At 42.7% G+C, this 137,137-nt stretch overlaps 4 protein-coding genes across 6 annotated transcripts; 1 reads left to right on the top strand and 3 right to left on the bottom strand.

The window, feature by feature from the left end:
- Positions 1-51,090: 51,090 nt before the first annotated feature.
- LOC147891562 (putative histone H2A variant 3) lies at positions 51,091-52,876 on the bottom strand. The gene is made up of 2 exons (XM_087388838.1): positions 52,615-52,876; positions 51,091-51,868 (listed from the first exon to the last, which is right to left on the bottom strand). The coding sequence occupies exons 1-2, from the start codon at positions 52,732-52,734 to the stop codon at positions 51,569-51,571; spliced, it is 420 nt and encodes a 139-aa protein (XP_087244964.1). The 5' UTR covers positions 52,735-52,876; the 3' UTR covers positions 51,091-51,568.
- Positions 52,877-79,012: 26,136 nt separating this feature from the next.
- LOC147891560 (mRNA-decapping enzyme-like protein) lies at positions 79,013-116,199 on the bottom strand. 2 transcript variants are annotated; one of them, XM_087388201.1, is made up of 8 exons: positions 115,582-116,199; positions 107,063-107,103; positions 106,931-106,980; positions 106,168-106,312; positions 100,222-100,278; positions 84,321-84,441; positions 83,687-84,145; positions 79,013-79,510 (listed from the first exon to the last, which is right to left on the bottom strand). In XM_087388201.1, the coding sequence occupies exons 1-8, from the start codon at positions 115,738-115,740 to the stop codon at positions 79,448-79,450; spliced, it is 1,095 nt and encodes a 364-aa protein (XP_087244327.1). In that variant the 5' UTR covers positions 115,741-116,199; the 3' UTR covers positions 79,013-79,447. The 2 variants fall into 2 exon arrangements, with proteins under 2 accessions (XP_087244327.1, XP_087244326.1); XM_087388200.1 differs by lacking the exon at positions 79,013-79,510 and adding an exon at positions 79,545-79,629 and having other exon boundaries at positions 115,582-116,196.
- On the bottom strand, positions 94,350-95,857 carry LOC147891561 (uncharacterized). The gene is made up of 3 exons (XM_087388202.1): positions 95,583-95,857; positions 94,886-95,113; positions 94,350-94,724 (listed from the first exon to the last, which is right to left on the bottom strand). Exons 1-3 carry the CDS (start codon positions 95,855-95,857, stop codon positions 94,355-94,357), a joined length of 873 nt encoding a protein of 290 aa, XP_087244328.1. The 3' UTR covers positions 94,350-94,354.
- A 13,459-nt stretch (positions 116,200-129,658) lies between the features above and the next one.
- On the top strand, positions 129,659-133,970 carry LOC147891559 (uncharacterized). Of its 2 annotated transcripts, none has more exons than XM_087388637.1 (5): positions 129,659-129,859; positions 129,993-130,087; positions 130,200-132,851; positions 132,961-133,168; positions 133,242-133,970. In XM_087388637.1, the coding sequence occupies exons 1-5, from the start codon at positions 129,721-129,723 to the stop codon at positions 133,856-133,858; spliced, it is 3,711 nt and encodes a 1,236-aa protein (XP_087244763.1). In that variant the 5' UTR covers positions 129,659-129,720; the 3' UTR covers positions 133,859-133,970. The 2 variants fall into 2 exon arrangements, with proteins under 2 accessions (XP_087244763.1, XP_087244764.1); XM_087388638.1 differs by having other exon boundaries at positions 133,249-133,389.
- Positions 133,971-137,137: the final 3,167 nt, after the last annotated feature.

Below are 137,137 nucleotides of genomic sequence, written 5' to 3'. Positions count from 1 at the left end.
TAAAAAACTTTTTAAAATACTCTATTCATACACTAGAAAACATCAAAACACCTATTTACCCTCTATTTCTTTATGCAAGACATTTCATTGTCAAAATTTCAAACATTTACTTCCTTTGGGTCCTTTCACATACTCCCCTTTATACTGCTTCTTCTCTAGCCCGTGAACACACTTTTATTTTGCCTAAGTTTGGATAGCCTTTTCGATGTGTTGCATTCCACTTCCAGCATACTCAGACAGAGTCCTAAACTCCACCTTGATGAAGTTGGTTGGAGTGCATCGAGATGAGTGGAGATGGGGAAGATGTTTGTGGGCCTACTCTCTCTCTCTCTCTCTCATATTCCTTGTTCTTGCACTCACAATGTGTTTGTTGTCACAACAAGTGTTGCAACATGTTTTGTTGAATGATTGAATGTGGCTTGTTTGGTGTTGGGTTTGTATGTATGTTTGTATGTGAGTTCTTGTGGTAGTTTTTTCCATGTTGGTCTCCGTGCTATGTGGTTGTGGAGGTCGTGTGTGGATTGTCTTGTGTAATTTTTACATTTAGATGGGTTTGAGTAATAGTGGTGTTTGTGTGTGATGTGGACTATGATACTCATCTACATCTTAGTGGCATGTGTGGTTTGTGGACTGTGTGATTTTGGGGGTGATGCAATATTAATGGAACCACATCCTAGTACATTGAAGCTAGTTCCCTACCAACTTGTTGGAAATTTTGATTTTGAATGCTTGCCATGTTGGATGATCTAAAGCTATTGAATCGTATCAATGGGTTCTATTTAAAGCCCTATTCTAGTTCAATATTGGCATGATAATTGTCACTAGCTATGACCTTGATGTGCACTTGTATTGGCTAAATAGCATGCATAAGTACCAATTCCCATGGTAGATACAGGGAGCTTTACTAGCAAGTTAAGGCATGGTACAAAAATCTACAATAGCTATTATCTTCAGACAATCACTTGTAGCACCTACCTTAATTATGTGGGAAAGTGTTCAATGATTTTTTTTAAAAACATACCCCTACACAAATCACCAATTGATCATCACCTATGATTTCCCCTCCCTTGCACTTTGTGTGTTTTTGCTTATAACATCCACTACTTCTTTTGTCCCCTATTGCTTTATATTGGCCTCAGCTGTTCCCTTTGCAATCAAGTTTACTTTACAATTGTACTCACTTGATGTTCTCTCTATACTTGATACCAATTAGCTTGTGCATGCTAGATTCTTGAATTTTTCCAAGCTTCCATGGTGGTTTAAAGTGGACATTAGCGAGGTCCATGCTACGCTCATTGTGTTCCATTGCTAAAGTAGGTTGATGTATAAGGTGATAGAGATAAATTTGACAAAGAAGTCAATGATCAAATGACTATCTATTCCATATTATTTTGTATAGAGGCAACTTCTCTCCCTTTGCCACCCTCTCCCTTTGTATAGAGGAAGAGGCAGCTTCTCTCCCTTTGCCACCCTCTTCAAAATTTCATCCCCATTTTTGGATTTTTCTCCCAATGTTATCATTTATTATATTGGTAGTACTCAGATTCTCATATCTACTATCTGTCATCTCAGTGGACTTGCTAGTATTGGCTACCTGTGTGATAAAGTGGGGAGAGAGAGAGAGAGAGAGAGAGAGAGAGAGAGAGAGAGGAGTGCACACGATATAGCTACCTATACACTATGCTGTATTGAACATTAACATGAATATATACATGAGTTCCCCTTGGGGTATTTACACCATCCTTAACACCCCCTCTTAAATTGCACTGTGGGTAAGTAGAGGGTTCGTGTATAAGATCTTTTTATGGATTTTGTTTGGTGCATACGATAGCATCCAAAACTGAAAAAGAATCAAAGTAGTATGTGCATTCGTGAGCACACTGACTACATAGCAGAAGCTTGTACAATGAGTATAGTGTTACGATCCCGTACATAGATATGCATTTCCCCATCTTAAGTTGTGGATCATCCTTCGCCTTTGGCAATAAAACCCAAAACATAGGATGAAGGGAAGAGGAAGGAAATATGTAGAAAGTGAAGTCCACCTGAATCAAAGACTGGTCATTCGAAAGATGACTGCATACATGACTACATGTATGGTTGTGTGCTGAACATGTCATAAGTCACCGTGGATTGTGTAACTACTCTGTAGAAGATGCATCTGGATATGAAGCTATTCGATGGAGCCATGAAGATGTAATCTAGTATGTTATGACATACAAGAGTATCACCAACCCAAAAGAACTGACAACAATGTTGGAGGTATGATGTAGTAGAGTAATCCTTGTCAGCTGATGCAGGGTCGTAGAATGCTACATAATCGTGTGGATAGAGTGATCCAGGGGTTGCATAAAAATTGGGGCCGAAGGTGCAGGTATGACACACTACTCTGCTGATGAAGAGGCCCATAAAACTAATAAGGTATGGCAACTTGTCAAACCTGTATGCTCAATTGTCGTGAGCTGAAGGTCGTCGTCTGATATGTGCATGGCTAAACATCCATTGGCATAAGATGTAGCATTTGCCAAAGACCCGTCAAGAAGGAGCTGGCAGTATAAAGGCGAGTAGCCAAGAGGCTATACAAGGGTGATGGATATGTGCAGGAACCAATGCTAGAAAATAGTCAACAATGTCTGACTTTATATGGGTGGCATGTGTGTGCAAGAATAATGCAACAATCCTGAATCCGAGGAAGATCACTCTACCAAGTGTCACATTGAAGTGTTGAACTGCCGAATGCCAAGAGACTGAGATAGTGTCAGATGCATGAATGTGTACATCGATGATGATAGATCCGATGGGACTAATACCACTGGGAACTATTCGGGTAATGTGGCAATGGCTTACTTGGCTTGTTGGAGTTTAATCTCCTCTATGGCTATGCTAGTCTATAGCTAGACTACACGCCGAAGCATAAAATGCAGCAAAATGAGTTTTAGTTTGTTCATTTTATGTGTTGGATTGCTGTAATGGATCATGAGGTGGTTCTGATGAAGAGGATTGGATGATGCTGAGGTGTGCATAAGTCAGACTGCTAATCTGAGGTGATCACCGCGTAGAGCACGATCGAGCGATCATCTAGTAGCTCCTCCAAATTCCAAGTGGATCAAAAGTTATGGCTCTCAAAAGAATGGCCAAACTTTGATCCCAAGAGGGTGATCAGAATGATGAGCTGGCCTGCAGTGATGTGGCAATGTGGGATCACATGCAGTGTGCCTGTGTGGAGAACTGTGTCCTAAGTCCATTGGTGTGTTGGAGTTGCCTGGTACGTGGCTGTGAGTGGCTTGGTCGATGAGGGTGGACGTTGCACGTTGGTGAGACTTGCAGTGTAGAGGTCTCTGGGCCATGTGAGGCACTGTGAGTCTGTCAACTGGTCGTTGCGTTGCATGGAGGCTGGAGCGTCAGTGCTATAGTCATTTCCTCCTCACTGTTTGACCATTGGTCAGGAGTCCGTCGTTTGGACGTCTCGTATGTAGGGTTGGCTGTAGATGGAGTCGCTCAGTTGAAGGAGGTACTTGATCTTTTGCTAATGTGACATCGCTGTTGCGCTGGCTGTGGATTGTGTGAGGCATAGCAGATCTTTTACTCAATTGAAGTGCATGCTTGATCTTTTGCTGATGTGGCACCACTGCTGTGGATTGCGTGAGGCGTAGCTGTTGGTAGGTCGCGTGGCCGTGGAGGCTTGTGTAGACTTATGTGGCGTCGCTATTACATGGCTGTGGATTGCGTGAGGCGTAGCTGTGCTGGTAGGTCGGGTGGCCGTGGAGGCTTCTGCAGACTCCTTGCTGGGCCTATAGAGGGTCGATGCAGAGTTTACTGTGGCAGTCGATTGCAAAGCGTACAAGTCGTGTGAGTGTCATTGGCGGCGTTGCTTTGTGAATTGATGAGCCGTTGAAGTAGTCGTCTATGTGCGCATGTGCTGGGCATTGTTTGAGCCGACAATCCTAGGGCTCGTTGAAGTTAGCATATAGGAAGCTTTGGCGTCTGAGGCTGTTTTGGAGAGGCAAAGTATGAGCTTGTTCGAGTCGCTGGCTCCCGGTTGTGGAGGCCTAGGAGCCCAACTATAGGATCTCGTTGAGATAGGAACTGCCTTGTAGTTAGTCGAGGAGTCCTTCTCTAAAAAGATTTCTCTTTCTAAGAAGATACTCAGCAGAGCTTGTTGAAAGCCTTGAGCTACGTTGTAAAGACTAAAACCAGAACTAGCTGGAGGACCGGAAAACCAGCCCGAGACATGGAAGAAACCTGAAATGACTTCATGAGCTGAACCTTACAAAACCTCATGAAATCTTACAAACTCCATGTAGAATTACCTAAACAATCAATCATGAATCTTCCTCAAAGAAATGAGCATATCTGACTCCCCATGGCTCAAAATGATGAGTTTTTTTAATCGAATCGGAGAGGAGAAGGAGCTCTACATGAAGAGCTAGAGAGGATGAAGAAGATGCCTCAAGCAGAGAGCTTATCGCCTCGACGGAGCAAGGGTTTGCGTGCCTTGACAGAACAATGGCTTGTGCTCTCTCTTAAGAAAACTCTCTCACAAAGATCGGAGAATGCCTAGATGGTGTAAATTGCACCGTCTAGATAGGGCATTAACCCTAAACAAAATATGATGTAGCCTCATCAATGATAATAGCTTGGGAGATGACCAACCTGTGTTTTACTGGTTTATAGGGTGCAACTAAGATGGCACTACATGTCATAAGGTACTATGAGTCATTGCAAATTGGAGTGTGCAAGAGTGAGAAGTGCTAGTGAAATGGCTAGAGATGCCATGAGTCAATTGTGATGATTGGACTATGTTGATAACCACGTCACTGCATTGATTGTTCTTCTATCACTACCATGTCATGTCCTTTGGACTAGACTACTAGGTATGACAAAGATGTTAGTGTTGAGCATTATGCCATGTGGCGACTAGTTGATCACTATCTTTGTAATGTCTTGCTTGCATGTCATGTTGTGTGTGATGTAGTTGTCACATCCTACTCGCGCATTTGTGTTGCATGTGCTGTAGTAATTGAGTTTGCTAGTCTATTTACTTTCATAGTCTAGTCTTCAAGTTTGTCCATGGGGTTGTCTGCTATCCATGCTCATGTATCATGTGTGCTATAATCATTCCTCACATCAATCTTGCTAGTCTCTATGGTACATTTTTCACATTGCAATTTGGTCCTTGCATAGGTTCTCACCATCGGCTTTCATGTCTCTATGTCACCTGTGCCACATTGCAATTTATTTCACACTGAGGTTTGCACTACCTACTTGCATGTTGCTTATTATAATTTATGCTACATGTTCAGTCTAGTGGTAGTGTCTTTTATAGTTGGCATCATCGTTGCTATCATGAGTCTATTGAGCCTACCTACTTTGGCTACTGAGGCTGAGCAAAGTGTGGGTAGTTGACTAGGTCTAACGGAGAGGTTTTGATAAAGGAGCAACACTTGGCATGGGCTAGTTGGAGGGGAAACTCAAGGTGAATAATTGCACAAGCATCTTTAGGGAGGTAGCTACCATAATTAGTAGCCTTGTTGGCTACACACATGGTAGGCAAGGTAGCAAGATTTATAGGATGATGTGGGCAAGCTCCACAAGAGCTATACATAGGTGGAAAAAGAGGGGAATGGAGGTTGTTTATAGGATAGAGGTAGTCAAGGAAACAAAGATGGGCATACTGGAAGAGGGTAGGCATGGGATTTTAGGCATTAGGTGCACTAAGAGGTGCAAATGAAGCAAAGGCAAGTGTTGGAGCTATAGAGTCAAAGGCATGTTGGAAGGTGCAAAACGTGGGTTGGGGAGGTTGCTAAGTTGTAGAGCAGGAATTGTTGCACTCTAAACAATGGGTAGAGTAGGGGGGCAATGGACAAGGCTTGTTTGTTGAGTGCTACGAGAAAAGATATGCTAAAGCCAATTGTAGGTTTAGAGTGCCTCAAGGTGGCAAATGCAAACAATAGGAGCTATGGCCCAGCCAATTAATGTAAGATTTTAGGTGGTAAAAAACACATGAAGTGCCTGGGTCAGCAGAGATTTAATCTCCGTTGTCAGATCAAGACACTTTCAAGAAGGGACCACATCATCCCAATTTCCTCCAACCAGATTCCACCAGTCGGCCATTTTTGCTAACCCAGAACCATAACCACACCTAACTCAGCGAATAACTAACTAAACCAAACCCTAACTCACAACTAGTTTCACCTATCCTAAACAACAAATCAGTAACCACAGCCAACCTTAAAAGTCAAATCTAAACATACAAGAATTAACTTACAAACTAAATGAAATTAACTTAATTAACTACAACTACAAATTCAAACATACAAAAAATTAATTAACATAAACACCAAGAATCAAACAAAAAACCAAAAATTAAACTTAAATTTACAATTACAAAATACAATAATCATAATAAAAAACATCCAAAAAATAAAAATAAATCAAAACAACACTTGAAGAGCCAAACCAAAAACTTGTATTAAAATTCATCAATAACAACTAGTGAGACAAAAAATATATACAACATCCATGACAACTCCAAAATGAGTATAAGCATCGTGAAAAATATTTACATCATCCAGTGACTATGTCACATGGATATATCAAAAACTATGTCAAAATCCAAAATAGTTCTAGTTTTCCAACACAGTAATCTCCAAGAAACATCTTCTTTGCAGCCCACAGATGAAATTTATCACACTGGTTTTAAATACTGGTTGCTCCAACAAACAAGACCCGATGACAATGTTGCAATTCTCCACCGACAAAGCTCTTGCACCTTCAAGCCAACTCTCTTGCATCTTTAGGCCAACTCTCCTCTTTGAACCTCAGATCAAAAGATTATGAACCATGAAACAGCTCCAAAACTTTTGCAAGACCCTCATTGCTACCAGCGAAAACATCAAGGCCAACTCTCCTCTTTGAACCTCATATCAAAAGATTCCAAAACATGAAACAACTCCAAAAATTTTGCAAGGCCCTCATCGCTACCAATAGAAACATCAAGGCAATGAACCCCAACTCCAACACTAGATTCCACACCAACTGAACAATTTGTAACACTAACACCAGTAGATTTCTCCACATCAAGACCTTTCTGAACACCAAAAGCAACAATTGTATTCTTCAAAACAATAGAATCATCATGAATAGTGCAATCCTCCACACCAGTAGGTTTTTCTACACTAGAAACACCACTAGAATCCTCTATAGCAACACGTTTGCCAACACCACTACCATCCACAATAGCAAATCCACGGCTCTTTTCCACAGCAACACTCTTTCCACCACCAAAAGTACTACCATCATCACAATTTTGAACAAAAAAACTATTATCGGCATGAACACTCTAAGCACCAAGATGAAGACTGCCAAATACAGATGAAATAGGAATATGCAGAGGTCCATTAACCCGCACTACAATGCCAAGGGCATCTCCCTTATTCTCCACCAAATCATCATGTACCAATCCCTAAAACAAAACAAACAATTACTCAAAAATAACACACCACAAAAAACAAAACAATATGAGAAACTACCACGAAATTTACTCATAGAATCCCCTCCCCTGCCAGAAATAAGACGAACACCATCCACTCCGCTAGTATATTTCCCAATCTTCTTCTTCATAACCTCACTATATTCTCTTAAATTTCCAAAACTATTGTAAGGATTTGACAATACATCAAAGGCAAATTGAACTTGGCAATCAACACTTGGATCATAACCCCTAAATGCATCAATCATTTTTATGCTTGCTGTGGTAACCAACATTGTTGCATTGAAGGCACATTACAAAGCATCATCCTACTCACTGCCATGCTCCAAAAGCGATGATTTGACACATTAGAAACCTCCAAACCACAAGTCCTCATCTTATCATAGACAATAGACCCCAATGTCTTCCTCATTATACCATACTTGCAAAACAAATGCTAACAACAGACAATCAACAGCATAACCAGCAATAAAGCAACATAATTGAAAATTTTCTACAACATGGTCATACCACTCCACACGGATTAACAATAGGTTGCAAGAACATGAATTTTAAATTAGCATCCTCATCATCTTGATTAGGCAAATGCTTCTCATACTAAGAATAAGTTAGCACCACATCTGGTTCCCAAACACAAATAGGAGGATGGAAATCTTCTTCCTTATAATGCTTCAAATGCACTCTATAATTGTTAGATAATCTCTTACTATACCTATAAATCCACAACATCATAAACAAACATGCAAAACAATTCCACAGCAACTAGAAAAACTGACAAAAGAATGGATATACTCTAGGAAATCTCCCATCGCATTGCTCCCAGAAATGAAATTGTTCCTCTTTAGCATATAAAGCTCAACACCACCACAAACAAAAAATTGACTCGGACAGTAAAAGTGAAAATGCATCTAAAGGCCTTGAGAAGAAGTCACACTGAAGTTGATGTTGTCAAGGATAATCCTTTCCTCCTCCAAACCTATAGCAAACACTTCGAATGATGCCTACTATGCCCTACCTCACTGATCGATTCACAACAACTACCAAAGAATTCTGGCTTGATTGAAAAATAAGATTCACTTAGATATTGAAAGGAACCTCAACCACACTAGAAAGACCAATACGGACCTCTTGCTCTTTACACAGGAGTCTACCAAATCTCTCTACCGAACAAAGCTTATCATTCAGCTTCACCACCTGAAGGAAAAACACGTGCAACAAACTATTCAACTCCCTCAAATCCATCTCTTCAATCGGCATCAAGCAATCCATACCTCTACTCCTCCTACACTCATCAAACCTCCTATGAGCCCATTCATCTTCCAGAATGCTCTGATTCTCACCACCCCTGGGCACCTCAAACATCATGTCAGGATCCACATCTAAAAATGGCACTTCCCCAGGAGCAAATGTACCTCTAACACCAACAAATCCGACATCAGAACATCTAACCTCCCCAACATCCATTTCCCTAACTTCCCCCATAGAACCAATACCAAAAGACTCATCTGATGACAAAGGCTGAAAGAAGGCATCTCAGCCGTCGCAAAAACTATGAAAAACACTTAGCCACCAACTCTAGAAGAGCTATAAGCACCAAAAGATGCCATGATCATCGACCAAGACAGCCTACTAACATTGACTAATAGATAATCGTGCAAGAAAATCACAATGGAAGCAACACTAAGTAGGGCAGACAGCACATCGACAAGCACCAACATGCATTGCTCACATATGCATAGCCAGGCAGCAACAAACATAGTAACTCACAAAAGGAGGAATGGAGCAATAACTCCCTGCATGCATGCATAACAAACCACACACAAGTCCCATGCACCACGCGTCCCATCACAACTACTCAAATCCCACCACGTGTCCCACTCCAGTGACTAACTCAAGTTAACAACCCTCCCCCCCCCCCCTTCTCTCTCTCTCTCTCTCTCTCTCTCTCTTGTTGAGAGATCATCTCAACATCATGTGATTACATGTGCATAGCACTAACACATATAGAGTGCTATAAAGGAAAGGGTTAGATGCCCTAATACTAGCCCTAAATGGGTTTGAATATATTTTACATTTTCAACTAAATCTAGTGTACAATTAGTCATTTGTGGTGTGCTCTCTAGCTGTGCCCTCTCTCCTCATCTCCACTCTTCTCCTCTCCCCTCTTCATATTTTGTCATGGTATCAGAGCTCCCTTTTCTACTTCACGTGAGAGAGAGAGAGAGAGAGAGAGAGAGAGAGAGAGAGAGTTAGTTCCATTGTATGTGAGAGGGTGTGAGGATTTCTATTCATTAGATTTTCTTTTTGCTATGAGAGAGAGATTCTTACTTTGAAAGAGGGAACGGCCCATCTTTGAGAGACATTGAGAAATAGCTAGGTCTCTCTCCAAGGGACTAGTGACCTCCAAAGCCCTTCGGCCAACCGAGCTCCAATGACCTTAACAAAACTGCAACAAAGGCCTCCGTCTACGAGCATCTATGACCTACAAAGTCCACCTGCAATGCCCGTCAACCAGGTGATTCTTCTAGCCTAAAGCAACATACCACAGCTAGGCGACTCAACTCACGGCCATGCAGTCAACAACTAAAAGCTCTACAGCAAGCTCTGCGAGGCCAACCAGTTGCCATCTACAATGACATACTATAGCGACCAAAGACCATAGCTCTTCTCACGATAGCGGTGGCCAACTACAAACAATAGAAAAGCAGTGAGATGGCTCCATCTCCTTCTCGAGCTTCTTGCACGGGCAACGTCCACCAACCGAGTGCAGTGCCAACACCTCCAAGGCACCCTATTTCCTGACTACTCAGCAATGGGAAGCTGCATGCCTCCATATCACACGAGATTGCGTCGACTTAGGCAACCAACAGCAAACATGAGACTGCATTGCCATAGCCAACCAACGGCTCATCCACAATTCTTGATACCTGACGACAAAATGATACCAGCTCAAATGACCTCCAGGCTCCAAACGACACTCAAACAACCTTATGCAGCCAAATTTCCAACGCGCGACACGAGACATCGCCCACGATTGCCAACTAACGGTCTTCATCGTCGTCAGCAGGGGCGACCATCGAGCAGCCACCATCGGTTATCCTCAAGCCCAATACATTTACAACGCAACCACTTAGAGCGTCTTGTCAATTCATGCCGACGACGATGGAGAAAGACAAAATCTTCTTGATTCTATTGCACCTCAAAAGATTTCGTCCATGGACCCTATCCTAAGGACTACCCACACGCAGGTATGGTGAGAGAGTTGACATTGGTCAACTCTATTTGCCACATGACAAACCTTATCACACAATGCCACATCACACCTACGAAACTTGCCACATCATCACTGCCAGTGGATGCCATGTCATCTCTAACTAGTTGACTACCACATCACCTTTGCCAACCACCGATGCCATGTCATTAGAGATGCCAGCCTGCCATGTTCCCTGGCTGACATCAACAATTCCACATCATCATCATCAATATCATCATCAACATCATCGTACACATAATGAGGGTTAACCAATCAACTGCCATGTCACCTTGTCCAATCACCTTTCACCTCAAGAGACCCAGTCACCTGCTACCTTAGTTGCCCAGTCAACAGTGCCAGCTAGGCACCCCTACCTTCTGTCAGGCACACTATGCACACTGCATGTGCACACAGGTGACACATCAGTACATGGATTCAGTAGGCACACACAACTGCCACATCATCATTGCATGTGACTCACCCTACCACATCATCATTGAGCACTTTGCACCCTTTTGCCCCTCCACCTAGATCAAGTCATCTCTTGATCCAGGAAGAATTTGAGGGCTCTCCAAAAAGGAAAATCGCTTGATTTTTTATGTTCTCAGCGCTCGTCACATCATGTGCATATTTGGGTGCAAGTATCACACACTTTTCAGCCTCGATGACAAATCCACTTCCTTCACACACACCAACCTCTACATCGATGTATATGACCCAGCACCTACTAAAACGAACAAAGAAAAAGAATTATTTGATGCTTTTTCATTGCTCGACGGTTGGTCTAGATCTAGTTCAGAGTAGATTAGATCATCCATAGCGAAGAGATCTCCAAAGCAGCCATGCCAAAAAATTCCTAAATAGTTCCCACTCGAAGTCAGTCCCAACGCTCACATACAGTTTCACACCATCACATATTACCTGAAACCTGACGTTCATTAGTTCAACGAGCAGACTTCAGAGTGTTCATAGATATTGATCGACTTATTAGTGGTGGGTAGATAGCACACGATTTGATTTCACACACACATGCCATCATTGTAAAGCCTATTTGGCTATTTTTCAGCATTGTGTACATTGTTTCAAGCCTTGTAAAGCCTCTTGGCTATTCCTGGCATCATTTGCCACAAGGCTTGTAATAGATTAGATTATATATTACAGTACTATCTTCATCGATAGTTCAGATTTCACTTGACACAATCAGTGTTTTGCAGTTGATTCAGACAGTGATTTCACAGACACTTTGAGTACATTTCTTGCACCATGTTTACGACTAGCAACCTCAACCTGGAGGCATCTTCTAAGCTAGACAACTCCAATTACGGCATATGGAAATACCGAATGGAGACCATTCTTGTACTTCAAGACAAGTCATGCTTATGTATTCATGATCAAAGAATACAACAATCAACTTGCAGTAGCAGGAGAGACCATGAATCCATCAAAAATGGTTCAAGTCATCCTGAATGGACTAGGAGAGGGATATGAGAATCTAGTACAAAGTATTGCCATCTAATGGTAAATTTCAACACTGGAAGAACTTCAGTCAGTTTTACTTGGTAAATAACTCAGGACGCAAGCCATTCACTTACGCAAAGGTCGTTTCAATGAGCAAGCATTCACAGCTTCAGATAGAAGCAGAGGTAGAGGCAGATCATTCCAATGAAGTGGTCATCATTAGTAACAAAGTCAGCATTAGCATCATCCTCAGCAACATCAGCATCAGCATCAGCAAAGAAGAAATCATTCCAATTAAGGAAAATTCCAAGGATGAGGGAATGCATCCACCAACCACTACTACACACGCATCCTATTGCGACGTTTACGTACCGACGATTAGCGCCCGCTTAGCGTTAATCATCGGTATAAAAATCGGGTGTCGTAAATCGTCGCTATATAGCGACTTTTAATAAGCGTCGCTATATAGCGACGTTAGTAAAAGTCGCTATATAGCGACACTGAGACACTAAATTATAGCGACGTTTTACAGAGAGGTTTTTTTTTTTTTTTAGCCTTAAAATTTATTTTCTTCCAATGACAAAATTTTTTAAATTTTCATACATGTTTGAGCTCATAGAGAATTAAAAAATGAGAGCATGTACATCAAGCCTTTGAAGCTCATATATTCATGTCCAAGTTTGAGATGAGAAAAATCAAATTAAATAAGAGCATTTACATCAACTGTTTCATCTTGAGCCAAGTCTAAGGCGCCAAGCAAGTCTATCTCCAACTCTATACCGAGTTGATCTCCTATATCATCATCGTACTCTAGCATCGTACGTTCACCTAAAAGTATTTGATCATCTTCTTCAATTAAGCTCAAGTGTGGTGATTGATCTTGACGATTGTTGTCTTCCTCATCAATATCGTGATCTCCATCCTCCTCCCGTGCGATGTCATTATGCGCATCTTCCTCTTGCCTCATATGGTGATCTACATCTTCTTCGCTAGATTCATCAATTGGATCCGGCATTGGTAGTGGCATCTCCATATCCACATCTCGATCTTCAAAAATCTGCTTACTTCGTGGTGCAACTTGGATCACGTACCACCATCTTGGATCAGAACGATCCGGATGAAAAACCACCTATATTGAAGATGAAAAATCACGTGCCAAATGTCGTCAATTATATATATATCAATGGACTTAAAAAATGAAAGCTTCGACTAATTAAATCATTAGTATGCACCTGCTCACAGTGCTCGGGAAGAACAAAAGTATCACTTTCATCGGTCCAATGTTTGGTGGAGTCTATTGCAAAGAGACCGCTACCATCTTTTCTCACAGTTGCATGGGGACCGTTGTAAGTAGTTCTAAACCATTTTACATCAAGAATGAAAATAGTAAATCGTCTGAAATCAATTTCATAGATGTCGCGTATGGTTCCACAATAATCCAACTGTGAGGAGAGAAGATTGGTATCCGAAGCACTTGCTCGGCTATCTTGTGTGAAGTTAGCCATGACTCCACAATCATACGTGACTCTCTTTGAATCGATGCGTTCTATGCGAAAATGTCGTCCATATGACCATAATGCACTGTACTTTTTGTACTGTAAAAGAGCATCATTAAAACAATGAAGATGCACCTATTTTATAGCATATATTGCCACAAATAATTACTTAATTACATCAAGAGATAAGAAACTTACATGCACCGTACATCCAGATGATAACTCCCGCTCGCGCTCGTTTATTGTCTCTCCATCACGTTCGGCTTTACGTATAGCTAGTTGTAGCCAATCAAGTGACATGTGAGTAGGGAGAAGAGCCAGATCTCGTGGATATGGTTGTGATCGCCTGTACATTACTCTGAATCTCGTCCTTGCATTTATTCTTTCTGCTTTGGCCACTTCATATCTCTCAATCCACTTCTGCATCTCAGGGCTATTGAGGATACAAAACTTATTGAATTTCTCCATTTGCTCTTCGCTCATCTTTCTTTCAATCCCTTTTCCTTGGGGGACCTCGCCAATGATGCGATCATCATCCTTGTTGTGCCAAGCTTGCGGCATATCAGGATCCGTGGATGCAAGAAACTCTGTGATATATACTAATGACTCTTGCACAAGCCATCCCTCTGCCATGCTTGCTTCTGGTCTTGCTCTTTGTCTTACAAACCCCTTTAAAGTTTTCATAAACCGCTCGAGAAAAAACATCCATCGATTATGAACGGTACCTGCTATAGCCACCTCATCAACTATGTGCACAAGCAAGTGGACTTGAGTTGTCATAATGCTTGAGGGAAAGTGCTTCTCAAGCAAGCATACGGCTTCGATGGATTCCACCCTAGCCTTCTCGATGCTCGATATAGAGATCTCTTTTTGAGATATCCACCTATTTCACATGTCCATGCATATGTAAGATATTTGAGATATCCACCTATTTCACATGTCCATGAAGAAAATACATAATGCGAATTGATAGTAAGCATACCTCACAATACCACAGATCTTGAATATAGCATTTCTAACATCTTCTTGTAAGCACCCTTTTATTGTAATTGGAAGGATGAACTATCAAAGCAACAATGAAATCATGTCAACAATATAACATAATAATAATTACGCTAATGCATCACTATTATCGGTACACTAATTCTACTTAGAATACCTGTAAGACCTTGTGCCAATCATGGGACTTGAGGCCACTAAGCTTATTGTCCTTTGAAAATGCTCCTTTCAAGCAACGCATGTACCCTGTCGGTGTTTGAAAAGAGGCAATGTCTGCCTTGATCACTGCCTCCTCCCTCGTAGAGAGGATCCACATTGCTTTCGGGAGGACAACTTTTCCTGAAGCATGCACTTGGGGCCACAAACGAGACATCCTATTCATAGCACGCAAGTCTTCTCGCACTCCTCTCGAGTCCTTGGAACCAACCAAGTGTGCCCAAATGGTAGCCCCCACATTCTTAAAGATATGCATGGGATCCAAGAGATGATTGATTTGTAACTGACCCCAATAAGGAAGCTCGTGAAAGATCGATAGCCTCTTCATACCAGGAGGAGGTTCCTCTCCATTCTCCCTCCAAGCTTGAATCCAATCACTTGCTTTCAAATATGATGGTGGTGGATCAAGCTGACCTCCACGTGCGAGATGGTCGAGCGGAAGGTATCGAGCATGACCTTCATAAACATTTTTCCTCATGTGTTTGGAGTAGCGTGCAAGCGATTTCAGAGCGGGTCCACAAACAGGACAACCATGGTACCCACTTGTAACAAGCCCTGCACGCGTGCATGAATATGTTAGTACAAGACATGCGTGCAAAAGAGAGTAAAAAAAGCATAATCCCTCATTGTACATGTAAAGACATAACCACGTACCTGCGCACTCTCCATATCCTGGGTAGTCATGCATGGTCCACATCAAGATACCCCTGACGGAAATATCATTGGTATGCCTAGGAGCTCTGGAAATATCAAAGACCTGCACTCCTCTCCATAATATCTGTAACTCCTCTATCAAAGGTGCCATGTACACGTCCATGTTTCTTGCCTTGTACTTTCCTGGCACAAGTAGTGCAAGCATGAGGTGTCCCTTTTTTATTGTTAGCCATGGTGGGATATTGTAATTCACCACGACTATGGGCCATGTCGACCAAGATGTCGAGCGTAACCCGAAAGGATTCACGCCGTCCATGGCTAGCCCAAGATGTAAGTTGCGTGGCTCTCTCGCAAAGTCCGGCCACTGATTATCTATGTGCTTCCAAGCCGCATAATCTGCGGGAATCCTCAATGTGTGATCAGTGGACCGATGAGATGCATGCCATGTCATCAACTCTGCTATGGATTTGCATCGAAACATGTGTTGTATTCTTGCAATGATGGGAAAGTGTCTTAAGACCTTTACCGGTATCCTCTCACCCTGCAAGTCATCTCTATATCATTGTTCCCCACACTTTGGACAACTAGCCAAATCTCCATGCTCACGACGAAAGAGAATACAATCATTACAGCAAGCATGGATGGTATCATAATCCATACCCACCATTGTTAGCATCTTTTTCGCTTCATCTCTTGATGCGGGCATGGTATTTGGTGCAGGCAACATCTTTTGGAGCAACCTATGACAAAGACACTATCCAAATGATGATTCTCAAAACAAACAATATCCAAATAATGAGTCAATCAAATTAATGCAAGGGCTAACCTCATTAAGGCCGAGACACTTGTATCCGACCACCCATACTGTACTTGTAGATTCAAGATTGAGAGACAAGCACGTAGTTTAGACATCCTGGCACCCTCGTACAATTGTGTTGATTGCAACTCTCGCATTTTCACCTCAGACTCTGACATCACGTGTACGTGGGATGTAGTGCCCCTAAAAATGGAATCCATCATGTCGACCATACCCTCGTCGTCATCTGGGAGACTATAGTCTTGTTGAAAGTGAGAAGGTATATGTGTACCCTCGTCACCCTCGTCATCCTGTCATAAGCTCATTCGTGTAAATAGAAGATCTTCTAATTCCGGGTATACAATAAGATTGCGAACTTAAATAGCTTTGACTTACCGATGATCCATCAACATGTGCAACACCAACGGGGGGTACTGGTTCCGGCTCCTCCCCATACATCCGCAAGTGGCGCATGATAATACGACGTTGATGTCGTACTTCTCGCTTGCAATGAGTGCAATGACAATATAACCTCTCCGTAAGCCACTTCATGCTCCCGGGCGTTGGCGCATCATCGGATGAGCTTCCACTCGTCCCTTCCATCTACACTTATAAAACCAAAACATAAGCATGAAGAGGAGATGTACACAATTATGAGCATAGCATGTTTAATTTGAGCTTCTCTTGAGGCTATATAAAAAGAATGACATCGCTATATAGTAAGGATTGAAACAAAAAATCCTATATAGTAAGGCTATGTAGTAAGAGGAGATATTGACAATTATAGGCATAGCATGTTTGAGCTTCACAAGAGGCCACATTAAAAAATAAACAGTAAGCGTCGCTATATAGCGACGCTCTGTTCCGTCGCTATATAGCGACGATTTTAATTTAAAGCGTCGCTATATAGCGACGCATTAAATTAAAAACGTCGCTATATAGCGACGAATAAGCGTCGCTATATAGCGACGCTGTGGGTTAAAACCCGAAACGCCGAAACCCGCGGCGTTTTGCTCAAAGCTTTCCTAATCTCTCAAGTAAGCTCTCCAAAATCTCCTCCCACCTATTTTCACTGACCTCCCATCTATTCCAAGCAACCTCCTACCCTATTTCCCACTCCTCACCCTTCTCCTACCTCTTGTGCACCCTCTCTCTCCTTTTTCCCTCTTTGGTTTCCAGAAAGAAAGTTCTTCAAAAGGTGAGTTTCTTTCAACAATGTAGGTTGTTTGTTTGTTAGCTTTGGTTTTGTGAGTGTTTCTACTTGTATTGCTAAAGTTTTAAACTAGTTTTCATGCTTGATTAGAAAGGATTCAAACAAAAAACGAAATTTCAAGAAAGAAAGAAAGAAACTCACCTCTTCTTCCTGTATTTCTCTTCCTTCTCTTCCTTCCCCTTCTCTTTTTTCCCTCTTCTCTTATTCTCTCTTTCCCCCTTCTCTCTTTCCCCCTCTCTCTCTTTCCTTTTCCCCTTATTCTCTATTTCCGCATCCCTCTTATTCTCTTATGCTTATGCTTCTCTCATTCCCCCTTCTCTATTTCCCCCTTCTCTCATTCGCATAAGCTCTTTTTCCGCAAGAGCTTATGCGGAAATAGAGAATGAGAGAAGCATATGCTTCTCTCATTCTCTTTTTCCGCACAAGCTCCTTCTCTTTTTCCGCATGAGCTTATGCTTATGCTTATGCATAAGCATAAGCATAAGCTCATGCTTATGCACATTCATGAGCATGAGCTTATGCGTAAGTTTCCGCATAAGCTCCTTCTCTTTTTCCGCACAACTTACGCATAAGCTCCTTCTCTTTTTCCGCACAAGCTCCTTCTCTATTTTCGCATGAGCATAAGCATGAGCTTATGCTTATGCTTATGCTTATAAGCATAAGCATAAGCTCATGCTTATGCTCATTCATGAGCATGAGCTTATGCGTAAGTTTCCGCATAAGCTTATGCGGAAATAGAGAATGAGAGAAGCTTATGCTTCTCTCATTCTCTTTTTCCGCATAAGCTCCTTCTCTCATTCTGCATAAGCTCCTTCTCTATTTCTGCATGAGCATAAGCATGAGCTTATGCTCATTCATGAGCATGAGCTTATGCGTAAGTTTCCGATTAAGCTTATGCGGAAATAGAGAATGAGAGAAGCTTATGCTTCTCTCATTCTCTTTTTCCGCATAAGCTCCTTCTCTCATTCCGCATAAGCTCCTTCTCTATTTCCGCATGAGCATAAGCATGAGCTTATGCTTATGCTTATGCATAAGCATAAGCATAAGCTCATGCTTATGCTCATTCATGAGCATGAGCTTATGCGTAAGTTTCCGCAAGAGCTTATGCGGAAATAGAGAATGAGAGAAGCATATGCTTCTCTCATTCTCTTTTTCCGCATAAGCTCCTTCTCTCATTCCGCATAAGCTCCTTCTCTATTTTCGCATGAGCATAAGCATGAGCTTATGCTTATGCTTATGCATAAGCATAAGCATAAGCATAAGCATAAGCTCATGCTTATGCTCATGCATGAGCATGAGCTTATGCGCAAGTTTCCGCAAGAGCTTATGCGCAAGTTTCCGCAAGTTTCCGCAAGCATCCGCATAAGCTCATGCAAGTTTCCGCATGAGCTCCTTCTCTTTTTCCGCATAAGCTCCTTCTCTTTTTTCGCATAAGCTCCTTCTCTATTTTCGCATGAGCATAAGCATAAGCATAAGCTCATGCTTATGCTCATGCATGAGCATGAGCTTATGCGCAAGTTTCCGCAAGAGCTTATGCGCAAGTTTCCGCAAGTTTGCGCAAGTTTCCGCAAGTTTCCGCAAGAGCATAAGCTCATGCTTATGCTCATGCAAGTTTCCGCATGAGCTCCTTCTCTCATTCCGCATAAGCTCCTTCTCTTTTTCCGCATGAGCATAAGCATGAGCTTATGCTTATGCTTATGCATAAGCATAAGCATAAGCTCATGCTTATGCTCATTCATGAGCATGAGCTTATGCGTAAGTTTCCGCATAAGCTTATGCGGAAATAGAGAATGAGAGAAGCTTATGCTTCTCTCATTCTCTTTTTCCGCATAAGCTCCTTCTCTCATTCCGCATAAGCTCCTTCTCTATTTCCGCATGAGCATAAGCATGAGCTTATGCTCATTCATGAGCATGACCTTATGCGTAAGTTTCCGATTAAGCTTATGCGGAAATAGAGAATGAGAGAAGCTTATGCTTCTCTCATTCTCTTTTTCCGCATAAGCTCCTTATCTCATTCCGCATAAGCTCCTTCTCTATTTCCGCATGAGCATAAGCATGAGCTTATGCTTATGCTTATGCATAAGCATAAGCATAAGCTCATGCTTATGCTCATTCATGAGCATGAGCTTATGCGTAAGTTTCCGCAAGAGCTTATGCGGAAATAGAGAATGAGAGAAGCATATGCTTCTCTCATTCTCTTTTTCCGCATAAGCTCCTTCTCTCATTCCGCATAAGCTCCTTCTCTATTTCCGCATGAGCATAAGCATGAGCTTATGCTTATGCTTATGCATAAGCATAAGCATAAGCATAAGCATAAGCTCATGCTTATGCTCATGCATGAGCATGAGCTTATGCGCAAGTTTCCGCAAGTTTGCGCAAGTTTCCGCAAGCATAAGCATAAGCATAAGCATAAGCTCATGCTTATGCTCATGCAAGTTTCCGCAAGTTTCCGCATGAGCTCCTTCTCTTTTTCCGCATAAGCTCCTTCTCTTTTTCCGCATAAGCTCCTTCTCTATTTTCGCATGAGCATAAGCATAAGCATAAGCTCATGCTTATGCTCATGCATGAGCATGAGCTTATGCGCAAGTTTCCGCAAGAGCTTATGCGCAAGTTTCCGCAAGTTTCCGCAAGCATAAGCATAAGCATAAGCATAAGCTCATGCTTATGCTCATGCAAGTTTCCGCAAGTTTCCGCATGAGCTCCTTCTCTCATTCCGCATAAGCTCCTTCTCTTTTTCCGCATGAGCATAAGCATGAGCTTATGCTTATGCTTATGCATAAGCATAAGCATAAGCTCATGCTTATGCTCATTCATGAGCATGAGCTTATGCGTAAGTTTCCGCATAAGCTTATGCGGAAATAGAGAATGAGAGAAGCTTATGCTTCTCTCATTCTCTTTTTCCGCATAAGCTCCTTCTCTCATTCCGCATAAGCTCCTTCTCTATTTCCGCATGAGCATAAGCATGAGCTTATGCTCATTCATGAGCATGAGCTTATGCGTAAGTTTCCGATTAAGCTTATGCGGAAATAGAGAATGAGAGAAGCTTATGCTTCTCTCATTCTCTTTTTCCGCATAAGCTCCTTCTCTCATTCCGCATAAGCTCCTTCTCTATTTCCGCATGAGCATAAGCATGAGCTTATGCTTATGCTTATGCATAAGCATAAGCATAAGCTCATGCTTATGCTCATTCATGAGCATGAGCTTATGCGTAAGTTTCCGCAAGAGCTTATGCGGAAATAGAGAATGAGAGAAGCATATGCTTCTCTCATTCTCTTTTTTCGCATAAGCTCCTTCTCTCATTCCGCATAAGCTCCTTCTCTATTTCCACATGAGCATAAGCATGAGCTTATGCTTATGCTTATGCATAAGCATAAGCATAAGCTCATGCTTATGCTCATGCATGAGCATGAGCTTATGCGCAAGTTTCCGCAAGAGCTTATGCGCAAGTTTCCGCAAGTTTCCGCATATGCTTCTCTCATTCTCTTTTTCCGCATAAGCTCCTTCTCTCATTCCGCATAAGCTCCTTCTCTATTTCCGCATGAGCATAAGCATGAGCTTATGCTTATGCTCATGCATGAGCATGAGCTTATGCTCATGCTTATGCTCATGCATGAGCATGAGCTTATGCGCAAGTTTCCGCAAGAGCTTATGCATGAGCATGAGCTTATGCTTCTCTCCTTCTCTATTTCCGCATATGCGGAAACATGAGCATAAGCTCATGCTCACCCATGAGCATCCGCATAAGCTCATGCGGAAAAAGAGAAGGAGCTTATGCGGAAATAGAGAATGAGTTTCCGCATAAGCTCTTTCTCTTTTTCCGCATAAGCTCTTTCTCTTTCTCTTTTGCGTGAGCATATGCGGAAATAGAGAATGAGAGAAGCTTATGCTTCTCTCCTCCTCTATTTCCGCATATGCGGAAACATGAGCATAAGCTCATGCTCACCCATGAGCATAAGCATAAGCTCATGCGGAAAAAGAGAAGGAGCTTATGCGGAGATAGAGAATGAGAGAAGCTTATGCTTCTCTCCTTCTCTTTTTCTGCATAAGCTCCTTCTCTTTTTCCGCATGAGCATAAGCATGCGGAAACTCATCCTTCTCATGCTTATGCTCATGCATGTGCATGAGCTTATGCTTAAGTTTCCGCATAAGCTCATGCTTATGCGTGAGCTTATGCGGAAATAGAGAATGAGAGAAGCATAAGCTCATTCTCTATTTCTGCATAAGCTCATTCTCTATTTCCCACTCTATTTCCCCCTTCTCTCATTTCCCCCTTCTCTCATTCTCTATTTTCCCTCATCTCTTTCCCTTTCTCTCATTCTCTGTTTCCTCATTCTCATTCTTTTCTTTCCTTTACATCTTCTTTCCCTCTTATCTTTCCCTCTTCTTTCCCTCTTTCCTTTCCCTCTTCTTTCCTTTCCCTCTTCTTTCTTCTTGCCTATGCCTATGCCTATGAGAATGCTCATGTTTGTTTATTTGTTTTCTGTTTTCGTGTTTGTGTCTATGTTAGACATGGGATCACGTCGCTCATCGGACGAGTACGGACAGCCTCGCAGGAGGAGAGCTCACGATCTATATGCTCCAGAGGACTTTGATTCCTCTCAGGCGACTACCCCGAGGACTACCCCTGGTCCGACTCCTCTCGGTCCTAGCACTGTGACTACCCCTGGTCCGACCCCTCTTCCACGTAGCACTGCGACCACCCCTCAGGGGACTCCTTTGCTAGCCGCGCATGGCTTTGTTGGGACTCCCGACGAGTTTGTAGCGCAGATGAGCGATGAGGAGGCAGCGAGATTCTTCTCTCTGCTCTCTCAGAGGACCTCCGCAATTCCTTCCCCTACACCGACGGGTGGACGTACAGCCCAGCCATCCCCTCGCGCCCCTTCGACCGCGGGATCATCACCTGCGCATGCCTCCCGCAAGGGAAGGAAGAGTAGGATGGGCGGCTCATGTTGTGCTGACTAAGGAGATGTAGACGAGTCAGCACACTCACGCTCCTTCAGGTCTCCACTTGGTCCGGAGACACAGTATCAGTCAGGTCCCTTTCCCTCTCCTACTCCCACAGCTACTCCTCGATCCGGAAGCGGTCGCGCAGCTTCCACTCCTTCGGACTCTGCTACCGTCAGTCCCCCTTACTCATCAGGGGATCTCTCCTATCAAATCACATCTGCCGGAGAGATAATAGAAGACAAAAAGGGCAAAGCAGTGATGGCCGCCATGAGGCGGTTGATGAGTCATCACTTCAAGAGCGGCATAAATATCGATTGGCGGTATCAAGATGGCCAAAAGAAGCAGGCGGTGATCGATGAGTTAAAACAAAGATGTCCTAATCCGCCAAATGTGGAGTTTAATAACAGTTATATGCTCGAGCGCATGGGTTTGGTCCTAAAGCATCGCAGATCAACCATGCGTACTTCCATTACAAAGGGGTTGGCTAAACCCAGCTGGGCAGACAAAGCTGATTGGAAGTACTTCAAGAAGCAACATAGGGACCATCTTGAAATGTTCGAGGGTCAAAGGAGGGCTGCGAAGAGACGGCTGGATGTCGTAGGTACTTCGCACTTTGGTGCAGGCGGACGGTATGCGTTCGAGGCAACCGTGGTAAGTTTACTTCTTTCCATTTAATGTATTGTTCTATTTGTTTTACTTACATATTACATGCACTTTAGCTAACTCTAACTCTCGTAAATTGGATCCACAGCAAGCTGCGATGGGTCGTCTTCCTACGGATGCAGAGACGCGGCGCGCATTTCGGATAGGAACCAAGCCGTGGTTCATTGAGCAAGAGGCAATGGGAGCGACAGTCGATTGGGCTGAGGTGGCTGCTCGCACGGTATAAGTTTACTCCTACTTGTAATCTCACTTTTTAATTTAAGTTCCAATCTAATTTTCGATTTATATGGTTCACTCTCAGGGTCAAAGCTCAAGCGTCCCATCATCAGAGACGAGCGATCAACAGGGGCAAGGATCGGACGCAGGTGCCGATGACGAGGGAGAAGACGCAGGTGTCGGGGACGAGGGAGAAGATGCAGGTGCCGAGGACCAGGGAACAGCCCAACAAGACGATTCGGATTCGGATTAGTAGTGGTAGTAGCATTTTGTATATCCGCTCGTTAGAGCCATTTTGTATCGCCCTTTCACAGGGTAATTTTGTTTCAAACACAGTTGTATATGTATATGCATTTCTTCCTCATCGTTCACAAGAACAATTTTGTATCACCCTGCAAGCAAGGGAAATTTTGTTATAAAAAACTTTCTTTTGTAATTACAAAAAAAAAAAAAGGGTTAGTGGGGCTAAACAGGGCCAAAAGGAAGCCCTGTTTAGCCCCACTAACCCTTTTTTTTAACTTCTGTTAATCGTCGCTATATAGCGACGTTTACCAGTGTCGCTATATAGCGACGATTAACAAAGTCGCTATATAGCGATGTTTTTGTCGTCGCTATATAGCGACGTTTGGATCGTCGCTATATAGCGACGATTATCAACGTCGCTATATAGCGACGCTCCTTTTCCGACGATTTTAACGACTTTTATAGCGACCTTTGCGCCCGTGAAAAAAAAAAATTTTAATGTAAAAAGCGTCGGTATTTCCGTCGGAAAATGGCCTATGCCTTGTAGTGAACGTGTCAAACATTCAATGCAACTACTATCATAAGTTTGGACACTATGAAAGAGATTGCCGCAAGAAGGAGTATGACTAAGGCGGTCAATCCAGCAGCAATCGAGGAAATTCTTACAGAAGAGGAAATCATCGTGGTGGACATTCCAGTCACAACCATTATGCCAATGAACTTGAGAATATGTTCCTTGATTTGAGCTAGTAGTAAAAGTAGTCAAGGAAGGACGCTTATTCAGAATGCTAGTCACAGTAAAATAGATTTGCATGCCATGTCAGCTCAACCGCAAAATAGATGCCACTATCTGCAAAATGGCACAAGAGATATGGACATCTCAATTTCAAAAGCTTGATAGAGCTCAAGAATCAGAATATGGCAATTGGAATTCCAAAACTTCAATTTCTTGGAAAAGTTTACAAAGCATGTTGCTTTGGCAAACAAAAGCGAACCAATTTTGGCAGAATCACCTCTTGAGCTAGAGATATTCTTGATTTGATTCATATAGATGTATGGGGTTATGCCCAGACCCATAGCATCAATGGCACAAGAGATATGGACATGTCAATTTCAAAAGCTTGATAGAGCTCAGGAATCAGAATATGGCAATTGGAATTCCAAAACTTCAATTTCTTGGAAAAGTTTACGAAGCATGTTGCTTCCGCAAACAAAAGCGAACCCATTTTGGCAGAAGCACCTCTTGAGCTAGAGGTATTCTTGATTTGATTCATATAGATGTATGGGGTTATGCCCAGACCCGCAACATCAATGGTTCACTTTACTACTTGACTTTCAACGATGACTACAATAGATATTGTTGGGTCTACTTTCCGAAAGAGAAATCAGAGGTCTTTTCTAGATTTCAAGAATTCAAAGCCATGGTAGAAAACCAAACAGAAAAAAAGATCAAAGTCATGAGATTAGACAGAGGAGGTGAATTCATGTCTTCAGCATTCATGAACAGTCACGGCATTCAAAGACAATTCACTTGTGCAGATACTCCTCAGCATAATGCAAGAGCTGAAAGGAAGAATGGTACTTTAGCAGACAATGCTTGAGCAATGCTCGATGAGAAGCATCTTCCAAAATAGTATTGGGCAAAAGCAATAGCCATTGCAAACTACTTGCTTAATTGGCTTTCTACCAAACCGATTCAGGGTATGACACCTTATGAAGCATTCACTGGACACAAGCCACACATTGGGCATCTCCACATATTTGGTTGCATAGCATATGCCCACGTACATGATGACCATCGCAGTAAATTGGATGCGAAGTCACGCAAAAGCATCATGGTTGGCTACGATGAAGAAAGCAAAGCATACAAGTTGTATGATCCCATCAACCAAATGGATGCTTGATGCAAGTTCAAATATGTTGAGGATACCTTATTGATAGTAAACTTTTAGTTGGTAATAAATGTTCACAATGCCTATCTCTTGTTGCTCTTATAATGCTTCATATGTGAAAGCAAAAGGGAATAAGAAGAAAGAAACACCTATATATGTCAATAGAAAAGTGACAAAGCTTGTGAAGAAAAAGGCATATTATTATTTTGATGTAAAAAAGACTAGGATTCTATGATTTCATTGCTTGCAATATGCACTTGTATGGTTGAGATTTATAGCCATTTGTAAGAGAGCAGACACTGCCTAATCATAAAGGTAAGACCCTCTCATGTGTACCTTAAAAATTGACAAATTCAATGTCGAAGGCTTCCATACTTACCAAATGAAAAAAAAAATTGTGCTTATGAAGGAGAATTTGTGGGATTTAGTCAAGCCATGGAGCAAAGGGGCCTATAGTTTCTTTCAAAGATGAAACAATGCATGTTGATGTGGATTGGAAGTCTCACAAAGACACTAGTTATAACTAAAATTGCTTGTGAACTAAAGGGTAAAGCTCGAGCAATTGAGTTGTCACCCAAGCAAATAGTTATTATCACCAAGTAGATGATCTTCAAAGTCTCAGGAGCAAGTAGAGAAGATGGAAAATGCTACAGTTATAGTGCAGAGCTGGCTCGAGCATGGGAAACCTTTAGAAATATGAAGGTAACATTGAATTTCTTTGAGTTGATGCGACTTGCCCCATATTGTTGACATTTTTTCACATACTAGTTCAAAGAATCTGAGAGTAAACAAAAGGACATGGATGTCACTATGCCTATCATTGACACACCTATGGTAGATGAAGAGGTTCCTATTATCATAGTTAAGGTGAAAAAGAAAACCATTCCAGGTGTGATAGTAGATGGTGGATCAGGAGTGAATATTATTTCTAAAGAACTCGTAAGTCGATTAAACTAAACACTATAAGTTGTCTCTATTTCGAGTTCAAATTGCTAACTAGAGACCAGTGGAGCCAAAGGTGTGTTACAAGATGTGGTTATTTCTATTGGAGGTATTTATTATACCATCAGTATCATTGTGATTGCAATGGGGCAGCAAGCTTATCCAATTTTGTTAGGACATCTATGGCTAAAAAGTGCCAAGGTGTTGTATGATTGGGGATTTGAGGAAATGATTATTGAGTCGGAAGGGAAGGATGTTTGTATTCCCACTAGTCCTTGGGAAATACCAAATAGATGTCGTCCTAAAGAATTAGAAGTTACTGATCAATTTCCCCAAGATGTCAAGTCTCGACTCATGGAATTGCAAATCATTCCAATTGGTGAGCTTGACATATATCAAGTGGCAGTTGATATAAAATGTAAAATGAAGGCTGAACAGATAGCAATACAGAAGGATATGTATCTAAGTCATTTCATGGAACGAAGGAACTCAACCTTGGTATAAAAGACAATCCTTGCATGGTCATTGTCTGTGCTAACTTAACACTGGATCAAAGATTTGTTTGTGACTTATAAAGATGTCTTTTCCTAGATTTATACTAATCCTCGAGGAGTTCCACTTGATATTTGTCAACACAAAATTCCACTTGTTCCGGATGCTAAACCCATTCGCCACCAGCAAAGGTATCGCATGAATCCCAACTATGCCAAATAGGTCAAGGCAGAGATCAACTTATTCAAGCAAGATTTTATTTATGCAATTGATCACAATGATTGGTTGTTTCCAAATTTCATGGTACTTAAGAAGAATGGAAAGCTTCATGTTTGCATGGATTATAGAAAATTAAATGCCCAAACGGTACCAGACCCATTTCCAATACCATTTACAGATGGAATTCTTGATCAGGTTGCAAGACATGATATGTACTCATTCATGGATGGTTATAGTTGGTGGGATACGACTAGGTTACTGTGGCACATGAAGACCAGTCTAAGACCGCATTCATCACTGAGTGGGGAGAGCATATTCTAACAGGGTGATGCCTTTTGTTTTGCGAAATGCCCCTTCAACATTTTAAAAATTCATGGTAGAAACTTTTCGTGACTACTTGTTGATAGAATTCATTGCTATATCCCTGAATCATTTTTGTGTTTACTCTTTAGAGGCAAATCACTTGGGTCTTTTGGAGAAATTTTTTCAACAATGTCATCAAGCAAGTATATCTCTTAACCCAGTCAAGTCTATCTTTTGTGTTCAAGTTGGTGTATCACTCGGGCATGTAATTTCCAAAGAAGGCATTCGTACCGAGCTAGTTAAAATTTGTGCTATTTAAGCAATGCCAAAACCTTCTAGCTTGACACATCTAAGATCATTTGTGGGCTTTGTAAGTTTCTATAGAATATTTATAAAAGATTTTGCCAAACAGTTGACAAAGAAGAATACCAAATTCTAGTGGATAGATGAACTATCAAAGGTTTTTCATGAACTTAAAAGCCAAGCTATGACTACTCCCATACTCAGACAACCAAGATGGGATATTATTTTCCATGTACATGTGGATGCTTCAGGCTATGCTCTAGGTATTATATTGGTTCAACTGGATGGTAGGCTTGATTATCCAGTCTATTATGCAAGCAAATTGCTCACACCCACTGAATCCAATTATAGTACTACTGAGCAAGAGGCTCTTAGGCATGATTTTTAGTGTTCAAAAATTGAGACATTATTTACTTGGGAATCCATTTGTCTTTTATGTTGATCATCATCAGGCCTTATTGTATTTGATCAATAAGATAGTTATCCAAGGGCGACTAGTTTGTTGGATGCTCTTACTATAGGATTTCAACTTTAAAATTATTCATAAACCTTGTAAATCTCATGTCAGTGCTAATTGTTTATCTCATTTACCCGAACCTGAAACTTCTAGAGTAGCTGTTGAGTTGCCTGATGCAGATCTATTTGTAGTTGAATTTCTTGAGACAGAGTATGCCAAATTGGTAGACTATTTATCTAAGGGAATCTTTCCTAAACACATGCCCTGTGAAGATAGAGTATGCCAAATTAATAGACTATTTATCTAAGGGAATCTTTGCTGAACACATGCCCTATGATAAACGCAGGAAATTAGACTTGAAGGCTTGGAAATACACATTGATTGGTGGACAATTATACCACCACTGTGCAGATGGAGTATTACGTCGATGGGTTCTTCCTCATGAATGAACCACCACTGTGCAGATGGAGTATTACGTCGATGGGTTCTTCCTCATGAATGAGCTATTATATTACATGAAGCTCACTCGAGACCTTTTGATGGTCATTTCCAAGGTGAAATTATAGCCCGCAAAGTATTGCAAGTCGGGTTGTGGTGGGAAACATTATTTGCAGATGCAGGCAAGAAATGTTAACAATGTGATGTATGTCAGCAAACTCGCCGATTGTTGCCAAATGAACAAATGCAATTGCAGCCTACTCAACCATGGGAAGCTTTTCAAAGATGGGGACTTGATTTTATTGGTCCTTTTAAGTGAGCTCGACATATAGGTAAATATGTTGTTGCCACTAATTATGCTACTAAGTGGGTTGAAGCTAAATCTCTTTGGGATAATTTTGCTCGAAGTACAATGTGGTTTTCTTTTTAATATATCATTTGTAGATATGGATGCCCAATCCAGATTGTTAGTGATCAGATTATGAATGAAGTCATGCAGTTACTCAATGTTGACTTTAAAACCATCATACACTGTGTCAACCACATACTATGATCAAGGCAATGGTGGTGCTAAATTGACTCATAAAACTATCAAACTCATTCTCACTAAGACTATGCAGTCTAACAAAAGTGATTGGGATACTAAGTTACATGCTACATTATGGGGCTTACCGCACTGCATACAAGGTCACTACTAATTTAGCACCATTTTGTATGGCTTTTGGTCTAGAAGTAGTTGTTCCTCTCGAAGTTTGTGGTACTGAGTCTTCGTATTGCAACCGAACACCATCTTGGTGAACCAACCGCAATCAAGGGGTGATTTCATCAGCTAGCCCACTTGGATGAATTGCATGTCTGAGCAACCTGATCACAGTAGGTTCATCATATTAAACCGAGGCATTTGAAGAAAGGGATGATTATGCTATTGTACATGGCAAAAATAGGGCTTGTCAAAACCGATTTCAAGCTTGGATGGAATGGACTGAAGTTTTCTCAAATGGCACTATTCAGATTGAGGATTTGGAAGGCCGATTTTCCTAAACTTTACAATGCCATCAAAGTGAAGCCTTATTACATAGCCAGCAATACGCATTCAAATCTGACAAAGATAGATCAACATGTAGAAGGAGAATCTTCCAAGTTGTCATGTACACCATGTAAATGGTCGGTGACAGTTGACACTGCAGTGTGCATGAAGAGGGGAGTGGATGCAGAGACAGAAGCAAGTGCAAATATAGACTTCAAGGTCATTTATGGAAGATAAATATAAGGATGAAAAAGGATATGGGAGGCATAATGCAAAATGACCAACTCTAGATTCCTATCATCTACTACTTGCACAATTCTTCATTTCAAAATATTGCTCACGTTGTTGTTTTACTTCCTTATCGGCTTCTTTTGGTCTTCTATCACTATGCTTCTTGCCTCTTGTACGCTCTTTGCCTCTACAGAGCATTGGTATCTCTATGCTCCTTATCTCTTCTATCTCCCTCTTAGTTCTCTCCTCCGAATCCTACTGCTTTGGCATCATGGTGGAACAAGGATGACGATGCACATGTTGCTATGTCTCATCCGATTAGTAACTTCAGCTCTGTTGAGTTGATCACTGCAAGGTAAATTTCGAGGCTAAGGATATCTAGCACTAAGGAGTAAACTGCCATAAGCCCGTACATGAATAGGAAATGCAAGCACAAGGTGAAAGCTCTCGGGCACATTTGTCTTCTTAGGGAGTAGACAAGACTGAAGGGACTGAGCGTGAGTGTTCTGAGCACAAGGGTTCTCAGTATTAGGAGACCCAGGATCGACAGCATGGGTCTCAGCATGAGTCAAAAGATGAACAGGGGATGCCACAGGATGCCGAGCTAGAAGGGACATTACAGGTAGACCCGATAACCATAGTTGCAGTAGTAGCTGAAGGACCTCAAGTTGACGAGCTGATGATAGAGCACCTCGCCTCTTCCTTGGAAATGAATCAGGCCTCTACCTCCATGGTCTTCTCTTATCCCCCACAGCTATTCCTTTTCCTACTCCCTCCTGCTGAATACCTACCAGTAGTTGACCCCTTATTTCAAAACACAGGGTTCAAGAAAGAGAGGCCACTGAGGATCAATGTGGCAGACCCTCAAGGAGAACATGTGACTATCGGTCCATGGCCTTGATTGGTTGGTAAATAATTGGTTCCCTCCATGCGTAATTGCACATAATATTTTTGTGCAAACTAAGTACCAGGAGCAAATGGTCACCTTTTTTTGAGAGCAATTGGACATTTTGAAGGCTAACCACTCCACTATTGTTACTGAAAGAAATGACCTTTTGAGGTTGCTCGATGACAAAAGAACAATTTGTGATCAGCTTGTGACCAAAGTCGCTTCTCTTCAAAAGGAAAAAGGTAGACCTCATTGTCAAGCACCAGAGCTTGCAGCAAGAGACTGAGCGGTTACACAGGTCAAGGGCCCAACTAATCGCGTCCGAGCAAGCCCTAGGATCAAAGTTAGCAGCAGTGCAAAGGAGGATGCTCAACTCAAGGAGCAGCCAACTCTATCTCCTACTGAGCAGGTATTGGAGCAGACGACGGTTGAAACAATGCTCTGGGTTGAGAGTGACAAACTTCAAGGAAAAAGCTCGAGGAACTCACTCAACTCTACACTCAAAATGAGAATTTAGCAAAGCACATACAGGAGTATGAGTAGCTCCAATAGCTTCTTTGTTGGCTGCAAGTTCTAGACGATCATCCCTCAAAGTAGCCACACCCACGAGAGCCTGGTGATGGAGACTCTGCAATAGGGAAAGGCACCTAGGTTACCACTCTGCACTCCAGAAGTCAACCTTCCATTCAAAAGGTAGCAACAAGTTTGAAGAACACAGCAGTGACCGAGGGAACCAAAGAAGAGGATATGGTGCAAACCCTCCTCACCCTCAATCCAGGACAAGTACATGTGGAGACACACCATGATGAAGACTCAAACCTTGAGCCCATATGTTGCAATTTGGATATTCAAGTGTCCTCAACCAATTTTTTTGGGTTCAAGACGGTTGATAAGGGTGAGGTGGAACCCCTTTTATATGATGCTATTCCCCTTGATCAAGATTCTACTGCAACGACTCAGTGAGTACCATTCCAACATGACCTCTTCATTCGGCACTTAGTATTTTGAAGCAATACTGAGGAAGTGGGTACATCTTTTGCTCAACCTCCATTACATGCACAATTCAGGCTAGTCACTCCTGTTATCTCAAATCATGGCCATGCCTTGAGAAATTTTCAGCTTTACATTAGGGAACGCATAGTACAGCAACAAAGTGTGTTGCAGGCAAAATGCAGGGGGATTGTTGAGAAGATTAAGGGCTGCAATTGACCAACTATGGAGACCCTTCCACAATATTATGCTGCTCTTCTCCTACATCTCAAATAGCTGATCGACAGTCACATCTCGGAGAAGAAGGCCTTGCGCGATAACTTTATGCAACTCTATGGTGATCCCCTTACTAGGTGGAAGAACACTCCCCCACCAGCAAAGTGTTATCAGTGTCACCTCGACACTAATTTCGGAATCATGGATTATGGACACGATTGTTTTGCTAAAATGTGGGCATTACACTGATGAACCCACCTTGATCGCCCCCTGTAGATATCTCCCATATATATCCGTGGCCTTCTGCTCACACACATTTGCCTGTTAGAAGCCTCGACCTCTCAAGCCTCTCGACAAGTTCTCAAAAGCCTCATGGTTTCAATCTTGGACAATCTACATTTGACAACATCTCGTTTGGAGCCCTCCTTGACCCCAACCATGAGGGCATGGTGTTTTAAAGCCAAGGAAAGATGTTGGCCCTTGGGTTAGGCCAACATAGGAGAACTCACTAGTGGTAGTAAATGGAATATTACAATATGCCGATTCACCAAGTATCCAAGTTACCAAGGTGGCAAGCAACTACCAAGGGGATATACTGGCTACACAGGTCGAGCTACTTGGAATGAGAGAAGTGGTATATGTGAGGTGGCCCATTTTTTAGGAACCAAGAAACCTCTTTGTCTAACTTTCCAAAGCATCAAGGGTTTGATATAGCACAATCAGCGAACCCAGGTGGTGGTCTAGTAGTGTGTAGTGGCTTGAGCGTCATTGCACTTGCAAAGTTAGAAGGTGGTTAAGGAGTGGTGAGTGAACTAGTGGAGAGGTTGAGATAGTAGAGAGGAAAGTGAGGAAGATGAAAGAGCCCCAAGGTGCTATTAAGTGGAGACATGCAATTAACAAAGAGGGGCCTGAAGGAAGGCAAGTAGGCCCCTCAAGAGTAGAGTCCAGGACTAAAAGATGAATAGTGGATCTTCCTAGTCAGGTGAGGCCATTGCTAAGGCAAGAGTATGTCCTTAGTCGAGTCTATCCATATGAATGGAATGTCCTTAGTCAAGTTTGTCAATTGAGCTAAGAGGGTTCAATCTAAGCCAAGGCAACTTCGTGTAAATGGTTTATTATTAATGGAAGTGGGTCTCTCTTTGTGTGCAACAGTAGTGTTTTCATGTAAGCTGTTCCACCCGTCATCATACAGTCACCCCAAATTCAATCACTCCAGTTCCCCGTGTTCAATTACTCTATTGTCATCGAGTTTGTTTGTGGACCTTGCACAACAACTTAAGGACTGTAAGAGAGGGCATCTTTGTGTTAATAGCATCCACTCAGGCACCAAGCATCAAAACACTTGAGCACCTCTTACTCGGAACCCTGGCACATTGCAATCCATATTAGAACCCTTATTGTTGTAAGCACTGAGCAAACTAGAGTGTCAATAGCTTCCTCTAACATTGTCTGCACCACCTAATCCATCCAATCAGTGACAATTGACCATCCAAGGAGCCTCTCTTACCAATCAAGGGCATCTAGGTTCCTCAATTGCCCCCACCTCAGATCAACCCTGTGAGTCAGGTGATAATAGAGGAACCACCTATTGGGAAGAGCAAGATCACACCCTCTCAATGGGTGATTACTCACAATACAGGATCCCTTCACACTAGTCTAGCTACATAAGTCACTATATTATGCAGGATGAATAGTATATCCCGGTCTATCAAATGGCCCCCATCTCTCAAAATGCCAAGGATATGAACACCTTGACTTGTATACCACCGATACAATGCTTTACTTGTCAGGGGCCCCATCAAGCTAGTGAGTGTCCTTGTAAGGCACCAACCAACCAACCAACCAATATCATGCTACAATTGTCAAGACCTCACCTCTTGAGAGATTGCCCCTATAAGGACAACCAACCCTTGCCAACATTAACTACCACCAACTCAGGTGCCCTGCTATGTTCTAGTTAGGGGTGGATCACCTCTATAAAGAAGGATACCTAGATTGGCCATGGACCCCAAAACCAGCATCAACCTAGTAAGCATAAAAAAGGATCAAGTATCATGGGTGTCCCTAAACATGATAACTAGGGCCCATGGTAGAGCATTCAGCAAGCGACTTTACAAGCAAGCCAAGAGGGACAAAACCATTACATCCTAGCTTAAGGATGCAAACCATAAGGGTGCAGTCAGAGTGGGGAAGGGCTTGATAGAGTCATCATTCAAAGAGGGTACAATGAGGACACAACCACCCTATCTACCTCTTCCCCCTCTAGCCATATTCCCTTGGTTAGGAACCATGTGGATCAGTGGCCTAAAGGGAGGAATGACCTTAGGGAAGCATTGAATTATGGGGCAAACATATGACCCCCAAGGACCCTTGTGAATGCCTAGACCCAATCATCATGAAACAATGCCTCACTATTGAGGCATAATAGCTGGTACGTGATTACCAAGAGAAATTTGAGCAACGGCTCAAGACCAGCAAGGGGATGGCCACAATCCATACAAACAATTAGACCTTCAATAGAGCCCCTAAATCTTTTCCTATACTTGAAAGAGTAGAAGAGGAAGGATCCCTTGGTTCATCCGTAGGACGATCGCTCCTAAGTCGCAAAATATTCAAAGAGGACTTTGCATGGTACCAAGCAGAAGAAGAGGACCAAAGGTCCTTTTATGGCTTCAAGGAGTCCCAATTGATGGGACTTAAGATGTGGCTGGATCGGTCCCATTCCTATCTACCGAGCTTAATATGCCCATGCATATTTGATGTGGGGAAACCCTACTTTTTGGAGGGATCTCTCCGATTGGCGAATGGTCACCCCCAAGGATGTGCCCCCTGAGGTAGCAAAAGCCCCTACTAATGAGGAGCCAAATCTTCTCAAAATACCCATCAATAAGCTAGGCCATTACTTTGAAAGTGATGATACCAACATAGTACTCCCTATCACCTACTAGGACAAGAATGCGATGAAAATCTTTGGAAGGGGGAGCCGGAGTGAGTATAGTCACCAAAAATGCTAGACCAACAAGTGGAGTCGGACCCTATATGGAAAGTACAAATCTTGTTGTCAAGCTAGGCGATGGAGGCACTGCTCAACTAGTAGGAGTGCTAATAGATATCAAGATTAAGAATTTTGGGCTTATGTATCATGTTTGGTGTGTTGTTATGGATTTCCATGACTAGTCGGATGGATACAACATTATACTAGGGAGAACTTTCATGCATACTGTAGGACCGAAGCCAAATATATCTACACAAGGACGAGCAAGTCATGAGGGTAGACCTTCAAACTTGGAAAGCCCATCCTATGTCAGGTAACTTATTTGCCAGCCAAGTCAAACACTACCAAATGGACCACTTGAGTGAATGTGTTCCAAGCCTATAATGAAAACAAGGCAAGAGAGGACCAGGATGAACATTGCTATGATCCATTATAGAACCCAAGTTCTTCCACAACTAGATGCACATTCTTATAGCCATAGGCGTGCCTAAAAAGAGAGGAATAGAGATGGATTCTTATGACAATCATCTTACAGCCATAGACATGCTTGAAGAGAGGATAGCCATACACGTGCCTGAAAAGAGAGGAGCACAGATGGCTTCTTATGATGCCAAGGTTCCCAGGATATAGTACCCTTCAACATGATTAATATGCTGAAGGAACCTAAGGAAGGAATAGGAGTGAAGAAGGTAAGGTCCCGACCTTCATTGGCTCAGGTATGTTAGTGTTGTCACTGTGCACTAAGAGTTCTCCTTCAATGGGGGAGCTAGATTGAACAAACTAAAGGTCCCATTAGGATGTATGAGAGCCAAGGAAGATCCCCCACAAAATGTTAAGTCTTCCCCAAAGTCTAAGCCCCCAATAAGGGACAAGGCCCCAAGGGCCAAAAGTAAAAAGACTTCTCCTAAGGAGAAGCATTCCATTGAGAGGGACTTGGAGGATGATGAAAATAAGAATAAGGATCTACACAAAGTCACAAAGCATTTTAAAATCCTACATGGTCCAAGACTACAAAATACTTCTAGAGTAAGCTAAAAGAATAGCCATAGAGGGAGACCAGTAAGGTTTCATGGTCTGGCCAAGATGAAAGAAGTGGACCACACATCACTTGATGAAGACCCTAGACCAACCTACATCATCCATGATCTCACGCTCGAACAAGAAGAGGCCCTAATCTCCCTTCTCTAAGAATATGAAGGTTTCTTTTCCTAGAATTACATGGATATGAAGGGTGTGCCCCCAAGGTCGTGCAACACACCATCCCTATGATGGGGGATGTTAGACTGCCGGCCTAGGCAAGACCCTACCCTATGAATCCCAAATATGCGATGATTGTTGCGAGGAAAGAAATTCAAAATCTCATCGAGCGGGATTCATATATGAGATCAAGCATATGGACTGGGTATCCCCCATAGTCAACATGCTAAAAAAGAACGACAAGATTAGAGTGTGTCGATCTAAAGAACATAAATGCAACCACGTAGAAAGATCACTTTCTGATACCATTCATGTAGCATGTACTAAAGAGAGTCATAAGAAAAGAAGCCTATATCTTTCTTGACAAATTCTTTGGTTACAACCAGATATCCATAGCTCTAGCAGATCAACTTAAGATGGCATTTTCCTTGGAATGGCAAGTTTATGCTTCAAGAGTGATGCTATTTGGACTCACTAATGCTCCCGCAACATTCCAAAGGTTGATGATCATAGCCTTTAAAGAGTACTTGAGGGAATTTCTAGAGGTATTCCTTGATCATCTATGCATACATTTGGCATGGGATGAGCACCTCAAATATTTAAGACTGGTCTTTGAGAGGTGTCGCCTCTACAAGATTTCCCTCAACCCTCGTAATTATCAATTTTGGGTCAAACATGGGGTGATCTTAGGGCATGTTCTATCGAAAAATGGAATTTTTACAGACTACAACAAGATCAAGTGCATCTTGGATCTACTACCCCCTATAGGTGTAAAGGGTGTACAACGTTTCACCAAGAGTACGGGTTATTATAGAAGATTGATTTATAGTAATGCTGAGATTGCTTGCCCCTTATACAAGATTTTAATTGTATTTAACTAGATAGAAGCATGCAAAACCTCCACTGAGACCCTTAAACTCGTCTTGGCTTCTGATCCTATCTTGTGAGCACTGAATTGGGATTTAATATTCCATGTGCATATCGATGCTTCAAAGCTCGCAATAAGATGTGTGTTGGTGTAGCTAGGAGAGTATACTTTAGGCTACCCCATATATTTTGCAAGTTGCCAACTCAATGATGCAGAGATAAAGTATACAACCACAGAGAGGGAGCCTACTCGCAATGGTCCACGCCATAAAGAAATTTTGCCCTTATTTGTTGGTGAACAAGTTTGTATTTTTTGTAGACCATCAGGCACTTCTCTATCTAGTGAACAAGCCTTGTATGAAGGGACACATCACGTGGTGGATGATTATACTCTTAGAATTTGACTTCACCATTGCAATTCGCAAGGAATGACACATTTTATGGTGGACCACATGTCTTGGATTCCTAACTAAGAGCCAACAACTGGCGTTGACGATGATGTCCTTAGTGCCCTGATGTCTTGGATTCCTAACTAAGAGCCAACGACTGGCATTGATGATGATGTCCCTTATTCCCCACTATTCCTTGTTGATGTAAAACTAGAATGGGATCAGGAGGTCAGCCATTTTTTGGCCAATGGGCTTTCACAAGATAAGGCCCTTAATAAGGAAAGGGCTCAAAAACTCATCAAGGATGTAGCACCCTATTAACTAATAACTAGTTAATTATACCAAATGGGTAAGGATAGCATAATGCATCACTATGTTTGTGAGGACAAGCTCATCGAGGTGTTGGAAGAAGCTGCATCTGGGTATTCTAGGAGGGCATTTTGTAGGAGAGCTTACAGCCCACAAGGTATTGCAAGCTGGACTATGGTGGCCTACTCTCTTTGTAGACTCAGCCATTTTGGTAAGCAATGCGACCCTTGCCAAAGAGCTTCCATGCCCCAATTTGAGAAGTGGGGAATTTATTTATTAGAGCTATCAGTTCAGCAACTAAAACCTGATCTATTATCATGCCCGCTGACTATTTTATCAAGTGGGTAGAAGCCATGACAACTAGGAAAGTTGACACTAGGGCAACCACTAAGTTCTTGTATGATGCTTCGGCCTCCCCTTGGAAATTGTCAGTGATGGAAGGACTCACTTCGTTAATAAAATCATACAAATCATTATGAGTTTCTAATTGTTCACAAAACATCAACTCCTTACTACTCCCCCAAAGCAAACCACCAAGCCAAGAGCTCCAATAAGACTCTATAAAACACCATGAATGATGAAATGCACAGTAAAAACCAGTCAAAATGATGGGGATCATAAGCTCACCACTGCATTATGGACATATCACACCGCATGTAAGGTGGCAATAAATTGTACCCTGTATAGTCTTGCCTTCGAGGTAGAGCGATAATGCCAATGGATTTCATAGTATTGAGCCTAAGGATGGAAATTTAAGAAATATTATCTGAAGAAGCCACACCTAAGATGCTAATAGAGCTCAAGAAACTTGATGAAAGTAGACTTAGGGCGGCATATAGAATGAAAGTTGAAAAACTATGACGACAATGTTGGTTTGACCACAACCTGAAGATAAAGGACCTTAGAAAAAAGAACCCTGGATTACTGTATGGTGTAAGGAACACCAAGCACAAACTGAAGTATCGTGGTATGGGTCCATATCGGGTTGTAGGGATCACGCCACAAGGGACATGCCAAATTGTGACCCTTGATGAGTCGAGATGGATGGCTATATCAATGGAAGTAAGCTTAAAGCGCTACTATAGCTCCCTGACTCAACAAACCCTTGAAGTTATCCATAGAAAAAAAGAGCTTAAGAAGGAGGTTGCTCATATGAAAAGACAAGCAATCGTAGAGGCCCAAGCTTGTCACGCTAAACTTAAGCAAAAAGGCCTAATGAGACAAGTTTTAAGGCAACCTTAGAATAGGAAGATGATTTGCATAATCTAACAATCGACCCTGCTTAGTTGCAAGTTAAGTTACGAAGGATAATGTACAATTAGCACATTCTAAAATAGCCTTAGTGGATTCCAGAACAAGCCACAACTTTATCATGCTGGAGGTTTAGGAACAATTATCAGAGGTATCCCTTAAGCCCAACCCTTGGCAGGGTATGAGCTATTAATGGTCAAGGCATGTCCGCAATTGGTTACGTAGATATTGAAATAACTATAAATAACCATAGAATAGGGAGCCACTTCTATGTGATGCCCACATGCACAATTGACGAACAAGTCATTTTGAGTAGACAATGGTTCTTCCAAATCAATTGCCAAATAGAATCATGTGAAAGACTGGAGACCCTAACCAGTGGTGGATGAACCTCAGTGGTGCCTCTATGGCACAAAGATCAAAATTATATGCCCATCCCAAAAAGTGCAGCATCCCCCTTGTAGGTACCTAAGAATGTTGCTACCTCCTCCTCATCGACGGCTCCGCTTCTTAGCCAAGGCAAGAAGGACCATGAACAAGCAAGCTTGAGGAAGAAGGACCATGAACCAAGTAAGCCTGAGGAAGAAGGACCATGAACAAGCACCACAGGCATTGCTAGAATCCAACACCCTATCTACCTCTTGGCAAGATGCCCCACTAAAGGACTCACCCCAAGGAAAGGAAGAGAATGTGTCATGCATGACACAGGTGATAATGCAATTTTGGCTAGGTCCATAAACTATTACTACATGCTCAAGGGTACTACGAGGGATATCAATGAATATGGCTACCAAAGCCCCACGTTGTGCCCCCACTATAAATGTCACTGCAAAGATTGACTCTACTCCATCCCAACCACAACAACTAGTATGGTAGCCCAAGCAACAACGGCCAACTACTACTACTATTCGGGTACCAAGGGCACATGTGGTAGTCCCACAAGAACCTGCCTCTAAAGTGAGCTGGTGCCACAAGAACATGCAGTAATCCCATAAGAACCTCCCTCTAAAGTGAGCTAGTGCCACAAGAACCTACTGCAAGGGTAGCCAATGACTCAACATCGACACCCCCTCAGTATTCTAATTTGGCTTCAAGCAAGAACCCAAACCGCCCAACTCAAAAGATTAAAAAAAAGGGGGTGTACCACAAGAACCTACTATAGTAGAGGGCCTCCAACAACTAGATGTAATGCTATTATCCCTAGAGTAGCACGTAGTGACCAAGCTCACCACCATCGACATGCTTGAGGGATCAACCACGCCCAAGGCAGTGTCCCACCCAACCAATCCTTTCTCATCTTGGTTGGCAAAATGAGTTGTCGCACCTTGTTATTTTCTTAAATGATTTTCCATTCCAGAAAAACTCACTTACATTCAAACTATGTAGCGTTGGGTGAATGTCTAGGTTAGGTAGCACTTGTCAGTTCAACATGCACTAGGTGAGTAGGGTCATAACAATCCGACCTTAGTCCATCCCACTCACATGTTTTAGGCATAAGGGCATGAGTCAAGAATTTCCCCCCCCCCCCCCCCCCCAAAACACCCACCACCACACACAACCACACACAGTTTCATTTTTAAAGTGCACCTTTCTTTAAGGCTATCTCACCACCTGCACTTCAATTGTCAAATCAAGTTAAGTCATAGTCCCCCACTAGGTCAAAAATATCAAGAAATGTCCAAGTCAATTCAAAATCTTCAAAAAATCCTAACTAGCCAAACTTAGAAAAACACTGAATTAGGATTAATTTAGAGCCACTGAATTATTTCAACAGGCATTGAATTAAGGCTAATTCACCAAAATTGAAAGAAGCGCGCCTGAATTAGGAAAAACTACGAATACCCCCCTCGGCCCAAAAAATGTTGTTTTAGCAGATTTAGCAAGGTACTACCAAAGCTATACTTACATGCTAATATAAAATATTGGCAAAATTTTATTGATCTATGTTTTTTAGTTTCACAATATTGATAGGTCCTAGTATATTTTTATATATTTTCTTTGATTTTTGAGGTAAAAGATGTAAATCCTGCTGAAACTTTTTATTTTTTGGCATAGAAGTTTTAAATCCTGGCAAATATTTCAAACATTTATTTTTATTAGGGCATATTAACTTTTGACAACAATATTAAAGTTTTGCTTGTTAACAAAACTAACATTCATTAGGGCCCATAACTTCTCGAAAACTTCCATCCTGCAACAAAAAGAGCTTCCAACCCACCAAATCCTCCCCTCCACATGTCATACAACTCTTCCAATGGACTCTTACTACTATTACTTTGGAGAAATGGAGTCCCACACTTCATAAGCAATTATAACTGGCCCCACAACACTTTAGCCAGCCCCTCTACTGTGACCACCCCTACTCCATCAGCAACCGTATCTTCCTCTGCCATCCCCTCCATCTCCTTAAACGTACCTGGTCATGTCACAATCAAAGAGCTTTAACCAAAGCCCCAGTGCCACCTCAGCCCCAAGAATCGGGACAACAATCTACCACCAGGCTGACTAAAAGAAACCCCTAGCCATCCCTCATCACTGAGCATACCGTGACAATGTCCATGATCTTGCCATTAGGTCATTCACCTTCTTTGTATCCGCATCTGCATCTCTTCATGTAACGTAGCATCGTTGCCTTGGTTTCACTTCAAGCCAAATATGGACTTCAAATTATATATTCACACTGCACCATGTTATGTGGCTCTCTGCGACCAAGAAGTGGTTCCCCACCTCCAAGTAGTTGGCATCGTCACAGTGTGGCAGATAGACTGCCCTACTACCTAGATCTCAAGCTCATGGCCAAATTTTTGGACCACTACAATAACAATACCAATGTGACCCACCTCAAGAACAACTTGGGTCAGGAGGTTCATTTGCACTTCATCGCAGACACAGTCAGATGAGTCTTCAGGCTTCCCATGATGGTTGAACCCTACATCCAGAAAGAAGGCTTAATAAGCCACATTAAGCAGGTAGTCCCATGGGATGGCAAGAAACACAAGGGAGGGATCCCCTTTGAAGATATTACAAAGACCGAGCTTGTGAAGCCCGCCCGTGCCATTCATCATGCACATAGTCAAAACAACATACCCCCTTGAACAATATGGAGCAACCGATCGCAATCCACAACCTCACCCTCTTAGTGACCAAGCCCACCAACCAACCTATCCTGATACTACGACTTTTTCCTTTGGAAGACTCCCAAGAAGTGATGAAAGACAAAGTCATTTGGGACAAAATTATGGCAGCCCACCGAGCAGAGCAAGGCCCCCCACCCACCCCAAGTATTCAAGCTACTCTAACTACAACTCTCGTAGGCGATAGCAGTCAGGTATAGCTGACCCCCACTAAGGATCAATAACAACAAGAACACAACAAAAGGAACAACAGTAATAAGACCTTGAAAATCAATTGTACAACAACTTGCGGTTTGACTTCGACACGTCGGCTAGTTCAGATTTCCCAAGACCATCTCATGAGCTAAACCCGCTGGGCAGTTTACTTGATAGTACAAAAGGCAAGCAACCAATGACACCACCACCTGCCCATACCAGCTTGAATTGGATCAACCTCAAAGAAGCAATGGGCCATTGTTGCTCCACTAGCTATGCTTCTACAGATTAGTACCAATAGCTCCAAGCCCAGGACACTAAGAAAATAGCTCAGATGGAATATCTAGTGCGCAACACTTAAGCCGCAGTGATTATCCACCAAAGGAACCATGAAGTGGAGATCGCTCTTTCCATGAAGCTAAATAGAACCAAAATCCCGTTAGAAGAAATGGAGCAAGCCCTCTAGATGGAAAGTGCTCGAGTCATGGCCATCCAAGCAGTGGGCCAACAACTCAAGCCGCCGTTGTAACAGTCCAGAAAAGACTTCAGAGCTTCAAAAGTATAAACCCACAAGTTACACAAAAAACGTTTTATGAGGACTTTCCCTAGAAATCCTATTAGTTTGGTAACCTTAGGAAAATTATAGTTAGCAACATTAGTGACCCACTTAAAGGAATCCTTATGAGCTTTATTAAGGGAGAAAAGGAAAGGTAGTCTATTTGAATGAGGCTACACTTCTAATGATGAGATCTTTCTTTTTAGAGAGAGAAAATAATAGGGAAGGAGACAAACCTTTTCTATATGGGGTAGAGAATGCTTTTGTGTAGACAAGAAACTTTTGAGATCTTATTAATATAAACCGACAATTCGCTCCAAAAAAAACTTAAACTAAAGTAATCAAGTTTGTTGGCTCTTTCTTATGCTAGAAGAGAATCCATTCTTTCGTAGCAAAATAATGGGTTGTTCCTTGCTTTATAGAGGCTCGAGATGTAAAAGAGGCCACTCATGTCTAAACTATTATTAGACCAAGATGATTTTTTTAAAAGTTGGTTTTCTCTAAAGGAAATTGGTTTTTCTATTTGAAGGAATAAGATTTTTTGAAGAACATGATTGGTCATCGTGATCAACTCCAAGTCTTTGATTTTGATCAACTTTGCAAGCTGAGACCACCCTTCTAAAAGCTCCTTTTGAGTGCTTCACCATTTGGAGATTAGGGGTATGTGGTCAAGACTTTTAGACACAATCTTTTTACGAGTTTTGTTAGAAATAATGTCTAATTTAGTAGTATAAACACGGAGACCAAAATTTTCAAAAAATTTGTATTTAGCTTTGATACAACATCACTTATCTAATGTGTTAGAACAAAAGACATCACAAGGTTCGTATAAAGAATTTCCAATATCCTTACAACATTTCCATCGAAAGTTCACATTCTTAATTATTATTTCAAATCTATCAAAATTTATGAGTGCATATATGCTTCTCTTATAATGCTTTTGAGAGAGCATAAATACATTATATTGTTCATGAAAAGGAAATGAGGAATGGTAATCACTTGGGTGTGGTAAAAAAAGAAGGCAAGGATGACAATACAAACATGTTGTTTCCCCTTTTACATTAGCTAGAAAATACATGGAGTTGCATATCATGCCAAGAGCGTAATTCCCTTTCTTCCAATTGAAGGGCATATTCTTGCTTAGCCATTCTAGGAGTTTGGGATAAAGGAGTGAGAGACTAGTCTCTCTCTAGAATGGAAAGCCTTCCTTTGGGTCTTTAGATAATGAGTCGATAGGGGAGTATTCACCTCCATGGACGGTTTGAGGTGATTTTGGACGATTTGGATCCTTTCATAAAGTTACAATAGAGTTTAACTTTTGAGTTCTATGAGAGAATGCACTCTGTATTGTCTAAGATAGAGAAATAGAATTTGTGCCAAACCACTTCTTTGGCATGCCCACTAAGCTAACAAGACAATTTGTCCATCTAGATAGCTAACCAGACAATTTGTCCATCTAGATATTCGGTTTGTCAAAGGGAAAGAAGGAAGCTGCGTGGTTTAACCAAGATACACTATATGGTCAAAACACACAACTGTGTGATCACAAGGGGCTTTTTATAGTTAGCAAAGTATGAGGACTCAAAAAAGTTTCCAGACATTCTTGACATAGTAGGTGTTATTACCATCCTCTTGTATAAATTCAAATTTGACCTTTAGTCTAAGCATAAAATCTCCCTAAAGAGGGGCACCTTTTATCATCCATCCAATTATATAAAAAGAGGCTTTAATGATTTCATCTTTAGCCACTATCATGCAAAGCATTCTTCCAAAGTGGAGACACGATTCTTTCACAAGAGGAGAACTATGGCAAGATTATCCAACAAACAAAGCTCATAGTGCACACTCATTGTGTCTAATTCTACATGTCGGGAACAAGAAGAAAAGGGCCACCTTCATGACCATTTCTTCTTGGAAATTAGAAGTGGCGTTGTCTAGAAAACTTTAAAAATTTAATGACCATAGTAAGAGTTTCATCATCTCCTCCAAAAATATTGCCACAAAACCAAGCACCATTATAGTCGTAGCAAAGAACATATCCTACCCACAAAGATTCTTGAGGAAATTAAACGACCCCTTGAAAATGCGTATTATTGGCAATGGAGTTCTATTTCCTGTATCTAAGACTCACACCCAACCTTGAAAAAGAGAAAAAAGGATAGGGCTTGAGAGAGAAGATATTCCTTTAGCAAAAACCAAAGAAACAACATATATCATTCTAGTACTGGTAGAAATGAAAATTCATGAGGAATCCATGATTGTGTGTGATGGTTCTATTGTCATTCGTACTTACAAGTGCCTATGTTGAGTGGTTGATGCAAAGGGAGAGAGATTATTTCCTAACATAATGCATAGATAAGAGGAAATATTTGCTGAAAATGTACACATCTACCATCCAAAACAAAACAACCACGGTAAGACTGTTGGAAAGACACATGTCAAAAGTCCTATCTATGTGTGATTAATATCCAGAGTAAGAACGATGTCAGAAAGCTCAATTTATTAATGAACCAGGAATTAAAATGCCTTTTGAGAGAAATAGGCCATGAAAATAGTGAGAATTAACGTATGGTGCATCAACTACCATAAAGTGGTTGAATGCTAGAAGCTTGAGCACTCTAAGAAAAATATCTTCACCAAAGAAATATTAGAGACATACAGCCAGCAATCAGTAGGAACACACAATAAAACAGAGATACAAGTCGTATACTCATGGAAAAGTTCACCTCATTATAACATGAAAAAGTTCATATCATTATGACATGAGCTTGTCATATGCGTGATAGCTGGGTCTAGAGTGAGAGACAAAAGACGTGAAATCAATGTGTGTGTGTGTGTGTGTGAGAGAGAGAGAGAGAGAGAGAGAAGTTGAGAAGAGCTGAAAAGAGTTATGTAAAAGGGAAATCAAACTGTAAAGGTAAGGAGGCGTAACTTAGTTCAAGTTTTCTTGATGAAGAAAGCAGCATAAGAACATTTCAAACGATGACAGTAGTTGGTATACTTAGTTATGATAGATTCCAGGTTATTTAAAGAGCTGAAACATGACGGGGTCTATACACCCATCATACCACACAACTCTTCCCGATGAACAAAATACTGAGTCAAGACAGATGATTTAACCAAGTCCACATACTTTATTATAGTGGCTACTGCACACCCATCAATATTACATCCTTCGAAGGAGAGAGATTATTCACAGTAGCAACTTTATATAAAAGGAACCTCCCTAATGTCAATGTCCACCCATACGATTGATGTACATAGATGAATATACTTTAACTACTAAGAATTAGCTTGTACAGAAACAAAGTTGGGACAGCAAGACCTGGAAATAACATTTCACAACCTGCAAACAGATTTCCGAAGAACCCGCATTGCTGCCCCCACAACCAACCTGATAATAGCGAGTTACAGGATCCCAGTGAAGCAAACTCCCGCACAAATCCTGCGTCATATTACCTCTGTTTACTGTCAGACCATGGGTCACAGCCTTCTTATGAGTACAGCAGACATGTGATGATCACCACATTGACTTCCCTCATGAAACTTGAAAGAAACAAGCGTCCAACCCTCATATAGAAGTAGGAGTGACACGTAACAATACTATTCATTATCAACTTCTATCAAAATCCCAAGCAATCAGCTTTGAAGTCAATCAAAATGAATTCCCCCGTAATCTAGTTCTGCGAATATAATCCAAGAGTATATTACACTTCACATTTACTAAATGATAAGAGTTTGTTTTTTTTTACTTGCAACAAAACCATAACCTAGGACAAAAGGCTGGACGTGTTACTTGTTCAATTACAACCACATGTTACCGTTGCATAAAAGACAAGCGCTCATAGGATGGTACCTAAACTAGAAGATTCAAACAATAATCCAATGAGTATACCAGTTGGAGAAAGGGGTGTCTAAAGGCCGTTTGTAAGAATCCTAAAGCCACACAAGTTGACACATATTCTTTATGGGGTTATCGATAAATTAGGGATGCATCATCGTTGAAGCTTGAATTGAATCGCAGAAGGGCAACGACCGATTCACAGGTCTATGCTAAACCATGAGGAAAGAAAGGATCTCATAGCGATCTAGTCAATTGTTAACATACTTACAGTAGAAAACATTGAATAAAAGCATAGGGTACCAATCTGAGAAACGTTTGTTGTCAAACAGTCCTCAAACCCCGGAGTGCAAGCAGAGGTGAGTGCCATGAGAAATCCTAAAGTAGCAGTTACATAGCCCACCAAGATAAACGTTATGCAGCATCTGCTAACGATCTAAGCACCTTCTTATGCGAGAGTGCCTTCGTATGATGGTCCTTAGGCAGAAGTATGCTAAAACCAAATAAAAGCGATTTTGCATGCATGTGTTCGCACACATGTGGGTGTTCAACCAGAGTCCAAATAGTGGGGTAGAGGAGCCTCACCTTTTAGGCACCAAAGGAGAAAAGCAATTATGCCTCGAAAAAATTATCGTGAGTGACAATCTTACAACAACGAACCTAGCAACGTTCTTTTCTTGTCACTGGCAAAGTGTTATGAGTAATGGGCTAGGTATTTAGTATGATCTTAAATTTGGATACCACCAAGTTCAATGGAAAAACAAGATGACATTTAAATTATAAATCTCAAATCTTGGTGAATGCTGCAGCAAACTTTTACTTTTGGGGTACATACTTTTGATACCAATATAAGAGCTTTGAAACCTCTAATAGTATCTTTGCATGAAACCCATATATCATTAAAAAATAATACCACATAGTCGTGATGTGTAATGAAACTACATTAGCACAACTAGATCTAAGGGGCATTTTTGTGGTTCAAAGGCATAATTAGAAATTCATAATGAGAGTGTGTTATCTTACACGTTTCACAAGATTTACCTCTTTTTCCCCAAAATTGGAAGAAAATTTATAAAATCATGTTATACTATGAAACTCAAAGAATGAGCAACACAAACTTTCTCCAATATACACCTGTCTACGACAAACTAAAGACCCGCTCCGTTGGGTCTCAAGGTTGCGATCATAGATTGCGTTTAATAAAATTTAAGGTTTCATTTATAAATCTCAAACTTAAGGAATTTTAAGAACATTTGCAAAGAGCATATACATACATACCAACACACACACACACACACACACACACACACAAATATTTAAGAATTTTCAGTTGTCTTTCATTAAACCAAACTCTCCACACACAACACCTTCAATAAAAACACTCATGGTGTGAACTTAGGATATATTGGCATGCAATCACTGAGTGTGTGGCCATATGCAATGGATGCTTTGCCCATGTTGGCATGTTTGCATATGGGACTAATGTCTCGTCACTAGTACAATCAAGCCAATGTGGCTTACCAACGCCTCAATTCCCTTTCTCAAACCACGGTGGGCCTTGGGGTGAGGTAGAGATCTCTCTACCCATAAGAGAGGGGTGACATTCCCTTCCTCAAACTAAGACCAATTGCGCCAAAGGTACTCTCAAGTAGCCATGTGTCATGCATACTGAGAAATATGCTAACTTTTTAATACCCTCTAGTTGCTACTCATTGCTCATCTATGCATCAACAAATACTCTAATAAATGTGCCACATCAATTGTCCATGCTATCTCTACCACATCACTAACTCAACAAATAGAATCAGCCACATAGCAAATGCCACAAAATTTGTAATTATGCTACAATCCATCTTTTGCTTTGAACACCCTGGAACCAAAGTTCATGAAAGACCGAGGTTTAATGCCAAGTGAATGGCAAATTAGCCTTCAAATTTGAAATAGAAGGTTTTATACCTGCAAATTTAAGGCATCTTAGTTATTATTTTGCTGTAAACTTCAATAAAAACATTTCAAATTTTGTATTTGTTAAGAACTACGTTTTCTGTGAACAATGCCTAGACCATTTGCGGACAATTTCAAGACATGTAGGTAATGAACATCCAACATGCATGTCAACAAAACTTTGAGCTTCTCCATCGTTTGGCAACAAGCTTACAAGCTCATCATACACAATATCTTGAAATTTAACTTAGAAATGTCATCAACACCACACAAAACAATACATAACAAAATAATATACGAATGTCACCCTCTCACAATCTCAGCACTAGAAACCATGTAAAGAAAAGCCAAGTGCAATGACAAGTCAATTCATTGATTGACAAGCTTTAAACAACACCAATTCATCTTCCTACAAATCCACCACGGATGGTCACCTTTACTATGAAGGGGTGGTTACTGAACTCTCTTATTCATCAATTCTCGCCAGCCATCAATACATGGCACAGTTCATTGTAATATAGTAATAGAATGCCCCGACAAAAATTCAAAAGGTGTGGATGCCAAGATCCAACATGCATGTCAACAAAACTTTGTGCTTTTATTACCAGCATTTAGCAACAAGCATACAAGCTCATCATACACAGTATCTTGAACATTTAACTTAGAAACATCATCCACACCACACAATAACACTAACAAATCAACAAAATAATATATATATATATCTGCCACACCCTCACAATTTCAGCACTAGAAAACCATGTAAAGAAAGGCCAAGGGCAAGTCATTGATTGACAAGCTTTAAACAACATAGTTCATCTTCCAACAGATCCACCACTGATGGTCACCTTTACTATGCAGCCCTCAGTAGGGGGTGGTTATTGATTTCTCTTATTCATACAATTCTCGCCAGCCATCAATACGTCGCACAGTTCATTGTAATATAGTAGTAGAATGTGATGAACAAAATTTCAAAAGGTGTGGATGCCCAAGATCTGTAAGTCTCACAGAACTTTCCCATTTCCTATACAATAATGTTGAGTCCATCCAGGGAACAAGAGCCCTCAGTTGCAATGCAAAGTCCAAAAGAAAAAAAAACAGGGTTTGGAGAGAACATAGAGTGTACTTACATAAACCCTACAGACTGCACAAAGAATAACATATTCCTTAGGTGACACTGATCCATCACTAACAGGTCAGAGTGAAGCCTATCACAGGCCGCATGGTTGGCACTGCAGAGACAACATTATTACAGATTCCTCTCTGAGCACATCCAGCACAACTCACAGCACAAATAGACTAACCACTGCATCAAACAGTCAAGAGCGAACATGAACTACTTTCTAGATTTATGTGGTAAATGATTCAAAAATCACCAAGGCCCCACTTTTGTGAATGAAAATGAAACGTGCTATGTATTTTTTTGCAGAGGGTAAGGACCTCAAAATGGTAGTTGTGGACAAGAGAGCAATGTGTAACGGTCCAATCGAAAGAATAGCAACATGTGCACAACATCAATGCCATCTATTTAGGCAAAATTCTTGCACACGGTCAATTTGATGCCTACAAGCGATATAATTACCATCATTGAGAACTATTTTTCCCTCAGAGAAGGAATATCTAGAGCTTACTTCCTGTTGCTCTTATAATTGGTGCCTTTCAAATAGAAGATGTCGCGGCATGCAAAACAACAACAATTATGTAGGAAGCCCACATGCCAAGCCAATCCAGTAAAAAAACAAGCTTACTGTTGTTCTCATAATTGGCATCTTTCAAACAAGAGATGTCGAGGCATGTAAAACAACAGAAACTGAGTACGAAAACCACATGCCAAGCCAATCAAGTAAACAATTTGTGAGCTTAAGTAGGTCATTCAACAGGTGTTCCTGCAAAAAGAAACAGACTCCAACAAACTCTGTAGCTAACTCAAAGACAAAGTACCTCCATGAAAGACCATGAACAAATAGGTCTTTGAAATTTTATTGTGCATTCACTATTAATCAAAGTGAGTGCCCCAAGAGGATTAAAGTGCAATTGATGGACAATTCCCTCAAAAGCCTTCGAGAGCATCTCAGAGCACCTTTTTCTTCCTAAGGGCTCCATTTTTCAAGCATAATTTTCAAGCTACTTCAAATCAACATGGTTAAACCCCCTCCTTTCTCTTCAGAAAAGACAATTTCAGGAAAACGGTGAAAATTTTATAAGACGAGCATAAGTTCTAAACTTTGACAGAAACTGAGGATATGTGAAGCCCTAATTCTTGCATGAAACATAACTCTCTTCGATAACTTCACACATAAGGAAGTACTCACAAGAATGACCTCATTACTGTCAGCATTCACAAGACTAAGCTGGATACATTCTCCATAACATTCTAACCTTGTTTGTAAAATAAAATGGCTAATATTTATCTTGCAATAAAGCTATACACATGCAGCTTAAGAATCACACCAAGAGCCATGATTTCTATTGCTTCCTTTCATGTTCAAGTCCCAAACTGCAAAGGAACAAAAATCAAGAGCAGAACCATACAACTTCTAAGATGTTTGTAACTGGAAATTCTCCCCTCTGATAATTCTTGAGGAAAGAAACCGTTCTCCAATCAAAGCAAAGCTAATAAGATTTCTTTCGAAGGACAGCTTCTAGAACAAGAAAATATAGGGCTGGTGAGTCGAGGAAGCTCGCACACCAGTCAAGAACTTTTCCAACTCAAAATATCTTAAGAACCAGATTTGCCACGTCTGTAAGACATAACTGTGGAATAGCCTTGTATGTAGCGGGTGCTCTTAACCCTTCCTCGTTTGATTGCCTCTGCTTGACTGTTCGGCAGTCCACAGCACTCATTTTAATCCTTGCCAGAGGATTTGTTGATCAGGGACTTGTGGATGTGAGGTATGACACCACCACCTGCAATTGTGCCTTTGATCAAGGTGTCTAACTCCTCGTCACCTCGTATGGCAAGCTGAAGATGGCGCGGAGTGATTCTCTTCACTTTGAGATCTTTGCTCGCATTTCCAGCCAATTCCAACACCTCTGCTGTAAGATACTCCAAGATAGCAGCTGTGTAGACGGCAGCAGTTGCTCCTACCCTTCCGTTCGCTTGGACCCTGTACTTGAGATGACGGTGAAGGCGACCAACTGGGAACTGCAAAGACAAGATTTAGCCTGGTTGTAAGTAATCGTTTGCTCTGCTTGAAGCGGTTAAGGAGAAAAATGTGTTCGCCGATGATCAAATGGGGGCTTCACGCATAATTAGGGGGGCGATGACATGCATGTAAAAGATAAAAGCCATGCACTAACACAGCCAGAACGGCTTGCCAACAAAACAACAACTACACTAACCAACGACTGATAGCACCGCCCCTACTGCCCGCCTAAACTTCCTAGAGGGATTCAGCGTCGCGGTACAACGAATACGAAGCTGAGAATGCAGATAAATCATTAAAGCAGGGTACTCCGCCAAAAAATTTGGGGTTCGCCCAAGTCTAAGAAAAACAGACCGTTCAGAGGCATGACTTTGTTACGAGCGTCCCCGCCACAATGCTTCCCACAACAAAGTGTACTATTTCAACAATGGCGCCAAATAGAAGAGGGAAACTTAAAGTTTGAAAAACAAAGGTAGCGACGGCCCAAATCTGCAAACTTCGGATTTCAAAGAAAGGAGGAATTTTGAGACGTAAAAAGGTGCACGGTTCACCTAGTTTGTGTACAAAGGCCCTAATATCAAGAAGCAAGAGATGCATTGGCTCAGGAAATCCAGGGGCGGTCCTGTGGAAAGGACTGCAAGTCCAAAGACGGGAGGATTTTGGTGGGTACAAGCAGACGATTGCGAAGAAGAGGAGAAAATCCGAGAGAAGGTGGTTGGGGAGGGGAGGGGGGGGGCAATTTGACCTGCAATCCAGCACGAGCCGACCTAGAGATGGGCTTCTTCTTGTCGACGACCTTCTTGTCGAAAGCAGGGCTTTTGCCCATGAGCAGCCCCTTGGCACCCTTGCCCGCCGTGATCACCATGGTGCAGGATGAGAAGAATGGCTCTCACACACAGATCCAACCACGTCTTGAAAGAACAGAGACAACAATGAATGGAACGCGCCAATCCAAAACCTTGTAACAAGTTTAAGTTTGAGACAACACTCCTTTTCTCCCCTCTTTCACCCACGATTTTCATTTATTTATACCTCCCCATTCAATTTCAAATAGCATTCCCAAACCTTTTTGCTTGCCCACCAAGTGGTTTCAACTTTGAAGCATTGGACTCTCACCGCGCCTCCACACCGCCCGCCCGCCCCCCGTACTAAAAGAAGCTACACATTTACCACAGCAAGAAGCCATTGGTTGTGTGGAAAGAGGGGCCCCTTTGCGCCAGGATTGTCTCACAAGCAATGAAACCTAGCCGCCCACTCGATGGGCGGCCTCCATATGTCACACAAGCTTTTTCGAAAATCCAATCCAGGCCTCCCTTTTTTATTGGTCCAACTCAAAGCACGCCCCTTCACACCCGATTGTGAGATGGTTCAGGTGAGCGGTGTGAACCTCCCATCAATCCTCCTTGGAGTCTAGGGCGGCCTAGTATCCTAGCTTAATGATCATTCTAGTGTGTGTGTGGTGTGTGCATGAGTTAACCACACCTATGGGCCCTAATCCCACCAGTCCAAGGTAGTTGGTGAGGGTGAGGTGGGCCTGGGGAAAACAAAAAAATTTACAGAGTGTCTCGCTTTCAAATTGTCCCTTACAAATGACAAACACAAAGGTCCAACGTGGTGAAGATTAAATCTGCGTTGCCAAATCCAGCCACTTTCGCAAATGAAAAGTGGCACCCCAATGCCCAACTAACAATTCCAAACGGAAAGTGGCCCCCCAATGCCCAACCAACAAATTCAAGAACCAACCTGCTAACAATTATACTAACTAAACTAACACACCCACCATTAAACTAACAATTATACTAACTAAACTAACACACCCACCATTAAACTTAACAAATACCCAACCACCAAGAATACCTAAATCACTACTGATAATTAAGTTTTCAACCTACGCTTAGCTATTTAACACCTCGCTTCAACCCTCCACATGGGGGAATGAGCTGTGGTTGAACTTTTCGGGTCGGCTTGCAACCTCCGTCCACTCACTAGATTCCAAGAACTTTCCTTCCTCCCCTGCCCATTCCCCTATGCATCTCATGTTTTAGTCTTTATTAGCATTGGGTGTATAATTTTTGTCCATCAAGCTAACCTCTATTTTTAGCCTACTCTAAATGTCCGACCTTTGCTCTTAGTATAGAGTCATTTCCCTTGTCAGTCTCCATAATTGCCTCTAACACTCGTTTTCACCACATATTTTTGCAAGAAAATTTATTGCTCTTCTCCTAAGGTCTATCACTAATGTGATGGGCAATGGTGGAAGAAAAACCTTGCTATGCCCCCATAAGTTTTATGCAAAGGTAGACAAGCTCTTGGCTACTTGGCGTCCAATCAAATTTGGAAGCAGATGTTTGTGAAGGCACCTTGCCAAGCTGACTTCTCAAGTTGTTAGTATGATAACGTTTATTAAGATTTACAAAGGCTAGCTTTATCTCTAAGCAAGAGGCTCTATGGAGAACTTTGAAATTTTATAAGGCATTTCTTCTATTTACCCATTTAATTCCTACAAAGATGCCCATACAAGAAAGGTCTTTTGTTTATCTAATTTGTCAAGTTGCTCTTCAAAGGTTAGGATTTTGGGACCATTGTCTGTCCCCATCTCTTGTTGATAGATATGGTGTCACGTGCACGTAATTAGAGGCACGGGTCTAAGCTGAGGTATGATAGCCACTCAAGGATGTGGACTACATGAGAAGATGATGTGGAGCAAGTGCTACCACTAGGAGATATGTGGATTAGAGGATCCCACATGGGTTGACTATTCTAAAGGCTCTCTCTTATATAAGAAGCCTTCTTGTATTGTTGATAAGTACATTGGAATAGACTTGAGTGTTGCCTACATTGTTGTCTCTCTCTCATGGATTTCCTTCTTTGCTTTGATCACCCTTGATCTTGTTGCTAATTCCGCGTTGCACTAGGAGAGCACAATCACGATCCACATTTTTCACATGGTATCAAAGCTCAGGTCTAGCTCTCTTAGCTCAGCTTTAGATTGAGATATGAGCATTCTCTTTTTGAGTTCTTTCTCGTTGTTTCCTAAGAGATTTATGAGCATTCGTCTTGCTAGTGATTGAGAGATATTCACTCTTATGGTGAGAGAGAGACCATTGGATGTTCACCTAATTCATTAAAAGAGAGACAGATTTATGCTCTTAAAGATTTTAGTTCTACTCTAGTCTATTTCATTCTACTTTGCAAATTAGAATAGCTAGTAGTTAGTCGAGTCCGACAAGGATACACACATGAGGGGAATAGGCCTCAGAGCACACAAACTAAAGCTCCATCAACTCCTAAACCAGGAAGCTAAGGCGATCAACACAAAGCAAGGCCAACTCTCAGACAAATAATACACAATAGATGGCGCCATAAACAATGTTCCAACATAACAAGCATGGTAGCAACTACAACACACTACAGCAACGACATGGCAGACCTTGACTTGATGCATGTGGCCAATAGTCACAACACGAAGCCCCACAAGCTCCAAGAAATGGCACTTCTCCACACAAAAAACATCGAGCAATGAGAAGCATCTCATCAGGGACACTGCAATAGCAGGTGAGACTGAAGGCATGGCATTTTCAACATCAAGGCAAGACAACTATCCACAAGTATGGCAGACTCTAGCCACTAGACTAGACTCATTATGGATGAAGCCCACGACAACAAAAGCACTACGCAACCAACTCAGACAACCATAAGCACAGCATCTCGATACAACAATAGCACAATGACATTTCCACAGCTTGGTGACGAGTCATGATATACAAGCGACTCAGCAATGCAACCACCACAAGAGACATCAATGACTATCAACATGCAGAAGGACCAGCACCCGAAACACAAAAGTATCAACAGGCAGAATCTTCATCGACAAAACTAGTTGGAGAATAAGCGACGATGGAATCATTTTACCCACATAGGGTTGGTCACTAATTCCCACATGGCAATCTAGTGAGCGAGATAGGGTCTGTCATGTTTGTAACATGTGTCCCACAACCATGTCATCATTGACAGCCCACCATGTCACATAATCAGTGACATGTAGGCAATACCACATCAGCAGGCCACATCACCTACCATGTCATTTGCCACATCAACAATCCATGTGGAACACAGTGCCAATTAGGCACAATTGGCTTCTTATAGGCATAATTTTCTATTCCGCATGTGAAATCCCATTGCCACATCATTAATTAGTGATCAAAACTTCAACAAGCCATAACTTTCAATCCAGAAAGAATTTACCTATGGTCTGAAGAGGAAAATTGATCTAATTTTTGAGCCCTACGTACTCGTAACATCAATATCAACATATGCAATTAGACACTACCAATATTGAAAGAAATCAATTGGTAAGACCTTTGCAACAACTGACAAAGCAAAGCACATGAATGCACAAACCACTATTGTAAGCATGCCAAAAGCATAAGTGCATGAGACAACCATAGCATAGCACATGGCATCCAACATAAAGCATTAACAACACATGAAGGACAAAGAATCATGCATCAACCTACATCAAGCAAAGAGGAAAAACACCATCGACAAAATGTACTAAGATGCAAACCTTGCCACCTTTAGCCCTTGTTTTGTAAAGATCACCAAATGAGTAGACCTTGGCTTCCAAGTATCAAACCTAACCACCTAAGAGTAGAGATGTAAGCACCCAGGATAGTAGAGATATAAGACCCAAGAGAGGTATTGATCATGTTGTAATACCACACTTAACCACCTTAAGTAGCAAGTGTGCAGCACTAAGGGAGGTGATGGACTTTTACTCACATCTGACCACCTTGCAACAGCCAAGGCATCATGGTACCAAGGGGACGTGTTGAGAGATATGGTGCCATTAGAGGCAAAGGTATGAGCTAAGGTATGGTATTATGTGAATTAAAGTAGCCACCCAAGGATGTGGACTACATGAGAAGATGATGTGTAGCATGGGTTGACTATTCTAAAGGCTCTCTGTATATAAAAAGCCTTCTTATAATGTTGATAAGTACATTGGAATAAACTTCCTACATTGTTGTCTCTCCCTCATGGATTTCTTTGTTTGGTTTGATCCCCATTGTCCTTGTTGCTAATTTCATGTTTCACTTGGAGAGCATGATCCTCATTTTTCACATCTCTTGCTCTTGAAGGACTTTGAAGGGGCTAGTTGAGATTGAATTGAGCCTCCAAGATTTCTCCCTTCTGTAAGATTTCCTCTAAAGGTCTCATTATATTCTCATCTCTCTAGATTTGAATCCCCTTTATTAAAATCTAGGTGAGCACCTAGTTGACCGAGCAATGTTGTATCCTCAAAGGCGCCACCTCCAAAGCTTTGAGCATCATTGAAGAGCGAGAAACCAAAAGGCAGTTGAGCTACATCAAGAGAATATTCTTATAACAACTTGAACACGTTGCATGTTAAGGTTGTATGCACTCTGATAGTAGGAATATTTTGGTAAATCCCCTCCATCTACCTCAGCATTGTCTGGATGTGTTCCATCAGGTACACTCCATTGTGGAGTGCCTTTTCTCCCTATGTGGGGATCGACGAACCATCCTCAATCTCTAGAGTGGAGACCCTCACTTGCATTTGTCTTCTAGTGTGATGGGCCCTTGAAGAAGGACCTTCTTCATCCTTGTACTGCTCAACATTAAATTATTTTTTCCACATATGTGAGGCATGGGAAGCTTCCCTCACTTGCATGTCATCTTATCCATGATTAGGTTCAATCTTGTCCACTACTATTGTAGTTTCCTACTAAGGCATCTAGTTGCTTTGGTGGCCCAAAGTTGTGTTTCTGTGTTGGCAATGGTGTAGCCTCAAAGATGCTACTTTCAAAGTTTTGAGCATAATTGAAGAGTGAGAAACCCAAAGGTGGTTGAGCTATATCAAGAGAACCTTCCTGTAACAAGTTGCTATCACATTGCATGTCAAGCTTGGGCAGATAGAGTGTCAATCACTACTTCCTCATAAGCTTTCTTATGATAGTCAAGACTAGGGATCAAACAATATTCACAAGTAACTCTCATCAGTCATCTTATGGTGAAGCCTTTACATGGGATAGCTTTATGAATGCATGTGCTCTTGCAAGTTGGGTCTCTTTGAATAGATTTCTAAAGCTCAATTGATTCATGTGGCATAACTACTAGCCTGATTCATCCTAGCATGCAACCGCCTTGACCATTTCTAACTCTCACATCATGGCTAGAGGATTGATTCTAGAATGAGAGGGCTAGTTGCATGGACAATATGAAAACATCTGATCCTTTATCCATTTTATTCACTTTTCAATTTTTGTCCCAACAAAGAAGAGTCAAAGGACCACCACCATTCAAAATAAATATCAACCTCTTTGGGATGCATGGTTTTGATCAAGAGATTACTACTACTTGGCCTTTAGCTTGCAAGGAGACTACATTCCTAGTTAGGCAATGGCAACTATGCCTACATTAGATAATGCAGGTTTACAATTAGTGTGGCAAGGCAAGAGCAAGGTGGTGAATGGATGCTGAGAACAATGCTACTTTTAACTATACCTCTATTGTTCCAGCTATTCAACTCAACCCTTTGGACCCGCATCTACCTCCACTATTACGGGCTATCAAACTCCATGTATGTGTTATTGACCATGCTAAGCTAGCAGCGACGACTAGAATTCAATCAAGGTTAAAGTGGTTGGATTTTGGTGATAGACTGTTAGGGTTTTTTAAAAACCAGAGAAAAAAGAATATTGTAGCCATTCAAGATGAATCAAGTCACAAAGTCATTGGTGATGGGGCTATTGCAGGAGTCATCTTCAAACACCTTTCCTTAATAGTAGGTGCTTAGCCTCCCCAAACTATAGATTATGACCTTAGCTTTTGCCAATTTCTATAGCCCACATTGTCTATTGTGTCCCTGGAAGAAGCCATGCAGGTGTAGCCCTTATTGACAAAGATGAGAGGCAATTTGGGTTGCGCAATCAATGGCAATGGCAAAGGATCCAAGTCCCAATGGCATCCTCTAGATTTTTATCAGTATTATTGGCCATTAGGTAGGATAGATTTGACACTCTCAATTGTTATATCTTGCTGGGTGGGCTGCTGGAGTCAATCAATCAGGGAGTCATTAAATTGTTCCCAATGTCTATCAATTGATTAGCTCCAAGTGATTGGTGCCCATTAACTATGCTCAACTTTGTGGATAAGAATGCCGCGAGCCTACCAGATCCTAGGGTTGGCTGCTCGGGGCTCTCAGCCCTCAGACTGCGGTTCCTCAAACCCATATAAGGACATAGGATCCTCATCTGCAGCCTGGTTCCAAATAGGATCCTCTTCAAACATCTTATGTCGTAAGAGAGAAAGCCCTGCCGACGTACAAATTGAGACTATATCATCCACCTTTATAGTGTAGCCAAGGGTTTGGGGGTTCTTTGTTGTCTAAAGTTTACTGTTCTAGTAAAAAAAGATCATCTCATCAATGGCATGTGATTTTGCCATATTTGCACGTAATTTGCTTTTAAGATCTATGTATACAAAGGCCAAACAAGCCTAACTTCCCTACACAAATTCATTGTGCACTGCCAAAATCTGCTCAAACTAAGCATAAATACTACAAATATGACTACCCTAGCTTGGGATATGTGCTGTCCACAATTTCCAACAAGCACTGCTCTGAAATCACCATCTGTAGGTAGTCAAATGCATCCACAAGCTGCTCCAACAACTGAGCATAAACAAAGCATTCACGCTGAAATTAAATTAGGCCTTTTATATCTTTGCATATACTATGCATTCAAATATGTAGGCAGGACAACAAGTTGAAATGCCCTTGAGAAGATTAGTAGAGTGTCTAGATCACCAGAGAGATTTGTTCCAGGGGTAGACTATGTGATTCTTATTGATTGGTGAGGAGCCTTCTTACTACAGGGAAGCTATAATGCGTGAGGATCAACACAAGTGGGAGTATGCTATGCAATCAGAGATGAATTCACTCATGAAAAATAAGACTTGGGACTTGGTTTCATTGCCACATGCAAAGAAAGCGTTGCCATGTAAATGGGTCTACAACATGGTCACATGTGATGATGGGTTCAATAAGAGAAGGGTGTGGATTTTGATGAGATCTTCTTTCCAGTTGTGAAGATGACAACACTTAGATGCGTTCTTGGACTTGTGGCAATAGAGGATATGGAGCTTATGCAGATGGATGTCAAGATAGCTTTCTTGCATGGGGATCTACATGAGGAAATTTACATGGCATAGCCGAAAGGCTTTGAAGAAAAGGGCAAAGAGAATTTGGTTTGCAAGCTAAAAAAGAGTCTCTATGGCCTTAAGCAAGCACCTAGAGAATGGTATCAAAAGTTTGATGCTTTCGTTCGGTCCCAGTTTTTCAGAAGAATTGACATTGATCATTGCATCTACACTAAAATGGGTTGAGAATGGGTAAGGATAATAGCGTGATACTGTTGGGATATCTCAAGGTGTATGCCTCATGCACACCTTATGTTTCCATGTGTGAGTGCTAGAGGCACAGTTAGGTGCCCACAAGCACAGTTAGGTGGTGGAAAAGCCACATAGGATGATTGAGAGAATCTAGGAGCAGATTGAGGAGATGATTGTGGAGCTCTGAAGTCATCAGTGATGTAAGTGAGCTTGTATGAGGTGCCTACTTAAGGACCTCACTCTTCTTCATTCCATAAGCAAGTATTCTGATTTTGTGTCCACTCTACTCTTTCCTTTCAGTATTCCAACATGGTATCAGAGCCCTTTGATCCCCCTTGAGCCCATTTCTGCCACATCATCATCTTCTTCTTCATCTTCTTCTTCTCCATTTTCCTCTTTCTTCCCAAAATCTTTGAGAGCTTGGTTCTCCATCTACAAATAGCCATTGCCCAAACCCTCTGAGCTGGAAACTCCTCTAGTATGGGCAAACTTCCACCTGCAAGCAATTGAAGAAAAAACGTCTGTGGTGGCTGCCATTCTCCAAATAGCGAATTTCTTCTGTTGCTCAATACTCCCTGCCTGCTCCGCCATTGCCTGAGCCCTCTTAGGAGTAGATGGGCGACCTCAAGACAAAGATTTTGAGCCATTTTTCAGGTCATTTGGTTCAGTAACGAGGGAGAAATCATCAAAACTCAGTTTCAGCCTGTAGCAACTCTCCCGGGCAAAAGTGCGCACCATTTCATCCAACCTCTGTGCTGGACCTTCTCTGGTATATGAGCTTTCTTTTGCTTCAGAAAGCCCTCTTTTCCTTGCTTTGAAGAGTGAGCTACAAGCCCTCCAAGTTCAGCTTTTCAGTTTTGACAGTTTTGGACAAGTTTTTGAAGATGATGCTACATAAAATGCTACTCTAGCATTTCTGGTTTTTTGAAGCTTTCAATAACTTCAGTACAAGTGTGGATTCAGTTTTGTTTTGACTTGCTAGACCTGGTTTTGATTGGAAAGTGTTTATTTCATCCACTTCTATGAAGCATATAAGAAGAAGCATCATTGTTTGAAATCTAGTTACTACTATTTGCTACATCAAGTGCTCATACTTTGAAAGTCTTTCAGTTATCTTTGCCTTGTAAGAGAGATAGACACTGCCCAATATCTGGGTTAGACCCTCTCATGGCTACCATATTTAATCTTGAGAAGTTCAATGGAAAGGGCTTCCATACATGGCAAATGAAAGTGAAATTTGCATTGATGCGGGAGAACTTATGGGGACTTGTCAAACCCACTCCTACCACTTCTTCTACAGCCTCCAATGCTAGAGAATCCTCAACACCGACATGACCGGCAAGGGATCCAGCAAGAGAAGAAAAGGCATATGGTATCATTGCTCTTGCTTTGGGTGATGATTATATACACCATATCTCTGACTTGGAGTCTCCTTCGGAAGCTTGGCAGAAGCTAGACATGATTTTTGGTGCAAGCTCTCACATCTCTAAACTATCACTTAAAATCTCTTTCTTTGAATTAAAGATGGCAAGTGATACCACTTTAGCTGCTCATGTCAACTATATGCGGAATCTTATGACTCAATTAGCTTCTATCAACTCTCCTATCACCCCTGATGATGCTATGGTAGTGTTACTTAAGAGTATGCCTGAAAGTTTTGATCACATTGTTAGCACTTTGAGGAATCTTCCCAATCCTAACCTTGAAGGCATTATCTCTGCTCTCCAAGAAGAAGAAAGGCATATGGAGCTAAGGAAAGGCAATGACACTGCTTATGCTGTAAAAGTCAAGAAGGGCAAGTATACTCCTTGCAATCACTGTGGAAAGACAAATCACCTTTCAAAGGACTGCTTCAACGTTAATCCATGCAAGCACTGTGGCAAGAACAACCATCATGAGAAGTTTTGCAGAGCCAAAGCAAAGACAGAAAATGCAAATCTACTTACAGTTAATGAGCCTCCACAAGATGAGGCATCCTTTGAAGATTATGCATTTTAAACACATCTCTATGTATGCTCCAGATCTCTCTTTTTTATGTCAAGGTACTCAGCCTGGATAGTCCTCCAAAATGAATGAAAATAAACTATTGTGTTTTGTGTGTTTTGTAAACACCTCTGGTCACCTTATGATGTAGGCCATGTGTATGTTTTGTTCCATGGTACCTCCTGCAGACATTATGTGCATGTACATGCAGGGGAGATAACCATTGGAAGGTCTTTTTGTATCCCTTTTTGTTTACCTTACACCCAAGGGAACCCTTGCTAGCATGAGAACCTAGCCATAGATTAATCCTTGACCACCATGAGATGGCATGAGAAACTATGAGACTAGATGTATCCTTGACATAGCCTGAGGCATTTCCTTGAGGGGGGGTTTGTTGGGATATCTCAAGGTGTATGCCTCAGGCACACCTTATGTTTCTATGTGTGAGTGCTAGAGGCACAGTTAGGTGCCCACAAGCACAGTTAGGTGGTGGAAAAGCCACATAGGATGATTGAGAGAATCTAGGAGTAGATTGAGGAGATGATTGTGGAGCTCTGAAGTCATCAGTGATGTCAGTGAGCTTGTATGAGGTGCCTACTTAAGGATCTCACTCTTCTTCATTCCATAAGCAAGTATTCTGATTTTGTGTCCACTCTACTCTTTCCTTTTAGTATTCCAACAGATACCATGATTCTCTTGGCACTTTATGTGGATGATATGCTATTGCTTAGTTGAAATATAATACGTCCCAAGTACTATACTAATTTTGTAGATACTTTACTACAAGACACGGGCAACTTTTTGACGCCGATATCAACGCTAAATACAAGAATTTTTTTAAAAACAAGTGAAAAGTGTCAGAATGTCCGTCGGTGTGTATGTCGTAAAGAAAGCATTGGTATAGGTGTCAGTAAGTGATAGATCTCAATGTTGGTATGGGCATCAATATGACCATAAGTATATACCGATGCTTTAACATAATTTAAAAAAAATTTGTGGGGTGGCAGGATGGGGCTTGTTTCAGTCCCATTCTACCCCACAAATTTTTTTTCTCATTAGAATCATGATTGAATGTTACAGAAGAGGTCTACAAAATCAGGTTATAATGTTACAAAAAAGGTCTACAAAATGGCAAAAGTAGTGCCAAAGTTGAGCACGGCAAAGCTGCCGAAGTGATGTGCTACAAAATGGCAAAAGTGGGAAACTCAAAAATGGCAAAGTTGCCAAAGTCAGGCACTACAAAATGGCAAAAGTGCCAAAATACAAAACAACAAAATGTCCTATCCTACTACTGCTTCTCCTCCTCCTCCTCACCCTCCTCATCCTCCTCACCCTTGGCCTCTCTACGTAGGCTTGATCCCTGGCCCTCGTCTTCTGCTGCGAGCCTCTCTGCTTCTTCTTTAGACCCTGTCTCTAAGTCTGAATCTCCACATAGGTCGAAAAACACTTATGAGATGGATGCATTGAAGGCCAAGTTGCATGAGGCCTTTGACATGAAGGATTTGGGACTTGGTCATATTCTTAGTATGCGCATCACGCATGACTGGAGTAGGAACTCCTTTGGCATTCATAGAAGGAGTATGTTGCAAAAGTGTTGCAACGTTTCAATATGGAGGGGGGGAATGCAATAAGTACTCCATTGCCTCCATATGTGAAATTGAGTCAGGTAGATAGTCCCAAATCAGATGAGGAGAGAGCCATGACAGCCAAGGTTCCTTATGCATCAGCGGTTGGGACTCTTATGTGTGCTATGATAGCTACTAGACCAAACATTGCATTTGTAGTGGAAGTTGTTAGCCGATATATGGCTAATCCAGGAAAGAGGCATTGGGAGGCAGTTAATTACATCATGAGGTACATAAAGGGTACCAAGGAGATGTGCATATGCTTTGGTAGAGGAGAGATGCATGTACATGGATACATAGATTCATACTATGCAGGGCATGTGGATAGCAGGAGAGATGCCCATCTTTGCAAGTGGTGCAGTGTTGTCGATGTCTTGCGCATAGAAGTGTGTTTCTTTGTTTAGCATAGAGGCTGAGTACGCTACCGCCATAGAGGGTTACAAGGAGGCTATATGGCTTGATCGCCTAGTGGGAGACTTGGGGATTCATACAGGTGTACCAACATTGCATAATGATTCCATGAGTGCTATTCAGCTAACAAAGAATCCTTTTTTTCATGCAAAGACCAAACACATTGAGGTCATGTACCATTTCATCAGGGAGGTACTTGAGGACAAGCGCATAGAGCTTGCCACGGTTCATATAGATGATAACCTTGCATATATGCTGATGAAGAGTCTACCTAGTCAGCGGTTTGAGTATTGTTGTGTATTGATGGGAATTGGATAGTATGCTCACTAGCTGTTCTCCCTTAAAGGCACATTGGACTTTAACTGGGAGGTTATGGGGGGTTAAAGGACACTATGCCTTAATCCCAATTATGTACAATACTCAAACACACATATATATGGATGACATAAAAGATTAGGGTATTTTGCACCCACCAAACCTTGTGTGGCTCTCCTTCTCTCACCCTTCTTTCATTTTTCCTTTCGTTGTTGAATCCCCTCAGAACCCCAATCTAGAAGCTAAGAAGGAATTTCTAGATACTATGATCAAACAAATGAATGATAAGACCATAAAGATCAAGCCATGTGCAAGATATATTAACATATTTTAGAGGCCATGTGCAAGATAAGGACCTTATTTTCAGTTTATTTTTGAACAAGTAATATATGGTTTGCCCCGTGTAAGGGATATGGATACTATCAAATTAATGCCCAACCCTTGAAGAGACAATTAAATTTGGTGATTCGAGAATATGTACAAGTTGTCAAATGACAAATCACAACACAAAAGACTTTTAGAGACTTAGCACAAATTATTCTATAGCTCAAGCATCAACTCAATTTGTGGGTTTTGCCATGCAAACCATTCCGATACACATAATGATCTACATCTACACATCAAAGAAGTACCATAAGGAATACCAAAATTATATGGTTGACTAGCTACCCATGCAAGTGGGGTTGTGTAGCAACCTGCGACTCAAAGTAGGAGTTTTGTATGCTTCCACTGGCATGAGCCAAGGCATGTCTCATTTCTATCACAATGCTAAAAAATTGATTGATTACATTCCATTCTATGGGGGATCCCAAGGTCAAAGGAATGTAGGAGAGGATTGTGTTTAGACAATGTTGTAAAAATCTAGGAAAGGGGATCCTTCAAGCTGTAAGCAAGTTGATGTGATTGAACTTGAATGCCTTATGGCTATAGAAGCTAAGTTACCTTTATTGGGAATGGTCATCGAGTCAGTTATTATTCAAGGTAGGATCTGATGAAAAACATGAGTATACCACTCTAGAGAAAATCAAAAAAGGAAGAAGGATTACTGTAGTTGTTTAATCCTTACATTACCCTAATTCAAATACCTATTATGCAAAAATGGTATGCTTTCAATTTTCCAAGAGGCCTCCATGGAACCATAGTTGCAAGGTCAAAAGTCGATTGAATGGGTAGATTTAATGCTTAACCTAAGTTTTAAAGACACACGACCCTCAATGGGTAGATTTAATGCTCAACCTTAGTTATAAAGACATACTACCCCTAAAGGAAGTTCAAAGGGGCTTGGGTCTGAACAATAGACCTAGGCATATGAAATTTTAGTTGATCTTGGTAATATGAAGCCTAATATCAATTGGTTGTAGTTGTTAACCATTTCACTTGAATGCTGATGAGTGTTAGGTTTAATGTTAGTTAAGAAAAGGGAGGTTGAACCACATTTATTGTTAGCAATACTACATGTAGTAGATATAGGAGTTGCCACTGTAGAGCCGTAGATTTAAGGTTAGAAAAAATTAGAGGAGTGCTCATAGATGGAGTTCCTAGAGTTAAAATACTGACCTATGAGCTATGTACCATATTTCTCTTATAGAGGTGGTTTCTATTCCATTTTTTATTCACGTGGCTAGTTACAACATATCAATCCTATGGGTATCATTCAAGGTATGAGGACTATTATAGGCGTCCTTTGCTTCCTTGTTGACTAATACCCTCTATTACTTTATAGATGATGGACAATTAGTGCTTGATCTATTCACAATGGGGGTATGGGTACATTACAATTTTGAGATCATGAGTTCATTATGAAAATGAAAGTGCATAGAGAGGCTTTATACCATGCTAAGAGTCCACCAGATACATATTCTAACACAACTACTACTCCATCTACCACCACTTCATTTTACTACAGTGTGGAAGGAAATGTATCTAAGCGTTTCTTGAGCTTAGATGGGGTGGGTTGATGATGAGGTAGCGATTCCCTCATCTGTTAAGGGGGAGGGGGGCTCATGATGAGGTAGGAGAGGGAGGGGTTTCGTGAGCTGTTGTGGGGCTGGTTCGAGGGCTTGCAGTTCTAGTAGACATGGCAAAGTTTGAGTTAAAGGAGGAGTTTGTACCCTCTACCTTTGGGGACTAGGTTGTTTAGATCACTGCCATGGATAGAGCTTCCCCTTATGAAGGTGTGGGAGTGCTTTCCCTAGTTGACTTCCCTCCTCTTGATAGGAGGAATTTTTCCGAGGAGAGGTATATCTTCGTGACCAAGTCGGGTAAGGTTTTTCATCCACCGGCCTCTTTCTCTCACCGATGAGGATTGTCAGTTGGAATATTCAGGGCCTCGGAGGTGTACCTCACCGCCGCCGTACTAATTCGTAACCAACTTCATCCAGGTGTTACTGGGGGCCCATTGATATTCTCATGATTCAAGAACACAAATTGGATGTCAAGGATTGTGCCAAGTTGGGTAAGCTTCTCTCAGACCATACTTTTTGATCACCCACTTGGGCACCAAGGGAGGTACTTGCATTTTTGTTTCTTCTTCGATGCTCCCCTTGGTAAAGATGGGATCATAGTTCCCTCTAGAGCTCAGTGGATCATTCTTTTAATTGGTGGGCGTAAGGTTGGTTTCTTAAACCTCTATGTCCCCAATTCAAATAGACTAAGAAAAGGGTAAGGTAGTGGCAAAGGTTGACTGAAAGTAGAATATGGCCGCATAGACTAGTGATATAAACAAGGGTGTTTTGTATATAGACAATGATAAAGATGAGGATGAGGATGTGGGTCGAGATATTTTGGAATGGTTAGGATTCTATCTTGAAGTGGATAACATTATTCAAGTAGCCACTCTTCAAGTACTACTCATGTAGCTCAAATCCACTTAGTACCATGGTCGATAGGCAATCTAACCAAAAGATATAATGAGGCTATTGAGAGATTAAAATAAACCATTCAAGAAGTCTTAGGAAGTTTAAAGGGTAGAGACCACTAGGTAAAGGATTTACTGTCAACATGGCTGAATTAACACCATATAAGATTAAAGATAACCATGATCCACCAATCATTTATTTTGGGAAAATTTTAGAAAACTTGGTGCTCCTTTGGGTTTAGTGCAAAAAACTTGGCGCTCCTTTGGGTTTGGTGTAAAAAATTAGGGATCATGGCATTCCAAAAAAATAGGAAAATATGTCTCACCGAAATTCAAAAAATTGTTTCTTGTGATTCCAAAGCATATAAAATTAAATGGCAAGGCATAGTTTACATGAATATTACGTTTTTTGTACCATTTAATAACTCTTTAATTAGCATTTTATGAAGTTATGGATAATATTTACCATTGAGTTTAGGGCAAGATCACCCATTTTATGCTATTATTTCTCAAGGGTTGGTATGGTGAAGATCCCACTTAGGATATCTTTTTTTAAGGGGGCCCTCCCTAGAAAAGAATCACAAGCACTGTTGTGAATAGGATATTGTTTGAAATGTGTTAAGGCTTGAGATAATAGCATGTGCTCTTAATCAATGTACTAATGCAACAAAGTTGAGGATTTTCCTAGCCTCCTTAGATAAGATAGCAAATATGGTATATCCAAGCTATAAGAGGACATTTTCATTAATCGTGGGAACATTTGGAAGTAAAACTTCTTAAATCTTTCCCTCCTAGTTAGGTCATAGGGGTCAACCTAATAGAGCTTGAATCTATAGAGTGTTAGAAAATAAGAGAGAGAAAGTGTACAAGAAAGAAGAGAGTGATCAAATGTGGAGAGAAGTGCAAGATTTATCCAACTTCAATATTATATTGCATTCCTCTATCACACACTTCAGATGTGTACGTATTTTTACATATTTTGGGGTCCTTATTCCCAATAAGAATTGGGATCCTTCCACTTGATTGATCTTATCCTCTACATGCTTATCTAGACCCACATACCCTTATCTTTCTTACAATACAAGGGATATTCCAACATTCCCTCTCAATTCCAACATGTGGCACAATATGATGATCATTGCATAGTCATCATCATTACATACAAGACTTCATGTGTGTAGAGCATATGTTCAAAGGCATCAATATCACAACTATATTACAACTAACATGCCTCTCCTTCAATTAGAGAAGTCCAATTAACAAATTTAAGGTAGTAATCTTGTTAAATACTCCAAAAAAACTGAGACCTTTTAATAACGATGGACAAGTTTATTAGCAAAATGAAAGCGTGAGCAGACTTTTCTACTTTTGCACTCTTTAGATTAAAATTATCCCCAAAAACTACATGGCAATATCTCTTGATCATCAAGAGATTCTGAAAAGATAATTGACATGCTTGACAAACATGCTTGCTGGGGACAAAATCTTAAACCATTGAGCCCAAGGAATGATGAGAAATGTTGCCAAAGAAACGCATGCACATAGCTCCCAAGGTGACTGGACATAGAGAGCTATTAGAAGCCATAGAAAACTTGATCAACTCATTTCTTGACTAGGTCATGAAATTTGGAAGCCCCAAGTTTCAAAAACTTAGGTCTCTTAATCAACAATCATTTCTCATGAATGTGCCTCCACGCTCCTTTGTTTCACCTTACATTGATGCTGCCTCTTGCTTCGAGAGTTTTTTTGCTTTGAATTTTCTCTACTTCCTATTCTCTAGCTTCTCTTATTGTTGTGTCTTATTCACAACATATTTCAAGCCTCTCTTCTTGCAATCTTTGTTCAAGATGCTTCTATTCACAGCCACCGTTTGAGGCTATCTTCTACCCAACTATGCTCAGTGGAGTTTTTTCAAACCTACCTTGCAAGATTTTCTCAAGGTTTTCAAGACCCCTACTTGCATGTGAGCCTTCACTAACTCATGCATGTTTGCGGCTTCCCCACAAGCTCATGCTCCCCTGCAAGCTTTCTTGCTCAACTCGCTTCCAAAAACCCTACTTGGCTGATTTTTAGGAGCTTTCTTTTGTAGCAACTAAGCTTCTATAGTTGGTTTTGCTCAAGTTACTTCTTGGACTGCCCTTCTTCACAACACATAGCTCCTTTTGTCAATCGTCCCTCCTTACTTTTCTATTGTAGCATGTTAATCATATCTTCACATGGATTTAATAGCCTCCTTCATGACTGTTTGTTACTAGGATACCATTTGAGACTCAACTATTCTCTTTTTGAGCTCCTTGCAAGCTTTGTCTTGTTTCTTTAAGCTCTTATTTGAAGAACCTTACAAACCAAAAAATAAGTAGAAAGCCTTGGCATTACACTCAGTAAACCTTACTTAGCAACTTAAAATCAACAATCCTTGCAATCACTCAAGAGGAGCCCATATAAGAAATTTTGAGAATGAGATAATGTGAAATAGAGGAGACACAAGAATTATCAAACTTCAATATTGGATTTCATTCCTCTATCACACACTTCAAATGTGTATGTATTTATACATATTTTGGACTTGATATTGTCTTCCCCTTTGGATGTCATTTGCCATTTCTTCTAGGTAGGCCTGATGAATATATTTACCTTGTTTTGTATTGAATTTGGGGTACTAAGGAACATATTTCATCAAGTTACATTCATGGGTTGCAATTCATTGAGTGCAAGAAGGGTTTTTGGAAAATTTCCAGAATGATAGTCAATTATAGGAAGTTGTTAATTATGCAAATGAGTAGGAAATCCTTGAGTAGCTTTGGATATGTTGCAGATATCAATGTTTTATGGGGTTCCATCTAAAGGAAACTAGGAAGTTATGTGCATCCATGTGTATGGGGCTAACATAGTTAGGATCACCTAAAACCACTTTTATTTTCACCTCTCCTATGGACTTTGCATAGTCAATCTAATCTTGTACATGTGTCAGTATAGGTGGTATACTTGGATGATGTGTTATCGTGGATTATTGGATTATGTTGCCTAGTGAGATAGAAGGATTGATGGTGGTATCATCTTATGATTTAGTTAATTATCATGTTGATCATGTATCAAAGGGATCCTAGTGCACCTAAATGGGCTAATTGTTATGTTAGATATACCATAAACTATTGATAACTTTGGCTGACTCTTCATGATAAAGATTTCATGATTTTTTAGTGTTTCAATAGCTGATTGGTGGATTGGATGGTGCTAGGTTGTAGAGGATGTTGAGCTAAGTACTTTGTTTTTTGGGTCACTTTGATCCAAGATATCACTAAGCAGTTATGCTTTTTCAAGGTCTTATTTTTCATAGGATGATAAACATGTTAAAGTTTGAGATCTTGGTGATAGGAGCAATTTTTCTTTCTATTTTTCCTCGATTTGACTTGCTCGTAGAGGGATAGAGACCTTTTTTCATTCATGTTATGACATATGGATGCCTATGGTTAGTTATAGGTCCATTTAGTTAGAGGTCAGGTATTGGCTACATTTTGTGTTTACATATAATGGGGTTGCTATTTCCTCATGGTGGGAATTCTTCTAGTGAATCTATTAAGTGGTTTTCCTAAGCTCTTGTTACTTTGGCCTTTGGAGACCATAAATGAATAATTATGACTCTAGCAATGATATGAGTTTGCAAAGGAGGGAGTTCTTCAAATCGACCATGTGATTGGCTCACCTTTGGTGGTTTTGACCTTTATAGATCAATTAGAGATGCAGCCAATGCCGGTTTTGAGTAGCTCACAAAGGGTCCTTCAGAAAGGGTAAGGATGAAGCATCAACATATTCATGTGAGGCTAGCCTTGATAGTATGGTGATTTTTTAGTAGATTCAGGGGCCATGATGTCTATTTAAGGAGGGCTTTCCCTCTCCCTCTCCCTCTCCCCCCCCTTCTGTGTGTGTGTGTGTGTGTGTGTGTGCGTGCGTGCACACGGGCGCGCATGTTCATGAGGTGCTATAGAATAGAATTCCTATCCTTGCAAGATGTTGGTGCTAGCTAGCAAAACACTATATCGAGCAAGTGAGGCCATCAAATTGTCAAGTAGAGAGTTGTGCACTTAGCACGTCAAGGGATAATTGTAGATAATGCACACTTGTTGTTTGTCCTTGATGGACACATGGTTTCCACGAGGTCCCACTGTCCAAACTTGGCCATTTTTTCCATGCCATCCACCTATGTGGCACCCAAACTCCTTGTCAGCACCTGCCTTGTACATCACTTGCCTCATCCATCGTAAGTTGTATAAGCAATCTTCAGGTTACATCTCGGCCTATGATTTCTACATGGATTGCATATAGTTAGGTGCTTATCTTCAGGTTACATCTCAAATTGCCTTGGAGTAGCACTTTGAGCATTGTCTAAGCATTGAGGCGATGTTGCCTACATGTTGTGCTCTCTTGGTGATTGCTTGCTTGGAATCGGTCATAGATTCTACTTAAAGCCTCATTTACTTTGTCTTGGCTACATATGGCTTCATTTACTTTGTCTTGGCTACATATGGCCTCGTTTACGTGCTATCCATTAACGCTATGGATTGGTTACTCATCTGTTGCAAGTTGTTTTGACCATGGACTGTTCTGAGCACCTGTGTTGCCTCTTGAGTTGCCATAACGTGAGAGCTTGGATATGGTTTATTTAGTAAGTTTGAGGCTGCAAACTATTTGCAGGACTGGAGGTTGGTCATATTCTATGCCCCATGCCTTTGTAGCAGCTTTGTCTTGCTGGTCTGTGCTTGTGATTAGTCATGGGAGGCTTAAAATTAGAAGGCTTTTTTTAAAGATGAATGATTAAGCAAATTTGAAAAGAGAACAATTACACTTAATGACAATAGACACGAGAGACAACGTAAATCTTGTATAAGCTATATGCAGAGACTAGGCTAGCAAACACGGGTGTTGTGAAGAGAATGGAAGCTGTGTCGTCGGTGTGGTAGTTCACACCACCCGGTGGACAAAGCTTATATAAAGTAAGAGGAATTTATAACATGCAATGCTGATTGGCTTGATGGAAAGGCATTCATTGTTTGAGACCCTTGGCGTGGGTTCAACCACCAATCATCCTTTTTCACGGCCTTTTTCTTTCGTCGTCCATCTTATGGGCGGCCTTCATCCCACGCACAAATCTTTTTTGTTGCCATGCCTGGGCCCACGTATGCTGTTGGTCCAAGGGTGAGGGCGCCCCTATACATTACATTTTGATCCATGGCCAACAGCTTAAACTGAACCCTACCTTAGTCTACCAAGCTATACATAGGCTAGCTAAATTCCCTTACTAATGCAATGAGTCTGACAGTGGAGAATCCGCCTAGGTCACTAAGAGAAGCAAAAAGACAAGCACGAGGAAAAATATCGACCCATATGTAAACCTGAAACTCCATCCTATCAATCAACAGGCTCCATGGCTTGGATAGATACATTCATACTTGCCCCCTAGATCTTGTGCATTGTTAATGCCAAATGACTTCAATTGATTCCTTTGTTTTGTCTTCCATGAAAAAGTTTGTAGAGTGATATTGTCTCTAAAAATAACATCATGATTAGTTTTGATGTTCCATCCTTTGATTGAAAAAGAGTGAATGAGGCTAACTATGGACTGAGGTGGAACAAAAGTGACACGTTCTCTTGATAAGAAGGGATAAAGTGGTTGCAAACAGGCTTGAGTTCATTGTCGTGATTGCAAACGGATAGCATCTATCTCCTGAACTCATGGCCAGATTGTGGGTGTCTATAGTGAGAATTGTTTTATAGGTGACTGCTTGTTGGGAGATCGTGCAGATGACAATTGTGTCTGAAGCTTTCTCGTTGACCATCTTTCTAGATGCAATCATTCGATTCATCCATCTGAAACAGCGGATCTCTTCCTCTCCCCTATTAGCACCTTGTACACTTTGTCACCATAGCCATGGCTTCCACAAATTGCTCAAAGAAGTAGTAGTTGTCGTTGGCCATCTTCTCCACATACTTTGTTGTCCTCGAGTAGAAACAACACATCATTGAGCTTGAACTGCCCCTTCTTCTGCATCACCTTCTTGTAATAGTTGTTGTTGGGCATGATTACTCGACTACCTTCGGATCGAGATTGTTCTAGATTTTTGCTCCCGAGTTAATCCAACAATAATTTCAGCCCAGCCAGTATGGCATTCTGTTTGCAAGGGATGAGTGAGAGAGAGAGAGAGAGAGAGAGAGAGATTGTTTGAGACATAGAAAACTTAATATGTTAGCATAAGTTTTGATAAGAGATTCAATCCTCAATTTGTTATTAGCACTCCCTCGTTCACTATAGCAATGATTTGCTTTACCCTTTGAATTCGGATTGTGAGACACTTGTAGCCATGACAAGGGTTTGATTCACCTCCAGGGTGAGTCCTCTTCAATCTTCTAGGAGTTATGTGGCACCCATTCACACCTTCTCTTGGTTTTCTTTGTGCATCTCCATTGAATTATCACCCATAGCAAGCTACTTCTGTGATGCAACTGGATGGATCAATGCAAGGAGGATCATAGAAAAGAGGGGCAGTGATGTCGGGCACACAAACTATGCCCTCTTGTTTATTTGACATTAGGGGTACATCTTAACAAGTGGCAAAAAGGGGTGCATCACATACGTTGCCTATGTAGGATTCAAACCCTTGACCAACTTTTTTCAAACTTTCAAGCCCAACCCGCCATTGCAATTAGAGTTTCCTTTTGGAAAAGTTACACTCTTACTTGTGATTTCAATGGTTATATGCCTAGAAATAATGAATGAAGGATAGCATGTGCATAAGCATTTATGTGTTGCACTATTAAGCACGAATAAAAGGTTTTTCACAATACCTTAGTTAACAAATGAATTCAGCTTATTTATTGGGAGGATAAGTTAATATAGAATGCTTATTCTAGATTTTCACATGCTAGTGAATCCTTTAGTGACTCCAAGGAATTCACATCAATATTAATGGACATTGGAATGCCAAAATTACATTAAAGAACTCGTCACCATTGTGAGAGGAGGACACATTTCAGATATTCATATGCTACAATGATAGGTGAGGCATGTTAATAGGATATATTTTCCTTTATTCAAGAAAGTGACTTTTAAATGTGGTTGTGTTAAGGGTTTTACCCTTGTCCCCACAAAATTTGTGAGCATTTTTCAAATTAAAAAGTGGTGAAAAATCATTACAGAAAAAAAGAGAGAGATTAGAAGCTCTAGTATCAACTTTAACAACACCATTGAGGCTTGATTAACTTTAACAATTCGCTAAACAGTAACAAATGGGATGAGAAATCACAATTGGCATTCAATCTCGTCAATTTCAATGTAAAAGATGTCCTTAATTCTATCATTAGAGACCGAAATCAATTGTAACTGCATGGAAAGATCTTGAAACTCGAATTATTGCAAACATGGGAAATCAATGTAACCAAACTGTATTATTTGGTCATACTAAAGAACATAGGAGATTAAGTGCCAACCATTCATTGGTCATAGGTTGCCTTAAATGGTTTAGGCAGACCATTGTGACAACAATGGTCACTAATGATGCAACACCATCCTTTGAGATTATCCTAGACATGCTTATGCAAGAGTAGATAAGAACACGCTCACATGCTGATACTAAAAGCCATGATCAAGCATTTTCTGCCAAAGGAAAATGATTTCATAAAGGGGAAGGCAAAAATTTTAGTAGATGCAATAATCAAGCTCCAGAAAACTTGGCACACAACCGTGTAGACATTCCCATGTTGAGTCAATCTTCACAATTTCATCAGGTTATCATAATCAACATCAAGGGCCTTCTACTTAGAGGGATAGAAAAAGCACAGAGGTATAGCTAGTAGTCACAGTAAAATAGAGTTGGTATTCAACATAAAAAACAACGCAATCAAAGCAAACAATTTGTACATTATGCCAATTGAATTGTGAAGCCCTTGAAATCATTCTGTGATATTATTGCTCTTGGTACATTGCTTCCAATACCTTTGCTTCTTCTTGAGATAAAATTATTATAAGTGGATCTAATGTGATATAATTCTCTCTAGTTGTGTGAACTACCTTTCTAAGCTCCATAAAGTCTGCTCCGCAAATTTTGAATCTTGCATAGTTCCTTATCCATGATACCTTTTATTCTCAGATGCAAGAAATAAGCTCCTTAGAGATTGAGAAGAGTCTAGCACTTTTGAATTATGTGGAGATACAAAAATCAACCAGATGTTTGATTTTCTTGAATAAGCAAAAATTCAATATGGAAGGGCTCTTGAAATATACCATGTGTTTGATTTGCTCGAGGGAACTACTTGACATTTTGCAACTCTAGTACTTGGACACTTGAAGGGGTGGAAAAATCCACTTGGTCCTACATTTGGTTCGAATATCCAGAAAGAGACATTCATCCCCTGCCAAGATATGGAAGAGGAACACGCCACAAGATTGGCACACATTTTTCAATCATTTGCAAAGGCAATTCTTGTATGATAAAACTATACACATATATTGAACTTCCACCTTTAACGAGTATCTTATTGAAATATTTCAACTAGGAAAGGTTGCTATCTCCTAAGCTAAGCACAAAATCATTTCAAATGGAAGTGAGAATTTGAAGTACCATACTATACACTCGTTTCTCCCTAAATTGATAACAATTGAACATAATCTTAAAATTGAATAGAGCCCCCATCAATATGGATACTACAAAAAAGAGTCCAAGGTTAACAGGACAACTGCCAAATTATCTTCCATGTTGGTTTTCCTATCTCAAAGGCATAGGTTTCACATAGGTTCATCCTTGTGGCCTCTCCAACAACACTGTTTCGTTTGCCCAAGTGAACAAGCAATTCTTCAACTTATCACTCAATACCATGAGCTTATGCTTAATATTAAAGAGGCAAATTAAAGACCATGTACCGAAATGTCAATGGAAAGCAAATGCTTGCAAAGCGTGCCAAAAGCAAGATAAGATAGGTCTTGTTTGATTGAAAGGAATGCACCTTAGACTCTAAAGATTATTAAACATGCCTTGCACATTAGTAGCATACTTACAAGGCAAAGAATGTGTGGTTTGAAACACGTTTTAACCACCCAAGGAAATTATCACAAATACATACTTGGTTTTATAGTGTTCTTGCATGTAAGTACTCTTGAGGACATACTTCAACAGCTAATAAGGATGACTCCTATGTTGGATTTGCTTGTAACAATTGCTAAAAATGCTAAAACTTACCTTAATATGCATTTACTGTAGTTACAAAACATTGACAATCCATCTTTTTTTCTTTGATTGGATTACATGTGACAAATTTTATCCTACTTTTGTGAAATGGTAACCAATAGAGTCATCTATAAGAATTTTATGCAAAATTTATTTATGAGCAATTAAGCAAACTAATTTATAAACACCAAGATTGTATATTAATTTATAGTTTGCTTAATTTTGAACCAATAATAATATACTAATTTAAGAAAAACTATAAATTAAGCATTCAAAACCCTCAGTTGGAAAGCATAGAGTGTTAGGAGTGGGACCTAGGTAAACTAAAGCAACAGAAAAACTCCAATAGCCGTGAAATTGACATATTCTCATGTTTAACATACCTACTACATAGAATAATGAAAATGAAAAAGATTTGTGTATTGTCATATTTAAAATACATACTACAAGAATAATAAAAATGCATAGAATTATGTTAAACAATTTGCTAGAGGCGATTCGTACACCAAGAAACGATAAAGGGGAGATGGAATTAAAATTTGATGAATGTAGTGATATCCAAATTTGCACAAATATTGTACAAGACCATCAAAAATTCAAGATGGAAGACAAATAGTTTATTTCTAGGTAGGAATGAGTATGTTGCCTAGTATTTTATAGTCTTATTGAGCAAAATGTATTGAACAAAGTGCATATGAATTAAACTTTGATGCATGTAATGATAATCCAAATTCGTGTGTACATTGTACATGGCCTTCAAATATTCATGATGGAAGATAATAAATATTATACCCCTAGACATGGAATGAGGGATGCCATCATAGTATTTTATTCTTGTCGAGCAAAAGGGTGAACATTTCAAGACCATCATCATAGGCTATAGAGCATCATGCAAACTTCTCACACAATATTAGATTCACCTCTTTAAAGGTACCATGAAAGACTATGTAACATACACATCTACAATAACGCTTTTTTAATTATCAACTTTCCATGTGTCCTATCCTAACAACATTGAAAACCTATGCCAATTTTGCTTTTCCTATCCTTTTTTATATTAAATCCTTTCTAAACCCTTGCCACTTTATCGTTTGATGGAACGCTATTGAATAATTATCCAAACAAGTTTGGATATTACCATTTTTGTGGAGCCTTCCAATTAAAATTCTCCTTGACCATTTTTGTGGAGTCTTTCAATTAAAATTCTCCTGCTTTGCCCATGCAACGAGATGCTTCTTAGGGTGTCTAGCTATAGCAATGGAAGGCTTTTTATTTAAAAAATCATGCCACATATAGAAAATGTAGTAAATGTCTCGTAAAAATTCTGTACATGTAGTGAGGTGTTGTCTTGATTCTACACTTGTATAAGTAAGCGTACCATGAGGTTCTAGAGCTTTTCAAATACAAGGAGCGTATTAATTATATTTTCATGTCCACCTCGTTTCTTGCATAATCGTTCACATAAAGCGTTTGGTAGTTAACTAGTTAGAGACGCAACGCATATATGTTATAAGGTATGGAATGAACCTTCGTATTTATTTACATGCCTGACTATAAATCTAGGACACGCCTGTTCAAATTCACAAAACATAACTTACGTTGACCTACATGCACAGATCGAGCTCCGATACCCCAATAACAGCTTGCGTGTGCATATTCAGTTCACAAATTCTACAACCACATTACAAACATGGAGGTTGACCAAGAGAACTCAATAAACTGCGCTAGCAAGTTTCCAACGAGGACACATTCTAAAAGATTTTGTGAAGTGTTGAGAATTGAGCAGTAAGACTGTGAAGTATTGGATACACTGCTACACTATGAATTTGTTCTTAAAAGGCCCTCTGCTATGCTGATGACTGCGGGGAACTTCAAAAAGATCAAACCGTGACCGGCCTTCTTACTTCACACATCAGCTCAAGAGATGAAAATTGAAATGGTCTGTTGTGAGGTGGTTTTGGGACTTCACCAGACTTTAATTTTTTCAAAGGTCCAAACATTTGCCAACTGCTTGAAGTACAATGAGGATGCTTACTCTTGTAAAATGTATTGTGAAGGAAAAAAAGGCAGCCAAAGTACAATAAAACAAATTTTCTTCGGTGACTCAAACGATTCATCTTCCATCCATAAAGCAGGGAAGATTAGACAAAGTGCTGAGGCAGAGGCACAGATGAAACTTTAATAACACACAAGCAAACATGTTTGCTCAAGTAACTACTCACAAAATAGCATATTAACATTGCAAGAGTTTATGTTGAGAACTGCAACTGTTGAGTTTCAAAAGCAGAAGCAAAGACTTCCATGAGAGAGCACTAATTGAACAAAAGCATCTCCGTTAGTGTGTGGATCTTCAGCCATTCCTATCATTGTTCCTTCGCAGACCAGAAACCTCGTCCAGAAGTATTCCAGGTTTATGAACACAGCCTATGTTCCTGAGTTTGCTATATTTACATACAGAACTTGTATTATACTGAGAAAACCTACAAGTATCTTGATGCCACAGTATTTATTTAAAAACACGCTAGGTTTCTTTGAACAATAGATTCAAAACTAAAGTACTACATTGCCATGTTAGCAGGCAAAGAGAGGCATTCATAACGAGACCAGGACTGCCTTTTCACGAATACTTACTACATGCATGTTTACTGTCCAAAAAGGCAATGCCACAAGGCTTGCACACAATACTATAGATGTACAAAGGGATACCAAAACTGTAAATATAGGGATAAAGCCCCAAAGAAAGGACAAAACCAAAGATTACATAGACATGTTGTGTGCCTTCAACATCTCCTCGTACACCATGTCAACAAAGTGTTCATTCTGCAAGAAACAAAAACTAAGCTCTCTCTCTCTCTCTCTCTCTCTAAAACCAAAGGTTACATAGACATTTTGTGTGCCTTCAACATCTCCTCGTACACCATGTCAACAAAGTGTTCATTCTGCAAGAAACAAAAACTGAGGTCTCTCTCTCTCTCTCTCTCTCTCTTTCTCTGACTCACTCACTCACTCACTCAGACACACACACACACACACATCATTTTAGCTTTGTTAGGTTCAAATACATCGATTTTGAAGACAATCATCAGCAAAATAACTATTCCAAAAGGTATTTCTTGTCAATTTCTGTTCACTGCGCACACTTTCCTTTTGGGGCCTGTCCATTCCATCTTGCAGGAGGACCGGACGGGGAAAATGGACTGAAGCAGTATCCCCAACCCCCTTAATCTGTATGATGTGTGTTGAAATAGACACCCACGATGGACAACAAATACTGCTCTGTTAAAGGCCGTTCTGCAGCAGCAAACCTAAAGCAACCCGAAATGCAAGTAATTGCTCCGAAACAGGTCGAGGAGCCTCCAAATCACCTGAGATGCTGCAACAGACGTGCGCAAATCAACACCTCAGCTGCAGCGGGCCTGGGAACCCTAAAACGGGATTTTAGATGTGCTGAAATGGCTCGAATCCCCACGCGTGCTGCTCCTAACAGACCCGAACAGAGGTGGCTATGCAGCAGCTGACTCAGAATGGCTCGAAAGTGCAGGAGCAGCCTCAGAACTTGTCGGAAATGTCCTCAAAAGGCCTCAACTTCTGCAAACGGCGCACACAGGTGGTTGGCTATGCTGCAGCAGCAACGAAAGGTTGATTTCTGGCGACAAAAATCTTCACATGTGCTGGCAGACCTTGAAAACTGTGCCGACCTGAAAGGAAATGGGCTGCCTAGTGCTCCAAAAGAGCTTGAATAGAGGCGACTGGCTATGGAGGTTTCAAAGTGCAGAATTGTTGCAGCAGGTCACCAAAGTAGAAGACGGCTGTTGTAGATGTCTGCAGCAGATATTCCAAGGCCTGGTGTGGTCCGAAATGCACACAGCAGCAAATGAATGCTCCGAAATGCAGAGCCAGACGCTCCACAGGCAGTGCGGGATAGTCTCCAGGAGACCATCGGAGCAACAATGGCACTGCCCCTCCACTTGCATCTGCTCCAACCACGGTCCGATGGGCAAGCCTTCATGGGCGGCCACCCAGAAGAAGTAGGATATCTTCCTCGGCCGCAAACTGGACCATAACCGCGTCCAAAACCTGGAACGAACATCCCAGGGCACTCTCTGGGTCACCCAATGCCTCTCCCTCCAGGGGGTCCACCTCGACGAGTCCATTTGAAGCCTCCTGCCAATCCGTGTGGTGTAGGAAAGGAAAGAGATACACCGAATGCGGGCCAAGGAGGATGGGGCTCTACTCCACAAGTGTCAAGGCTGTATCGAGGGAGCTGAGCTGGATGAGGAAGACACCTCTCCCATAGATGGTGACCTCCTGAATGTGGTCGCCCTCTAGTGCCAAGCTAGCTTAGATCCACTCTCACACCTGTCGCCTTGTGGGTGTGAGGCCCACAATTCTGTCCACAATCGCCTTGTCCTGAAGGGACTAAACTGCTTGCTGAACCTGTTGTTTGTCGGCTAGAGAAAGAAGGACCTTAACGGCTGTGGGTGCTGCCATAGAGCCCCTTTGGCCAGACCAAAGGTCACCACCAAGATCTTCTTCCTTCTGACAAACACAAATGCTCCTGCTGCTGGTGAAGAATGAGGTGGAATGGACAATGTGGGAGGGCGGAGGCGAAGAAGGGAGATGAAAAAGAAGAAGCGGAGTGGGCAAGACGGAAAAGCAGCAAGGGGGGGTTAGGAAGAGGGAGGAAGGGAGGCGGAGGGGGAAGGAAGCACGGGGGGGACAGAGAGGAGGCGGGAGGGGGCGAAAAAGGAGGCAAGGGTGAAGGTTTGAAGGGGCGGGAGGGCGGTGAAAAGAAGGCGGGGGAAGAGGAGGAGGTGGAGTCAAGAGGGGAGGGCGGGCCACGCAGATGGCGGGAGGGCGAGCATGTGGAGCGGAAGGTGGAAGGGGAGGCGAAGGTGGGGAGGGATGGCAAGGAGGTGGAAGGGCGTTGGAAGGAGGGGCGGAGAGGAGACGGGGTGGAGCGGTGGCCAAGGCGGGGGCGGAGGGTCAAGGCGGGACGGAAGACGGGGAGGAGGCTAAGGGTGGAGAGGAGGCGGAAGCTGAGGTGAGGCGGAGAGGAGGCGAGGCGGAGGGGGGGCTAGGGGTGGGATGGCGATGGCGGGCAGCGGGAGCAGCCAGGTCCGCGTCCAAGACAGGATGTTTTGAAATCACTTCTCTTTCATTCTCTAACTCGACCAAAAGCCTTATATGCAGTTGCTTTTTGGGAGGTAAACCTCAGAGAAGACGAGTGGACTGATTTTAAGGACTACAGGTCATAATGCTATCTCAGATGATGAACTCCACACAACATCATTCTAGTGGAGTGTGCTGCAAGATCCCTTCACAAAGATGCCTCGTTCAGATCATTACCTATCTGGAACGAGTCAAGCATTGTGGCTGGACGGATGCAGGCTGCCAGAGCCTGGTTCCAATCACAGGGCAGGTCATCTGGGATGATGGATGGCAAGTATACATCCATAGGACAAGGATGTCTACTATAACTTTACATATCAAGCTCTCCCATGCAGTACGAATCACCATGGGCCAGCTCAGGACCTCATCCATAGATTCTAGATCAAGGCAGGTCATGAGATTGCAGCCACATGAACCACAAAGATTTGAGGCTCTGCACTCTTTGTGATACACGAGGTGGAGACTGAGGTGGATGTCCTGATGCAATGCACCAGGTATCAAAGCCATGGAGGCAACAAAAAAAAATACAGGATGGCACAGAGAGGGACTCAAGTGGATGGATTGACGGTGGCTACATGCTGAGGATATCCCAGGGGATGAGGGAAAATCAGAGAGTTAGTCATGCAGAAAAGGCGATGCTATACATCACATTATGTATATATATAGCTGTAGGTATTACTGTGGGCTAACCAATAGAAGAACCAGGAACTCAATTAACATCAAGAACTTTCTCATACTAGTAGTATTTACAGGTGACATCGCAGAACATGCTAAGGAATTTTTGGAAATATTATCAGATGGATGTAAAGAAGAGCTACTATCATTTTGATAGTGGTTTCTAGTCCCATAGATCCTGTAGGGTCTCAAGTGGACTTTAATACAATTATATCCTATCATTTCTCTTAAATTATAAAGATCAAATGCATAATGCAACCATGGAAGATGCTGCATCTGGAATGGGTTACTCCAAACCCCGGGAAAAAAAGAAAAGAATACATTTGTACTCCAGCTGGGTCTTAGATACCAAAGCATAGTTTCGCAAATCAAGCATAAACGCTTTGTTAGATATCCCACTAATGAAGATAAATTTTTGAGGTTGTAGAACCATGCTTAGTGAACCAGTTAGGTCACATGAGGGTGACAATGTAGAGCTGACAAAAATACTGGCATTCTTGGGAGGGTTATCAAAGTAAAGTCGTAAGGATGCACATACAGATACCTCTCCCTCAGCAACCATGATGTGCCATAACACTGATTCACACCAAGTCACACAGATTACAAGGACCAGCCACTTGTGCATGACTATGTACTCTAACACATGGTGATGGTTGAGCCTTGAAAAATGTGCTCCTGTTTTGCTGACTCTTCAAGGGGCCAGTGACATACTCTGCCAAGTTCTGGATTCACGAAGCTTGCAGACTGCTGCACACAAAACACCACAACTCACACATTGGCTTGTACACCACACCAGCTCTACAGGCCCACTGGCTTCAGCAGAACATCTTGGTGACTGAGTTCCTGTAGTAGAGCAGCCACGAGGCTTTCTAAGGCATCTCACATATAATTATTGCATACTTTTCATGAAGCATACATTCAGTGCACATACATGTACTGCGTTTCAATGATAATGGATCTTGGTTCCATAGACCATATATTCAGTCTCCACAGAAAAATAAAAGCCTCTCTCTCTCTCTCTCTCTCTCTCTCTCTCTCTCTCTCCCCAACACAGAAAAACATGTAATAATAACACAGATGGGCAGCAACAGTTGATAGACTTGACATTTGGAGAGGAATAAAAACAGACGGGTGTTGAAAACGTATTACCTGCACCAATCGATTGAGGGCATCGCGAATTCCATCCCTGCTGATGAGTACTGACCTGTTAGCTGAGGTTGAAACTGAGGTTGAAATTGGAGCTAAAGATGGAGGAGGAGCTGGTGGAGGAAATGGCTGGAGTAAAGGAGCCCCAAGTGATGGTTGCAATGGAGGCAGAGGATGAAGAGCAGCTGGCTGAGAAGGAGGGAGGGGAGGTGGCACAAAAAAATAAGGTTTTAGGAGGACTTCTGGATTTGTGCCCCCACTCTCACTAGCAGGCTGATTTGTGGATGGAGGTGGTGGTGGTGGAGGCGGTGGTGGAGGTGGAGGTGGTGGAGGTGGAGGTGGTGTTGCAAGCACTGGAGGAAATGTAGGCATATTCCCACCAGAAGAATGTGACTGCATAGCAGGTGGTGACTGTACACCTGTGGAAGCTACAGATTCATGAACATTGAGATGCAATACATTCTGCAGAAAGATATTAAAGCTCATCAAGAACACAGCCAACTCAAAATGTAAGAGCAAAACAAAGAGAGAACTTAGTAATGCACATGCTTATAAACTAAGTGTGCATCTTCAAGACCACAACAGAACATCCATCACCTTACTACTACATTTCCCTATACATCTAAAGAGCACTTACGTTGAAGAAGCGCTCTAAGGGGTCCTCCGAGGCACCAGCAGAAGATGGGGCAGATGTCGGTTCCAAAGGACCTTCCACAGTTGCTGCAGTCGGAACTGCTTCCAGCTCTTTAAATTCATCACTGCAAAATAGTGTTCTTCTTCCCTCAGTAGAAAGAAAACTTGCATTCACCACAGAGCACTCTTCCTCCATAATCGTCATTCTTTCAATCAATAAGGGTTCTTCCTGTGTATACTTACAGCGGTCTTTTCGGATAGCAAACTTGCATTCATGCATCATCATTTTTCAACCAAGAAGGGTTTGGGTACACTCAATTGCCAACATGCCTAGTGTTAATGCAGGAGCTTTCTGCAGGAGCTTTCTCTATCATTTATTTCCTTGGATAGCTTCATTAATTTTGCATCTGTAAACTCATAACCTTACTTTGGCTGACTTAGCTTCCTTTGTTTCTGGGGCTCATCAAAGGTTGTACAAGAATAGTCAACCCTTGTCCATCCCATTACCCCTTTCAACCTAAGCTTGGAGACCTTCCATGGACAAATCGTGTTGAGGAACCCTTAGTACCTGCTTGTGCTAGGGCTTCTCTCTACAATGGAATGTTGTTCTACCAGTGTGTTCAGTATCTTACATGTCACTCATCTTCAACACAAGAGCGCTTGATCAATGAGCTATTAATCTATTATATTGTTACTTTATGGCCAACATCGTAGCTGTCTTTGCACGTTTATCATGTTTACTAGCAAGCAATCGTTAGGAGACTTACCTGGCTATCTTCCCTATTGCGGATGAGCTTTAACCCCCATCATTTTACTCGTTTGACTTTCTCCCTTCCTTACTGTTCAAATGTAATATAAAGTTAAGGTTTATCTTATCTTTGTATGACTCATACCTGCACATTTTGCACATCTAATGAGAACTGTGGGGCAAGGCCATTTCCTCCTGAACCACATCCATTTCTTTTAAGCATCATTGAATTCGACTTTCATGTAGCATTTCACAAGCATCATCCTAGTCATGGGAAGATTACTCGAGTTAAGGTACCTCATGGGCACTACCAATTGCCCAAAGAAGACCCACTCTTACTGCAGCTCCAGCTCCGATAGGTTCCTTTACAAAGGCATTGCTCATAAAAGAATGACTCATCCAATCACGGGCTCGATGGCTCCCTCACGTGCGGGGGACCTTTGGTTTCCATTGGATCCCTCCAACTGAAACCACGACGTACCTTGGATGTCACATCGAGATCGACATATTATCAAATGACCCCAATCATGGAGCATGTGCATCAGAAGCTACTGTATTGAAACTACACCAAACTTTTTTCTAGAGGGTAGAAAGCCAATATTTACTCATCTACGGCTTGTTACATAGCATCACGCTATTGATATCTCGACAGAGTATCAAATGACCCCAATCATGAAGCATGTGCATCAGAAGCTACTGTATTGAAACTACACCAAACTTTTTCTAGAGGGTAGAAAGCCAAGATTTACTCACCTACAGCTGGTACATAGCATCACACTAGTGCTTTCACAAAGGATTCATGTGTCAGCTGAGACGACTAGTGTGCAGCTTTCTAGGGTGAGCCTAGCTTGGCAAACAATAATCCTACTTCATTCTGAGGATGGATTAGGAATTATTGACCCATAGATGCAAAGTTGCGCCATCCTAGTAAAGCTTATCAAGCATGACTTCACTCCAAGCTAAGAGCTCTAGAGACTCTTTTTGCAATAGGGCTCCTTTGGGACACTTGGAAGAAGGGAAGGTGTTGAAAACATTCTCATAAATGGATCTTCACAGAGGCCATCCTCACCAACCAGTCTCACATGCCTTGAGGATCACCATCGGACAGATGCGGGTCTCATCCCATCTATTGAGGATTGAGACAAGGAGGGCCACACGTACACCCAGAGAGCAACGGATCTGTAGACTATGCACCTTGGAGGAGGTGGAGATAGAGGAGCACTTCCTATGTACTCGCCATGTATACTATGAGATCCGAGGACAACACCATTGCTTATTTCAGGAGGGACACGTGTTTGGGCCTCTCTTCCGGCTGATCCATTTCTAGGACAACGTTTGCGATGGTCTCTATTTGATGGAGATGCGAGGACATAGAGAGACCTTGATGTGCTGCACCAGAGAGCAGGAGGAGACAGTGGCACCTCCGAACGACCTAGATCGAGCCTAGTGACATGTTGCAGATTTTACCACTTTTGAGTCTGCCCCTAGACATAGCAGAGTTGAAGGAGTAGGAGATAGATGACATCAGGGCTGAGTCGGTCAGCATGAAGAGACGCAGCTAGAGATGCAGAGGAGGACCAGAGCACACACAATGGAGGTCTAGCTCATCACAACCATATTCAGGGGAGATCGCCCAACCAGAAGGATCACCATCAACATGGCCCATCGGATACAAAGATCACGAAGACCACGCCCCCCACCGCCGAGAGAGACGACCCAACAGACACAGATATGGATATCTTTGCAGCTCATAGGAGAGCCACCTTGGCACCGGGTTATGTATTTCAATCTTGAGTCTAAGTACGCGTAGTACTCTACAAAGGGCCCCAGCAAGCCCTTTGCTTCAGCCCACAGTGGCTTGTATGGGTTAGTTTTTGTGATTGTACTTTGTCTCAAAGGCCCGCAAGGCATCCAAAAGACGTAAATACATCTCTCTCTCTCTCTCTCTCTCTCTGATGAGCAGCATGTACTCCTAAGATGTCTAGCCTATACATATTACACACATCAGAGAAAGATATGATGACAACAAAGACCACATGAAAAATCTATTAGAGCAGCCAGCTACAAAGCTAGAAGTTATCTAAAAGAAGTTTTGGAACAATGCAAAAAGGTACTAGGATTAGCACACAAGCTAGCTCAACAAGTACTAGCTACATAGCAAATCTATAATATTTACTTTACCCGAATGTAAAAGATCACTATTTGTTGATAGTGAACACCAGTCCCATAAAACCTGAAGAGGTCTCAAGAGGACTTTAATACAACCATATCATATCATCTCTCTCTCTCTCTCTCTCTCTCTCTCTCTCTCCCCCCCTGCCCCTCATGAGGTCACCGGCCCATATGAGACGATATATGATGACATTATGGAGTTCTCTCGGCAAGGGGAGATCCTCCTATTAGGTGACTTCAATGCACGAATGGGGAGCAGACTAGTTAACTTACATGACTTTGGAAATGACCCTCTTAGAGTGCCGGAGATTGACCCGACATAGCTCAGTATGGTGGACACTCAGAGGATACACAGGTCATGGGATATGGCCGACAGCTACTGAAGATGGGAGTAGTGCATGACCTGATCATATATAACGGCCTTCACAGATGACCGTCATCTAGAGGACTCGTTTGCTTCCCACATGGAAGGGGGACGAGCACAGTGGACTATCTGATGGGCTCCCCAGCCTTGTGACACAGATGCATGACCTCATGGTCCCTCCTCCCCCACTTGGCGCGGACCACTCCTACTTGGCATTTAGCATATCGACCATCACGCTAGTAGCAGGACAGGAAGATGATGCAAACCTTTCACATGCTTCAGGCACTTTGGTTTCGGAGGTCCAAGATACCACCATCGGGTCCTTTCCCACGACTCGCTCTACAGCCCGCTCCCCATCTCGGAAGATGCCCCATGAATCCATGGTTTGATGATGAGTGCCCAAGGATGAGATCTCACCTCACACGAGAACAGACTCTGAGAAATTTGACGAGGCAACGGATCTACCAGCACTTGACACAACGTAAGAGGCGGGCTTTCTTGTCACATAGGATGGACGAGGTGATTCGATCTTTTCGAGGAGGTGACTCCACCTTTGCTTGGGGACTTTTTTCTGAGGATAAGTCACCTATCCCCATCACAGATCCTTTTGTGTGGCACACTAATGTGACACCCTCTATGAAGTCTGTCTCAAACACCACCGGATATGTCTTCCCCCCCAGACCCACCACATGCAGATTGTTCACAACACATAATGCACAGTCCGCTTTGCGCCAACTTCACAATCGAAAAGCCCGAGACCACGAGGGGTTACGCACTGAGCATTTTGCACATGGATAGGAGCTCATGGCCCCGGGCCTAGCATAGATGTTCAATAACGTGCGCCATGGTTTGCCTCCTGCTTGGAATACCACCACTATTGTGCTGATACACAAAGCAAGAGACCCCATGGACAGTGGGAACTACCGCACTCTCATGATTGGTCATACACTAGCCAAGATATATGGATCAGTACTAAAGAGAGAGATCATCTTCGACATAGAAGCACATGGGCAGAGGGCATTGGGATAGGCTAGGTTTCGAAGACAACACTCCACCCTTGATCACATATTCACCTTGAGGGCAGTCATTGAGGAGGCAAGGTCAAGCTCCCAGAAAGTCTTTGCATCCCACGATTTCGCATGATCAAACGACTTCAAAAGATACATATCCCAAGAGACATGATATGGGGTGTGATGAGTCTACAGGAGTGAGTTAGTCTATACGAGTAAGTCAAAGGAGTTAGTCTATACATATAGTAAGACCGACAACCATGTACGCAGCACTCGTCTAGGGGTGGATCTATCAGCAACAACTGAGTGGCGGCGTTTCGAGAGCTTGCAGGTGACTATGGGATCCAAGATGATTCGAAGCAAACCCTCGGTCCCCCACCCAAATCATACAGGAAAAGTTCGGCATGGCAATGCTCCAGGTTGATGGCATCTTCCAGATAGTCACTTATCTCCACAGAATCTGGGCCTTACCTAGAGGGAGACTACCAAGATTGGCGATAGAGTCGTCTATACGCCTAGCCGAGAGGGGAGTTAGCATGGCTTGGTATGCACACACATCCAAACGGTTCGCAGCCAAGGCATCCACATGGACCTTCTCCCCCCATTTCAGTATAGTTTAGATGCTCCCGATCACCTGATTCCACGAGATGAGATCAACCATATCATATGGTTGTACCTACTCCAGCTCCACACATCGCGGACCTGGGGGGGGGACCAAGAGTTCCCCAACAAGTTCTGATTCTACCGCGACCACAAAACGACTTAAGTGAGGGCAAGGAGCTCTAGCTTGACTAAAGAGATTATGCTTTCACGCATATTTGCAGAACCCCTAATGAAGGGATGGCTATTCAACACATTAGTGAGACCGACAGCCATGTACGTAGCACCCTTTTGGGGGGTGATCTATCGGCAACTAAGTGGCAGTGTTTCAAGAGGTTGCAGGTGACTATGGGATCCAGGATGATTCCTTGGTCCCCCACCAAATCATACAGGCAAAGTTCAGCATGACAACACTCCAGGTTGATGCCTTCTTCTAGATAGTCACTTACCTCCACAAGGTCTAGGCCTTACCTAGAGGGAGAGAGATTGGCATTGGAGACAACGAGATTGGCACGCCTAGCTGAGATAGGAGTTAGCATGGCTTGGTAAGCACCCATATCCAAATGGTTTCGCAGCCAGGGCATCCAGATGGACCGTCCCCCCCCCTTTTCAGTATAGTTTAGATGCCCCTAACCATATGATTCCACGGGATGAGATCAACCGTATCATACAGTAGGACCTACTCCAGCTGCACACGTCGCGGACATGGGGGGGCAACCAAGAGTTTCCCACCAAGATCCCATTCTAGGGTGATCAATTCCTCAGAGTATCAGTGGATGGAGTGATTATCAAACCCCAATACTTATGAGTTTCATAGGCCTTGAAGATCGCCAACGTACAGATGCGGGTCTCGTCCCATCACTTGAGGATTGAGGCAGGGATAGCCACAAGTACCACCCAGAGAATAACGGATTTGTAGACTATGCACCTTGGAGGACGTGGAGACAGAGGACATCCCGTGTACTTGCCCAGTATAGTATGAGATCCAAAGGACGATATCATTGCTTATTTCTGGAGGTACATGAGTTTGGGCCTCTCTCCCGGCTAGTTCACTTCCAAGACCAGGATTGTGTTGGTCTCTATTTGATGGAAATGTAACAGCATAGAGAGACTTATGTCTGCTTCTCCATTCGCCACAGCTTCCATGTTCATCACCTTCGTCTGCTTCTCCGTTTCTCTCACACCAACTACACCTTTTTGTTTCTTTCTCTCTCTCTCTCTCTCTCTCTCTCCCCCCCCCGCCCGCTCAGCCTCCCCACCCCGCTTAGCCTAGCCTCTCCGCCACTTAGCCTCCCCACCTGCTCTCTCTCCACCGCCGCCTGCTAGCCTAGCCTCTCCACCCGCTAGCGTCTCCATCCGCTAGCCCCCTCCGCCTACTAGCCCCTCCCCCGCCACTTGCTGTATAGCTCGCCGTACAGGGGGGGTTTTCGTTAGCTAACCCAGCCTCAGGCTGAGTTGAGCCCCTAGCTCAGTCTGAGGTGTTAGCTCAAATAAAGGGGTCGCTGATTGCCAACGTCTTTTCGTTCCCGAAAACGAAGCTTTTCCCATCGACTCCAGCCACCAAGAAGCCATCCTACACTGCCATGGCATCGACGCCTTCCCCCTATGCTCTGACTTATCATAGATTTCAAAGTAATCTTGATCCACACGAACGGATTTACTTCCTACAGCAAGAACTCAGAGCTGCAAAGCTCCGCATTGCCTCCTTGGAGAAGATAGTTTCAGAAATGAAGAATGAAGGCAGACAAGAGGTAATACAAGAAGTCCTACAGCAATGCATCACCGCGGCTCCGACACCACAGCTCCTAATCAAGGTCCAAGAAATGGTCAACACTCAGCTCAAATCCATGGGACAGGAAATTACAGCAGCAATACACAACAAGATCGACAAATGTGATCTCTATATTGAGGTAAGAGAGCAGCAAACCATAGTAAGTAACAAGCGATTTTACGCATTGGAGGACTGCAATACAGCTACCTTAGCTATTTTGGAATGGAACACACATTGATGAGAGCAAGATCATTCAACTCAAGAAGGCAGTACCACAAATCGATTGGGATGAGAATGACATAAGCTTTATCAACCAAGCACAGATTTACTTCAAAGAAAAAAGCTCAAGGGTCAAAATCCTTAGACAAACCAACAAGCTGAAAGGTACTAGGATTTGGATATCTAAAGAGCTCACTATGACCCAACTCAAACAACAGGCAAATGAACTCATCAAAGTGGAAGAAGCAAGGAAGGAAGGTAAATGGGCGGTCTACCGAGATGGGCAAGCACTGATAAGAGATTTCAAACCTAAACCCAAAGACTCAGTCTTAAACTGATGTTATTCAGATCGCTCTTACATAATACCTGAATGTAGTTATGTTATGCTATTATAATAATCTAGGGTTGAGTTGTTGTACTCCCCCATAGACTCTCAGTCTCTAACTGATGTTGTAGTTTTTTGGTGTGTGTATTTTGTCCCATAGACCCGTGAGGTCTTCCGAGGACGTCAATCTCTCTCTCTCTCTCTCTCTCCAATGGACATGCTGTACTCACAATTAGTTCAAGGGATATATGACTAAAGCTTCTATGCCAATTATACAAGCTGAAAGGTACTAAGATTTGGATAGCTGAAGAACTCACACAAGCCCAACTAGCCCAAAAAGCAACGGAACTAGCCAAGGTCAAGGCTGCTAGGAAGGAAGGAAAATGGGCAGTATATCGTAAGGGTATAGCCCTCATCAAAGGAGTTTAAAGAAAAATCAAAAGACTCTAAGTCTTAAACTGATGTGTGGCCGATTATATCTCTTTTATTTCAGTCTACAATGTACGTAATCTAAATAACTTGGAGTTTCTCTTTGCACTCCTTGGATGATGCCTTGTGCCCTCCTAAATCAGCTGTATTAGTTTGTAGGTTTCTGTGTTGTCCCATAGACCTATTGTCTCCTGTGGACATTAATAAACTTACTTTCTTTCTCATTCATTACGCTTAAATCAAGAGACTTATGGATCAAGTTTCTCCGACAACCTTACAAGTTGAAAGGGACCACTGTATGGATAGCTGAGGAACTCACATGAGCTCCATTGAAGAATAAGGCATCGGAATTATCCAAGATCAAGGCTGCTTGGACGGATGGAAAATGGACAGTATACCAGCACTCATTAGAAAGTTTAAGCCAAACCAAGGAATTATCCAAAGGCTGCTTGGACGGATTAAAAATGGACAGTATACTGCGAAGGCATAGCACTCATTAGAGAGTTTAAATCCAAACCAAAAGACTCTTAGTCTTAAACTGATGTATGGCTGATTATGTTTTTCAAACTATTATGTGGCTACTCTAAATAATTGAAGTTGCTTTTTGCACTCCCTAGGAGCTGCCATGTGCCCCCTAAGCAGGATGTACTAGATGGTTTTTTGTTGTCCCATGGAACTGTTGATCTCCAGTGGAAATAAACTCTCTCCTCTCTCTCTCTCTCTCTCGTACAACCCGTTGTCCGTACCCCCTCAGCCATCATCCGTACAACCTCAGCTCATACAAAGCCCATACCTCTATACCTCCGTACCAGCCCGTACCCTATCCGTACCTAACCCCAGGCTAGGCCGAGCCCCTAGGGGTTAGACATAGTCGAAGGGCGAGACAGATTTGCACAGGTCATTTCTGATGGAGTTCCTCAAGACAAAGCTGTTCCTCTCGACTCCAGCTAGCAAGAAGCCATCCTATGCTGATATGGCTTCAACACCCTCCCCCTATGCCTTAACGTACCACAGATTTCAAAGCCAAGGAGACCCACATGAGAAGGAACTCAAGGATGCAAAAGCTTCGAATTGCTTCTTTGGAGAGGGCAATTTCAGAAATGAAGAGCAATGGCAAACAAGAGGTAATACATGAAGTTTTACAGCAATGAAATATTGCAACTCCTGCACCACAGCTTGTGACTAAGGTACAAGAAAATGTCACTACTCAGCTCAAATCTATAGGACAAGAAATTACAGCAACAATGCATAACAAGATTGACAAATGTGATGTTTATGGAGAGGTACAAGAGTAGGGGCCGTAGCAAGAAACAAGAAGATTTTACGCATTGGGGGATTACAAGACAGTTGCATTAATTGTTTTGATGAGGAAGGTGAATACACTGAGGCAAAGAAATATACCCAACTCAAAGAAGGCAATACCACAAATCGAATGGGATGAGAAGGACATAGGCCTTATCACCCGAAAAGGGAATCAAGTACACGTCTACTTCAAAGAAAAGATTTCAAGAACCAAGATTTTCAAACAAACCAACAAGCTGAAGGGCACTAGAGTTTGGATATCTGAAGAGCCCACTTCGACTCACCTCAAACAAACAACAAATGAACTTACCAAAGTGGAAGCACGCCAAAGGGCAAACGGGCAGAATATCGAGATGGGCAAGCACTCATTCGACACTTCAAACCCATAGTCACAAGAAACGTTTCGTCCGTTTCGTTGTTTCGAGGTTTCGACAGGTTTTGTTTCGTTTCGTTTCGAATCTTCGGACGAAACGGATAGGTTTCGAAATGATACTTGATAAATACAAGGATAGGGGCAGATAAGACATGTTATATTCAAGTTTAGAGTGAACAAAGAGAAATACAAGTGTCAAGTGACAAGTCCTTAGTCAAGACACCCAGTGTCTAGCCTCTAGGTAATCCAAAACACAAACACATTCAGAATTCAAGTCTCCCTTCTCAAGTTTCAAATTTAGACCAATTAATATTTATGGAGTCAAAACTTAAAAGCATATTGACATTGGACATTGGATTCTAGCATCTAGAGATATGAACATCATTGATTCATTGAAATTTGAATCTAGATATATGAGTCATTACTTTCCAAAGTGTCAAGTAAATATAAGTTCCCAAAATAGACATATGAAATAATAAGTTTCCAAAGTGACGAGTTGTAAGCTCAAACTTCAAAGTTCCAAAAATGAGTAGCATGAGTGATAACAAATCACAATTTGAAACTACTCAGTGCTCACTACTCTCTCTACCAAGTTCACTATCACTATTTGCATCTTCATCTGTGGATTCTGTACCATCGGAACTCTCTTCCTCCTCTACCCTTGCTACCATCTCCTCAAAGGAATCACTACTATGACCACTAGTAGCAAGGGTACGACCACGATCTCATCGGCGTCTATAACAGCGTGGTGAAGATGAAGTGCCAATGCTTGCAATCAAGGGTGGTGCACTAGTAGATGCTTGTGCAATAACCCTTGATTGCGAACGTGTGACGCGTCGAAAGCGTGCCTCATCCTCTCGAAGGAAATCATATGCTATATCCTCATCGCTGCGCCTTTGGATGAATGATATATCAATATTCTCCCCTCGAGCCAAGCCTCGCTCAAGCTTTCTTAGAACTTCAGGATCAACCTCTTTCACCTTCCAATGTAACACTTCAGCCCCTTCAGCCCCACTCGTACTTTCTTTGTCTTTGAACCGCTCCAAGAGACGAAGGTTGGCATTTACATAGACCAACCTATCAAGCTGTGATGTGCTCAATATGTAACATGATACATCACATAAAACGTAAATATTTTGAACTAAAACAAGATTGAAAATGCATCTAGATTCTAATTAGTCATGATTCGTAAAATTGGAGAAGACTCAGGACTCAAGAAATGCATCCAACCATTCATAACTTATAAGTTGGATTACCTATTTCTTTTCTTAGTATGGATGTCCGCACATATGCTCCATATGCGCTCAGCTGATCCACTACAATCCTGTGATAAAACTCGAAGAGCTAATCTTTGCAAAGTGGGAGTAAGTCGCCCATTTATCTCCCACCATGATACAGCAAATCTCCTTTGCTCTAGACTCATAGCCACATCTCGCCTGAATTGGCTACGGTCATGAACATAGAGGACAGACTCTCTTTCAATCCTATAAGATGAGTCATGGACATTGCTTTAGTGTTAGATAGGAATTAGGATAATGATTCATGAAGTAGACTTTAAAGGCATGCATGCCAGAGTCAAAAGAGGTTGCAAGTAAAAGCTAATCGATCGTACAATATACTAGAGTCTAGAATCAAGAATCAAGATACTTAGAAGTTAGTACTCACATTCCTTGCTCTTCAGAGGGGATAACTGTATCCACATAGGATGTCCATCTATTCATAAGAACAATATCAGACCAATGACTTTCCTGCTTGTACAATGGATGCACCATGTAGGAAACAATATGGATTGGTTTATGAAACCAGTTCCATCTTTTTGTCCATATGGCACGAAGATCATCCACCCTGTAAATTGCAATATATTAAATTTCAATACTATGTATAAATAAACATTCTCTAAATTCTATGTAGCAGCTCATGAGTCATGATAGAATCACTAAAGAGTTTGCATACCTATGACTTGAGAGAGATCTACAATTCAGCATACTCTCTTTAAGCTTTTGCATGTAGTGATAAAGATGACTCATTGTACTTCCCTCATGGTCAAATAATCTTAAAATGAAGTACAAAGGTGCAATGGCAGCCTTTATGGCTGCAGCTTCTTCCCAAAACATACTGTCCAAGATGTATGAAGTGATTGTACATGCCTCCGCTTTGCGGCTTCCTCTCCAAGCTTCCCACTCTTCATTACAAACGAGACGCCTAAGCGCATCTTTCGTTTGTGTCATCCTACAAGTTTAGGACAAGTTAAGAATCAAAATTTGAATACATAAGTATTAAGAATTGAAATGAACTCTCAATTGGCTAGCTAAAAAAGGATGTTGACTTACCTTTGAAGAACAAGAAAGAGATAGCCAAATCTTGTCTTAGATGGCTTCACAAGATCATACTTGCATACTGCTCTGAAAAGAGCTAATGCAATGCTCTTTCTTGTTATGAACTTGATGATTTGGCTTGCTTTATTAAGAGTAGATTGCACCCAATCCAACTTGGCAATGTCCTCCATCATCAAGTCCATCGAGTGAGAAGCACATGGAGTCCAAACAATGCTTTTATAATCTCTCTCAACCAATTCTCCCATCTTGGCACAATTGGAGCCATTGTCAGTAATAATTTGGACCACATTTTGTGGCCCAACCTCCTCAATGGCATTTTTAATGTGTCCATAAATCCATTCCCCAATGATACTCAGCCAGGGGTGGAGGCATCAACTACATGAAGTAATGTAGTGCCAGCACAAGATGAGACCAAGATATTTATCATGTGGCGCCGCCGCTGGCCACATATGGCAAGTCACAAGAATCAAGATCCATAAGTAAATCATACATTTGTTGTTAATACTAAAATCAGCCACCACAAATCTTACCAAAGACTCAAGAGTCAAGAGTGAAGGGTTGTACTTATAACTTACAGTGTCACTCCATCCATCTGACACGATGCTACAACCATATCGCTCCCAACAAGCTCTCAAACCCACAAGCTCCTCTTGAATCTGCCTCACTTGGTTTGTCAAGTGGGTAGTTCTCAAGGACTCAGAATTTGCTGGTTGTAGACCTATAGCTCCTGCTACGGCTGCTGCCACAAGTGCACGATGGAACTTTTGGTATGCTGAACATCGAGCTATGTTGAAAGCAAGGTTGCATTGATAGAAGAAACAATGCTCAGCTATTTGAGCCTCTTGCTTCAACTTTGGAGCAAAGCTAGCATCAAGGGTGATTTGGCGCCTTGGCAGCTCTCTTCCCCTCTTTCTTGTTGTTGCAGCCTTGAGATGAATATGGGAGGATGTTGGGATCCTCTCATGACCCACAACAACACTAACAAAGCTTGATGAATGTGGAGAAGCCACAACATGCGAGGGAGCTTCATCTGCATTGACATTGGGTAAAGACTCACCAATGTTAGAAGACTCCGGAGTTATATGAACTTGGGAAGAAGCCCCAGTATTACTTTGAGAAGACACTTGAACTGAGGTTCTTGTTGAAGTAGAGGCCCCTCTTTTCAGCGCTTCACTTTCCTTGGCTTCTTGCACCTCCCCATCAATTATCTCCGAAGGCAAAGGTAGAAGGAGCAATGACCGGACCTCTTCAAACTTTGATAGCAATCCACCATGGGCCAAAAAAATACCTTCTGGAACATGAGTGCAGCCATGTGTTCCTTGTGCTCTCTCCCAAATGTAATGTGCCTTCACCCGGTTTGATGCTCCTCGAATTGTTTCCCCACAATACTTGCAAACCACACATTTTGTGCTAGAAGTACCATATTTGCTAATGAGAACTGAATCTTGCCAAACATCACGCTGAGTGGGAGACTTGCGAGGAGGCATGATGGAGAAGGCCTTGAAATTTGGGAAGAAACAGAGAATTGGGGCAAATTGGGCTGCTGCTCCTTGATCCAGGTGCTGCTCCTTGAGCAGAACCAAAAAACAGCAGCAACAAAGGGGATGGTGGGCACGACTGTCGATGGCAGCAGGCCCTAGGCGTGGGAGTCAATTGCAGCCTGTTTGTCCAAGTCGTTGATAGCGTCGATGCTTGTGCAAGCAGCAGGTCGTTGATGGCGTCAGTTAGTGTAGGTCTCCCTTCTAGCCTCTAGGCCTTGTGTTAGTGGTGGCTAGCAGCAGCTAGCTTGAGCCTTGCAAGCAGCCTGCAGGTCAACGGAGCAGCGGCAGTGCTAGGCTCTAGCACATATGCTAGCCCACGAGCCACAAGCTCACGTGAGCGTAGGAAGCATAGGGAGCAGAAGCAAGCTGCGGACTGGAGAGGATGCTGAGTAACGAAATCAGGCCGGGATGATCGCAATCGATTCACGAAGGGCAAAAACGAAAAAACGGGCAAAAACGCCTTTTTGAGATTTGGGTGAAACATGCGTTTCGTTGGGAGCGTTTCGAAACGTTTCGTCCTGTTTCAACAGGACGAAACGCGTTTTCATGTGACACTGTTCAAACCTAGCCCCAAAGAATCTCAGTCTTAAACTCATGTTATTCAGGCCGATTTCAAAGTAGTATTTGGTATGTAGTAGTTATGCTATAATAATTTCGAACTGAGCCGTGTGCACTGCTCGATTCTCTGGTCTATCATTTGACACTTTACACTTTGTCCCATATGCAAGTGAGGCCTCCCAAGGACATTAATATAACTCTCTCTCTCTCTCACTCTCTCTCTCTCTCTCTCTCTCTCTGTGTGTGTCTCTGCTCCACTAGCTCCCCGCCCAAGCCTCGCTCAAACAACACTTCACCCTCAGCTCCGCTCCACCTCTACTCCAGCTCCCCTGCTCAAGCCCCTCTCTCTTTTCACTCACCTTGAGTTTGGGTTGAACCCCTAGCCCCAGCTCAAGGGTTAGTGTATAGCTAAGGTGTACTGCAGTCTAGGCCACTATGGAACAAAAGAAGATGCCAGCTGCCCCCGCCACCTCAACTCCAATAAACAGACTCTCCTATTCTGCCGTCACCTCTACCATGACACCCACCCCTTACACAATGACTTACGAGAGACAATGGAGCAAGCTTGAAGGTGCCTCAAACACACAAGGTCCAATCTATTTCTTACCGCAAGAGCTTAGAGAGATCAAGCTTCGACTAGCATCGTGGGAGAGGAGAGTCTTTGACATGGAAAACAATGGACAGCAAGAGGTAATCCAAAAGGTAATGCATACATGTGATACAGCACCACCCGCACTGCAGCTTGTCTCCACTGTCCAGGACATGGTTATCACCCAATTCAAGTCCATGAAACATGTATGACAGCAGTAGTAGACAGTAAATCTATACATGGGATGTGTAGGGGAGGTAAAAGAACAGCAAACCAGGCTGCCAATGCCCCGATTCTACGTATAGGGGGGCTGCCTGAGGGCTGGTATGACAGAGACGGGTGCTGAGAAGGAATGACTGATCTCATCAAGGAAAAATCCCCCAGATTGAGTGGCATTCAGATGATATACTTGGTGTCCTTCAAAAGGGGGCACAAGCACAAGTAATATTCAAGGACAAGGGGGCAAGGGGCAAAATTCTCAAGAAAACTTACAAGCTGAAAGGTACCAAGACCTAGATCTCGGAGGAGCTGACCTTGACCCAGCTCAAGCCAAAAGCGACAGAATTGGCTAAAGAGAATAATGCTCAGAAGGAAGGAAAATGGGGCGCCTACAGAGGCGGGACGGCATTAATCAGAGAATTCAAGCCTAAACCCAAAGACTCTGCCTTAAACTGATGTAAATGAAGGCCGTTTATCTCTATACTATTTTATAGCCAGCCTATACTAATTTCAGAGAGACACTATGCACTCCTAGAAGATGCCTTGTGCAGTCCCTTGACTCTGGAACTTAGATGTAATAGTCAATCTTTTTTGTCGTACTTTCTCTCATAGGCCCTAAATGCATTAATGTTTCTTTCTTTCTCTCTCTTTTCTTTCTATAGTCAAAGAATGTTTTGGTTTCCACTCAGGTTTTAGTTTAAAGTGGAAACTGAAACACACTTTCTCTCTCTCTCTCTCTCTCTCTCTCTCTCTTCTGTTGCATAGGCCCTTTTGGCCACCTACAGCCATTAACAAACCTAAATCTCTCTCTCTCTCTCTCTCTCTCTCTCTCTCTCTCTCTCTCTGTGCTTAGAGGCTCCACCTTTTCAGCTCATTGTATAAGGTTCTTTCAGTCTCATAGCTCATTGGTCTTTCGAAGAATTTTTACTAAAACCTTCTCTCTCTCTCTCTCTCTCTCACACACACACACACACACACACACACACACACACATATTAAGGAGAGTATAATGTAGGTACTGTAAATAACTTGGAGTTGCTTCTGCACTCCTTGGAAGCTGCCATGCACCATCCCTAAACAAACGTACTAGCTGCTTTATTTGATGTCCCATAGACCTTTTGGTCTTCCATGGACATTAATAGAATCTCTCTCTCTCTCTCTCTCTCTCTCTCTCTCTCTCTCGCGCGCGTGCAAATACATGCACACAAGTTCATACCAATTTTGTGTGCTTCTTTAGACTTTGCAAGTGATGAAAAAATCAATCAACCAATCTCTCATGCAACATAACCTGTCGACAAACTTCAATCTCTAGAAACTTCAACAAGGCAAAGAATGGTGTCAAGATTAACCTTTGAGGAGAGAACACCTTTCTCTTTGAAGGAGTCTTGGAATAAGCAGTTGTTATCCTGTGTAACAAAGGTCCAACACTCCCAAGATGAGTAAAATGAAGGTGGATAAGAGTAAATAAAAATCGGAGGACAAAATTAATCACACAAGAATCTCTCTCTCTCTCTCTCTCTCTCTCTCTCTCTCTCTAGAATTAACTGGGAAAGAACATAAACTTTCCATAAACATTTCCTTATAGGGGAGTTAGGGGTTAAGGCACAGACACCCTACCCAATCCTAATGGCTGAAGTAGGTATGATACCCTTAGAAGGGGAAGCATTATATCAAATCATGGCTAACCTCAAGAAGATGGATGCCACTAGGATACCACACAAAGCGATGAAGCTATGCAAATCACGGGTTGGCATAGAGAGAGAATGAAGTGGATGGAATCATGGGGTATAACAGCTGCTGATATACCAAAAGATGCATGTGAAATCAGAGAAATAGTGATTCAGAAAATGCAGAAACTATGGCAAAACCCGGAAACAGGAAATTAATTCAATGGGCAAGCTATGGAATGCAGAAATACCTCGGGGAAGACATACCTGTTAGAAACTCACTGTGCCCACCTGTGAGCCCCCGATTTGAGGGGACAAGGGGCAGTGAGAGGTAGGAGGGCTGGGGAGAGAGAGAGACTCAGGCCGGCATCATAGGCAACCAGCACACGGGCTAGTTGCAGTCTGCAACAGCAGGAATAAAGGGGCTCTAGGCCTCACACAGAGGCACCAGGAGCAGCATTGACTGGCCGCCCAGGGCGCCCTTAAATAAGGGCCTGTGGCTGGCCAAGTCGGCCCGACCAGGGCCAACCCTGGTAGATTTTCTAGGGCCCATGTGGTCGGCCACCAGACAGGGTACCGACCCTGCTGGTCGGTCAACTCAAGGGGCCTGGGCAGTGCCTATAAAAGGCCTACTCCTCCATTCATTCCAGCATCCAGTGCAAGACTGAAAGCCCCTCTCCAAGGCTGTGTTGAGCACTCAGATCTGGAGCAGTTGGTGAGAGAGAGAGTCCATCAATATTCTCCAGCACTTTGCTGTGTTTTGTACTGCTCCCTTGGAGCCCATCTGGTGGATGAATATACTCTCTTTCTCTCTCCGTCCATATTTATTTCTGAGAGAGTGTTTGTTGCATCTGTGATCATCTATCTGAGTTGAGTGTGTGTAAGAGTTGAAGAGATCTTGGGTGGAGGTTTGAGTGATTCATTCCCTCTTGATTTCTAACAATACCAATATTTAAAAGACATCTAATCTGCAAAATCAGAACTAGTTCACATGATCTCGAGGAGGAGAGGGGTAGGTGGGCAAGATCTAGGACCCCCAGAGAAGAAAGGACCTGCAAAATCTGCCCCACAGGGGAGGTAGAAAATGAGCGGCATGTCAGATAAGATTATGGGAGTGCACAAATCATTTGAAAAATCTGCTGGAGAAGCCAGCCAAAAAACTAGGAAGCTACTTGAAAGAGGTATTGGAACCACAACAAGGTACTCGGATAGCACACAAGCTAGCCCAACAAATACTCACTATATAGCAAGTTCGTAATATTTTCTCATTGGATGTAAAGGATCACTATTAGTTGATAGTGAAGGGTCTCACACGGACTTTATGAAAATCATATCAGACCATAATATGATCATCTCTCTCTCTCTCTCTCTCTCTCTCTCTCTCTCTCTCTCTCTCTCTCCCCGCCTAGTTCTGCTCCCCCTAGCCTCCCTTCCGCCCTCTGCCCTGCTCCGCCTTGCTCCACTCTCTGCCCTTGCTCCCTGCTCACTGCCCACTGCTCCACCCCTCTGCGTGCACCTCGGCCACCCCCTCTGCTCACCGCTCCACCTCCCTGCTCGCTGCTCCATCTCCACCCTCCTTGGTGGCTCCTCCACCCACAGCCGCCTTCTGCCTTGTGGTGCCTCCACCCCACAGCGCAACTCTGCCTGGCTGCGCACCCTCCTGCAGCCCCGCCCCTCAGCCTTGCTGCGCCTTCCACCCACAGCCCTCCCTACCCGCTTCCAACCCCCCTGCTCTCCCCCCTGCTCACTCCAGCCTACGGCCTCCCCGCCCTGCCCCTTCGCCATTCCACTCCAGCCCCCGGCCCTCCACTCTTGCTTGCTGCCTGTCCACAGGGCCCCCCCTACGCTGCAGCTCTACCCCGCTCCCTCCGCCTCGACTTGCAGCCCCGTCCGTCAAGCTCTCCCATAGCCTCTCACTTCCCCTTCTTTTTCAGCCCCCAGGACTGGGTGTGCCTCCCACCATGGGAGGGGGTTCATGCTCCCGCTCTTGCACTAACACCTGCACCGAACACGGGATCAGCCAAAAGAATGGGGAAAGGTGGCAAAGATATGGATAATGCCGCCAAGAAAGACGACGTCAAAACCAAGAAACAAACACAAATGAAACTCGAGGATGTGAACACACGCTACAATTGAAGTGGACTTGGAGTTGACAGCAAAGCAAAGGCGGGGTCCACCTCAGCCTCAAATTCAGCTTCAACTTCAGCTTCACTTTCAGCTTCAGTCTCAGCGACATCCTCATCCTCAGCTTCAGCACCAGCCTCAGTTTCAGCTTCAGCGCCAGCCTCAGTTTCAGCTTCAGCGCCAGCCTCAATTTCAGTTTCAGCTCCAGTTCCATCCACAGCCTCTACATCCACAACTACAACTGCTGGCAGTGATATACCCATATCCATGACATCGATTGCTCCACCCTACCTTAGGATAGAGGGGTTGTCACTGACATCATCTCTTCCATCTCTCCCTTCGTCTCCTGCTACAGTTCTCTCACCGATTATGACACCTACTTTGGAGGAGTCATACACTGTTCCGCACTACGCCTTGACCTTTCTCTCCTCTCTACCTCTCAGTCCGCCCACGTTCCCACACCCTGCTGGGATCTCCTCATCCATGCCACTGTCATCTCCATATCGCACCCATCTCACCTAGTCATCACCCAGCCTCCAATCTCATCCTCACACTTACATGCCACAGTCTTTTCAGTTCCCACTACGGCACGGACGAGCTGACCCATCAGAGGCTTCAAAGAACTTGTTGATGGAGGTACATAGTATCCGAGAGTGCAAGATGGAGTTGTCACGCTTCGCACAGGAGCAGACACGCTTCACCCAGGAGCAAGCGTGTCTCATACAGGAGCAGGCTCAGGCTATCCGAGACCAGGCTGATCTTATTCAGGGACTCAGACAGGAGATCTCACACCTCTGATAGGAGGTCACTATACGCACAATCCCAGGGAGCACCCCAGTTGTGGAGGCACAAATTGCAAGCATGCAATCTGCCATCGAGGAGATGTCCAAATGGGTCGACATAGCCAAACATGATGAGGTGATGGCACAACAAGCCATTGAGGTAGATCAAGCACAGAGGCATGTCACAGATTACTCTGCATCTCAGTCAGCTCCAGGACACAGTGACGTGGAGGAGGAGGAGGAGTTAGCTGATATGAGGGCAGCATGGATCAGCAGAGAGAGCCAGCACGATACTATTGTGCGAGGGACGCAAAGACCACACACAACGTGGAGAGTAGCTAGGCACACATACGATTGAGAATATGCCTATCTCAACTCTCCTCAAAGCGGACCGCCAGAGATGAGGCATCACTCTTGATATTGCCCATCGGATCCAAAGATCGAGGAGACCACGTCCTCTACCACAACGTGAGACAGCTCAACAGACGCAAGTTCGGGATATTCTCGCAGCCCACCAGAGAGCCACTACGGTGCCGAGTTTCGGCTTCTATACTCAGCTTTCAGCTTTCAATTTCCGTTTTGAGTTTTATATATAGTTCTTAAGCTCTTTAGTTTAGCATGTTAATGTGTTCATAAATCGGCTTTGTGAAGCCTATGTATGGTTGATGCACATGTGTTGACAGCAGCGACGAAGGTCTACGCAAACAAAGAAGTTCATGTTGTTGACGTTGCGGGCAAGAATTAATGCACTGGTGGCATGACACACAGCACCGGTAGCATGATGCATAACAGATTGATAGTGTTATAAGAAGGGGGCTTTGCAGCTAGCAGCAATTTGTTTTATCTGACAATTTTTAGCCAAACAGGTTCTCTGGAGTCATCAATGATGCCTTGAATACAGTTGGTGCAAGAAGGACTACTCTCTTTGTTAACTAGTTGAGACTCTATTGAGCAGAGGACTTTATTGAGCAGGAGCGTTGGAACGCATAACGCATAAATACATCAGGGCTCTAGGTTAGCAGGTTGCTTGATATGTAGTTTAATTAACCACTGAACTGTGGATGACCGGAAGAAGAGTCTTGAGCGGTGCAACAATGAACAGGTTAGCGAATGTATTTATTTGGAAATTCATCACAGCCTAGCTGCTAGAAGAGGGGGACTTTAATTGTCACCCAGGCATATCTAAATTTTCACATCGCTGAGAAGTGTTAGTGGAAGTGGAAGTGAAGCATAAGGTTTAAACCTGATAGATTTGCGGGGAAGACCTTCGAAGCAGGGAGATTAGAGTAGAGTAGATGGTTGGACAGTGGGCCTACAAACAGGTTTGGTAACTAGACATGTTATAGATTTTTTATTTTTTATAAAACAAGAAGCTCAGTTTGGATGGCCAATGGAAGTCTAACTAAGGTGTGGGACCAAAGGGTCACACAGCAAGAGCTATGCATCCAAGCATATGCAAGAGAGCTGGCTTTTGAAATTGTCGGGCTTGCTTATGCAAATGTAGCACTTGGAATGGCATGGCACTCCAAGAAAAATCCTGAGGTGGATTGGCAGAAGCACATTTACAAATTTGAATTTGGTGGTGTATTTTATATTCTTCGAGGTGAGAAGGATCTTCCTCTCAAGGTCCTTTGATTTTGACTATGGAGGTTCGCAAAACTCAAGGTGAGTTTTATTTCTTTGCTCTGATCTACTGAGTTGTGTGTGGATGCACCAACAGATTCCTGGGGGATGGCCTTATTAGCCGGTCAGATACTGAGTTTTAGAGATGAGTTACCTTACAGATTACCCCCACAAAGAAATATTCAATATAAGATTGAACTTATTCCAAGGGCAGAACTGTGAATAGACCGATATAAGCTGAGCTTTACTAGAAAAGCTAAGGTGCAAAGGCTTATGATACCTTTCGGTTGTGTATCAACTACCAAGGGAATATTAGGCACAGATATCTGCCGATGGCAATAATAGATGATCTGTTGCACTACATGGTGCTGTAAGGATGTGTGCAAGGCTACTTTTTAGGAGCAGGTTTCGTCACTATGAGTCTTGATAATGCCATCCGGGTTTACCAATGCTCCGGCAACATTCGCCATGCTGATGAATGACTTACTACGCTCGTATATAGCGACGTTTGTAGTACACTTTATTGACGATATATTAGTTTACAACAAAAGTCTTGTTGAACACAAAGAACATTTAAAAGTATTTATTACTTTGAGACAATCCAGTCTCTGTATAAATAAAGGGAAAGCTGTACTGCGCATGGCTAAGCTAGAGTGAACTTCCCTCATCACAAAAAGGCCATATCTTGGATAATTCCACAGAGAGAATAGGAAACTATGGAAAGCTTTGATAACTCTTGATAAAGATATGAACGTTAGACAACCAGGGAACCAAAACCTTAGAAACATTTTTCACAACCTCTTCACACTCTGGACAATTTTAATGATAAAGCTTATAATGATGTCAACAGTTTAAAAATTTTTTGCGTATCAGTCACATGTTACAAACATATTGTTAGTTAACATTAGCTACAAGTTTTCCATGACAAGAATAAGCACATTTTGCTAAATACATTGGACCATAAGCTAGTCTTATTTAAACAGCTCACTTGTAGGGTCACTATTAAAAGAGAAAACCTTTGATAATTCTGTGTGTGTGTGTATGCACGTGCGTGTCTATGTGTGTGAAAGGACCCAGGGAAGATTGAGCAGGTCAAAACCTTGAAAATAACTTTGCAACCTCTTCACACTCCCGAGAGTTATAAAACCAAATGCCATTAACCTCCTGAGCTGCATTGCGATAGAGAAGATATGGTAGCTGCACTTCGTACTCAAAATCATCAAGCAAATCCTCCACCAAATTCTCTGCTTGAAATCATAACATACCGGGCAATCAATATATATATCAGAATCTATATCTTCTGTCAAGATGTTTCATATTTTCTTCAATTTTGTAACTCATTTACTTGAGCCAGGTATTTATTTATTTAATTTCCAGAGAAAAGAGCTTTCTATTAATGCTTGAAAACCCAACATACAAATCAGCAGTCAGAAGGGCGCGGTGCTAATCGTGGGGGACGAGCCATGTATTTATAAAGAGCAAGTCATGAGTTCAGCTTATTGTTTTTATCACATCTTTTCAGTACATGTTTGGGATCCGGGAATAGTCTCAAACTACAAAAAGAAGTGGTCACTCTTGATCCCACAACAGCTTATACAAAAAGGCATTGCATACGTTTAAAAAAGAAGCAGCGGCAGCCTTTGCGAAGTCAATATGACTATACTGAGCACGAAACCCCATAGAGAAGATATAATAAGGACACATTAAGCAGTCTTGAGTATCCAATGAGACTAGCTATAAGGGAACATCGCTACTGTCCTTTTAAGAAATGGTAAGGTTTGTTAATGATAAGTCAGGGCTAGCCCCTACTGTAACAATCCAACCAAAATGTAAGAAATCAATTGAAACTTAACAGCACATACCCGTGCTCCGTCGATTCATGACAATAAACTGAAAACGAGGCTTTGTTCTCCTGCGAAAACCTTCTTCAGGTCAGACATTCCAAAACCAATGCCACTAATCAATTTTGTAGTGTGAAGGCCTGGAAAACTCACCTTTTCACAACAAAAAGTGACCCTTCTACATCCTTCCGGCTCTGCAAAAGAAAACATCAGCAGTTATAAGAAAGGAGACAAACACTTAAAACTTAATCTCTTTCACTCTCCCCACATCATATGTTAAACACCCATGACTTCCTTGCACAAGTGAAGATTCTCATGGATTGACTCACAGCAATTGGTCACAATGTGGATAGTAATCACTTGGCCATGCTTTTGGCCAGCAAGCTTATGAGGGGCTACCAAGGGTGGGTGGCAACTCTCACCACTAGAGAACCGACAAGGCCAATCACGTTCAAGGAATTGGATCACCGTTGCTTCAGGAAGAAGCCCAAGTGAAGCTATACAACAAAATTGACGATAGCTACAAGAAGGCTCTCATAGCCAAAAGAAGATGGGAAAAGGGAAACAATTGAAGAAGAAGGATGCCAAGAATGACGGAGGGGACTCTTTTGATGGTGACAAGAGGAGGAAGAACCAGAAGACATGATTCTTGTAACATGCCTAGACAAAAGAAGAAGGTTGACCAAGCAAAGGAGGGCCAGTCTAACACAACCTCTGCCAATGTGGTAGCCGAGGAACTCTTCTTAGTGACGATGCCATGTCCCACTGAGACAAAGTATGCAGACCTAGGGCGCCTGTTCATAGCACACATCGAAAAGTGGTGCATATATTCAGACTTTGTGGTGAGGGATGGAGAATGTTGCTTAGTCATGGGATTTCAGGAACAGACCACTACCACCTACAAAAATGGAGGGGCAAAACCTAGGAGGTCTATGTTTCTCAGCCCGTTGGATTTGTGGAACCTGGCAAGGAAGCCAAAGTAGCAACCTGAGAAAGGTCTTGTATGGTTTGAAGCAAGCTCCTCGAGCTTTGAATGCAAAGATAGATGCCTTTTTGACCAGCCAAGGAATGCAAAATAGTCCACATGAGAGCACCCTCTATGTCATGAAGGAAGGGGGGATTTGCTCATCATTGTTCTCTATGTTGATGACATGCTGCTCACAGGTACTAATGCTGCAAAAATTGCAGATTGTAAGGCTGAATTACAGCGGGTTGCTTCACTACTATTCGGGCATCCAGCTTATACAGGATGATAAGAGGTATTGGACTGTTGCAGTCCAAGTATATTTGTAAGCTCCTCGAACAGTTCAAATTTCAGAATTGCAAGGCCATCCCTACTCCTATGAAGAAAGGACCTAAGCTGTCCGTTCATGATGCTAGTAGAACCTTTTGATGCCTCTGTTTACAGCCAGGCAGCAGGATGCCTTATTTATGCAACACAAGTCCTAACATTCAATATGTAGTGTCCCAGTTGAGCAAGTTTATGCACAGCCCAAAGACTTCACATTGGCAGGCTGTATTTCAATGTTTACAGGGCACCCAGTCTCTTGGCTTGCTCTTTCCCAGGCGTGCGACTTTCACCTACATGCTTACAGTGATTCAGACTGGGCTTGGCAGTCCACAATGGAAGCTAGGCCCCGTCTCAAGGCTCTCTCATGCGCCTAGAGGAGGTGATGCCGGCGGACAGCCTGAGATTGAAGCTCCTCGCTGCTCTGAATCAGTCTCCTATCTGCACGGCCCAAACTCCCTCCGGTGGGATTTTGGGCAGGCGCCGAATTTCTCTGAGCCCCTGTTGTACCTCCTCCTGGAACAAGGCATTTGGAATACGGACCCCTTTCTTGTATAGACCTTGACCAGGCTGCTCGAGGTGAAGAACAATCAGTGAGTGAGTGGTCTGACATCATGTTACTTGCCAAAATGCCAATGGCTCCCCCCTATGCATCTTCCAATCACACTCCAATTGGTCAGTTTGGAAGAGGCTTATCACTTATAGATAGGGCCCACTCCAGGGATCCATGCAGTTTACAGCAGTCCCAGCCTGCACGCCACAGTTCAGGGTGAAGAAAGGAGGGATCAAGGGATCCACACCTATAGTCCACATCTAGAGCACACCTTGGTGCAGAACTACACACTGTAGGAGAGTGTAAGGTGGTGCAACAGAGGGAGCTTCGTCTACAGATAACTTGTGAGCAGATTTTGAGGAGTGCTTGGTGATCTAGGAGAACTCTGCAGCCTATGTTTGCCGATGGTGTCGTCACATTTTTTGCTAAATTTTGTGCTTGGGCATCACCTCTATTTATGAGATTTCTTTGGCTGAATATCTCTGTGTATTCTCTCTATAAGCTCACGGAGTGAGTTGGCATCCAACTTTTCGTTGTGAGATCTCAAGACTTTCTTTATTCCACTGCGTAAGGGTTGGCTGTAGCAAGCAATCGTTTTCTCTAACAAAGACAATGGGGCGGCTTGCTGCATCCATTGGAAATCCCAGTTAGAAATGGGAAAAGCATTTCCATGGATTTTATTATTGGATTGCTGCAAACAAAACATGGACATGACGCCATATGGGTGGTCATGGATAGACTGGCCAAGATGGTCAACAAAGACAACAATTTCTACTGCACAGGTAATTGTACAGAATTTGTTTAATCCTTATGGGCATTCGGCTAAGATTGTCAGTGATCGTGATCCTAAATCACTAAGCTCAGCATGAGTTCATCAAAACATCTTAATTCAGATGAACAAATGGAATGAGTTAATCAAATCCTTGAGGATATGCTTCGTGTATGTCTCACAAAAGCAATCCAATTGGGAACAGCATCTTCCCATGGCTAAGTTTGCATATAATTGTGCAAAACATACAGCCACTAAGCTAAGTCCATTTGTCTTTATGTATCGATTCCAACCTAAGGCTCTGTGGACTATTGGTTGCAAAACATAAAAGTACGAGTGGCTGCTGATTTTTTTGCAATTTAGTAAAGGAAAACATTCGCACAGCTTAGGATAGAGCTCAATTTTATGCAAATCAGACATGCTCACCTTGAGTTATTGAAGAAAGCCACTTTGTTTATCTCAGAATCCCAAAAGATTCTAGAGCTTTACGAATTGGTCAAGTTTAAAAGATATCAACTCGTTATTGCAGACCTTTCAAGGTTGTAATAAATCATGCAGCTTATGAGTTGGAAATACCACCTGATGTAAAGGTAATCCAGTTTTCCATGTAAATCACCTAAAGAGGAGATTAAGTGAGGCTGATAATTTAGTTTCAATAGAGGAATTTGTCTAATTACAAGATCTGTCGGCATATATTCCCCATGAACCAAAAGCGATTCAGGATTATAGGCCTCAGAAATAGGGTGGTCCCTGAACTTCTTATCAAATGGAATGAAAGATCTAGTGATGACAACTCTTGAGGGAGTGTCTTGTCTGTGCGGCAACAATTTCCTGGTTTCCTAGTCCAAAACTCCCTAGAATATAGGTTGTTTTGTGGTGGGAGAAATGTTATGACCCCAAGGTCATAGCATGAGTTGGCATTAATGATGGGGTTAGGTCCAAACGTTGAACCCTTTTGTAAGGTTTTGAGCTAGAGGAAGATAGAGAGTGGAGTAGACCAAAATAGTTATGGAGGGCTAGTTATGGAGGGCACAAGAAAGCTGAAGTGCTGTACGAAATGTCAAAAGGTTATGATGCACAACTCCAAAATGAGGTTATGTACTTTCTAACATAAGGGGGAACAAATTGGGGGGGGGAAACCCTCCTAATTGGAGGTAAATTTTCCCCCAAGAGGGGCTCATACCATCCCTCCTCTAGTGGCAGTGTGAGCATGTACTAGAAAGTAGATCAGTCAGGAAAGTGAAAAGCTTCGATATTTTCTCTAGATCATGCCTTGGCGAAAGATCTGCAACAATGTCATGCGTAGGAAAATAGGTCAGGCTGATCTCTCCTACATGTAATATCTCCTTGACATAGTGATAGTGTATCTCAAGGTGTTTCATGAATGCATGAAACACAATATTCCGTGCTACTACAATAGCACTCTGACTGTTAGCGAGGATAGGACTGGGTGAGACTGTAAACTTTCATGAAGATCCCCTAAGCCATACAAACTCAATTGTTGTTTGTGAAGGCTTCCCTGTTCTCATCGTCACATGAGGAGGTGGCCATAGTGGATTACTTCTTGCTCAACCAAGATATGCATGAGCTGCCAAGAAAGAAACAGTTTTCACCTGTGGACTGCCTACAATCATAGTTGCCAGCCCAATCTAAATCATTGAGTGTATCAAACTAACAGTCACCCCCTAGCATAGAACAATACAAGATGCTGGGTACCCTGCAAGTGCCTGAAAATATGCTCAACTACACACCAGTCCATGGTCTTAGGGCTGTGTATATGCCTGCTCACCTGTGAGACCCCAACCTATATGTCAGGATGTGTGTTGCATAGGTAAATGAGGGAGCCAAGAGCCTAGCTGTATAGAGTGGCATCAAAAGATTCACTGCCGTCCTACATTGATAGCTTAAGCCCAGGTTCAATCAAAGTTGAACTTGACTTACAATTCTACATCCTGAACCTGTGTAGCAGCCCTAGTATATACTTGGATTGTTTCATGATAATGCAATAATGCAACTGTCCCAAAATCCCAGGGGAGTGGCTTTGGCCACCGTCGGAAACCTCAGAGAACCCTACCCCCTTCTTTTCTTACAGTGCACGCACGGGTCGGCGTGCTCTTGGGGCTCTCCAGCGTGGGCTACCCACACAGGCACATAGGTGGTATGCCCAGGGGATATCCTTGGTCTTTCTTCGCACTTTCTAGAAGACTCTTTGGGCTAGTTGGCGTCCGAGGAAGATCTCCTACTTCCTTTGGATGGTGGCACACAAGGGGCTTCCAGTTGGTAGCTAGCTGAGACAGATGGGGCAGGAGGGGCATTGCCAGATGTGTCTTCTGGAGGAGGAGTCCCTGAAGCATTGCCTTTGGAGCTGCTCGCATGCGCAGACGGTTTGAAAGGGAATCATGGGGATCTTAGCTAGGGCTACACCCGAGCTAGGACCGATCACTTGGGGAGCCGTTTGTTGGTGCAGCATTGAGCCGGGACACCACTTGGCCTATGAGTTCTCTAGACAGGATCCCGTCTTTTTCATCACGCAGGCCACTTGGGCATACATGGACAGCTTCCCATGGCATTTGACAGAGACAGATGCAGGAGCGATGCCTCGGCACCCAGTTTGGGAGATCATAGGGACCATCACAGGCTGGCATATCTGGACTTCCAGATGCGCGCAGACTGTAGGAGCTCAGACTTCTTCTACCACCCAGACCCTCGCAGATATCTGGAGCACGATCATTCACACGCTCAAGGGTCAGTGGGATCAGATTCAGGGAGAGTCCCGGGCAGGGAAGGAAAAGAGACGACGTCTCCTTTGCGACTGGGACCACCGGGAGTTATTCTTCCAGCACTCCACTCAGAGTCTTCAGTGGCATTACGCCCCTCCACCGTGGCTGTTTGTCCACTCTCCGACGATTATGCCCTAGGAGGCTTGTATTTAGCATTTTGACTTCTCGGGCTGAATCCGTTTTGTGATTACAGCCCGCTGGCCTTCAGGCCTTCTTGTACTCTCGCTTTCAAGTAATATAACTAGCACTACTTTTTGCGCAAAAAAAAAAACTGTCCCAAAATTGACATCTCAAACGAGGCTTCAAGATTAGTCTTGAATTCTGCAATTCTATCCTCATTGCTGCCTGTGAGCAGGATATCATCCACATAAAGGATGAGTATGATCAAATCCCTTTTCTCTTGACATTGAGGGTGCTTTTCAGTTGGACTATTCTTCAAACCCTAGCTAGTTAAATAAGCCTGTTACTTTTCATACAAAACCGTGGAACTCGTTTGAGACCATACAATGCTTTTTGCAGCTTACAGACTCTACCTTCCTGTCCAGGCATTACAAATCCAATGGACTTGGTTACATACACTTCCACATGCAAGCCCCCACTAAGGAAAGAGGTCTTGATGTCCAATGATGCACTTTCCAACCGAAATGAGTGGCCAATGCTATCATACCTGATGGTTGTCATCTTGGAAATGGAGGCAAAGGTCTCATAATCTATCCCCTTTTGCTAGGAATAGCCTTTAGCAACTAGCCTTGTCTTGTACCTGTCAATGGTACTCATATTTTATTTTCACCTTGTAACCCTCTCTGTCCCAAAAGGCAAAGCACAAATGTGCATCACCTAAACTTTTAAGATTCCACCCTTTTCAGGCGAGTGAGAGGAGTTGTGAGCTTACTCTCCTCAAGAGTTTGAATCTTGCCACCTCGGGACAGATCTAGCTTCCTGAGTTGCTGTTCTCTCTTCCCTGGTGATTTGTTCCACATCATTCTTAATATCCGGTTCATCATTGACATGATCTAGTGCATTCACATACTGCTGTTCATGCTGTATTTGCTAATTTTCTGAAGGTTGTTTTGAATTGCTGTCAACTATCAGTGAGAGCACCTCGTCAAACACATCGTGTGAAACTGTTTGTAGCTGTTTTTCAAACTCTGTCATGGATGATCTGAGTTTTCAGCAAACACCGCATCTCGACTAACAAGAGTCCTTTGTGTCAAAGGATTGTAGCATTCACATACTGCTGTTCATGCTGTATTTGCTGAATTTCTGAAGGTTGTTTTGAATTGCTGTCGACTATCAGTGAGAGCACCTCGTCAAACACATCATGTGAAACTGTTTGTAGCTGTTTTTCATACTCTGTCATGGACTGATCTGAGTTTTCAGCAAACACCGCATCTCGACTAACAAGAGTCCTTTGTGTCAAAGGATTGTAGAGGCTGTAACCTTTACTCTCATTACTATAGCCAACAAAATGCACTTGACAGCTTTATCATCCAATTTGCCTCTCATCCTCCAGTTTGGGTTTCCTGTAATACCATGCCTTAAAAAGCGGTGATGTTCTTTAAAGCTTTGTGGGGTATCCCTTCAGAACATGTACCTCCATCCAGAACTTGTGTGGCAAACCCCTTCCCTTCGACTATGCATCTGGCCACCTACATCAAATATGCCTCAGCAACAACATTTCGCTGAGGTGTGTATGGCATTGTACCCTAATGCTTAATGCCCTTATCCATCAAATATGCTTTAAAAGCATCAACCATATATTCCTCCCGTCGATCTGTAGGTTAGCACTTTAGTCATACTTCTTCTGATGGCAGAGGAAGACTTGCAGATGCTAATAATAAAGCATCCAAGATGTACGAGGGTTGCAGCCTCCCCCCCTCTCTTAAAACAGAATATTTATTGCGGTTGCATTAATACTCAGGGGTGAACCCAGACATATCCTACCACAATTTGTTCCTTTGAATATTTATGGGCTGGGTCCTTTCCCAATGGCTTCCCTATGGCCCTTCCTCGATCAAACCCCAAAGAATGGTATCAACGTAAATATCCTGCTCTGCTGCACAATGGCCCTTGGGTGGTGTGTCCTAGAGACACCTTCATGGTTGCTTGCTGACTCTGACGACTCTTTACTGCGGCTGCTCATGCACGAATGCTGGTGGCTGCTCTGCATCTGCAGCAAACTAGGACAACTCAGTCGTCCTTAGCCGACCTGTATGCAGCCCTCCTGGGCTCCCTGGTGACATAGCACACTTGCCATGTGGCCGCCATGCATTGATGACTGCTGTCCGCAGAACTGTGCCTACTGTCCCTGCTGGAGGCATGGCTACTTGGGATGGCAAGGTTCCTGCATGGCATCCAGGACCTTTGGCTGCCCACCTATCCGTAGTTCAGAAATGCAAACTATAGCAGGGACAACCCCACGTTCCACTGAAAGTGGCTCACAGACAGGGGTTGAACCTCTATATTAACCCTAGCTAGTTTGCAGGGGGAATATGAACAGAGGAGATAATATCCCAGTTCTGAAGAGTATAAAAAATTATTCAAGAACCAAACCCGCTTGTTGCAAAACAGGGATATTTCCCTTTTGTCCAGGCAGTTAAGCTTGCTACCATCTGTTTGGGATTGATGATTTATTAACAGCAATAGCATTAAAGGAGAGACTTTTGTGCAGGCAGGTGACCCTTTGTTTCAGATTGTTTCGCTTTTGTTTTTGCAAAATATACAGAGAGCATCTGCCATGTATAGAAACAAATAGCACGCAAATGCCCAACTTTGTAACGAAAAGTGAGGCTCCCAGCAGCATGGTGACCAGTGCCTACAGCAATCTTGCTATCAACGGTGAAGCTAAGGTTTAGCATTTTAAAAATGGCTAATTAATATGTTTGTGCGGGTTTGTTTATCGACAAGAGGGCACGGACAATACCTTGTGATTTATTCGGAGCATGACTTAAGCTGGGGAGCGACCTTTTAAAACGCCATTTTAGTTAAAGTAGTAAAGATTTTTACTGCCGCAAAACGTAGTGTTAATAAAATCGTAGAACGACGGAAACTAAACGCTCGAGAATGAAGACAAAATCGGATGAAATCCTGGAATGCAGATCGTGTCGAGAACTTTTAACCATCATTTACACACAAGGAGCCGTTCTTCACCCAGCGCAAACATTGCAAACGCTAAACTAAAACTAGCGATGAAAGTAGCAGCTCTAAAACTGATTTCAGTTTTCGAATATGAACTGTGCACGTCTATAAGTGATTGCAAAACAATAGTGTTCAAAAACGCACCCATTGGCACTTGTCAACATCGAATTCGTAAAGAGTGACATGACCAGCGGTGATCAGAATTTCCTCAACATGGTGATCCATACGTTGCAAGACCGTCAGGTTGAGCTCCCAGGTGCTTTTCTGATTGAGGTGAGGGACCAATTTGCCATTCTGCGCCATTTCTCTCCCTTCTCAGTGAACCAAAATTCGTCAAAACGCGATCGCGGCACGGTGCTTACGGCGTCAGGAAACGAGGGTTTGAGGCCGAGGCTTCTCGGCAAAGACGGAGTGATGGACCAAAGACCTGCACATGATGTTGTCCATTGCAATGCTTCTCAAGCGATTGTTTCTCCGGGCAAAAGGAGGCAAAGCGGAAAATCCGTAAAGGATGAAAGGGAATTGCGCAGTTAAAGATCTGTGAGATCTGCGAATTCTGTGTGTGGTTGCAAGAGGAAGATGAAGACGGAAGGTTGAGTGAGTTGTGATGCGAGCACACATTTCTGCTCAGAAAGGAGGAGGAAGAAGAGAACAGCCTTTTGTAGTTTTGTAATGTTTTCCTTTGTACTTTTTCTATTAGTTTTTGTGTCACTCCATTGTTTTGCAGCTTTTTGTGTCATCATCTCATCCAAACGCCTTTTCTTTCGGGTTAGGGGCACAGCTCTAGCTACTACAAAGTTTTTAATTAGAGGCCCTTTGAAAGCGGATCAACTCGAGTTATACTCCCAACTTTGCGGCCGGTGCACTAGACAAGTGTGTGCCCCTTGTTTTTATTTTAAGAAATCAAAATTTAATAGCTCATTCATAAAAAAAAGGTTTGGGCATCGCCACTTTTGTGCCCCTTGTTTTTATTTTAAGAAATCAAAATTTAATAGCTCATTCATAGAAAAAAGGTTTGGGCACAAGATGGCACCAACCCTTAGGTCCCTAGATTTGAGTCATCCACCAAACATTCTCTTCTCTTCAAGCATTGAAAACATCATTCTTCACCAATCTCTTTTGCCACCTTTTCAAGCTCACTCCTTTCTATTGAAGCTCTTTGTCTCAACATCTCCTCAAAGCCACAATAGCCCAGGGGTAGGGCCGCAGCCCACATTCAAGCCTCCTACATGCTAGGTCGGAAAGAGTGCCCCTAGATGGGTAGGTGAGCATATATATATATAAACATATGATCCACCCCAACCTTTACAATGGCCTTTTTGATTGAGGACACGAGGGAGCTCATGCGATTTGGCCACTTGCCCACCTAAGCGACCGATTCCCATTGTGCTACTTGTCAGTGTAGGCCTCAAAGGCCTGAGACAACATGTCCCTCGTAGTGGCCATGTATGTGTGAGTGGGTGTGGGAGGGGGGACTTTTTTTTGTTAACTCTACAGAAATAGAGAACAAGAGGTGTACAAGTTTTCAATGAAAAAAATGTTATAATATTGTTATTAATAGAAAAAGGTTTGGGCATAACCCTAGAAGTTCCATTGCCTTATCTCTTGAGGACAAGTGGTGTTATATTCCTCTTTGGAGCCAAAATTTAGATCCCTAGATTTGAGTTGTAAGAGGATCCCATCCAAGGAAACACTCTCTTCAAGCATTCAAAGCATCATTATTTCACCCACTCTTTTGCCACATTTACAAGCTCAATCTTCTAGTACTCAAAGATAAAGTTCACTTAGGCCCACCTTGGATCTCACTCAGTTCCACCATTCCTCTCATCCACTTATTCTAATTTCACCAAATTAATTCAATTCCATCATTTAGAAGGGAGGGGCTTTTCTTAGCACTGGCTCTCCTGGAGACAGTGCTTTAGGATTGAGTTGAGTGGGAGTTTTGTGCTTGTTCTTAGTTTTTAAGATATTTTTATTAGGAATTTTTAAAATTCTTAACCTCTACTTTTAGATGGTTGTTGGCTTTTCAGCTTTTAGCTTGTGTGTGCTTTTTACCTCCTCCAACATGGCTATAAATCAATTCAGGGGTTCTTGAGCTCTCCCTAGAACGACTCCTTGGCTTCCACCAGCTACAAGTCTTCAAGTCATTTCAAGCTTTTCGGTCACTCATCCCGGTCTCGTGTGTTCGTTTGTGAGCAAGGCTCTAAAGTCGATTCGCCTGTCAAGCCGTTGCTTGAATAAAAATTACTATCTAAAAAGCCGTTTGCCAGAAAAGCAGGTTCACCTATTAAAAAAATATGCTTTCATGTTGAAAGGGCTTTATGCCTACCGGTGAAGAGATTGTTGCCTACTGGATCTGTTTTATAAAAATAAAGCCAAAAAAACCCCCAGAAAGTTGACAACAAAACTTTACAAGTATTATTCGTGAAACCTTCAAGGAAAAATAACGCCAATTTACCTTTCATTTTTAAATTATAGTTTTTTTTTAAAATAAAGGCAGTGGCTTTGCAAATAATTATAGAACCTTGGCAAAACCTAATGGATCTTGTGAGTCCTCAAAGCGTTTCTTTTTTATTATTTCTTTCTAAACAATCGACAATGTCTGAAGATCCATAAAACCCACAAGTTGGAGCCAAGTGCTTCTGTGCATACATGCACCCTTGTTTTGCATTTGACAAATTCAATTCTCATGGATTAACCCCATTAGGCTAGCTTGTTAATCCACCGAAAGGAATGGCTCCAAAGTATGTGCTTGCAGTGCATTAACATCCTGGCTAGATAGACTTTTACGTAAAAGGGTAAATCAATATTTGGCCTTGTGTAAAGAAGAGAAGGGGTTGAGCCTCCACTTGCTCCCTCATTAATATTACCCTTACATTAATTAAAATACTTTCCACCCCTCTCGTTCTATTTCCAACTAACTAACTATAATTTTTGCAATCATATTAGATGTAAAGTGGATTCAAACTATTAAAAAAAGCCTTGCCGAGAGTTACGTAGTGAGTTTGGTATACATAGTGAGATGAGTGTTGAAGGTGGCTCTATCGTCGGTACTACCCCCAAGGAGGTCTATGGAGATGAAGTTGTAGAACGTGTCAAATGCCCATCCTACATGGAGGTGGTGGTGAAAAATGAAGGACAAATTGATGTAATGGGATCTAGAGCCCTAAGGTCTATGGTTGTGAGTGTGTGAACACATGGTGTGCCTGGATAGGTGTCAGTAGGTGTGATTGAGTGAATCTAGGTGTGTGGTGTGTGATTGAGAGAGATTTGTGGATCTAGATGCTCTACTGAGCTCACATGTGATGTCACTACTGGATGTAACTAATAGATATACTCAATGCCCCACCCTCCTGGTAACCACCAGTGGTCCAAGGTGCTCAAGTTGTAAGGCCCCCATATGAGGAGAAGCCATGTGTGAGCACGGGAGACTGGATGGATCCTGAATTGCATGTCAGATGAGGTCTATCAATTAGACCGTTGATGGTAAAAACGTGATATATGTGAGTCTAGCCTATGGGCTATGCAGCGTAGGTAAGCTGGTAGCACAACAAGGCACATTGCCTTGATTGTGTGGGAGCCCCTTACTCTCACTGGGGTCTGGGGGGTCCCAGGGGGTCCACTGCCCCCCCTGGTGGGGGTTCAGGGGTGAGAGCCCCCCTGGTGGGGGTTCAGGGGTGAGAGCCCCCAAGTGAAGGTATAGGGAATATTCCTTGATTATTCCATGGATGACTAGTCGGTTCCACCGACTAGGTTGATTGGTCGGCTCCACCGACTAGGTTGACTAGTCGGCTCCATCGACTACATTGATCCGACTACTGCCCTCATAGCTATAAAGAGGCGACCCTCCCAATCCATTGTATCAGATCAGATCTTCCAGCTAGTAGCTCTTCACCTAGTATCTGTCTAGATCGCCATCTAAGCTCCACTGTGGGAGCACATGAGTGGACGGAGCCATCATCTGTACTACATCAGTATTGAAGGAAAATTTTGTTCATCTCCAGTTTGCTATGTACTCTCTATTCTTTGTTCAGTTTCTGTTTCGTTGCGCCGTGTAATTTAACAATAACTGGAGCCTATATATTGGGCCTGTCTCTCTTGAATACTCTCTCATTAAAGAGTGTGGAGAAGGACAAAGAGCAAAGGAGTTACAAGATTGGCTACACCAAGAACCTCTCCAATGACAATGAATCTCACACTATGGTAGCTTGGAAGAGGAGGAGGAAAAGGACAAGATATGCCATCAAAGGGGGGTATTTCCTCACATCTTCAAATTAGGAATATTTATGTGTGTGTGGTCAATAAGTGTTCTCTACCTTGGGATGTCCCCCTCAAATGATTGTTAGTCTTATGTGTTACCTTGTTGGATCTAAGGGTATTCCCATGCATAGTCATTGTCTATCTCCCAATTGTAAACCAACAAACCAAAGTTAAAGTGAGATCATGTTGGAATGACGATGAGTCTACTACTGATGCAACTAGAGTGAGTACCAGGTTGTGGATCATGTGTGTTGCCACTAGAGGTGGGAAAGCCATGAAGTTTCCCATGTACTACTACTAGGGTTGAGGTTATCAATTTGTGGGAGGGAATGAAGGATAAATTGATGTAATGGGATCTAGAGTACTAAGGTCTAAGGTTGTGAGTGTGTGAACACATGGTGTGCTTGAATAGGTGTCAAAGGTGTGATTGAGTGAATCTAGGTGTGTGGTGTGTGCTTGAGAGAATCATGGAACTGATTGAAAGATTTGTGGATCTAGATGCTCTACTGAGCTCACATGTGATGTCACTACTAGATGTAACTGGAGCCTATACATTGGGCATGTCTCTCTTGAATACTCTCTCTCTTTTGCCTCATTTGCTGAATCCTTTTTACACTCCAACAAAAAAGCCATAGGTAGATTTTCCACCTCTCAAGGTAGAAGAAGCAAAGAAGCTACTGCAGGCCGAGGTGGCACAGAGACCAAAGGAGGTCTCCAGCAAAACCGTGGTTTGAAGCTAGTCGTAAGCATGGATTGGCTTGTGAGCTCCAAGTTGATGACATTAGGCCTGAGCTCAAGCATCTTTCGAGAGGAGGAGTTTATTTGTTCTTCATAGGGCATGTGCCTAGCTTGGACAAACTGGAAGAATTCCTCACCTTTGAGTGCGATATGCCTGCAAATGGATATGTGGCCCGATTTTTGGGCAGAGGTTTTTACTTGGTTCATTGTGTCTCAAAAGCATTCAGGAGCAACATACTCCTGAGGTCATTTCTATTCGCAGGAGCATCTCTCCTGGTCATCCCATGGAGTGCTACTTTCAGCATCGACGAGTTTCTTTTTAGGGAATGCCCAGTCTGGGTGGAATTTTTGGGCCTCCCTCTTTGGCTAGAGATTGGCGGCCACACTGGGGAAATTCCTCCTCATACCATTTATCATTGGTGTAGTAGGTAAGGTTTGGTCATTTCCTAGATGCTTGTTTTATCTATAAGAAGCTTGGTCATTTCGCAAGGTGACCCCCTAGACTCCAAGCGATATTTTTTGAGCGAAGAAGAAATCGAGTGAAACCCGCCAAAATGAATTGAGTGCTTTTTGTGGCAATTAGTGCGGAAAGTGATTTCAGCATGATGTAATTCCACCTCATCAAACTCTAGATGCCCACATTTACAACACACAAGACTGACACTACATGATTCATCCATGGTGAATACACAATCAAGAGTCTCCTCCTATGTGCTCCACAAATGCAAATGCAAAAGCATGAGTGCTAATTGAGAAGAGAGAGAGCAAGAGAGAAAAGTAAACAAAGAACTCCAATGAAAATAAACTCCAATACACCATGGAGAGTGCTTCTAATTCTTGTGCGCTACGATATATCATAGAAATAAACTCCAAGATATCAACCAAAAATGCCATGCAAGGCATAGAGCATGACCAAAATTTGGCACAAACCAAGAACCTCAATGAAAAGCTCTCATATTCCACTACCAAGTTTACAATGCTCGAATCTTGCCTTGCACAGCATGGCTAGTATGCGAAAATGCTCTGACCTCATTCTCGCAAACCTCGATAGCATTCTCAAATGGAGCATTTCTCCATTTCCTACATGTAGCTAGCTTGTAAGAGTGCATCTCGAGCTTGATGCAGCTTGCCAACATACCTTTAAAAAAGAAATTTTTTTCAAAAACCCCATTGGGCTATCCTACTAACCTCACCCTTGAAAAAAAATAGCCTAAAGCCTACTAACCTCACCCTTTGAAATAGAATGCTTAATTGGTCTATCCTACTAACCTCACCCTTGAAAAAAAATAGCCTAAAATTAGCAATCATGCTCTAAACTTGGTGGAGAAAATTAGCTTTAACTTCATAAAATGCTTATTTGATGCATGTAACTGTATTATGTTAAAACAAACATGATTTATGTGTAAATCATGTCTTGCATTTGATTTTGATATGCTACATGACCCCATTTAGATTTTCCAATAAAAAGATATAGGCTACGTCGACGTGGCCTATTCTAGTATAAAATATTCCATTTTTAATGATTTGTTGGAAGACTAAAATGCACTCACAAAAGGCACTTGGAAAGGCAAACTTTTTAACCTAGAATAGGCCACACCAATGGGGCATGTTCTAGGTAAAATTTTTGCCTTTTGAAGTGTCTTTTATGAGTGCATCTCATACTTATTCAGCTTGCCGATAAAGCTATAAAGGTAAAGCTTTTTATGCTAGAATAGAACACGCCACCACGGCCTATTGCAGCATAAAACTTGGACAGCCTATATCTTTTGATTGGGAAATCCAAATGGGGTCATGCAGCATATCAAATCAAATGACAAGGCATGATTTACACATCTATCTTGTTTGTTTCAACATTTAACAAGTAGCATGCATAAAAATAAGCATTTTATGAAGTTATGGCTAATTTTTTTCACCAAGTTTAGAGCATGAATAGACATTTTAGGCTATTGTTTTCCAAGGGTGGGGTTGGTAGGACAGCCCAATTAGGCACTCCTTTTCATAGGGGGTCTTTGAAAATTTTTCTTTTTTTAAAGCTATGTCCGCAAGCTGCATCAAGCTTGAGATGCACTCTTATAGGCTAGCTATGGTTATCACGCTCCTGGAGATCGCCCTTGAGAAAGATGCATCATGTTCTTTCAGTTGCTCTACTGCTTCTTGAACCTGCTATAACTTCACGGTTCCTCTTGTATCAGGAAATAAGTGCATTGTCTTCTTTAGCACATCTTGGAGGTTTCTTGGCAAGCTAGAAAGCTTGACTCCACCATCGTTACTAATCTGAGCGTTGGGGTATACATCTATAATATCTTGTCTCTTCCACTACTTCTCGAAGAAGTGTGCTTGCAAATTGCCTCCAAGAATGCCGAACACATTTTCAATCATGCTTTCAGTGATGGTAATCTTCTGACCTTGATAAACTATTTGTCCCTTCTTCACGTTCACCTCCTGCACCAACCTAGTGAAGTTGCTGAGAGCATCCAAATTGGGCTTTTGAAGAGCGAGTGAGGAGCTCCCATATGTCACGATTTCAAGATCAAAGGAGGAGAGGCTCTCACATTGTCCTATAGAGGGGGAGGAAAGATTGTGTGAGGAGCTCCCGGACTGTGCAGGGTCCATTACAAGAGGGGATAGAAGTTGTAGGAAGAGTGCAAGGGAGATAGAAATGGTCAAGAGGGATAGAAAATGAAACAGTGAAGGAAATGGAATAGTGGAGGCTTGAGTTTGCAGTCTGAGTGCAAGGCCTAAAAGAAACAGTCGAGAGGGATAGAAGACAAAATAGTTAAGGGAATGGAATGCGAAGGCTTAAGTTTGTAGCTGTCAAGGTGAGAGCCACCGCGGTATGCTGGTTTTTTGGCATAATAATCAGACGCAATCTATCATTCTGAACATCGCCTCAGCATAGCAGTCTCTGGCCTGACAACCTATCATCGCCCAAAATTCAAGGTTGTCTTGGAGCGACCACCGTGCTGGTTCTTGGATTTATAGCTCCCTTACCTATTTTTACATATTATAGGAGGAGCTCTATGATGACCACTATGCTGGCAAATAGAAGGAGATCTATGACAAGCCACTGCACTAGTTCTTGGAGTTATATATTTGTGTACCAAGGAAAATGTATTTCCTTATGCAACCAAGCAAAATGCAATTGATGATATGGCCCTTATGAGGGATTCCCTCGAGGGGGAAGGGCCATATCGACATGCCATATTTGTCCAGTGGCATCCTAAATATTGTATAATGCATGTTGATATGGCCCTTGCCCCTAGATGGGACCCCTCAAGGGCCATATCGTCAATTGCATTTTTTGAAAGTTTAATTGTATTTTTTTAGATGTATCTCCATGCAACCACAACGATGGGTTGGAGCTATTTTAGTGCTATTTTGGTCCTAAACTAAGGAAATTGTAGTCCTACTTTACTAGTTTTTTAGTCCTTGTTGCAGTAAATATAAATAAGGGCAAAAGTATTCTGAGCCACCGCGATGACTGCAAGCCCAGTGGTGCCATCCAGATAATCAACTACAATTCATCGCATGAAAATTAGCAAAAGAGATTACAATCTACATCTACATCCAATAACAGGTTATATAAAAATTAACAACTTATACTGAGCAAAAATTGAATAAAGGATCTTACATTTATAAAAACTCAACAATTGCTGAGCGCCTTAAGGCCAAAAGATTACATCGTGACCATAACCATTCAAAATATAATAGTTAACAATAGTGCATACTGAGAGCCTCAAATTGAACAAAAAGAGATTATAGAGGCCAAAAGATTACATCTAGCCACCATTGGTGAGTGGTTATGAGCCTCGTTGAGACAAAAGATTACATCCAACCATTGCTGAGTGGTTATGAGCCTCGTTGAGCAAGAGGAAATTTGTACAACTCAGTATTGCCACCAGCCTAGCTTGTTGCATTAAAATTTTTTAGGGAGCCAATGGAGGAGATGATGGAGAGGACGAAGACCATGCACATTGCCAGGACTCAGATTACAACCCCCCGTACTCTGTTGTGAAAATGCTGAGGCCTTTGTCAACATCTACATAAAGAGGCCAGAGGTGACCATGTCATCTAAGGTGGTGACATGCATATATGGGGGGAATCGACCGTGGGAATGAAGGATGCCCACTAGTGCCAGCATTTCTACTCCAGGTGAGTGCAACGCAATCACCTTATATGAGAAGGCAGATAACATTGGGATCACAGTCCATCGAGGGGGGTGTTAGTAGGCATGGTGAAGATGAGTGGATGAACAGCAGATGAGTAGGGGTGCAGATGAGTGACAAGAGTTAGAGGAGGGAGCATGGAGCAAAGTAGAGCTGGAGGGTGTGTGGAGCAAAGTAGCAAAGCAAGGGCAGATGAGAGCAATGTAGTAAAATGCCAAATGCCAACGTGGTGGCTGGAGCCCGGGGTTCCATCCATATTAATTGCAGGCCACCGTGGTGGAATCTTAGGTGCTACCCCAGACGGGTTGGTAATCATGAAGCAGACACCCAATGGTGGGTGAGCAGGCCACTACGGTGGCTGGTAATTAATAGCATCTGGTGGAGACAGACGTGGCTGATGAGTGCGACCACCACTGAGCAATAATTACCACAAAAGCAAATCATGAAGCCTAATCACCTCTAATCACTCATTACCATGCACCTATAATCACTCATTACCATGCACTCTAGTACTCTATTGACCATGCAAGCCTGGTGACTGGTAATATACTGCACTCATAGTAATCATGAATGCAAGCCCGGTGGTGGTAACTGGCAAGTGAGTAATTGCGGGCCATTGCGATGGCTGGTAATTAACTGCCAACCTACGGGCCAAAACATGGCTGATGAGAGCCATGGACCACCAGGCAGTAATTACCCCATAAAAGCACATCATGAAGCCTAATCACCTCTAATCACTCCTTACCATGCACTCTAGTACTCTACTGAGCATGTAAGCCTAGTGATGATGACTGATAATTTACTACACTCGTAGTAATCATGCATGCAACCCCGGTGGTGGTAATTGGAAAGTGAGGAATTGTGGGCCACTGCGGTGCCTCGTAATAATTAACTGCTTTCTCGGTGGAATCTTAGCCACCACCATAGACGTGGTTGGTAATCTTAGGCGCCACCACCTCTAATCACTCATTACCATGCAATAGACTATGTTACGATGGTGTTCAGAATGATAGATTGCGTCTCATTATTATGACAAGAACCAATGCAGTGGTCTCTCCAATCCAACCGTGAATTTTAATGATGTGCATGGGCGCACTGCCCAGTGATAGGTGGCAAAGCTATGGCAAAAGGCTGTCCGATGATGGTCAAGCTAGAGGCTATGCTGCATGAAGCAGTGTAGAGATGGATGATGTAGTGTAGAGCTGCCATGTGTTGAGCACATCGGTGTTCATAGTAAATAGATTGCATCTCATTATTATGCAAGTGCGACATCATGACATCGAAAAAATTTCCAGTGAGAGCGCAGGTCTGTGCAAAATTCAAAATTTCACCCAGCGCCCGTCGCATTGCGGCCCCAAAATGGCCCGAAAATAGTTTTGCGATTGGCTACACCCAAGCAAACGTTGACCCACATTCATTTTTTACAATCCTTTTGCTACTTTCCTACATCTGTATGAGTTGGAATTGAAACCTTCGTATCCAAGTTGTTCAAGAATAGTGTTATGTCTACTTGTATGATTCCCAACTTCTCGTTGTTGGTTTCAATATTCCCAATCCTACAAATCTCGTATACAGAACAGTCTTGTTAGGATCGCATGCAAAAACGTGAGAAAACGCCCATACACAACACTCTTACTACTTATCCTTGTGCTACGTATGTAGTAGACTAGTGATATATCCTCAACTTGACATTTTGGTTTTAGGTGTGAAAAAGTAGCAATAGACTAGTCCTTCCCCTCCCAGCTCATTGCCTTCCTGAACCTACAGTATCTACTTGCTCGATGGGTTGAGCTACAGACTTGAAACATAATCGTATCCTCCCTTGTTAGGAACTTGGATGGGTATCAGCCTCGAATTTTCTCAATTGGAGACTTTCCTAGAAAATTAAAGCAATGGCAAGGCTAAGTTGAGCATGACTTAGCCGTGTAGTGTTTTGTAACACCTCTATCCTTGCAATAATCAATTCATGTTTACAAGAACACATAGCTAGTGGATAAAACTCCTCCATCTTCCACTCTCTGGATCTCATTCACCTAATCATAGCCTCTGCTTGCCCTGTATTGTCAAAACCAACATTGTAATGTAATGCTTAAGGTATGGAGTGAGGTGATGAAGTTGCTCTAAAAAATGCTCCCTTTGCTAAGGTGAAGGGGAAGGAGATGATGGTTTAAGAAGGTTGAGGAGTTCTATTCTATATTTGTGGGTTTGTTAGCCGACTTGGGAACTACAAATCGGAGATAGGTGTCCTTAGTGGGACCCTCAGGGGAGTGACAAAAAATAGTTTCTTGAAACCAATACCCATGAGAAACCAAGTCGACAGAAAGGAACTGGGATAAATGAATTCTATCTTGTTCCTCATCATTAAACACAGATTGGTCGAAAACAATGACCGTGCCTTAATATTACCATGTCGCAGTCATACCACCTAATGTTTCCATGCTTTGAGGATGTTCCATTTAGCACTAAAGCTTTGACTCTTTACTTTCTTTCAAGAAGGTACACCCTCTTTTGTGGATTCATAAGTAAGCCTTTAATTTGAACTCTATCACAAGTCATGAATAAGTTTAATGCCCATTCAATGGGACCTATCTCATCTATGTTATACCCCCTAATAGCTCCGACCTAATACATCCATTAGTTTTCTCATCTATACTTTCCATCTACCTATTTTAAAGGCCCTTATCACAATAAATTATTCCATAGATATAACTTAACCCAAGGAGAAAAGGTGAAAAAGTGGACTATCACTATAATAAAGGCCTTAATTCCATATATATAATGCAACCCTATGAGAAATAGCCATTAATTTTCAAATGAGAATTTTAGTTAATGATTTCTTAGTAAAAAGGTGGATTATCTCACTTAAGCTAAGGTCAAAGAGATAGCTATAAAATTTCTTACAAAGGGAGACCTGTAACTCATGATATACTTATTAAGGCTCACTACTTGGCTACCAAAAGAGAAGTAGAATATAAGGGTTTTAGATTCTCACCCTCATAAATAAGAGGAGAGGAAAGGCACTCCCCTCATAAATAGAAGGATATCCTCATTAATCATGCTTCTCTTTATCCCTCCCCCCTCCTCCCTTTTCCACTAATCAATACATTTTTTAATTCGTTTCAATTTGGGGGGCAATTTCATGTGGAGGATGCTCAAGGTAAGTCAATGACAAGGAGGATGATAGTTTAAATTGCTATCACTAAAGAGGCTAAATGTAGGGAATCCTCACTAATAGCATTGACTCGTAATATGCATCTTAACTAATTATGGACATATATGCTATCCCTATTATGGTCAGACACTCTACTCACACATCCACTGGATGTAGGTCTGAATTAAATGCACACGTAGACTAAGTTGCCTTTGGGTAGTTTAAGGAGCCTTGACTCTTCGGTTAAAGCTCCCTTATAAACAATTTTTATTCATTTTTGTACAAAGTTTGGTAAGCTATGATTGCCATCATTTATCTTATGTGTATTTATCTACCTTTGTGTTCTTTAAACTCATATGTGTTTCCCAAGTTCGATCACCTTGGGCTCTTAAAAATTGTAGAGGCACCTCTTAAACCTTTGAATTGCCTTTAATATTTCTCATTGACCATGGTTTCATTCTTGCAAAATTATGAGATTTACTAAGCAATGGCATGTAAATGGAATTGAAACTTATCCGATTGTCCTTTCCAATTTCGATCACAGCCTGGAGAGAGAACGTACAAAACGAATATTTCTGCTCTCTAATCCTAAAATGTGAGTCTCCCAAGTGAAGCAATAGTGGCAGCGTTAAACACTTGAAAATTGGCGCGGAGCACGAGCGAGTGACTGGTCACTGAAATCAGAGCGATGAGCAGAGAATTCGAGGGTTATTGACGGGTATGCCTTCGGACTTCCGTTTAATTGATGCGTGGCAGGAGGAATGTAGACGGGCAGAAACAATCATACAGCGTCTATGCTTGTAGACTTGTAGCTCAGCAAAGACGATTAACAGTGTTGTTTAGACGGCGTGAAGATATATTTCCGGCAGCGTCGTGAGAGATGATTTTGGTCACCTGGAGGTTCGAGCAGGAAATGGAGGCGTGGGCTGTAGTGGGGGACGGCAACTTTCAAGGGTGTTGGGAGCGAATGGTTTCGCTAATCCCGGAACGGTGAAGTTGGAAGAAGCACGATATGCGGATTGTGCGTGCGGAATGCAGATTGAGATCAATGCAATTTGGAGAAAAAATCCTGATGTTCGGAAAGCCACTCGGGCGGTGATAACGAAGAGAGGTCGCTCACAGATCCTGCTCTTCTGGCAGAGTGTCTAATGGTGGCAAGATGCATAAATGCAGCAGTGTTGCATCTTCCGAACTGTGGCAGGCAACAGCGACGGTGAGAGCGATCAGATCACGCATGCCCCGTTGCGTTCTGGCCACTTTTTGCTGCTTTCACGCAACGCACCTGCGTGCGGTGGGTGGGGGTGGGTCGGACTATCTTCAGCGTGGGATGGGCTTGTCACGGTGTCCTTTCTTGCTGCACTAGTATGGCACAGCACTGGGGCGCTGTAGATTCCAGATGAGTGTCGCTGCGCGGTGCGGATACTCTTTCCTGTCGCGACCCTCCGGCAACGCAATTCCCCAGATGGGCTGGGTGGATGCGAACATCCTGTCCTGACGCCGCGAGGCTACGGAGGAGTCTACTCGCCAGTCTATGAGCCAAATTGGAGGCCTGAACAAGAGAAGAGCGATGCATTGATCAAAGAGAAGAGCGACGCGTTGATGAAAGAGCATGTTGCTCAAACAAAGCAAAAGAGAAGAGCGATGAGTTGTTGAATTTGTTGAAAGAACATCTGACGAGAACGGAGGAGGAAGGTGCGCCCGTGCAAGCGGCCTGCAAAGCCCGGCCTCTGCCCCGGCGCCGGAAGCGGCGCAGGACCGCCTTTTTCAGTGGCTGTGGAGGCGCTTGGCCGACGTGGCATCCAATTTCACTAGCCATCTGGACCCTCGTGTGCCACCTTTTCACGGGTCTCGCCGCGTGTTTATATCCCCGCTTCATTACTTCCATTGTTCACTTTCGGCGCCCCGCTCTCCCTGCTCTCTTCACAAGACCTCTCATCTGCGCCTTCTCTTCCATTTGCCTCTTCGAAGATGCCGCCTCATATCTTCCATGGCGTCTCCGATGACCCCGCCGGCTTGGAGAAGCAAATCGGTTGCATGACAGCCTTCTTCCAAATGTTCGAACAGCATTCGCGTCCCTCCCGCAAACGAGCTCTCGCTTCCTCCCCCGGTTATTCTCTTTCTCCCCCCACTTTCATTGCATTCGAACTCTAAGCTCGAAACTTGTTATATACTTTCTCGTGTCGCCCACACTACAGTAGGTGCATAGCCTTTCCTCTCATGTAGTCTGAGCATCAATGCAGGCACTGGGCGGTCTCCATTTCTATTGCCGAAGCCGTCCCCATCTTCACCCTCGAAAAGTTCGAAGAAGAAAAAAGACCATCGCAAGGAGGGATCTGTAAGTAGCGAACGCGGAATGCCGCGTGTTTCCTCTGTTCTCTTATGCAGGGTAAAGTCGGAAATGTAAAATCTTCATCTAGCCCTCAACTTTTTCTGCATCGTGTGTGTAGCTCGGGGCCGTCGCTAGTTACCTACATGCGGATCCATCCCGCAAACATATTGGAAAGAACGTGAAATCCTTACTAGGCTCCACTTCGCCTAGGCGAGGTGGTTCACACAATATTGCAGATGGGCCGCCCGCGAATGCTTCAACAATGGTCCCAAGTTTCTCTTTTTACATCGACCCAGCTGAGTACAGGAATTCTCCCAGTATCATGGACAGTTCTAGATCGACCACCGCGATTCGAGAGCCTCCCAGAAGGTCGATTGATGTTTCAGACCTGAACGACTCTTCAAGAGTCTCTGGGACGCCATCAATTGGCCGATCGCTGCATGAAACGTCACGGAGTTTGATGCAGCCACAATGCGAGCAACCGAGGGCATCTCTTGAGGGGCGAGATATTTCTCGCCAATGCTTTGACCATAGGCGCATGAAGGATTTCTACTTCGATCGTTCCGAAGACCCCCTTGCGGATTTGAAAGAATCCATCAGAACTCTTGCGAAGCTTCAACGAGCCACACAAGATTTTGTAGACGGCTTTGAAGCGAACAGGCAGTCCAACGTCGATTGTGTAGGTAACTTGGCTGACGTGCAGGCTTCTTCAGAGCTTCCCTATGATGGAAGAGAAGCAGCAAGGTCGTCATCATTCGATTATAAAGAGGCAATCAGAATTTCGGAGAAGATGCAGGAAACGCCCAGCAGGCACTCCCTTGATGGCAGGGAAATTCCCAAGTCTATCTTGAGGTTGAGAGAGGCCATGCAATCTCGCCTCGGTAAACTGGATTGCCCAAACGACCAAATACACTCAAGCAATCAATCAAGTGGAAAGCAAGCGACGAGCTTGGCACGGCTTTCCAGCCCAAACAATTGCTCGCATTCCGGCCGCGGGGGTCGTCCAGTTCCAAACGTCATTGCTCGTTTGATGGGTCTAGAAGATTTCCCGAGCCCTGAAATTGTAGCCAAGCCTCTCGACACAGCTCAAAGTATGAAGCCGACTAAAGAAGCGCGGTTGCTGAAAGAGTTGTTGCATTGCACTTCCAAGGCAGACTCTGTAAAGAACATTGTGCAAGCGGGAGGATGCACTGCTCAAGAAGCACGTTCGCAGGAGCCGCCTGCAGAAAAAGAGAGCCTAGGCGTTGAGCTGAAAGCTGGAGTGAGGAAAAGCACCCTGTCGAAGGATGCTGTAAAGATTCGGGAGGCACAAGAGCAATCGAAAAACTCGTCGTCCCTCATCTATAATCGACAAGAAAACCCTCGGAAGGCCATGGACGCACCAAAAAATGTTTTTGAGGTTATGATGCCCAGCTGTCCAGAGTCGGAAAAAGGACAAGCCGTAGAATCAACTACTGATCACAGAAAAGGTGGTGTCGATCGGGCAAGTGATGATATGCAACAGCAATCTAGGAAGAAATCCGCAACGGAACGGAAGACCCTAAATGAGATCATAGAAGCAATGCATCTTAAGGGTTTACTGCGTCCTCCTCGGATGCAAAAGCCACATGCGATCGACGACTGGAGACCACCTGGATGCAATAATCTCGAGCAGCACGCGTTTACGGAATTAGCGCAGCCGCCACAAGCAGCTCCTCTAGTCGATCACAACGACCAAGCTGTACGAGTGCTGGGGCTCCCCGCAGACCAGAGTTTGTGTTTGAGCCAAAGCGAGCGAGCTCGATCAGAATACACTCAGGCCCGTGGTCGCTTGCTTGGCGAAACGATAGTTATCATGAAGCCACGCACGACCAGAATATCGTCGATGGACGCTACCTATCCGATAAATTGCCAAATAGCCTCACAACCCAAACCCAGGAGAGGCCGACCTCAAGATGTACTGCGTAGGTTGGGCGAGGTTGACACTACTAGCATACACAACTCCTGGCGTAACAAGCAGGCGGTCGCGAACGGGCCAAGTGACATGCCAGGGGGCAGCACAGCACTCGACTATCAGCACGGGGGACGTTCATCAAACTTTCCTCTTTATGAAGAGAGGAGAACACCGTTTCCTCATGTGGCAGGAACTGGGCAATGCCGTTCCTCTCCAAGAAAAGGAAATGCTCCAAAACAGACGAGCGAGTTCTCAACCAAGCAAGGTGCAGCACAGAGGATATTGAAAGGACAAACAGGCAGAGCGCACTCGCTCTCTGCGGGTGGTCATGCCACGTCTTGTCGACCATCGACTGGGAGCAAAAGTAATTCAGACATAAAGAAATCTGTTGGCAAGGTGTCGGCATTGGGTGCCAAGGGCGCGACAGGAGGGGCCGGGGCAGCAAAGGCAGTTCCGAGAGACCGCAAACTCGAACATTCTGACAAGAATGATGGTGGGCAAGGGAGAGGCCGAAGCGAGAGCCGCAGGGGCGGGCCGGAGGTGCAAGGTGGTGGGAGAGCCAGGAGGGCATCGGAATTGGGTAGTACTACTCCTGGAGGAGCTGAAGCTGGTGATGGTGGTAGCGCTAATTCAAACAGCGCTATGGTTGTCGGAAGTGGAGAGTTGCTGACGGAAAGCTGCGACGTGCAGCACGCGAGTGAAATTTGCCAGAGCGATAGACAGCTGCGGCAAACGATGGCGGAGGAGAGTTCGACGCTGGCGAAGAAGGAGACTTGCCAACAACCAAGCGTCGGAGTTTTCTCGGGTGGCAGATTGAATCTAGCAACGGAGCTGAAGGTGACTGCTACCAGCCTTAAATGTTACGTTGTGATAGCTTCTCATCTGAATGAAACTTGCAGCTGATTTGCGATCGTTATAACTGTAATTTCTGTGCGCTGTTGAGCAGCGCCATCTCCAGTCCATCGATTCCTCCGCACACGACGCCGTCAGCTTAGCAGCACAGCCGCAATTTCCTGGCGACGACGACACATCATCCAAAGAATCCGTCGAGCTACGCAGCCCGATCTCTGTGTTGGATCGCCGCTACGACGACTGTGATCTCTCACCAGGGCAATCTCCATTGCAACTACGGCGCCCGAACGATCATCCACATGGTATTTGCTTATATGCTCAGTCAGCGATTTCATGCAATGCAACTCTACGTGTATTTATTTCCCATCTCCGCAGTTCGCAGGCACGACGCTCCAGACTCGAACGTGTTGATCCTTAGACATCCACAAGTTGGCGACGGAAGTATTGAATTTCAGTACGTCGAGGGCATCCTGCGGGCGGCCGGATTGTTGGCGGGGTCATTGGATACTCAGTGGATGCTTAATTCGGGTTGCAGCGTCCTCCAGGCCGCCTTGTTTCCCCGCTTAGAGAAAACGTGGCAATCTCCCAAGCGTAAGCTCGACTGCAGCGCTACGTCATTCACCCATCTGCAACGCAAGCTCATCTTCTCCTGCGTCGACGAAATCGTTGCTAGCAAACTCTCCCGGGGGACAACGTGGGAATGCCAGGTCCGGTGTGGCGAGCAGGGATTCCTGCGCGCGGTGTGGGAGGACTTGCAGCGGCTAGGGCCTGGCCGAAAGAGGACGGAGAGTGAAAATAGCCGAAGCTCGTCATCCGCTTGCAAACGCGAAGTCGAGCAGGTCGAAGCGACCTTAGAGCGGGATCTCGCAGTGCGCGACGACGGCTGGAGCGATTGCCCCACCTCAGAAATAGTCGTAGACTTGGAGGAGATGATCTTTACGGACATTCTGATGGAGCTCCACTCAGAACTCCTTCCATCGCCTGGCGTCTAGTCTTTCCTTGTCACTTGTAATTTACGCTCTTGAATTCTATATATTCTACATGCTCACCCACATTCCCACACCTTTCCGTTTGGCAGTCATAGACCATACTGAAAGTCTCCCCATCCATGCTCACCCCATACGATAAAGTATCCAAATCTATTGCACGTGGTAAACAAAAAATGTAAGTCTCCAACATACACCAAGATTTGAGACTTATCATACCAAATTTGGTACCATATTTTACATGAAATCAATACTATGAAAGTAAACAAGTTTTTTGTTTGTGGGAGAAAAGTAACTCGTATTAAGACTTACAAAGTAATTACAAAAAGATAAAATATCAACCCACCAGTAAAGCTAGAGTAGCTTTCCTACTATTCTGAGTGACTCATTCTTTTTACCAAAAAAAGCGTCCTAAATTATCGTAGTGGCTCAAGACTCCACAGATCCACATCAGGATCCAGTGGAAGGTATCGCTCTTAGGAGATTGGGGGAGTCTCAATGAGGTAGCATACGAAGTCAAGTAAACAAGTTGAATGACTTTTGTTATTCATAAGAGCAAGGGTGCACCTTCTAGGCTACATCACGATAATGTGGGCTTGGAGATCGACAATGGGGGGGAGACTTGAGAGCGAGAGAGAGAGAGAAGAAGTGGGAGAAAATATGAGAAGAAGTGGGAGAAAATGGTAGAACTGCCAAGTACTCTCTCGAAAAATAAAATAAATACAAACTAAGCAATTTCGCTTTCAATGGCCATCGTTTCAACTTAAGCCTCCCTGAGAGCATGCCAAAAAGCTAGCAATGCCTTCTATAAGAACATTCATGGTTACAACTTGCAAGGCCTTTAAGGAGAGATACTAAAACTACAAATGATGAGAGATCGTACCTCTCTACCCTCTTCACAAATTTTGTAAGAGACCATTGTAACTTGTGAATTAATACAAGTTTTTGCAATATGAGTACTTATGAAGAAGCCTAGAGAGGAGGATATTGCTATAACAATGTAGGAGTTGCTCTATCACACTTATCATCAGTTTTGTCACTCACAACAACACAAAGCAACTATAGACGCGCTTGGTAGACGCGCAAAATAGCGGGCGCGTCTATAGGCGTTGCTCTAGTAGAGAAATTACGGGCGCGTCTATTAGCGCGGCTAAATGCTCGTCTATTTGCGCGTCAATCACCGTGTTTATTTACACGTTAGACCTGAGAAAATATGAGCCCGTCTAACATCTCGTTTATTAGCGCGTCTATTTGCGCGTGTATTTGCGCGTTTATTTACGCGTTTACACTGAGAATCAGACGTGCATTTAGACGCGTTGTTAAACGCGCTCCAAAGAATACAGAAAGTGAGATTTTGGTGTACATCATTGCTTTCCAAACATTGCCCATGATTACCAAAGCACATAATTTTTTGCAAGCCCACATATACAAGAATTAAGGGAAATGAGGAGAATGAGACAATATGTAAAATAGTTTTGCCAATATCAATTGTGGGGCTACGGTTCAATCTCATTCTCAATGAGATCAACCCTTGCCAAACTATCTACTTCAAAATCCAAACAAGTGTTTAGATCTACAAATACATTCAACCCACTACTACTTGTGCCACTCATGTGCTCATCGAAATCAAGATCTCCAATGGTAGGCTCGTCCTCACGGGTAATGCCGGCCTCAATATCTATATCTCCTATCTCATGATCATCCTCCTCTCTTGTATCACGGTCATCATCACGTCCATGGCCATGATCATCCTCCATACGCTCCATATTAGTAAATGTACTATACATCACTTTGGAACGTGGCATAATAGGTATGACATGCCACCACCTATTATTATCCACCATTGGTTGATAGACAACCTAATTCAAACACAAATACAATCATGTTACTTTTCTTGCATCAAATATTTAAAAGCGAGTATTTTTATGTGTGTGCACAGTACCTGTTCACATTGTTGCGGTAGTATTAGTGTGTCCTTCCTACTTTGCCAAAACTTTGTGGAGTCAATAGTTACAAAGCCACTTGCATGGCGTTTGATTGTTGCATTAGGGCCTCTTTCCATCACGTCCTTAAACCACTTTACATCCAAAACATACACAAAGAAGCGTCGAAAGTCAAGCATAATGATATCTTAGATTATGCCACAATAATCATCCATGACTCCATTGGCTCCCTCAAAGCTAGCAATGACGCCGCAATCTTGTGTGTTTCTCTTATCATCAATCCGTTGTGTTCGAAAATGCTTGCCCTCACACCATATAGCATTGAACATAGTGCACTACACCAAGAAAAAATCAATTAAATAAGCAATCTAAATTATAAAAACCTCCTAACTTATGCATAACATTCTATATACCGACCTTGCTCATGCATCCCCTAGCATACTCCCATTCTTCCATTGTGATATGCATCCCCTCGTCTTTCTCTGCTTTCTCCATTTCATCAAGTAGCCAATCCACATGAATATCCTTTGGAAGTGCTCTTAGACGCTGAGGGTATGGCACACGAGATCCGTGGTGTGTACGAAAGAGGGCCCTTTCTTCTTGTCTTCTTGCCTTTGCATCCTCGTATCTTGTCACCCATCTTTTCATCACATCACTATTAAGCACGCAAAAGAGGTTGATACTATTACGCAACTCCGTGTCTATTACTTTGTTGCGTCCTTTTTCTTGAGGCACAATAGAGGTCATCCTTAGGTCTTCATCATCTCTCCATAGTCGTGGGAGAGAGCTATCCACATCAACAAGAAACTCAGAAATATATACAAGTGACTCTTGTACCAACCAACCCTCGGCCATGCTACCTTTGGGTCTTGCATTTTGTCTCACGAAGCCCTTCAAGGTCTTCATGAAGCGCTCGAGGAAGAACAACCATCGTGCATGTATAGTACCGCATATAGCAATCTCATCCACCAAATGCACTATGAGATGTAGTTGGCTTGTGAGAATAGAACGTGGAAATGTCTCCTCCACTAAACAAACCGCCTCCACTGACATAACTCGAGCATTCTCAAGCGTGGTGGGATCTATTTCCTTTGAGCTCACATACCTCACAAGCTCGCCCATCTTGTAAATACAATCTTTCACGTCCTTTGATGCAGTACGTGAAATGCTAGTAGGTAGTATGAACTGAACCCGCGAGGAGGTGGTTGATTAGTTGCTTATAGCTATTCACTCACAAATTTGAAAGGAAAAAGATATTATGCATATAAAATACTTACTTGGAGCATCTTGTGCCAATCATGAGATTTCAAGCCATATAATTGCTCTACACCTCTTTTCTTGC

The sequence above is a fragment of the Dipteris shenzhenensis genome, chromosome 17 (assembly GCF_047967505.1).
Source record: "Dipteris shenzhenensis isolate YYH24624 ecotype China chromosome 17, Dip_SZ_1.0, whole genome shotgun sequence".
Classification (NCBI taxonomy): domain Eukaryota; kingdom Viridiplantae; phylum Streptophyta; class Polypodiopsida; order Gleicheniales; family Dipteridaceae; genus Dipteris; species Dipteris shenzhenensis.
The sequence above is the reverse complement of the archived record's forward strand: the minus strand, read 5'-3'. Positions and strand labels throughout refer to the sequence as shown.

Bases quoted from the DNA above. Each gene is read 5' to 3' on its own strand.
- LOC147891562 (XM_087388838.1), bottom strand. From the start codon at position 52,734: ATGGTGATCACGGCGGGCAAGGGTGCCAAGGGGCTGCTCATGGGCAAA. The intron at 51,869-52,614 runs GTCAAATTGCCC...TTGTCTTTGCAG, and splicing joins CGGCTCGTGCTGGATTGCAG to TTCCCAGTTGGTCGCCTTCA.
- LOC147891561 (XM_087388202.1), bottom strand. From the start codon at position 95,857: ATGACACAAACGAAAGATGCGCTTAGGCGTCTCGTTTGTAATGAAGAG. The intron at 95,114-95,582 runs GTATGCAAACTC...CTCATCTTATAG, and splicing joins AGATCTCTCTCAAGTCATAG to GATTGAAAGAGAGTCTGTCC. The intron at 94,725-94,885 runs GTAATCCAACTT...TTACATATTGAG, and splicing joins CATACTAAGAAAAGAAATAG to CACATCACAGCTTGATAGGT.
- LOC147891560 (XM_087388201.1), bottom strand. From the start codon at position 115,740: ATGGCGCAGAATGGCAAATTGGTCCCTCACCTCAATCAGAAAAGCACC. The intron at 106,981-107,062 runs GTGAGTTTTCCA...AGGTTTTCGCAG, and splicing joins TCACTTTTTGTTGTGAAAAG to GAGAACAAAGCCTCGTTTTC. The intron at 106,313-106,930 runs GTATGTGCTGTT...GATTTCAAGCAG, and splicing joins CATGAATCGACGGAGCACGG to AGAATTTGGTGGAGGATTTG.
- LOC147891559 (XM_087388637.1), top strand. From the start codon at position 129,721: ATGCCGCCTCATATCTTCCATGGCGTCTCCGATGACCCCGCCGGCTTG. The intron at 129,860-129,992 runs GTTATTCTCTTT...GCATCAATGCAG, and splicing joins AGCTCTCGCTTCCTCCCCCG to GCACTGGGCGGTCTCCATTT. The intron at 133,169-133,241 runs GTATTTGCTTAT...CCATCTCCGCAG, and splicing joins CCCGAACGATCATCCACATG to TTCGCAGGCACGACGCTCCA.